General features: G+C 37.8%; 3 protein-coding genes across 3 annotated transcripts in view; 1 reads left to right on the forward strand and 2 right to left on the reverse strand.

Annotated features, from left to right (window-relative positions):
* LOC124642728 (trypsin 3A1-like) overlaps positions 1-7,367 on the reverse strand; it is a 7,576-nt gene extending 209 nt beyond the window's left edge. The window contains exons 1-6 of the mRNA XM_047181334.1: positions 7,295-7,367; positions 3,561-3,727; positions 3,005-3,132; positions 1,832-2,087; positions 1,133-1,282; positions 1-14 (exon numbers count right to left, since the gene is read on the reverse strand). The exon at positions 1-14 is cut by the window's left edge and continues 209 nt beyond it. Coding sequence (XP_047037290.1) covers positions 1-14; positions 1,133-1,282; positions 1,832-2,087; positions 3,005-3,132; positions 3,561-3,727; positions 7,295-7,367 — 788 coding nt within the window. The remainder of the gene's footprint in view (positions 15-1,132; positions 1,283-1,831; positions 2,088-3,004; positions 3,133-3,560; positions 3,728-7,294) is intronic.
* Positions 7,368-28,492: 21,125 nt separating this feature from the next.
* LOC124642639 (dual serine/threonine and tyrosine protein kinase-like) lies at positions 28,493-76,510 on the reverse strand. The gene is made up of 22 exons (XM_047181187.1): positions 76,256-76,510; positions 68,106-68,273; positions 66,865-67,025; positions 66,115-66,237; positions 65,270-65,698; positions 62,658-62,821; positions 62,170-62,291; positions 61,507-61,730; positions 56,697-56,813; positions 56,262-56,376; positions 40,627-40,820; positions 37,729-37,945; positions 37,069-37,156; positions 36,398-36,565; positions 35,578-35,707; positions 35,026-35,144; positions 34,685-34,776; positions 34,130-34,259; positions 33,453-33,628; positions 32,750-32,975; positions 32,299-32,384; positions 28,493-30,075 (listed from the first exon to the last, which is right to left on the reverse strand). Exons 2-22 carry the CDS (start codon positions 68,218-68,220, stop codon positions 29,846-29,848), a joined length of 3,426 nt encoding a protein of 1,141 aa, XP_047037143.1. The 5' UTR covers positions 68,221-68,273; positions 76,256-76,510; the 3' UTR covers positions 28,493-29,845.
* Positions 76,511-77,144: 634 nt separating this feature from the next.
* LOC124642650 (protein boule) lies at positions 77,145-118,652 on the forward strand. Its single transcript, XM_047181206.1, has 4 exons — positions 77,145-77,865; positions 109,967-110,029; positions 110,482-110,638; positions 111,068-118,652. Exons 1-4 carry the CDS (start codon positions 77,494-77,496, stop codon positions 111,214-111,216), a joined length of 741 nt encoding a protein of 246 aa, XP_047037162.1. The 5' UTR covers positions 77,145-77,493; the 3' UTR covers positions 111,217-118,652.
* Positions 118,653-121,896: the final 3,244 nt, after the last annotated feature.

The following is a 121,896-nucleotide window of genomic DNA, read 5'->3' on the forward strand; positions in this document are numbered from 1 at the left end:
CCTCCTGAATCGCCCTGGAGAAAATAAGTGATCTGAATGTCGTGTTGGTACTTAAGATCCCTTTTTTTTCTGTCGTTTCACTTCATCTGTTGAATGGACTCCAAGAGTCCGCCGTCAAAAAACACGCATCTGTGTACAGGACTCGTGGACTCCAACCATTCCATCATCAGTCATCATCATATATGGTTGGTATAGGCCGCCTCCATATATCTATGTCTCCTACTCTCTGATGCCCCATAAATATGCTCCTTCAAGTAATAATTTGAAAAGATAATAATCTCCAACTATGATTATCTACCTAACTATAAGTATCCTTGTTTTTACCTACCTGGCCTTTCACTTGATTTTTGTAACCAATAGTTTTCACAATGCACCTAACTTTACAGAGAGAACATTTCTCTATCATCAGAATAAAATGACAAGTGAATAACTAAAATACCAGCGGAGATACTCGAATAGGTTTTCGAGCTACGTTTCATGCATTTTTTTCATCAAAAACAATACAAGCAATGCCAAAGCATCTGTAGTGTCACGTTCCATATTTTTTACTGAAATCCGTGCCAAAATGGGCAAACCGAAATATAATGCTCGCGTATGTGACAAAATGCCAAGTTACTTTAAAAATACAAACGATAACGTGATATGGTTAAGTTTGCTGCATATTCGCGTTCCAAAATTGCAGGGAACAAGAAAGAAAAACCAGTCTCAAATAAACTATAATAATCTAGCAATAGCTAACTTATGAAAATCAGCTAAACTCGAAGATCCGAGCAGCCCACCAGTGATACAAATATAAAAATAAAAAATCATTTATTTAGCTTTTGAACCCAGTTGACCTAGTTCATAAATTCTTGTATATAGTTGAAGCTATCTATTTAAGGTAACTATTTGAGGTAACTTAGGTTATATATATATATATATTTAAGGTAACTTTCAATTTATAAAATCCCCTTCACCACCTTCCATAAACCAAAATTTATAAATTTATTATCATAACAACTAAAATTTAGGTAAACTTGACTTTCAAAAGTGCTGATTTTCATCCTGCTTTAAATAACTGACTTTTTATCTTTATCTTTTATCTTATGGTGAAGATGTTGGTGATCGAATCCAGTCTTAAACTCCATGTTACCTGGCAAGAATCCTTGGTCCCGTTAAGATACCCTGCGCAGAACATCCGCGGCGTGATGGTCTTGTAGTTGGTAAGCGGGAGCGACTTACACTGCGCAGGCGCCATCACCGGTACCCGCACTCGCCGCACTATGTCTTGCATTACGCGTTGCTGTAATTATGTATAGAGGTGCACTAATTTATAAGCCTACTATAGCCAAAAAACTCGGTCTTGACGCTTAGAAGTCAAAAATTTTTTGGGAGGTGCACTATGTGATTGTCTCTGTGATCTTATGTTCCTACTTTAGTAAAAAAAGTTCGGTCTTGACTAAAGAGATTTAAACGTCAACCATTTTTGGAAAGTGCGCCATTTCATTGTTCTCTGTATTATGTGTGATGATGATGGACTTGAAAATTTTTAAGTCAGGAAACTGATAATTTTTTATGTTTTCAAAATTCAGGTTCCAGTTTTAGTCACAATAAAATTGTTTAAAGGCTTGCAACATTTGCAACTTTACAAGTACAATATCAAGTTAGGATCTTTCTCATGGAATTCAACTTTGATATCGTCTGTCTATAATCAATGTTAAAGGGCTTGAATTTGTGTCTATTTACCAATTATGTACATGTAATTTGTATGTATACAACGAGCATCTACAGTAAGTTTTATGTCACTAGCAATCAAGAAATCATAAAAGCCCCTCATACCATGTCCCCTTACCTTATACTTCGTATGTCCCCACCCACTGACAGAAACCAGCTGTCCTTCCACAATATCCTCAGTAACCCCTATAGCAATAGGTCTCGAGCTAGGAGTGACAGGAATAGCCGTCTCCAACAACACGAGCTGGTAATCATAGTCGTGGGAGTGAAGGCGCGTGGTGTTCCACAAGGGATGCACGAAGTGGGCACAGATGCGGTACTTCTTGGCTAAGCTGCGTTGTGAAGACCCTGCTAGTACGAAGGTTTCTTTCGTCCTGTGAAAAGGGTTATGTTTTCAATTTGAGAGGTCCAAAAGTCGAAAAGTGGACCCGTGAAATTAAGAAATGGTGATTTAATAATGTAAGTATCTCCTGTTAAAATCATTTTTGAAAAACATTACAATTATATATTGATGCTCAATATTTGCAATGTTTTACCAATCAATTTTTCTTTCTTAGCAATCGCTTTAAATTAACAAAATTCGAAGTGATTTATCTCCAAAAGCATAATGATTGAAAGGTCTTTAAAGTGAAGAGCCCTCGGTTGTAATGAAGCCACTCTTTGTTCAATAGTATTAGAGAAAGCCTTACAGAGATTATCAGGATTAATATCATACGCCTCGTTTGTTTGAGACACGCTCTCAGCGCAAACATTTTACAAATGATTGGTTTCGTTTAAAGTTTGACTTAAGTCCCTTTTGAACGACTGCCACTAATGGTTGAAAATAATGCTGTTCTCAATTGAGTAAGGGATTAGTTTAATTGGAATAAAGTGTTGCATGACATTTGAGATCGAATTGAGAAATTCCAAATCCACGATATATAAGGGTGGGTCCTGCGTGAGCGAATCAACCCTAACGCGAAGGCGAAGCGAATGCAATAATGTACTTCGCTGCACCTACGTGCGATTAATCACGCAGGCCACTTCAAAAGAAATGGAGTATTTGTTTCGCGTTCGCATCTAAGTCGCCCACATAGGACCCACTATTATTGGAATTTTAGGGCATCATTGGGGCTTTGGCATCATCATGACCACAGGTCCTTCATCCTCCGAGCCTTTTTCCAAACTATGTTGGGGTCGGCTTCCAGGATGAAATTGGCCATCGGACCATAAAGCCTGTCAAAATATTGTTTTTAACGTTCTAGAATGATCTGTATAGTTACTAAAGTTTTCAAACGTAACGAATACTCACTTACAATGCGCAGCTGTGATGATCCACTCGGGAGCAATGATGGTGCCTCCACAATAGAGGCCGTACAGCACCTGGTATGGAACCTGCTCTATCGTCACCTGGCTCCCTCCTACTATCCTCCAGTCAATCTGCAGATATAGAATAAGGATTTGATTCAACTGATGTACTGGTTTTTGGAGTTTCTTGCCGGTTCTTCTACATAAGACCCACTCTTTAACTTAAAGGTATAACTTAAAGTTTGACGTTTCAAAAGGCTTTCTTAACTTATTTGAAAAAAAAAATACTTGACTTTCACTTTGAGTTTGGTGACAAAGTGAAGGAGGAACGTATAAGAGCACAATTTTCAATGTCAGTGTCCTCAGTTAGGTACTATTGCGTCTTATTTGGAAGACAAGTCCCAAGCATTTGGAAATCTGTCAATTTTGACAATTTCTGAGCAACGATATTTCCCACTGATTCTTCTAACATTAAAACCCAAAGCCTCGTATGTAAGATGCACAATGACATTTGGACCATAACTGCGAAAACTCTCTCTAATTCTATCAGCTTAACTTACAGTGACGGGTTTGTCAGCATCCCTCGAGTCTTCATTCCTTGGCTCTAGCTGCTGAGGGGGGGTGGCTTCGTGGAAGTACAGGTAGGTGCGGGGTGGGACCCGGCGGGTGATGAACATGCGGTAGTATTGCGTGACGCACTCGCTTGATAAGACCCCGCTGTATGTCACTGGAAGAAGAAGTCAATGTTAAAATGCGGAGATTGATTACTGGTAAAATGGTTTGAAAGAATTATGGCTAAGGAACACTGCTAAGTCTCATCATCTCCCGAGCCTTTTCCCAAATATGTTGGGGTCGACTTCCAGTCTAACCGGGATATTGCTAAGTATGTGTGCGTAAAAGAAAAATTCTGATCACTAGGTCAGTGTGCTGGTAGCAGTCAAACGTTTCACTCGTATGTTACAAAAACTACCTAACTTAACCACAGCTACACCATGATGCAAAAAATTATATACAAAAAAAAAGAACACTGTTAGTCACTGTTCACCAGTACATTGATTGTTCTGCTTTCCTACTACTTTTTTTTGAAGTAGGCTATATTATATACTTAATCATATTCGTCGTCACTCTTATTGATTTTATATTTTATTTTTATGTTGTAATATATATATATATACAAAATATATATATATACAACATAAAAATAAAATATATATATATATATATATATATATATATATATATATATATATATATATATATATATATACCACTTTTTATGGTCCCCACAAAGTTAAATAATTAGTTCTTCAATATCACGCTGGTGTGGCCATTGGGAACATAAAAGAAAAAGGCTTTCCAAGTGGTGTAAATATATAACAATACTTTTATTAATTTAGAAGAAATTATATAAACGTGCTCACAGGGAAAAATTTGTACAGAATATATATATATATATATATAAAATTAATATTAATATATATATATATATTATATATATTATATATATTATATATATATATTAATATATATATATATATTAATATATAATAATATATATATATATATATATTATGTATTGAGTATTTATGTATTGTATCATGTTTTTATTCATATCGTTTCATGACTTTCTCTTTCTTTTTTTTTTTTTGTACTACCCATTTATTTTCTCCCTTTAACCCGATGGTTGACTGGTAGAGAATGCCTTGAGGCATTAAGTCCGCCAATGTACCTTTTTTGTACATAAAGTATAAATAAATAAATATTCCAATACATTGAAAACAATATGTACTTAAACTGACTCTAATATCTATATTAAAAACGACCAGGCCGATGCGTTTGGAAAAATAGCGACAAAACTAATTAAACAAGTCTAGCCAAATGTTTAAAAGTTCTAAACATTTTGGCAAAAGCCTGGACTGATGGCGTTAATAGATTGTAACAATATTTCAAGTATACAAAGTGCTCAGATATCCCCGGAGATTGATCACATATCTGTGAAAACACTTTCATTTTCATTCATTTCTAACATGCACATTATCATTCCTTTCGCAAGGCGCGGGAATTGCAAACGATGAGGCTAAGGTGCTACAGTAAGCGGGAGAGATTCTTTAACCGCGTTTTAAAGGGAACTAATTCATGCATATAGAAACATATTAAATGTGGTGTATTCTTCGGAGTCGTCTACTATATTTTAATTTCAATAGATTCAGAAGTTTCACCGTGAAATCGACAAGGAAGCAATAGTCAGACAGTCACGTCCGTCGGTGAAGTGAACCTGTCAATTTAAGTTTTGCGGAAAAAATATTGATAAAGATAAAGTACATATGTAGAAAAATCACAAATCAATTCCAAATGCTCGAAGATTATTAATTATTTAGATTTTTTAAATCCATTGATTTGTGCGAACAGGGCAGGAGGAACAAGAAGAAGATTTACAGCCACACCAAGTTTAAAAAATCTATCTTTTAATTTTAATAAGAAGTGTTTTTTTTTGTTTTTGTTTTTTGTTTTGTATAATTTTCTAGTCTTAAATTCTATCGTTATTTAGCGTATGTTGGGTAACCTGTAATTGGCGTAAGTCCTAGTAATAACAGAAATTGTACTCTAAGCTTAGTCTGCACAGAAGCTGTTGGTAAACCCTTTTAAATAAATAAATAAATAAATTATACTTTGCCGCTCAGCATGTGACGCGACCAAACCCCTATTTCACTACTAAGTGAAAGTTCAACTACTGAACATAGCTTAGCTTACACACATACACGCACATTTTTATACATATAAAGGTATATGTATCAAAGTCACGTGTGCTCGTGAAGCACGTAGCTATCATTTGAAGTTGTGGTGAGCTATAACTTAGCTATTACTTAGGGGAGAAGCTACTAAGTAGTGCAATGTTATTTTGATAGTAACTTGTCGAAGTTAAGTGGAAGTTTTAAGTTTTAGATTGTTCTTAAATTGAGTACATGTCATTTTATTTTTACTATCTTCTGTTCATGAAGTTGTCGACGAAAAATGATTTTTTTAGTTGGTTTTAAATGAATTCGGAATAAGGTTGTTGATTTCTGTATCAGTCGCGTTTTAAGAGCCTACATAATAATAAGCTGTTTCACCGCTGTTCCGCTCATGTGTGAGAGAACTATTTACCGCACCCAAAGTAGCTTAATGTTCTTTATAGGTAAAGCTTTTTACTATGTGTATAGGTAATAAATTTAATTTAAATCGGTTGAACAGTTTTGGTGTGAAAGCTAGACAGACAGAGACTTTCGTAAAATATTAAGTAGTAAGGCTTTATTTCTGGGAAAAAAGTTATGAACATATTTCAAACTCTATTCTATTTTAGAAGCAATTAAAACATTAAAATGTTGTTAGCGCGTGAGTGCAGCATGATATAATTAGACCGAACATAGGTATAGTATTACCTCTCAGAGAAATCTAAGACCTTTGTAAGACAGAGTGGGTTGTAGTTTGTTTTCAAAACCTTGGGCGGGTTAGTGGGCGTTGATACCTACCTACATGTTTTGTGTTATTAAAATTATACAAATTACTATAGTAAAATTAAATAAAATATGCCAATATACATAATAGAATATCTTTTTCATCAGTACATGTTATTTAATTTTAGATATTAACGAGGAAAACTATAGGCTATTTTTTATCCGAGTTTATGAAGTTGTTCCCACGGGATTCGAGAAAACCCGGTTTCGGAAGTCAGTTTCTAAATATAAATCTTAAATATTACAAATAATACTAGTTATAACCCGCGGCTGCACTTTGTAGTTTTCTCCTATTGTATTCGCAAAGAACTCAATCTACACACAGCCTAAGGCTCTCCCGCACTATTTATATTCTAAGCTCTTTGATAAAAACAAATGAATACAAACAATTAGCTGTGTATATGCTTTGTAGTGGGTTAAAACTGTATGAAATAAGAAATTCTTATGATATCGTTTCTAAGCACCTTTTTTTTATTCCTTAGTTTTCTTTGTGTACCCATAATAGGTATACTAATCTATGTTCCTGATGAAATACTCTACCAATTGGTGAAAACCGAATGAAAATCCGTGTAGCAGAATTTGAGTTTATCGCTATTAGACAAACCGAAAGATGCGACGGAGATCTGTATCTTTTCGATCATTGTTCAATTAACTAAGTACTGACCAGCTTATTTCGGGTTTGTCTAGAACGGTGTCCAAAGAACTGGTAAAAATACTCGAAAAGTAATAAATAATGAATTGCTGATTCCTAAATCAATATTTGTACCTTCGACAATACAAAAAAACATCAAACTACCCACCATTAGTGCACCCCAAAAACCGGATCACGAACAGCGCACAGACGAAACTCAACACACGACAATAATCACACATTATTACTAACAAACAAATTGATTACTAGAACCAAATATTAATAATATATTAAACCAACATGGCCGCCTCTACCAGAGGTAACTAAAACAATGAATGTACAATAACTTGTTGTACATAGTACTGTGACTGATGATCCGTTCACGGGTTTTAAATATGCCCTGATTGAAAAAGGTGATAAAAGATTTGTGACGTCATTAGAAAATGTTTTCAGCCTAATGATGTTGGTTGTTTAATTAATAGTGGCCATCGAACTCAGTACTTACAAATTAAAGAAACAAGTCTGTAAAGAGTCCTGCTTGTGATTTCTCTCCGGTCGGGGCGGATTGTCGTCCCATCAGGCTATGAGAGTGGAGGATCGGGAGTCCACGTATGTCTGCTCAAATATTTGTGCTGTATAAAATATGTGCAGCTGTCTCGTAAATGAGTAAATATTTTGTATTTGTCATTTTCTATGTGCGCTTCCAGGTCAAACTGACAACAAAACAAGTAAATGCTCAGTCAAGCCCCTACTGCCATTTTTAAAAGCTAACTTCAATAGAATGCTTTGCGTCTCTGACATCGTCGTATACATTGATAGAATTTGGTTGAGAAAGAACATAGATAGTTTCGAAACTTCAAAAATCTGACATTCCTTCACGCCATCCTTCACGTGAAGGGTCTGATGATTTTCCACTTCAAAACAAAAATAGAATACACATGTCCCCATTCTAGACTTTGAAGATGCAACGGTAAACAATGGTTTAGCGTCTAACTGGTATGATACAAACGTGATATTGACCTTCTCCGACTATCCGTGTGAACCGCAAGGCTTATTGAACTAGTGCTAGTGTCAGACTTATAGTGCAAGTGTATTGAGCTGACAATTGACGACGGCTTAGCTTTCAAGCATATAGACATACATATGTAGGTCTGATTGTAATACTTTCGAGCCTGGTCTGGCTTCTAGAATATTAAAAGCTTATTAGGTGCCAGGTGCATTTTGTAAAAGTAGGAGTGAAGTAGGTAAGTCCCTATGTAGAAAGTTTTCAAGCATATAGTAGTATATATAGTATATATAGTAGTATATATATATATGGCGCAATGGTCATCATGCCGGACCGCCGAACCTGAGGTCCCGGGTTCGATTCCCGGTTCGGTCGACATTTGTGTGATGAGCATGCTTGTTGGCCGTTGTCTGGGTGTTATGATATGTATTTATAAATATGTATATATGTAGCTATATGTAGTTTATCAGTTGTGTTAGCACCCATAACACAAGTTAATAAATAACTTACCATGGGGTTAACCGACCGTGTGTGAAAAAGGTGTCCCGACATTATTATTATTATTATGTCTCTAACCGACCACGGGACTACAGAGTCCCGGATTTTTGGAAGGCGAACGTGGGGCCGAAGCCAACACGCTGAAGCCCTTTTGAGACAACTTTAATGAAATGGTGTGAATAAATTATTATTATATAGACAAAGGTGTGATTGTAATACTGAACTCCCTGACCCTGGCTGGCTTCTAGAGTACCAAAAGCTTATTAGGTGCCAGTTGCATTTTGGGAAAGTATGAGTGGCGTAGGTAAGTCCTTCTATAGTTAGTAACTATATACAAGCTGTTGATTTGCATCCGTGCCATATTCAAGGAGGTAATTATGCTAATGATTCTCGACCCAAATCAATAAAAAAATTGGTACGTAATTTTTTTTCTTTCAATTTTTTTTCGGAATTCCGTAAATGTCATCCAGCCTTATTTAAACTTGGCGCGTATGTTACTGGCGTTAAAACCGTGCTGCACCCTCACACAAACGCAAACACAAAGCATACGCAACGATCACTCATAAATTTCATTCATAAAATTGGATTACTTCGGAAATACCACGACATTACAATGACAAAAAAAAGCAGTGCATATTAGTTATTTCCAATCTACTGTAATTCCAATCGATTATTTACGTATTGTATGTCCTCCTCCTGAACTATGGCACAAATGCAAATCAACACCTTGTATTTTGGTAAAAAATGAATGGTGTAGTTACCTATAATCTGAGTTGTTTGTTTGTTTGTTTGAAAGCGTTTATGTCAGGAACTACTGATACGATTCGAAAAACAATTTCAGTGTTAGATAGCGCATTTATCGAGGAAGGCTATATGCGTCTTTTTATAAGCTTTGACCGAGTTGTTTTCACCGGATGTAGGTGATACTGTTTGCGGAAACTATTAAGATATCCAACGGCCACACATAGTTTTCAGTCAAACTGTAATAACAGTTACAATTTCCCTTCCCGGGAATAGAACCCAAAACCCTGAAAAATGCACACACTGTAAAACTCAATCACATCTCCTTGGTCAATTTAATCTGCGAGTACTTAGAAATTAATTAATTTTCTCAGCTCATTAACGTTATCGTTAATTAAAATGTTGATTAACTTTTTTTGCACGTTCTTTTAGATATCATTTGATTTTTAATAACTATTGTATCATTAAGGGCACGCCACAATAAATGTTAGCTAAGAAGTCCTAAGGGATTTATTGAAGCAGCTTGAGTTAGTTATAAAACAATAACTAAACAAAGATTAAAACAGCTTTAGAACAAGATTTTTTTTTTACATCCCATACGGAAGTTTTGCAGTGTTTCGGATGGCACGTTAAACTGTAGGTCCCGGCTGTCATAGAACATCCTTGGCAGTCGTTAAGGGTAGTCAGAAGCCAGTAAGTCTGACACCAGTCTAACCAAGGGGTATTGGGTTGCCCGGGTAACTGGGTTGAGGAGGTCAGGCAGGGCAGTCGCTCCTTGTAAAGCACTAGTACTCAGCTACATCCGGTTAGACTGGAAGCCGACCCCAACATAGTTTGGGAAAAAGGCTCGGAGGATGACTGAAGTTTTGCAGCTTTGCTGTAATAGTATTTATGAACCAAAAATTAACTCGACATTGCTTATCATTACATTATGAATTCTGAACAAAGAAATATCGAACACTTTTTATTAATAAGGTATTAAATGGAATGTGAAATGATGCCCAGTTCTTTCATACATTTTTATTTCAATAAGCGACTGGCTGTTAAGACTATAACAACACAGTAACTATAATATTTACAAAATGTGCAACATTATGTAGGTAGTTTATTTTTCAACGAATTCACGTCACCTTACTTTGTTTGATGAATTTTAATAAATAAATAAAATAAATTTAACCCTTCTAATTAAGACATTAATTTATTAACACTAAGTATAGGTACTCTGAAAAATCCATTATTGTTAATGAAAGTGAGCAGTTGGCGTGTCATATATACGATTGTTGCTAATGAAAGTGAGCAGTTGGCGTGTCATATATACGATTGTTGTTAATGAAAGTGAGCCGTTGGCGTGTCATATATACGATTGAATCAATCATTTCTTAATATTGTAGTAGCATTAATCGATCATTAATATAATGTCCGTAGCATTAATCGCCCTCAGCTGAACGTCACTATTGCATTGTGCTATAAAGGATGACACTCGTTACTGAGACTGCAAAACGCACACAACGATTACAAGAGTTCATTTTTATAAGATTTACTTGCTTGTTAAAGTCATCATCCTCCGAGCCTTTTCCCAAAGCCTGTGTTGGGGTAGGCTTCCAGCCTTACCGGATGTAGCTGAGTACCAGTGCTTTACAAGAAGCGACTGCCTTATCCGACCTGCTCAACCCAGTTACCCGGGCAACCCAATACCCCTTGGTTTGACTGGTGTCAGACTGCCAAGGGTGTTCAATGACAGCCGGCACCTACAGATTAACATGCCATCTGAAACACAGTCATTGGTGTCTAAGATATACTTAAAAAGTACATACAAACTTAGAAAAGTTGCATTGGTACTTGCGTGACCTGGAATCGAACCCATGCCCTCATACTTGAGAGGTTGGTTCTTTACCCACTAAGCCACCACGACTTGTGGCGTTTTAAAGTGACATCTAAAAAGTATAACACCGTGTTGGTATTCTTAATTACTTACAGCGAGCGAAGTATTACAAAGAATAATTAAAAACAAAACAGCTAATTGCCATCAAACCAGCATGTCATCAGAATAAATTGAAACAAAAACATCTTCTTGATTAAAAAAAAACTATATCGATTTACTGTAACTATAAACAATAATGAAAATAAATAACCATTTATTTTGTAATTTTAAAAATTCTGATGGAATTAAAAAAGATGTATCCATAATGCCTGTCAACAATACCAACAATTGTATAACATACCTCTATAATACATTTCAACAACATTATTTCTTCACACATATCAAGCGAATATGTTATTATTTCATTCTATGTTAGTATTAACTTTCGACACGCCAGTATTTCATCTCGTTAACGCTGTGACTAAAACTTGAACTAATTCAAACATATTTGGACACAATAAGATATATTGTTGCTCTAAATAAAACATTATTATGTAAACAAATATTTAATTTCAAGTAGATCTCTTAATTAAAAGAACTATTAAAATAACTATTATTACTTAAATTAAAAATCCTTAAACAAGTCTAACGCACCACAACAGAACTTAATTTCATTTGTTTCTCAAGCAAACAAAAGATCGAAAATCAAAGTAATAACTCACAAAATAAAAACAAAAGAATACCACAGACAAACAAAAAACTCGACAATCTAATCACTTAAAGGTATCGACTCAACATATCAAAACATTACTTCAGAACCACACACAGTCCATATCTGAAATCTGACCGCAAAATGGCGAAAAACAAAAAACACACTCCCACACACATCTCCCACGATATAGAAATGATATGAATTCAGCAAATAAGTCACGAATCAATTTCCTCCCTGCATGAAGAGCCAGTAAATCGCACCACCCCCCCACCCTGAGGGGGGAGGCAGGAGGGAGGGAGGGTATCTTGTTACGGCAGATAACCACCGTTTGTTCGACAGCACTATAAAGAGGGTTGGGAGGGACAAAATGTCTAAAAACTATGATAATATGTTAATTTTTTGGTGTTTCCATTGTTTTGGGAGATGCGTCATAACTTTATATTAACCAGGTTGGTGATAGAATACTTTACAATAAGACAGCTGCCATCGTGATCTGCCCATCATATTTTTCAACTATGTTGAGGTCGGCTTCCAGTCTAATCAGATGCAGTTGAGTACCAGTCAACTGTCATCAATTAGACCCTAACAAATAAATGACACTTTAGCAAAATATATGTAATATAACCAGCTAAACTTAACATCCAATAAAAGGATCTTGTTTACAAGCATTAAAAATCTCACAAGAAAACCACTACAGCAGCATTTTTCCTACTTAAAATCTAAGACAATACTGCGCTCACATTTCACCTGATACCGCGACCCCGATATTATCTTCTTTTCCCAAAAATAAACCACTAATTAAAAAAACTTCCAAATCCTTATCAGGGTGACCCAACTTTTGGACAGCAAGGAGACACAATCGGGACGGTTAACCGATAAACGGATGAAGAAAAAAACTTGTATTTTTGAAATGGATGGTCCAGATACGTCTGTCACGTGTCAGATTAGCCGCGGTCTAAAATAAAATGGGATAACTGGTGCACGATATATCGATATGCAGATGGTAGTTTGCAGTTAGTTTATGTAATAAGAGATTTTGTCTGCATGGATACTTAAAGTAGGTACGGATATTGGTATCTTTAAATGGCTTCCTATGAAATACATAGATAGACAAAAAGCTTTGTTTGTTTGCATGAACGCGCTAAGCTCTGAAACCACTGCGAAGATTTGACAAATTCTTTTAGTATTTGAGATAGTCTATGCATCAAAAAAGGCTATGCTTTATCCGTGTGCACGAAGTTGTCCCCACGGCGCGTGGTGGAAACCGCTGGTAGTACTTACCAAGTAATATAGCATTATAGCCTCAACTTTAAACTTGTACGTTGCTTCCGTAAAAATACATAGGTAACTTCCATAAGTCGTAAGAGGTTCTGAGAAATGACTACAAGTGACTTACGAATTGGGTTTACATTTGTTAATTGATTGTTAGTGACTTATTGTTTAAGTTACTTACATAAGCATTTATAAGTGTGTACAAGTGTACGGCTACGTAATTTTTAAATTGAATTTTAAAAGTCTTAAAAAATAAGTATTTACCGTATAACAATGGAAACATCCACAGTACACTCAGCCGATAACGTTGGCGACAAAGTTTAGTAATTGCAGCAAGTTGTCGAGATAACTGGCCGAGTTATTTCAAGCATTTTATTCGTTTCGATGAGCCCTTGTTTACCTTGGTAACCTCGCTTCCTGCACGTAGGTAAGTTGGTACTAAGATTGTTGTGTTTATAAGCTTTGTGGGTGAAGGGAAAAGTAAGAATTCTTGTCTGTTTAGAGTTTTATGGGTAAGTTATGAGCTTCTTGAGGTATGGTGAGAAGGATATCTATCAATTTGCATTTGTGCGTTCTTAGGTATAAACTATGGTTTGCTTATCATTTACTTTAATTACGACTTTTTTCCTGCTAATTTATGAAACAGCTTTTTCCTTTTTTTTGTTTGACATAAAATTTCCTAAAAAATACCTAATTAATTTTCGTCGTATTTCAGGACTCAAATTAACCAACACGAACAAAACGAAAATATTTCACATCCCAATAAAAACCAATAAAAGGCGCCATCTTTAAAAAAAACGCCACATATGAAAGGCGGTAGCAACACAGGCAGTTAATCGCTTTGATGTCGCCGCTCGCGTGTGATTGGCTGGCCGGCGGTGTGGTCGCTTGCACCTGTCAATTAGCCGTGACATACTGCCGACATGGAACGACAATAAAGGTTTAGTGGACAGTCATGAAATCCTCTATAAGTCAATTGGTAACTAATAAATTATATACCTGGTTGTATAGCATTTAGAAAATGGGAATATTACAAGGCTCTATAGTGTATATGTGTTTTGTTTTCAGTTCTACTGTTGTGAAAGGAAAGGAAGCCACGCCTTATTTGATCTTTAGGATTGATTTTGATTTGTCCCATCGGAAATACTCGGTGCAGCCAGGTAAAGAGTAGCTTACCTCGGTAAAGAGTAGCTTACCTCGGTAAAGGTCTACCTTACACTGAAATATTTTTTCAAGTCTGTCTAGGAGTGCCGCAGATAGAGCGTTTAATCAAACAAACGCTTCATTCCTTAATGTTATATAGATTTTCTAGATACTCTTAGGAAATAAACTCATCGCATGTGTATATAAATGCTTCTTTTTCGTAGGTATGTCTGAATGCTATTTTATACCACTTGGATCCACATGACCCATTAGGGGACGCTGTAATAGGCCAGAACTCATTTTTAACCCAACTACATAATGCACGATTTAAATAGTGTAATCAAACTATCAATCCTTTAAGATAGTGTAATATGCTGTGTATAACTTATATCCGTGTGTTCACCACACGTAACCCGGGTGTTAATAGGGCCGATCAAGTGGAGATCTCCGACACATACTCCACTGGCCACGCTGGGGGGAGCCATGTTTGTGTTAAGACCTAGCTGTGGACCTACACATACATACAGACAGCTAATATGTACTGGGTTATATGCTGGGTAGGTGCTTGATTAAAGTTTCAAGAAATCTGAAACAAAAGAAGTCGAAGGTGCATTCTTGGTGGCCTAGTGATTAATGCACACCAGCCTCTCAAGCCCGTGTTCGCTTCCAGATCGGGCAGGCAGCAATGTAACTTTAAGATATATAAATATATAATTTTGTACTTCAATTCTAAGTGAATCTTCTTGGGAAGCAAAGTTGAAAAAAAACGGTTGAGGAAACCTGGAGTTTAAAATCTGAAATCACCAATCGGAATTGACCGCACGTGATGATTAACACTTATTCCTTCTCTGTATGATAAGAGGCCTGTGCCCTGCAGTGGGGCTAGGAAAAAAGCTGTTAATTTAGGATGCATTTATTTAAATGAGAGAATGCTCGTTCCTCACCTAAGAACAAAGAACGAATGCTTTGCGTTTGTTAATTTTTACTTGATAAAGAAAGAATACTCTTGCTCTAGCACTAATACTTTGTCGAGAAATCGAGCCCACAGTACCTAGATGTAGTGCGGTACTCAGTAGATGTACAAATAAAGTATCTTGAATCTGGTAGGTAAACGCAATTACTTAATGGCTATACTCTGGTCAGTTAGCACTGGTACACATCTGTAGATCTATCTTTTTTGTCAACCGTACCTCTCCAAACATTAAACAGGACACTTTTATATACCAAACGGATTTGCGAACAAAATTGAAAAAGGTACCGTCAGCAAAAAATAATTAGGGATCTCTAATATACCTCTGCTTTACCTTTCGAGAGCATATTTTACTAATGTCGTTTTTTTTTTAATTTTATCTTTTTGATGTCGGATACTGCTTTATTATAAAGTTAGACCCCTGTTTTTATTTAGTTACCCTGTATATAAAAAATATGAAAGGGAAAATTTTAACAAGAGGTCTTAAAGTTTTGATTGTGATGAAACTTTGTCACTATTATCGGTCTTTGTTAACTTTGTCACTTAAGGGCCAAACTACGCTGACCAGGATCACTCTGCTAAACAATATTATGTTGCTGCTTACAAAAATTACAATAGCTTTATGTAAATACTATGTTATTTTCAGATGGAAATTCCATGTTAAATATCTTTTTCAGTTGTAACTAATTGACAGCGTTATTTGAAATCTAGTATTAATACTGCTTATTTATAATATGTATAGAAATGTGTTCTTTTCGTTTTATAAATAAAAAAGTAATTTATTGATTTCCTAAAAACACCCTGATTTGAAAGTTAAGTAATCTATTTTTAGTTACGCATGTAAAACAGATCAAACAAACTTTTGACTCCTAACACCGAGAAGATACCAATTTCCCATATGTCACCCAAACCGAACCCGAACAAGTTAAACCAACAGTTAACTAGAACCGTATACACTGCACAATTAACGTTTGATCAATTAAGCAAAACGCACATTATACTAATCAAATGTTTGTCTTACAAATTGCCGTGTGTTTTAGTGTGTGTGTATGTGTGTGTGTGAGTGTGTGTGTTGACTGGGCAGGGACGCGGAAGTGCTGATAAGGTATCTTGTAGGTAAATCCTTGATGATTTCATATAGCTGTTAGTATACATATAGACAGTTTATTTACTGAGTACCTACTTAGAAATAAAAAAACGATTAGCAAAATAGACTTTTAGATTACTTACTAAGATTAATTATAATCTAATTTTAAATCTTTGTCTACTGAATGTGAATGATGTCTTGTATTATCTGAAACTTGAAAACTATAAATAGGTATATTAAAAGCAAACTTTAAGTGAAGATGCAGTAAAAACAGTCTTTCATAACTTAGCAGTCTTCTCTTTTAAGAGAACAATTTCAATACACATCACAGTTGAAGAACATTAATAAGTTAGACTTATGTATTACGTAAAATATCTCCTAAATTGATTGATAAACCTAGCTAGTCCGACCTACAAACGCTACAATACATGCTTTGACCAATCATTGATTAATTACCATGCCTGTTCAGTAACCAAACAATAATTGTGTCTAGAATGACAAGCTTTTGAGGAATCAATTAGATATCTGATACCTGATTTAAGTAAGTAGTGAATTAGAAATAGGTAAGTAATTATCAAATAAAAACACTTCTTAAAACAGCCTTTATAATTCCATCAGACTCTACTATCGTTTTAATCCAGCATCCCAGATTAATCTGTACCGCTTGAAGACCTTTTTTTAAATTTATTCGCCGGTGATTTATATAGCCCCATTCAATTACGTCCGTCGTCCATTTTCAACTAAAAAACTAGAATTTTCTTTCCATCAGCTAAATCAACAAGTTATCCGGAGCAATGTTCCAAAAGTTAAACAATAGAGTGCCCCCGACTCCGCCCGTCTCGTCAACACCAAATTTCTAAGCGAGAGGGAGGATCTTGAGGGTATTTGCACAAAAATCGCACTGAAAATAATTTCACTTATTGTTTCAACAGAGCTGGTACTTGGGCATAGAGTAGGTGGAGGTATAGGGGCTTGGTGGCGCTGTGTTTGTGCCTATTTTTCTGTGACCTCTATTATATTGTACCTAAGCTGATTTTTATTCTCTTACTTACCTAATCTAAGACCGATATCCTACTCCATTCCCAGAGATTTCTATGGTAAATAAAATTATTTAAAATCAGATGGGTAAATTAAATTCAGTTCAAGAAATATGTGCTTCAATAGGTACTGTGAATCCTTGGTTTGCCCGGAGTTTGAACTTCACTGTACCTAAATTGAATCATTTGGCTCACTTTCCTTTTACCTTTGCTTTGTAGGTACAATATAACCAACACTAGAGCCAAAGCATACCAATATTTTCTTAAATCACTTTTTGAAATCCGCGTTGCATCTGCACAACATTAGCAACTTACTCTCTGGGGCGGGTTCGTAACGAAGGGTCGGCGCAAGGGTTATTTGAACGAGATTTGCCTGATTCTCCGGCACACTGTTTCGTGTTTACAGTTACACGTTTTTTCCCTCTTTATACTTTTTATAGGGGCTTTAGGACGCTGGAGATTTGTTTTAGATTAATTTGATAGGGGACATTGAGTGCTAATAGGATGGAAGTCGTCAGCGAATTTTTTGGGTTGTGTGAGCAAAACGATCCTGAATGTTGACAAAATTAAAAACGGGAAGACTAACTCAGCATTATCTATGTTTTGACAGACGAAAATCCTCACCCACGCCCAGCTGAGAGTCGAAATAATAACTTCAGAGGAAAATATTTTGTTGCTAAGGTAACTATACTTAACTAATTGTAGTATGAAAACCGAATCCGACCACAGAAAACAGGTAGATACCTATTATATTACACGTGGGCATAAAACTAACATCACACAAAGACAGTCAGTCACTTTCTGTCCGTGATGGTTCTCAATTTTCACCATTTTTGTCTTTTTCAAGCTTTAATTTTTACAAATGCTACTTATTATGCTTAACCCTAACCTCGCCCATAGTTAACAGGTGTGTCCATAACTATAATACTAACCAGTTTACAAGGCCCAGCCTAAACTATAGTACCATACATTTACAACGTGAGTCGCCCAAAACATTGTATTCTCGTAATTAAGTCGGGCTGCATGTCATTCACGATTATGAGGGCAACATTATGCTAATCGAATTAGAACAAAATGTAGGCTGCTGAACACTTCATTAAGTTTGGGACACATGCGGGAATATTAAATGGTTGGTGTGTAATAGAAGCTGTATTATTTACTCGCTTATTATTATTATTTATAGGAGACATAAATGCAATGAGTGATTATAAGCAAATTCGTAAGTAGGTAATGCTATTACGTAGCTCAGAATATATAGGTAGGTTATTATCTCCAGAGTCTTTTCCCAATTATGCAGGGGTCAGCTTCCAGTCTATACGGATGCAGCTGAGTTTTACAAGGAGCGACTCTTAACTGACTTCCTCAATCCAGTTACCCGGGGCTCGATTCTCTTAAGTGAATAACGTCAAAATCGAGTAGAAATCGAATCGCAATATGATCGCAATAGCAGTTTTAACCATATCGGGCATTCTGCTACTAATAAAAGACCAATCGTATTCGATTGACATTTGATTGGTGTGCGATTGGTCTGCTATTTTGGTGATTTTGGTCCATACGGTAGTTTGCTGTACAATCATTTTGCAATCGTAAATCATTTGCAGACAAAATGATTCATTATTGAATGACAGAAAAGGATAAAAACGTTTATTTCAAAGAAAAAATAGCGGAATGCCATATACGCTTCAATCGTAATCGAGTCGGGATCGGATCTCAGTCGAATCGAGTCGAACGTGAATCGTATGACGCTTAAGTAAAATTAGGAGAATCGGAGCCCCGGGTAACCTAATTTTTTTTTTTTTTTTTTTTTAATGTTGCCACCAATTACCTTGTGTCGAGGGCACGGGTATCGCCTAAGCATTCTTCCGCACCCCCGACAGGTATTGGCCCGCCAGATGTTTGAAGGCGGGCCCCGTCACCGTAAGTGGCCATCAGCCAGCGGCCACAGTGAACTCAACTAGGAGAGGCGCGCGCAACACTACGCCACCGTCTCGAGGCCTGTTTCTGTTCGGACGACAGACGCCCCTAGTCTGTCGCCCGCAGGCCGCGCCCTATGGTGGCCGGAGATCGGCCACCCTGCGACGCCCACTACGTCTACTGCGGGCGGGGAGAGTGGTACTAGTTTCCCTCTCCCTTTCCGCCGTCTCCTTTGCGACCATCACATCCTCGCAAAAGGAGGCGACGGCGTTCCACCCTTCTTCGCTGCCGACCATGCAGGACACGACAGCCGGCAGCGAAAGACTACCCGCAGCATCTACTGCTGCTGCCAGGTCACGGCGCTGCGTTGCCCATGCTGGGCACTCCACCAACGTGTGCAGCGAGGAGTCCTCGCTGCAGATGCCACAGTGGTGGCATTCGGGCGTAGGCTCCCGGCCTATGCGACACAGGAACTTTCCGAAACACCCGTGTCCGGTAAGAACCTGCGTCAGCCGGAAGCTGAGGGCGCCGTGGCGTCTCTCCAGCCACTCCTTTAGGATGGGCCTTACCGCTGCGATAGTGGCGTGCCCTGCCGTGGGTTGCGCAAGTGCCGTGGTTGTTCGCCCACACTGGCGCGGCGTACAGCGCCATCGCCCGCACGACCCCCATATAGAGCCTCCGGCAGGAGGAGTTGGGCCCCCTTAGGTTGGGCAGCAAGCGTGAGAGCGCCGAAGCCGCGGCCAACAACCGAGGAGCTAGCCGCTGGAAGTGCGCCCCGAAGTCCCATCGACTGTCGAGAACGAGTCCGAGGTATTTCATCGTCGACTCTACAGTGATGGTGAACCCTCCTACCACGATGTTGGACCCCGGAGGTGGCTTCTTCCTCGGCCCATGGAAGCAGAGGGCCTCAGACTTGTGCAAGGCCACCTCGAGGCCAAGACGCCGGATCCTACCCACGACCTGCGCGACACTGGCTGTGGCCCGAATGGCCGCCTGTCGGTACGTCTTCCCACGTGCTGTAACTAGCGTGTCGTCAGCGTAGCATGTCACGCTGACGCCGTGGAGAAGCGCACCGCGCAGGACCCAATCGTAACCAATGTTCCACAGGAGAGGGCCAAGAACCGACCCCTGAGGAACACCGCACGTCATCTCTCGCCGCCCCCAACCTTCTCGACCTGGGTATATGACAGCTCTATCCGATAAATAGGCCCCGATGATGCGAAGGAGGTACCCTGGCACTCCATGATACCGGAGCGCCTCTATGATGGTATTCCAGGGCAGGGTGTTAAACGCGTTGGCGATGTCGAGCGACACGGCCAAGACCACCTCGCCCCGGGCGACTGCTTCCTCCGCCAGGACCCTCACGCGCATGATAGCGTCAACCGTTGAACGCCCCTTTCGGAAACCATACTGGTTCTCCGCCAGATCCGGCCCCTCTCCGGTCATGTGCTGAATAAGGCGGTCGGCGATGATTCGCTCAAAGATTTTGCCCACCTCATTCAGCAACACAATGGGCCTGTAGGCAGATGGTGAGTCTGCGGGGCGTCCCTCCTTCTTGAGCAGGATCAACTTTCCGATCTTCCACAGGCGGGGAAACTGACCCTGCTCCAGACATGCGCTCAAGAGTCCTGCAAGTCGGGGCCCAAGAGCCTTTATGGCCAGAGCCCATACTCGGCCTGGAATGCCGTCGGGCCCTGGGGCGGTGTTTTTGATGCGAGCGACCGCCACTCTCATCTCTACCCGGGTAACCTCAGGGACGTTGTCGTCGTCGATCTCTGCGTTGCGCATTATCCAAGGCGGAACCATAGCCGGTGGGTTGTGCTCTGGCCTTAGGGGGAAAAGAGCGCCAACCACCTCCTCCAAAAGTTGTGGCTGCAGAGTCTGGGACAGAGGGGGAGCCCACTGGCGCAACTTACCCCTTACCATACGGTAGGGGCGACCCCACGGGTCGCGGTCTAGTGTCGCCAGCAGTTCCCTTTGGGCCTCTGTTTTGGCCTTCCCGATGGCCAGCTGGAGAGCGCTCTTTGCCTCCCTGTAGGCCTCGTAGAGTTCCGCCTCTTCGGCCGTCGCTGTAAAGGGGCGACGGCGTCTTCTTCGGTACCTGGCATACTGGCGTCTCACTTCCACGCACGTGATGCGCAGCTGTGCGATCTCCTGTGACCACCAGTACACCTGGCGTCTGGGTGGTATCGGCTGAACTCGGGGCATGGCACTATCGCAAATTTGCGACATACTCTCCTTAAGCCACTCCGCTTCCTCTTCGATGTTAGCAGGCCTGTCCGGGTGATCCAGCCAGGCCTGTACGATAGCGGCTTCCACGAGAGCGTCTCGGTCCATACGTTTAAGCGCCCAGCGCGGGCCCTCTCCAACGCCTACCGGGTCCGCTTGAACCAGCCCGTTCGAGGGGGTAACCTAATATCCCTTGGTAAGACTGGTGTCAGACTTACCGGCTTCTGACTACCCAGAACCATTAGTTATAACTTTTTCTAACGCCTACATTTTTCTCTATTTTTTGAGCGTTATTTTATAAGCAGTTACTTCTGCCACTCATTCCTAAACATGACAATTTCATAACACAACAATACCACGTCAAACAAACCCAGAAGTCCATACATATGCGTCCTCCCTTACTTCCGTACCCAAACGGGGACGAGGGACGGTCCCGCTGTCCTCGAAACGTCACGTTTTTGTGTGCGACGCCCCTAGGGTCAATGTTTCAAGATGTTACATAGACGTGTTAATTTTCAACTTTGTGAAACTGTTTTCAGTACATTTTGTGTAGAGGGTGAGGTGGGGTGTCGGTGGTAGCGAGTGGTTTTGTTTTACTGGTTTAAAATACCTAATTACAAATACAAAAATAAGGCGAAAAAATTTTCGATCGCTAAGCACTCTGATGCTTCGCATCATGAGTCGTGCAATAGTTTGAAATTAAAAAAAAACAAGCTGTTATAAATAATCCAAACTAAAAAGTAGAAAATAAATAATAGTTTAAAAAAACTAAAAAACACGCTTTTTTATAGAAAACCGAACTAAAAAATAGAAAATAAATTTCAATGAATATAAATTAATAATAGTGTGAATAAAAAAATATTTTATGTAAAAAAAAGCGTGGGGTGCATGGTGTCAATAGTTATATTTTATTGACAGATATGAGTAAAGTGATCTGATCTGAGGGCACGGCAGTGCCCCAGCCAAGACTCGAGCAAAGTGGGCACAGCCGTACCATCTTTTCTCGAAGCGTTTCGCGGCTATTTCAGCCCCCTGTATCTTCCATGTGAACAAAGCTAGGAGTTTAGGTTTTCGATGACCAACAGTAAGTATTAGAACAAGCTCAGTCTCAAAATTACAAGACATTTGAATAAATAGTTTACGAGTTATGAGCGATCAAAGTTACACCATTTTGTCACTGACTCACTGACCGATCATCAAAAGTCTAAGGTACTTCTAGCAAACTTAGAACCTTCGAATTTGGCACCAAGATAGGTTATTAGCTACATATAAATGGAAAATTATAAAAACCTTAAAACTTAATAAAAAAATAGGAAACAAATTATATTTGCGGTTTTTCAAGAACATTGTGTATGAATTTTGACTGCATTGATAACTTTGTTATTTATTTATGTACAATATGTTACTATTTGTTTTATTGTTACGTAGTGTGGTATATTGTTATTATGTATTAAATATACATACATGTGAATAAAAAAGCTAGGTTAAAATTAAATGAATAATGATAAAATCTTTCATATTAATGCAGTGCGATAAATACTGCATGCTCGCTCGATAGATGGCGTTGTCCTGGTCTAAATCGCGGTATGGTTTCGTTACATAGCTTAGTATAAGTAGTACTTAAAAAAAAACAAATAATTTCATGTGATAGCGCCATCTACTTCTGAAATAAATCTCTTTTATTCTAAAAGATATTCGATTCAAAAATTCGACAATTTCGAATTTTTTTAGTTTATTTAAAAAAAATGTTGTTTATGTGCTACTTTAAGTGTACATATTTCGCACGCCCAGAACAACACTGCACTAAGTCAAAATAGCTTATTTTTCAGAATTGACGAAAAAGTGTTATCTCACTTTACGTCGCAGTTTTTGTGAATGTCTTGCACATTATCTGTGAAGAATCCTATGGGTGTCAGGATTATACAGTGCAGTAAATTCTAAATGCGTTAATTAACCAAAATAATGCCTTTTTTTACTTACTTCACTGTTTTGGACTGACAGAATGAAATGAAAAAGTATTATTTCGAGTTATGTCTTTTTTACTGATTAATTATGAAATAATGCACTATTATTCTACAGTTTTTGTGTAAAGATTCAATGAACAATAAAGGCATATTTGTTTTGTTTTCAGGAAAAGATCTATTAACAATGAAATAAAACACGAAATTTTAACAAAATCAGTAGGTATATATTTTAAACATAAACCATTACTTGTTACATGTAATACTTAAATAAAAAACAACAGAACAATCTTCTCATAATCATTAAACAAAAAAAAGGCAAATTTCGCTGAAATAATCATATAAAATATTAAAACAAGACAGTAATTATCAATAAACTCTTTGCCTCTCTAAATTACCCAACTGCCAAAACTGTTTAAAAATGTCTTGTCGTACCAACTTGTCTCTTTTAGTCTTGCATTTCTACTATGCTCGGTGTTTCTCTACGTGATCGAATCCGAAATGAGGAGATCCGTAGACGAACTAAAGTCACCGATATAGCCCACCGGATTAGCAAGTTGAAGTGGCAATGGGCTGGCCATATTGCTCGCAGAGCGGATGGCCGATGGGGTCGTACCAGCAGTCGATTCTGAACACGATTTATTTTCGGTTTCTTTTTCCCCGCTGCCTTGTTGAATAGAAGATGTGGTTTCTTCTGTAGTTACTTCCATTGCCTTCTTCAATAATAAAAGACATCGGCCCTTCATTATCTCATCATCAGCCTATCGCAGTCCACTGCTGGACATAGGCCTCTCCAAGTGCACGCCACTGAGATCGATTTTTGGCTTCTCGCATCCAGCTCCTGCCAGCCGTCTTGCGCAAGTCATCACTCCACCGTGCCTGAGAACGTCCTACACTACGTTTGCCGAGGCGTGGTCTCCACTCTAGGACTCGTTTACCCCAACGGTTATCGGTTCTTCGGCTAATATGGCCAGCCCACTGCCACTTCAGCTTGCTGATTCGGTGGGCTATGTCGATGACCTTGGTTCTCTGACGGATTACCTCATTTCTGATGCGATCCCTAAAAGAAATGCCGAGCATAGCTCTTTCCATAGCCCACTGAGCGACTTTAAACTTGTGGACCAGCCGTACCATCAGTGTCCACGTTTCGGCTCCGTAAGTCATGATGTTAGAACTCGACGTAGCTTCCCAAATGCAGCCCAACCCAACTGAATTCTCCTATTCACCTCGTCAAAGTCGTCGTTCCTTCATTATCTGCGAAATAACAATGACAATTTAGATTTATTCAACAACAGTGCATTATTTCGAAAAAAGTATTTTATCAAGTTGTAAATATGGTACAAAACAAATTAGAATTATATTACTTTTAAATTATTATATAAGTAACAAGTCTGCGTATATAAAATATTTATTATGATTTGTTTAACAAAATTAGGTCATCATTTAAATCTACCATCAATACTGCATTATTTCACTGATTTTCACTTTTTACGAACAATACTGAACCATTTTCGAATAATACAAAAAAATTAACATACCTTCATCACCAACAGGGTATTATTTCGAAATAGTGTCAAACACGTTGTATAAACACAGTCACCAATACTGAATTAAAACGAAATAACTCGGAGTAGTTTTAGCACTACATTCAACAACACCTCACTATCACAAATTAATTTACTGTTGCGTCGAGAACCTGCGTGCTGTTCCCTAGGCGGACAAGTTGCAACAGGAAATAGTTTTGTGTTCGCGGTATGATTCTGGCAACGCGTCGGCACCAATAAAGAGTTAGCACGCCACCTCTTAAGTATTTTTGTAAATATAAATATGCCTGTCTTCGTGGGATATGCAGCAAATTTTTGGCTATTCAAATACATAGATAACGCTGTTTTGCGATTTTTCGACATAATACAGTGTTGTTCTGGGTGTGCGATTTAGTGAGTTGCATGTAAGTTAATTTAATTTGTTATATACTTAGAGAAGAAAGAGACCTACAAAAAATAAATTAGATCCCACCAAAAACATTAAATGTAAAAATAAAGCCAATCCTCTACGCAATTCCTCCACCGTAAAAAGTTTTGATATCGCATAGAAGCCAAGTCCTGTTCAACTTTATTTGTAATAATAAATCAATATTTTGTGACTATATCAATAGTTTTGTTCACATTACAATAATATTGTCTTGGCCATGAGCACAAGTTAAAAGTCGCTCCTTGAAATAATGTGTAAATACCATTGAATTGATAAATTCTATATGGACATGATTTTACGATTGGACTGATTATGGACTGATTGGAATTTGAGATCACCATGGACTAAGCATGCGCCATAGTACATGTGCAGTTCATTGATGTTGGATGATACTGACTGTCGGTCATTTAGTAACAATTGAATAAACTAAAAGTATTTAATTCTGTGGTATTAAACTTCATGTTTGACTTTCACCTCTCCAAGATATGCTGTATTATATTTGTAGTTTATTGTGCTCATGGCCAAGTCAATATTATTGTAATGTGAACAAAACTATTGATATAGTCACAAAATATTGATTTATTATTACAAATAAAGTTGAACAGGACTTGGCTTCTATGCGATATCAAAACTTTTTACGGTGGAGGAATTGCGTAGAGGATTGGCTTTATTTTTACATTTAATGTTTTTGGTGGGATTATCATTTCGATAATATCTTAAAAAGCACCCCACGTTTTTTTTACATAAAATATTTTTTTTATTCACACTATTATTAATTTATATTCATTGAAATTTATTTTCTATTTTTTAGTTCGGTTTTCTATAAAAAGCGTGTTTTTTAGTTTTTTTTAACTATTTTTGAAAAGCACTTGAACCTACCATTATTTAGTTTATTAGAAGCACTGTTACCAGCCAACACTGCAGCCCCAACCCAAAGGGTTAGTATTTACATAATAATCATTTTGGAGCCAATAGCGAGAACATCTCGAATGGCATTAACTAACGAGCCAGGAATTATGATAATCATCACAATTCTACCGTCTCGCCGGCTTGCCTATGCAAATATGCGGTGTAGCTAATGTACTAGCGAAGGATTAGTACGAGTAGTTTAAATAGCGGTGTGTTTGTAGGAGGATAATATTTGGGGTGTAGAAAAAAATACCTATTTAATAAAAATAAAATCGCCCTTTTATAAAATGGTAGGTAGGCATACTTAGATGTTCGATAGCGCTGGCCGGGGCTGCGGGATTGTTCGAAAGTTACCGTGGCCCTGGTACATAAAGGGCTTCCGAAGAAAATATACAACAAGTAATGTGCATGTACATTTACAATAGTATGCCTTACCCTCTTTCGTGAAATAAAATATATCATCTGTTTATATCTGCCTGAAAAAAAAAAAACTGGCCAGTAGTCGTTTCTCTTTGCTGTTCAATAATAAATTAATACCAGATTATGCAGCTTGCCTTTTTGTGTAGGAGTAAATCAATAAAAGCACCAAGTGACAGTTTTATATAAAAGCGTATATTTTCAGAGTACAGTGATGTTCTTACAATAACTTATCATAGCGGCTGCAGTAATACTATATCGTGTATTTATTACATCGAAACTGTCACAAAATGAAACGATAGCTTAAAATAAGTATTTACAAAACAATTTCAGAGGATATTTCTTAACTTAATAATCATGTTTTAAAAGTTTCTTGAAAAAACGGCACATTTTTTATTGACTCATTGGTTTATAAACAGAGAATTTTATCGAATCAACATTTAAGTTCGGCTGGCTAAAAAGGTGTTATACTGTACATAGCCGAGCCACTATACAGCACACCAACCTACCTCAATCTGTATAGATTTTCAATCTTATCACAATGGTGGAAGGTTAATGTTCGATTGGTAAAAATTGACAGATTCGGGAAGATTGACCCACTGCCTTGTGTACACTGAAAATTTTCGGTTTAAATTATAAGATTATACATCCGTCAGAGAACCAAGGTCATCGACATAGCCTACCGAATCAGCAAGCTGAAGTGGCAGTGGGCTGGCCATATTAGCCGAAGAACCGATAACCGTTGGGGTAAACGAGTTCTAGAGTGGAGACCACGCCTCGGCAAACGTAGTGTAGGACGTCCTCAGGCACGTTGGAGTGATGACTTGCGCAAGACGGCTGGCAGGAGCTGGATGCGAGAAGCCGAAAATAGATCTCAGTGGCGTGCACTTGGAGAGGCCTATGTCCAGCAGTGGACTGCGATAGGCTGATGATGATGATGATGATACATTTGTGACAGTTCGATTACTGTAAATTATTATTTACCGATAAAAACAAACTATTGCGATGAGTGATTATTAGTTAAGATGTTAAACAAACCACGACAAGTATTAATATCTTTAGATTACTATGTAAAGGTACATAGTAAATAAAAACATTTAATATCAAGTTGTTTCTTTTACAATTCAGTGATTTAAACTTAGCGGCTTGGACAATATTATATAGATAATAATATTAGGATGGACCAAAAGTTTAGAACAGTTTATACAAACTTGATTTTGATATTTATTTTAATTGCCTTAAGATTCATATTTGCGCGTCACAGCCGCCAAGTTTAAACTGTAGGTGCTATTAATGTATTGTAGTTATTATATAAGTACATACTAACGCCAAAACAATTAATGAAAACAGCTTGAATTTCATTCAATAATTTAACAAAAATAACCAATGATTTCTTACTTATATAACAATTTGTTGATCACAGATGAATATAAACCTTATGACTACAACTTAGGGTCAATTCCCACTGAAAGAGCAGCGGCCGGCAGCGGCAAGCAGCGGCCGTAAATGCAAGTGATTGAGCGCGAGCGCGGCGGGCCGCGCGGCGCCGCGCTGGGCCGCGCCGCGCCGCGCTCTTACATTGTCTGTGCTCTTACGGCCGCTGCCGGCCGCTGCTCTTTCAGTGGGAATTGACCCTTAGAGTTCATTATTATTTGTCCTTCGACGTGTTATACAACTATTCTTACGTTAATCAAAGTTTAAAAAAATTGGTTACTTTTTAAAGTGTAAGCAAAAAGTCTTGGGTAAGTGATGATGCAATGTATGCCAAAATATATAAAAAAACTATTATAAACTGAACCTTAGCCCGTAAGAAATAAGGTTCACAATCTATTGACAGTTTATAACTTATATAGAGGTATACTTAGGTAATTTTCCCCCCTCCCAAACCTTTTTACTCACAATTTAAAATGTACCTAACAAGCTCATATTTAGTCACTTTATATCATACAAATCAGTTTTATAAAATAACTTAATATTTAGTTAGATAACAAGACTATATTCTAGTGATGTGACTGATTCGAACATTGTCCAGGAATCGAATCCCGTACTTCAGTCTTTCTTGCACATTTAAAAAATGTGAAATTTCGAAAATATCAAGTGCCTTATCACAATGTTTATTTTTCTAATTTTTTTTACAGATTTTAAAAGTGAAATAATGGCGTTTTAAGCGCGCAACTCATTTTAATTTAAACTTTTTGATTTGAAATAAGTTGACATGTCTGCATGTCTTCACAAACTTCAAGTTGTATTAAAAATACAGATCTACTTTCCTTATATTGATATCTAACAATTACATTTAGACTTTTCAAGTGGTGTTTTTCAAAGAGTCTCAGCACTTTTATACATATATTTTTTGATATGTGTGAATGAGGGTGTTTTCCCCTAGTTTGGCTTGTAAGTCGCCTTGAAGTAGGTTTTAATCTCATTACTAATCGCAAGACAATAGTTGACAGAAAAACAGTTTACATTGATCAATGATCATTAATCGACAAACCTTACAGACCAAAAATACAAACATACGAATTACGAATCTCCTTTTTGCGAAGTCTGTTAAAAACAAGATTTACTTTGCATAGTTTATTCACCTTTTCACATTACGATTTTCACTTTCCATAGTTTATTCACCTTCCAACACTATTCTTACTGATCTATCCCCGTCATATCCAGACTATCCTCTTCAGAGACATCATCGGCCGGTCCCCCTCCATCGTCCTGCATGTCTGCCTGCGTGAGTGAGTGCTGTTGTATCCTCTCGAGCTTGACTTGTAACTTTGCAGTGATTCTCAAATCTCATTACATTTTCTAAGAAAACAGTTGACAAAAAACAATTTTAAACCACCGTAGAATGATAACCCTTATATAAGAATCACAAGACATACAAATGTCAGTATTGCCAACATCCTCCTTTTTGCGAGGTCGGTTAAAAACAAGTCGCTTTACTCTGTTTATTTTATTCACTTTTTACCACCACTCACATACAAGATTGCACTGTTCACTGATCTATCCCCGTCATATCGAGACTATCCTCTTCAGAGACATCATCGGCCGGCCCCCCTCCATCGTCGTGCAAGTCTGCCTGCGTGAGCGAGTGCTGGTGTATCCGCTCGAGCTTGTCCTGCACGTCGCCGAGGAGGGCCCGCTGCGAGGGCTCGGAGGCCCAGCACGACGTCATGACTTCCCAGCACTCGTCTGTGAAGTGGGGGAGCCGCTCGGGGCGAAGGCCTAGAAGAAAAATAGGGATATATTTGTAAAAAAAAGTGGGTGAATTTTAATTTATATATTATGCTAAGACGATAAAACTTCGTATCGGGTAATACTCGGCAAAGAATTTTCCAAAAAAAAATTGTAGTTCCTCTGAGGCTGCCAAAACTGGGAAATTGATAGGAAAGATACAGACTCCGGAGGGGAAATCTAAACATGAAATTGGAGAAATAAAGAAGAAAAGAAAGAAACACTTATTTGCATAGAATATACAAGCTGTTGATTTGCATCCGTGCCATAGTCAAGGACGTAAATATGCTAATGATTCTCGACCCAAATCAACGAAAAAATGGGTAGGTAATTTTTTCATGTTTTTTTCTTATTTACGTATATCCGTCAGTGTAACCCAGCCGTACTTTAATTCGGCGCGTGTGTTACTAGCCTTACTACCGCGCTGCGCACTCACACAAACGCAAACGATACATGCACAAAGCATACGCAACGATCGTTCAATAAAAATCGTAGATCATCCAGCCTACCCAAATTCACCCAATCACAGTGCGAGTACTCCCACACACTCGCCTCGCCGCTCCCCGCGTGCCCTTGAAGCCGGAACAAACAAGCGCCGACGGCAAGCAGCGTGTTTGATGTCGCCGCCGCTGCTGCGTACGTGCGCTTTGAATTCCGCGACGTGTAGGTACAAAGTGCGAGATAACGGAAAACTACACGAACACGAGTTGGTGGCGATGGTCCGCCTGTATGCCATCAGTGACAACAGTGTACTAACAGCCATCCATCCTCCGAGCCTTTTCCCAATCATGCTGGGGTCGGCTTCCAGTCTAACCGGATTCAGCTGAGTACCAGTGCTTTACAAGAAGCGACTGCCTATCTGACCTCCTCAACCCAGTTACCCGGGCAACCCGATACCCCTTGGTTAGACTGGTGTCAGACTTACTGGCTTCTGACTACCCGTTACGACTGCCAAGGATGTGCAATGACAGCCGTACATACCTATGGGCCGGGAAATGTTTACCGACCGGGAACCCTCATCACGGAGGGTCATGCTGGTCATGTGACAGACTTATGTGCTAGGACCGTTAACTTAGTGCTTTCGACAGATTAAAAACGAATGTGATAGTGTTATGTTAGCTGAAGGACAACCAGCTACTTCGTCGTGCTCGATTGTGCCAAGAGTGTGAAGGTGACAGCTTTGAACAGTACCTCCGGGTAACTAAACTAGGTAATTTATTTATTTGTACATTTTGTAAATACGTAGTCAGCTTAATCAATTTTATTAGTGTAAATAAGTTGATTTCTTAACCACGCCAATAATACCTACGAGCCGAAAGAATCACCTCGTGCCTACACTTAACTAACACATCTTTCACCAATTTAATCGAAAAGTAAAAACAAAATTACTACGAAATCTTTACGCTGAATGTTAAAGCAAACCGAAAATGTTATCAATCAGCTGTTAACAGGTCAGTGAACTTTAGCGCACTAGTATTACGTCATTAATAAGATTTCCGTGTTCCAAGGTCCTAAGACCGTTAAGAAGGAAGCAAAATTTCTAATTATTAACCAATTTAATTCAAAAATAAAAACTAAATCACTGCGAAAACTTTATGCTGAAAGATAAAGCAAAACGAACATTTTATCAATCAGCTGTTAACATGTTAGTGAACTTTCTTTCGCGCACTAGTATTGCTTATTACTGTAGTTAATAAGATATCTGTGTTAAATTTATGCTCAAAAATTAGTACCTAAGTAAAGTAAAACGAAGTTAATGACAATAATGAAGGTGATTTTCGAAACTTTAGGTAAAATGATTGCTATCGCGTATCACTCGGTCTCGCTCGCTCGCGCGCTCGCGCTGTCATGTCGTAGATAAGACACTCACACATCGACACTCACGCACACACGTAGACATTAGTTTTCTCTGTCTACGCACACATAGCTGCCATCACGCACACACTGTGGCCGCGGGGGAATTCTGTTATGATTTGTGTTTAACCGTGGGCTAAATTCTGAAATACCATGAAATTACAACATCAAAAAAAGCAGCGCATATTAGCTTTTTCCCACCTACCGTAATTCAAATCGATTATTTACGTATTTAATTTTAACCTCCTTGACTATGGCACGGATGCAAATCAACAGCTTGTAGTTTATAGTACATACAGCGTATAATATAGCATATTGGATAGTATATACTATATAATAAGTAAATGTTAAAATAGTTACCTCTCTTGACTTTGCTCCACAACTGTTCCTTATTCTGGAATGTTTCGAAAGCTGATGGCAGTTTTATGTTGCCCGCACATACATACCTAAAACATGAAATTATTCCTTTATCTTCATAAAGTGCATTGCGCTAGTAATCTTTATTGTTAGTTATGTACTGATTTAATGTTTTATGATATGAAACGAATTGTTATTAAATTGTTTGCACCTGGAGTTCTAACCATCGTTAGCTCGGACTCAGCGTCTGATATCAAAAGGTCATTTATTTCTTATATTTTTAAATGAGTTTTATTTTTTATTCAGTATCTGAAAACATCATTTTAAATAAATAGTTAAACGCTTATATATGCTTACAAAAATATTTAAACTATCCAAAGATTAAATTAGTCACTTTATTAACCATTTTTTTTTTCAACCAATATAAATAATAATAATCTAGTAAGAATCTCACCAAAACAATATACCAAAGGCATAAACATCGACACTAGCATGATAGTCCCCCGCGAGCAGCTCGGGCGCCATGTGCACCGGCGTGCCCACCAGCGAGCCCGACATCAGCGTCTCCGCCGCGCAGAAGCCCAGGTCCGACAGCGCCGCGCGGTCCGACGCGTCCAGCAGGACGTTCTTCATCTTGATGTCGCGGTGCACGAGGCCGAGGGAGTGGAGGTAGCGGATACCTGTGGATAGCGTGTTAAATGAGCGATTTATTTATTTAATATGAAAGACTTAGAGCTATTGAGAAGTTGAAAATGGTAGTTAGATTTTTTTTAATAATTAATGTTACTAAAAATGCGTACAAGTGGACTGTATTAAAATAAGGCTATAGCTACCTATATAGATACACTTATGTATGACTGCTGTCGTGGTGGTGTGCGTTTAGACAGGTGACCTATTTTGAAATTGATATTTCTAAGAAAAAGGGGTAAAATATATTCATAGTTTAATGTTTAGAGATCGATTAGCGGGAGAGGCAAAATCGCTTTCTGAGTTTTAGAAACTTTCAGAAAGCAGTCCGAAATTTAAAAATAAATGATGATACACCCGTGCATGTGGCACGTTTCCTGTGCAGCTGACTGATCTCCTTATATGAGAACAGCCGCCGTCATCGACTAACATCTAGAAAGACCATTACCACGGACTGGATACATACATACCTTCCACAATATCCCTAGCTATCCTCATCCTAGCAGGGAAGCTCAATCCGGCCATCACAGCCGCATGTAGGTCCCTCAGCTTGCGCTCTGACATGAGCAGTACGCAGGGCCCGGCGCCGCCGCGCTGCACGATGGACCCGTACAGACGGACGATGCGCGGGTGAGCTGGGATACTCCTGGGAAGAGTAGATTTATGGAATACTAGTTATATAAAAAAGATTGGAGCAGCAAACGCAGGGGAGTGCAATAAAGCGTTTGAGCGTGATTTGCAGCGTGCAGAGTCGTGTACGAGTACGCTACGCATGCGCGCCGTTATTGCGAATTTGTGGCTTAAATTTAACAATTCTTGTCAAGTTTTTTGTCGTCACGGAAGATTTCGCGAGTCATAAAATATATTTAGGTATCAGCGTATGACGGGGTGCAAGGAGCGTAATTATGGGATACAAGCTCATACTGTGTGAGTTGAATTTAATCGTGAGTCGCCACTGAATTTCGCATGAACTATGGCGGTTTCATATATTTAACATATATTTTCGAAAAAAAGGAATAATTTTTATGGAATCACAAAAATGTTCGTCTGTTGTATGGTCAAGTAGCTGTCCACCCGTTTATCCATCAAGAATTATTTTCTTACTAACTAGGGCAACAATTTATTTTTCCCAATAATGTAAACGTACCTGGTATAGAAGAACTCCATGGCGAGTTCCCGGTAGTGCCGCTCGTCGGCGGGCAGCACGGACTTCACGGCCACGGCCCGGCCTGCCCAGCCGCCGCGAGCCAGGTACACCACGCCGTACTGACCGCGACCTGAGACCATGTGTTCATAGCTTTTAAACCTCATGGAAAAGAGAGGCTTTATTTATGGATGTAAAACTAGCCCCAAGTTCCTTTGCAAATCAAAACCAATTCAACTATTCTTCTAATATTATACATCTGAAAGTTTGTGAGAATGTATGGATGTGTGTTTGTTCTTCTTTAACGCGAAACCGGCTGGATCGATTTGGTACGTAGATAGGTGATGATACCCTGGATTAACACATAGGCTACTTTGTATCAATACACCAAGCGGGCGGAAGCTAGTCTGTCATATTTTTTTCTTGATTGATTGATGAATTTATTTGAAAAATGATGGGACATGCTACATCCCAAACACCAGAACTTAAACGCGCTATTTTCCAAAAGGATTTAGCATTATGACATCTCCGCAGGTCTTTTTGTTCTCTGTGACTTACCAATTTCTCTACCGAGTTCTGGAGTGCCGTACATAAGTAGATCGCACATGGATGTACTCTCCAGACATAACCGCGCGAATGTGGGTGCGTATCTGAAAGTTACAAATACATTAGGCTCTGCCCACCCATACCAAATAAACGGTAACCGATCGCGCACAAACTACAAAAAAACGATTAAACAATTGGTCAGTCTTAGGATCCAAATTAACAAAACATTTTTTCCTCTTTACAATAGTAATCGTGCTTAATACAGATAAGATTAGAAAAATTAAATTAGTATACTACTAAACTACTATAATAAACTACTATAACTATAATTTTATAGATAAAGGTATACAAACTTTTTCCTGATAGCTAGCTTGATATCCTCGGTATGATGTAGCCTGCCGGCCAGCGCTGTCTCCAGCGACGTCAGCGCTGACTGGTACCGCTCGTGTGCTGTGCTTAACCTTTCTAGAATCTGTTCAAAATACCATTAGGGATAAAAAAGGAATTTTGGAAGGTCGATTTTACAAAATTATTATAGGATATTTAATAAGTTTTCGCGCGGCTGCTATGCTCGAGGTCTCGGGTTCGATTCCCGGGTCGGGCCGAAATCGCTTTGTAGGTTTTCTTTAGCTTTCATAAAGCAGTCCGTAGTCTGGAAGTTGGTGATTGATTCACCCGTGCATCGGAGAGCACGTCGGTCCTGCTTGTGATCTCTCTCCAGTGGTGTCGGATTGCCGTCCCATCGGGCGCAGAGAGTGAAGGAATAATGAGTGCACCTGTGTCCAAGCAAATGCTCGTGCACTATAATATGTCCTGCGCAGCTGGCTGATCTCCTTACACGAGAACAGCCGCCGTAGCTGATAATCGGCTAGGAGGACATCATACCGTCACTATATACTACAGACCTGTGTGGAGATGAGTTTAGCCAGCCTGTGCGGCGACAGCTGGTGCAGCGCGGCGGCCGCCACGCGGCGGCGCCACAGCGGGCTCAGCACGCAGCAAGCCTCCTCCGCCTCGCCGCCCACTAGCCGGAGTCTGAGGGGGTATTATTATTGTAGGTGTTAGTGTCGGTCTAGCCGTCGCAAGCGCGGCTGCTGAGCTCGAGGTCTCGAGTTCGATTCCCGGGTCGGGCCGAAATCGCTTTGTGGGCTTTAGAAACTTTCACAACACGAGCATCCCCTAGCCTGAAAATTGGTCTGTCTCCTTACATGAGAACGGTCGCCGTAGCCGATTAATCGGCTAGGAAGACATCACGTGTTAGTAAAGGATAGACTAAAAAATAAATGACATATTTTCTTGTCGGGATTATGGTGTATGCAACAGAAGAGTAACATACAGCTATACAGAATAATGTAACTGTTTCCGGTTTTCTTTCAACGGTAGATAGTAGGAAAGTGTATAGACGCTTCCAGGTTGGCAAATATATAGTCTTTTTCCACATGGTTGAGATACACTTGAATGCTCAGAACATTAACTGTCTTCCCGGTTAAAAGAACAAATCGAAACAGAATGGTGACTAATAATAATCACTGTATGGGATGTAAAAATGTACGAAAACATTTCCGAGCCACATGACATCCGCACGTGGTCAAAACGCCTACGCCCGACGTAAACCTTTAGATCTCGCATAAACTTTTAATAAAATCGGTATCTTTTTTTTTAAACAACAATACCTGTAGGCTCCTTTAAATAATTAACTTCTACTTTACATCTTTATCCACTTACTTATGCAACAACCGTCGCAGCGACTCCAACAGACTCCTGAGCACCGGGAAGGTGGCGCAGGGAGACAGGTCCACCTGCCGAGCGACGGATAGTAACTGTCGCATCGCCTCGCTGGCGGGACGGCCTCCGAGCTCCTGTCTGCAGGACCATTCCAGGGATTCTAGACATCTGGCGAGTTTTAGAAATAGGTTAGGAATTTGTTGACTTGATGTCCTCCTAGTCGGTTATCGGCTACGGCGGCTGTTCTTCATGTAAGGAGATCAGGCAACTGCGCAGGACATATTGTACTGCACTGCAAGCATTTGCTTGGACACAGGTGCACTCACTGTCCTGGCGCGATGCGACGACAATCCGACACCACCGGAGACAGAGCACAAGCACCACCGACATTAACGTCATTGTTGACTTATGGTCGGTGGGAGAAACTCGACGCTTCTTATCTATCATGTAAAGTGGCTACATTTTGCATTTTTAAATAACTTCGCCACCTTAAACAAGGCAATTCCCTGAAAGTATGCGAAGGAAATGGACCAACAGAGCTAACTTCAAAGGGGGAAAGTTTGATTGTCACATTTTTTATCACATGTATGTCAAGAGCGGATGAGAAAGTACATAAGTACATACAATTATTTTTATGTACATAAGTATCACTTAAAGATTGGTAACTTTACCTCTGCAATGTCCCAAAGTACGTGTCCTTGAGACAATCCACGAACTTGGCTAATTTCAGACTGATCTTCTGACTTAGTTTAGAGAGGACTGAAACAATTTAAATAAATACCTTTTAATTTTGGAACATTCATAAGATATGGCACCATCGGAATAAGAAATGCCTCCGTGGTTTGGAAGATGCCTTAAATTGATAGGGCCCAGCTGTCATTTGGACATCTTTGGCAGTCAGAAGACAGAAAGGCTGACAACCAATCTTAGCAAGGAGTATCGGATTGCCCAAGTAATTTAAGGTCAGATAGGCAATCGTGCCATGTTAACCAATACTCAGCTGCATCCAATCAGACTGGAAGACCCTAACATAGTTCGGAAAAGGCTAGGCGGATGATGAACCTTAAATCTTTGCTGGAGACTTTGTTCCACCACTTCTCCTTCCCAGCAAAAACACAGAGGAAGTGGTGAAGGGTGGGCGTTTTGGGGGCTGTCTTTTGTTGCCAATTTTCAGCCTACTTTAAATAAATGACTAAATGACCGTAATGTTTTTACCTAGATTAATTAAGTAAGACCTAATTAAGATATTATGTACAAACGAATATAATATATAATTGAATCAGATATGAATATAATGACTTTATTATCTAAAGAATATATTATTTCCTTACCTGTCTGCTGAACATCAAGCGACGCCTGCTTAACGGAAATATTAACACTATTAGTACACGTAGCTCGAGTGTCGCTAGTGTCGACAGTGTCGGTGCGGGTGTCACGAGTGTCGGCGGTGTCGCTGTGCCAGCTGGCTCGGGCGGTGGACATGGAGAAGGCTTCCGACTCGTTTTCTACTCGAATGTTGTTGAAGGGGGGTGAATCTTCGTCTGGGGGCTGGAAAAATTCATTTATAGTAAAATTTTGGAAATACGGGTGCAGTCATTAGAGGGGAAAAATATTGACAAGATAGCTTAGGTTTTTTTGCAATAGGCAGTTCTCCAAACATCGAATATTGGGTAAACAAATCGCGGACTTACACAATTCCTTTAACTGAGTTATTATAATTATTTATTTTCTATTTCATCATCATCCTCCGAGCCTTTTTCCCAATCATGTTGGGGTCGGCTTCCAGTCTAACCGGATTCAGCTGAGTACCAGTGCTTTACAAGAAGCGACTGCCTATCTGACCTCCTCAACCCAGTTACCCGGGCAACCCGATACCCCTTGGTTAGACTGGTGTCAGACTTACTGGCTTCTGACTACCCGTAACGACTGCCAAGGATGTTCAATGACAGCCGGGACCTACAGTTTAACGTGCCATCCGAAACACAGCCAATGGTGTCTAAGATATACTTAGAAAGTACATACAGCACGGAGGAGAAAAGACTAGCGGAGATGCCCTAACGAAAAATCTCCTAACAAAGCAGCGCGCCAAAATTCGGGTGAGCGGGGGACGAGGAACGTTACTGTCTCCACCCGTGCTCCACCCTTATACGCCTTTTATGGGAAGCCACCCATTTTTTGTAAATCCATCTAGCGTGGAATAGGATGATTAAAATCTAACCCTAAACTAACATCGACCACTAGTGACATACTCAAAAGTAAAGTAAATACTCAAAATTAATAATTCTTTAAAAATAGTAATTCAATTGGAAAGTTTAAAGAAGCATTCATTTGAAATGAACGAAGAAAAAGAGAGAGATAAAAAAGTTAGAAAATTAATTGTTATATAAGTATTATTTTGTGCAGAGAACTTGCCCCACAACAATTTATTTACTCCTCCAGAAATGAAATAGGTATCTAGGAACCATTAAACGGAGACTCGATGAAAAATCATTTTTATTCACCACGGGTCTAAAATACCCCCATGGTGTAATTTAAGTATCAACTTATGGCATTGTGTTAGTTCGTCTACTAGCCACTATGGCATCACAAGCACGAAAATTCGTTCTATTTGTTCTAGAACATGTCTAAAACCGTGCTGCGATGACTGTTGTTATTTTCGATGTTGCCACATTACGAAATTCACCAAGAAAAATGGGAATTAAAATTATAGGGACAGTGTTTATCAAATTAGAGTTTTCACAACTATATCATAACGGCGCATCCACTAAGTGGCTGACATTATGTGTGTCCGATGTTGCTCTGAGTAAAGGTACATTCAAAAAGTATGTACGGCAAGAGAGATATACCTATGTAAAACATTGCTGATCTATTCTAATATTATAAAGAGGAAAACTTTGTTTGTTTGTTTGGTTGTAATGGATAAACTCAAAAAACTACTGGACCGATTTTAAATATTCTTTCACCATTAGAAAGCTATATTATCTGCGAGTAACATAGGCTATATTTTATCCCGGTGCGGGCAGTAGCTCCCACGGTACGCGGGTGAAACCGCGGGAAAACGGCTAGTGATGAATATAAATAAATCTACAGTTAGAGTTATGATTAATTTTAATTGCAGCTTTTTTAAATAAGACCTTTTTTAAGAATGGGTGATTGCATTTTCGATGTCTGGTAGCACTTAATTTTGTAACGGGTCTCTCTGTCTTGATGAACACAATTTTACTTCAGATATACGTAAGTCGACTACTTACCGAAAGATGGTGTTTTTATAATATTAAATTTTCATGATAATATATCATATGTTTTGGTTTGTAAATAATCTATAAAAAAACTAGTAGGATGCAAGGAAAAATGAAGCTGCTTTTTAAGGCAAAAATTGGTACCAATAATATACATTGATACAAGATTGATACGAAAATAATACAAATTCACTTAGAGGTTCTAGAAATGCAGCTATTCGACGACAGATGTCTCTAGCAAAAAATATGTTTTAAAGCTAAAATATTACTTACACGTGAAATGTTATCCTATGGTATGTTTGAGTTTGGATCCTGAGCAATTTCTACAATTAATGATAGCGCATTTCATCGTTTTAATCGAGTAACAAATAAAATCTGTTGAAATTGTGGTAAAAATACAACCATGACAAGATGTCAGTTTGATGTAAAGGACGATATAAGGGCGGTGTCCAGCCACGCCTGCCGTGACGTAGTCGTGACGTATTTGACCTACCTGAAGGCGCGTGACCTACCTGCGTTAGGGCATCTCCGCTAGTCTTTTCTCCTTCGTGACATACAGACTTAGAAAAGTTGCATTGGTACTTGCCTGACCTGGGATCGAACCCGCGCCCTCATACTTGAGAGATTGGTCCTTTACCCACTAGGCCACCACGACTTTTTTTTTTTTTTTTTTTTTTTTTTTAATTTAATAGTCCTAAATCGCTCTATTTACTGATGCGTCAAATATACGCTAATTGCTTTAACGTAATATCATCATCCTTATGGCCTTATCCCAAATATATTTGGGGGCGACACAGCATTTTTTCTTCTTCCATACCCTTCCATCTGCCTTTTATAGTTGCCCTAAACACCAACCGTCGTACCACTAAAACTTTTTAACATCTCTTGAACACTTGTCAGATTATGGCGTTGAAATCAGGTCCGTTTTGCAGCCACACTTTTATTAGAGAAGTGTTCTGCAGTTAAGTTTTTCTAGTAAGAAAATCTCACCTTAACCCTCCCAAAGTCCCCCGACAGGCTCTCATCATTGGCCCGTATGATCTCGTAGTCGTCGAAGTTGTAGCTGTCGTACGACACGGCCTCCTCGCCGTCCGACGCCTCGTGCCGCGCGGGGCTGCTGCGGGTCGACGAGTAGAAGATCGAGTTGGAGACTATGAAGCGAGGGTCTTGGTGCCACGGGAGATCTGGAAGTAGAAAGGTTCTTTAGAAGATGAAGATTTTTCTTTTTGTAAGTTTGAGTTTTAGATAAAACGTTTAGAAAATCCCTTCCTCAAAAAAAATTTAAGGGCTTTCATTTGTAAAGTTTTTGAAACAATCCCATTAGAACATACAGATTTGTGCCTTCTGTAGGTCTGAGTTTACAATATAACTTTTTGAACGTCTGGTATAAAAAAGTACTTTTATTTGTAACATATACAATTTGAAATGTCGATATATTATTCTTCTTTCTTCTTGGCGAGTCGATGGCAACTTAAATTTTGGAGGCCCAATATTTCGCTACGCATACGGCATTGTCAGTAGCGTTGTAAAGGTCCTCCACTATGCAGCTGTCGGGGCATAGTGGACAGCATAGAAGGTGCCGCATGGTTTGTGGAATGGCACCACACCCGCAGCTGTTGTCGTCAGTGTAGCCCCACTTACATAGGTTTTCCCTGCACCTGCCTACCTGTGCACGTAGCCTGTTAAGAGACTTCCATACAGGCCACGGTTGGTCGTAACCTGGTGGAAGCCGTTCTACGGGTGGAAGGAAGTCAGGCAGAGCAAGTTCTTCCCATTGTTCGATGCGGGTCTTATGAGCATCTTTAACTGGGGCTACACTGGCGAGGAAACTGTTCCTGCTTTTTAGTCGGCTGCGCGGTGGTCTAGCGCCATGTAGCGGATGACGGTGGTCCGTTTCTTGGCGCATTTTTTCCAGGGAGGCAGCCACGTTCCTGCGTACCGCTGGGGGTGCAATTCCGGCGAGTGGATATAACATTTGAACCGGTGTTGGTTTGAGACAACCTGTAATTATTCTACACGTCTCATTAAGAGCTACATCCACCCCCTTTGTGTGCGTGGAGCGACCCCAAACCGGGCAAGCATATTCACCGGCAGAAAAACATAATGCTAATCCAGTGGTACGCAGGACATTCGGGGCAGCACCCCATTTGGAGGTGGTTAGACGTCGCAGGAGGTTATTACGGCTGAACACTTTCTTCTTGACGTTCTCGCAGTTGGTCTTATACGTCAATGACCTATCTAAGGTAACACCCAGGTACTTTGGGCAGTCAGTGTGTGTGATGCGTACGCCTCTCCAAACGACGTCTAATTTGCGGTTAGCCATACGGTTGCGCAGGTGATAGGCGCAGGACTGTGTCTTGGCAGGATTCGGTTTCAGGGCGTTTTCCCTGTAATAGATGTCCAGGTCTTCAAGGGCAGCAGAGAGGTAGGTCTCGACCACTTCAAACGATTTTGCCTGCGCTGCCAGTGCCAGGTCGTCGGCATAGATAAAACTGGTTGTATTAGGTGGTTGCGGCTGATCGTTTGTGTAGATGTTGAATAGGGTGGGGGCTAGGACACTGCCTTGGGGCAGACCGTTTCTGAGCTTCCGCCAGCTACTTTGTCCAGATTGTAAGTGGACTTGGAATCTCCGGTTGTGGAGAAGTTCTCCCAGAATTCCCACAAATTTCCGATCGTGTGTTAGTTCACTAACTTTCCACAGTAGTCTCCTTATATTGACTGTATCATACGCCGCCGAGAGATCCACAAAAACCACGCCCGTCACTGCACCGGCTTCATATCCATCTTCGATATGCTGAGTAAGCCGTAAAACCTGGTTGCAGCATGACTTACCAGGTCTGAAGCCGGCCTGCTCTGGGATGAGTTTAGGATCTATGATCTTCGTTAGACGGTTGAGGAGCATTCGTTCAAAGAGTTTGTAAGTATGACACAGTAGGGAGATAGGTCGGAAATTTTTAGGGTCATCAGGCGACTTGCCAGGTTTTAGCAAAGCTATCACTTTGGCTCTTCTCCAAACCCTCGGAATCCTGGAATGCTCTAAACAGTGGTTAAAAAGGTTAAGAAGCCAGGATACTGCCACAGGACCTAGATGCTTGATTTGTTCGGTCGAGATATTATCAACGCCGGAAGCTTTGCCATTTTTGAGGTTCATTATCGACCCAACAATTTCACCCAGATCAAACTCCCTGCTTATTTCATCTGAATTGTTGGGTTGGCAGGACAGTTTCGGAGTTCGACTAGGGCGGTTGTCAGGTTTTCCGTTCATCATAAGTTGGTGGGCTATCTGATTGGCAGTAATCGGGCTAATTTTGACAGGTGGAGGTGGTTCGCTGGTAAGCTTCCTGATAGTGCTCCAAGCTTTTTTGCTATTGTGTGTTAAGTCCAGGCTAGTTACGGTGTCCACCCACTTCTCGCGTCTGCTCTCTGATACTGTGGACATGAGTTCTTCGCCCACACGAATAGTCTCCTCAGAAAAGGGGTCGGTACCGTAAAGGGAGTTGTACTGAGAGAGCAGCTCTGCAGAGTGTGTCGATAGTCCAGGTACATAGGCGGTGCGGCAGCCTCTCGGTATGAACCTTTTGGAGGCTTTATGGACTATTGCAACAAACTGATCGTATGCATGAGGATATGGATGGACATCACGTAATGCTTCGTCGACAAGACTGGCTTCGATAGATGGCGCTTGTGCCACGCTCCACATCGTCTCTGTATTATTTTTAATCGCAAAAATAGTAAACATCTAGTTATAAGATCGAAAAGTAGTTAAATATAGAAAGTATAGCCTAAATATTAAGTGAAAGTGTTTTAGTACCGAAAGACATCAGGATAATTTGTAAAAAAACATAAAACAGTGAAGACCAAAAAAGTGCTGTGTTTACAAACAAATATTCGAAAAAAAACTAGTTATTGCGTATTATCACATCAAGAAAACAAATGTTCAGTGTACTATAGTTCGGCCATTCAGAGAATGCGTTCCTGACACGTCGCGATTGAACTGACGACGTAACTACATTCATTGATTATTGATATAATAATGTTGTTTTAATGCTCCTCAATTGTTAAAACGATTAAAAACAGCAAAAATATTTTTATCGTAACTGCAACGCCATTGCAAAGTTACGTCGTCAGTTCAATCGCGACGTGTCAGGAACGCATTCTCTGAATGGCCGAACTATAACTGTCTAAATCTTAATATTAAAGAACTCCAAAAGTTGACTGTGAAGTTTAAAGTGAAGTGTAAAAACAACGGCCGTTAAGAAAAATATTTTAAAATCTCACCGTCACTTTTTAAAAATTAAATACGCTCCTAAGAAACAGAACTTAAATTTCGCCAAGTCTAACAGCTGTTATCGTAGCTCTGTGAACGAAGCGTGTCCGTCATAAGTGACATGTCCTGAGTTCGAAACCAGGAACCGACCTACTGCATTTTTTGGAGATACTTCAATTTTGTATAACATTTCTTAAAAATAACAATATGAATTTCTTAGAAAATATAACCTTACGAAGAAAAGCAAAGACTCCAGTTTCTAATACAATGAATGAAAGCAAAACATCTTCGCGCGGTTCGACATTCGATGACGCAAGTAGTTTACCTGATTTATCTGAAGATGTCGCTAGCAGCGAACACGAAAAAATATCAGATTTAAATTTCCAAATTAATAAACTCACGATAGAACTAAACAGTGCGCTCCAAAAAATAGAAACACTCTCTCAAGAAAACCAGAAACTTAAAGATATAAATAGCGAATTTATAAAATCTGGAAAAACCATTGCTGTACAAACACCCGATAAAAAGCTCCAATGTAACTCGGAGCTAGAGGAAGAAGCACGAACGGTTGCAGAAGACAAAAATACTCGTGTGAGTCATAAACCAGAACTAGTTCAAGATCAGGAGAGCTGCAAGAAGTACAAGAGTAAAGTTTGTTTAATCAGCGAGAATAAATATAACAACATATTGAACATTGCCGAAAGGAAGTTCGAAAACTCTGAGTTGTGTCACTACTTAACACCAAATGCTGGTATTAAAACTATAATAAGCAATCTACCACCGAAATTGAAAACATTCACTCCGAATCTGTATCATATTGATCGGTGAAACAGACTTTTTAACTACTCAAGATTACTCTAAACTCGTTTCATGCGTAAGAGAAGGCCTCAAAGATATTCAACATACTAATGTAATCCTGTGCATGCCAACATATAAGATAAGTTTTAATTACTATACACTTTTCAACCGAAGAGTAGAACAGTTCATTAACTTACTTTGCCGAGATGTAGTTAACACGAATATGCTTATATTTTTGACACGAATAAGAATCTCACATGGGACTCCGGAATGTACAGAATACATAAGGGAACTCTTAACAATTACGGCATGCAAGTAATCATCGATGACATCTACACATATATAAATTATATTCAGGAATGGAATAACAGTTATTTGGAAAACGAAGAAACTAATTATATAAGACAAAACGAGGAACCTAATCAGTTATTTCTATTATAAACATCTTACTTTAATGCACCAAAATATTGCTGGCTTATTAAATAAGAGTAACGAACTTGTCGTATGCATTGAAGAAATGTCAAATAAAAATACAGAAATTGACATAATTTGCTTGTCAGAACACTTTATGATTATTAATAATGAAAAACCAGCGAATGAAGCGCTGGACATGGTATCGAAATGGGGCATACATAACAAGCTACGATTCGCCGCGCACAAGACCAACGCGATGGTGCTAACGAAGAAGCTTAAGTATGACCTGCAACTTGCAAAAAAGCTGCAGATATTTACAAGCAACTGGCGTATGCGGCGAAGGTGACCTGGGGCCTAAACGGAGAGATAATAAGGACAATATATGTGTCAGTGATAGAGCCTATCGTGTTGTATGCAGCGAGTGCGTGGGAGCCTGCAGCAGAGAAATTAATGACGAGAAAACAGTTTGACTCACTGCAACGAGGCTTCGCACAGAAGATCTGCAAAGCATACCGCACGGTGTCTCTGACATCGGCACTCATCCTTTCAGGCCAACTCCCCCTAGATCTCCGGGTAATCGAGGCCGCTACCCTTTTCAAGATCAAAAAAGGCCATTCCCAAGAGTTCATACCGCCGGAACGAGAGCTGGAGCGCAACGTGCACCACTCCAAAAACCCTCACCCGGCGCTACTCACAATAACAGAGTACACACGTCTAGAAGACTGGACTCCCGAAACCCAAGAGACCCAACGAGTAACCGGTCCCCAGATCTACACCGACGGCAGCAAGATAGAGGGGAAAGTAGATAAGATAAGAGATAAGATAAGGCCTTTATTTCTCTGACCATTTGTACAAAGTTTAAACTTAAGAATAATAAAAACTGAAATTAATAAAAAGAAATAAAAATGTTTTAGGTTTACTTTGCAGCAACTGGATGGTCAGGCTGTCCTTCGACATAGGCCTCCCCCTAATTGTTTCCAGGTGTCCCTGTCCCGAGCTAACTTTCTCCATCCCTTTGGCAGGTCATCTTCCCATCTTCTTATTTGACGGCCTTGTTGTCTTTTCCCATTTCTAGGATACCATTCTATTACATCTCTTGTCCATTTGTCTTTATTTGTTCTAATAATATGTCCAGTCCAACTCCATTCTAGTTTCTTTATTTTTTGTATGACATCATTTACTTTGGTTTTTTTCCTAATTTTTGTAAGGTTCCGCCTATCTTTTAGTTTGATATTTAACATGCTTCTCTCCATACTATGTTGACAAACGCTTAGTTTTTTGTTGTTTTTAGTTGTAGCTGGCCATGTTTGGCATCCATATGTAAGACAGGGAAGAATAGTTGAGTTAAATAATTTACTTTTTACTGCTATAGGGATTGATTTATTCTTGGTTATTTCTTTGAGAGACCAATAACGTTTCCATGTGTTACTGATTCTTCTGTCAATTTCTTTTGTATATTGGTCTTTAGTTGATATTAGCTGTCCTAGATACACATACTCATCAACATATTCAATTGTAGTTTCTCCCACGTTTATATTATTTTGTAGTGAATTAGTCATAAGTTTAGTTTTTTCGGAGTTCATTGACAAGCCGGCTTTGATGCTTTCTTGATCTAATTGATACATCATGACCTGAAGTGTCTCAGGGTCTTCAGCGAATAGCACTAAGTCATCTGCGAATCTTAGATGACTGAGTTTTATACCATTCACATTTATTCCATAATTATCCCAGTCTAGGTTCCTAAATATGCCTTCTAATACTGCAGTGAAGAGTCTCGGGGACAACGGGTCACCCTGTCTGACACCTCTTTGAATGGTGAATTCATCACCTTGTTTTTCTAGTTGAACTTTTGTTGTCAAATTTTTGTATATGGTTTTTAAGATATTTATATATTTATTTTCAACGCCTTGATTTTCTAGTGTCTTCCAGATGAATTTGTGACTAATCGAATCGAAGGCTTTACTGTAGTCTACGAAAGATAAATAGTAATGTTGGCCATACTCATTACATTTTTCTATAATTTGTTTGACAACAAGAATATGGTCTATAGTAGAATAATCAGGACGGAAGCCCGCCTGCTCTCTAGGTTGATTTTCCTCTAACTTTTTTTTTATCCTTCCCAATAATACATTAGCAAATACTTTGTATATATTAGACATCAGACATATAGGTCTATAGTTGTTGATTTCATTTTTGTCACCCTTTTTGTGTAGAAGAATTATTGTTGATTTTGTCCATTGAGTTGGTATTATTTCGGTTTCCAGTATTTCATTAAATTAAAGGGGAAAGTAGGGGCTGCCATAACATGGTGGGAAAATGGGAAAGAGTCCAAGTCCAGCACCTTCGGCCTGGAGCCACACAACACTGTCTTCCAGTCTGAAATGTACGCTCTCTATAGAGCTGTCAGGATGGTGAAAGAGTCCAGGGCGGCCTCCGTCAGCATCTTAAGCGACTCAAGATCGTCGCTTGACGTGCTGAGGAGTCCGTCTGTCACACACCACCTGGCACTCCAGATAAAGGGATGCGTCCGAGATATCAGAGAAGAGGGCAGAGACGTGAAATTCTTCTGGCTGAGGGCCCACGTGGGAACTCCAGGGAATGAGAGAGCGGACCAGCTGGCCAAGGAGGCTGCTCTGACAGAAAATACAGCGGAGTACAACAAAGTTCCCGTATCGTACGTGAGAAGGAAAATACGGGAGGGGACTATCAGAAAGTGGCAAGCGCGATATGAATCCTCCAGCACAGGAGCGGTCACAAAAGTGTTCTTTCCAAATGTCCATGCGGCAAAAAGAACACTTAAAGAAGCTGTCCTTACACCGACACACATCCAGATCCTAACCGGGCATGGAGGATTCTCAGCGTATCTCCACAGATTCCACCTCAAAAACAGTCCCTCGTGCGTCTGTGACCCCAGCTGCGATGAAACAGTCTGGCACCTGCTTTTCGAGTGTCCAAGGTTCTGCCACGACAGAATGGAACTGGAACACACGATCGGAACCCAGTTAAGTCGGTCCACACTCCACACTATCATGGGGAAACCGGCTACTAGGAAACCATTTCTTGCTTTCGCGAGCAAAGTAGCCATAGTCGCAGCTGCAGCCAACAAAACGGACCGTACTCCGCGAAATCAGAACAGATCGCCATCTGACACCAGCGCGGTCACTACACTCGCCACGACCACCACACCTACAACCATACACACCACCACCATATAACCACATTTAACGTCAACAACAACACAGACAAGAACCACTCAACCGACAACCACAACACAAACGACAACAACACTAACAACAACCACACAACCGATAACCACACAAACTACAACCATACACGAAACAACTACAGAACAGACACCTACAGAACTGACAACCAGGCAAACGACAATCATACACTCAACTAACACAGAACTGACAACCACACAAAGGACCCCTACTAACACCAACTCACAACCAGCGCAGCCACAGAAATCACCCACCAGTCAACAGTCAGCTCCAAGTACCATGCCCATCGTACAGCTTCTGGCATTCGGAGGAGACGGAGTGCCAGGCATAAGACTGCGAGGAGTCGCCTTGTTTATGAACAGGGAAGTGGAAAAACTAGGCATAAGCTTCTGCATAGGCTCGAGTCAAGCTGGAGCTCGAATAACCATTGCACCAGGCCTCGCCGCCCTGATCAACGGTTGCACCACCAAGACAACCATAAAAGGCAGCAAGTACCATGCACTGCCTCAATTGGAAGTAGCCTCTCACCGATGCCGACTATTGCGATTCAAAGGCAAGACGATCGTAATACTCGAGTGGAGAGAGGAGACTCCATTCACTCAGGCGTCCTCACTGCTGCAAAAGATCGCAGAGGATGAAGAAGAAACGCCAGCCACGGCTCGCACCATAAGCGTCGACGCGATGGCAGTTGGATGGAAAAGGGGTGACGTCGCAGACCGCTTCGGCTGCTTGAAAGCCTCGGAACACCATGAGGTGGTAGTATACGAGGACAGAGGGGAAACCTTGAGTTTCCTTAAAGTCCCCGGAAACCCTACAGCCGGCGCGACGAGCCCCACAAAAAGTCCAACTGCGCAAAGCGGGTCTGAAAGAACCCAGCAAAAGATAGCTGCTGAAAAAGCCGCAAAGGAGCAAAGGAATACCACCAGCAAAGAGGAGCACGCTCGTGCGCGGAATCGCCTTAAAGCTATCGGTTCTTTCCTGAGCGCCATGCTCCCATCGGTCAGTCGCAAATCACCAACAGCGAAACAGGAATCAGCAGTGGAGCGGTTTTTCCGAAAAAAGCCCAAAGAGCCCGAGTCACCAAAGCCTAAGCCTACAAGAGCAGACAAGGGGCAGGTCAGCCCACCGACCCTCGCGATGAGTCTGGGCACCACGGACCATGTCAAAAGCGCTTTCCTGGAGTACGTTGCAGTCGTAAGGGCCACAAAGGAGGTAAACCTTAGAACTTGCAACAAGATCATGCTGACCTTCCGTCGAGAAAATGAGGGTCTGCTCCGGGTATTGCTCAAGGAAGCAGAGGCGGCGGTGTACGACAACGCCAACTCCCAAGTCATTGCGGGGGAAATGACGGGGTCGTACATGGCTGCCTACAGCGCAAAGAACGGTTTCGTGGCCCTGGACGAAGAAGCAACGGAGCGAACTGGCAAAATAAAATTCCAGACGCCACACGATGACCCGATAGTGGTTACCGCCAAATGTACCAAAATCATGCTGGAGGATAGTATCCTTGAAATGGTACAGACCGTTTCTGGGACCTCAGACACCTCAGCATCGACGGAACCTTGGGCGGTACCCAATATCAGATGGGTAAATGGGGTGCCGGGGTGCGGCAAAACTACCTGGGTGGTGAAACACTTCGACGAGAGGAGGGACGTCGTAGCCACCACGACAACTGAAGCGGCCAAAGATCTAAGAGGAAAGCTTGCGCACCAATTGGGCGAAGACAAAGGTGCGCACTATGGCCTCAATTTTAGCCAACGGGTTCAAGCCAAATGAGAAATGTCACCGCTTGACGGTAGACGAAGCTCTCATGAACCACTTCGGGACCATAGTCATGGCAGCAAAGTTGTCTGGTGCAAGCGAGGTGGTCCTCATCGGAGACGTGAATCAGCTACCATATTTGGACAGGGATAACCTTTTTCCATTAAAGTATACCCGTCCATATCTGGTGGCTGGCATCACACAGGAGCTGCTCTGCACCCACCGTAACCCGATGGATGTGGCCTTCGCACTCAGCGAGATATACTCAGGTATATACTCCTCTAAAACGTCGCTGTCTCATGTTCATTCCCTGAGCTTGAAGGGTTTTACGGGAGCGCAAATACCGACCACCGCCCAGAACACCCTATTCTTGGTTCATACGCAAGAAGAGAAATCTTCTCTTATTAGCCAGGGATACGGGTCCGGTGAAGGGTCGCGTACCTTAACCATTCACGAGGCTCAGGGACTGACATACGACAGCGTCGTCATCATAAACACTAAGTCCAGGAAGCTCCAAATTCATGACAGCGTCTCCCACGCGGTAGTGGCAGTGTCGAGACATACGGCTAGCTGCGTCTACTACACAGATGACGCCGACGATGCCACTGGCCGTTTCATAAAGCGAGCGATGGACGCGCCAATAAAAACGGTCGTCGAATACAACCTCAAGACGGCCATGCAACATCGAGACTCCACTGTCATGTTAGCCCTACTAGCACTCGCAAAGTCCCTAGTCGCTAGCGGGAAATGAGACCAATCCCCAATCCGTTCCTGTCCCAAAATCGTGTTTAACTAAGTTGCCAAAGTCCATGAATATAGTGTTAAGTATTGTGTAAGTAAAAAAAAATTTCTGTATACATATATATATAAATATTAAAATAAAAACGTAAATACGCGGTGGACTCACATAGTCTTAAGACTAGACATAAGTTTGTGAGGCCAAGACGGCAAAAAATTATAATTAAATAAAAAAAATGTAAATAAAAGCGCGGACCCTCAAGTCTGCGGTAAGGCTTTATTAATAAAAAAAATAAATAAAAAAAATAACGAAAATTCACTTTTAATACCTAATTATACTTTAGCAGCATGTTATTCTAGAGAAAATAGTAAAAGAGGTGGCACATGTATTCTAGTCAATAATAGTCATCAATTCAACGAACTAAATAGCATTAAAAAACTGTCTATAGCTGGAATATTTGAATGTTGTGCAATTGATTTAATGACATATAAAACGATTATTGTGTGTATATATAGGGTACCTAAAAGTAATGAGTTGAATATATTTTTTGAACAGTTAGAAAAAATGCTAGACATCCTAAAAAGAGAGGCTCCAAACAGAAATGTTGTGATTGCAGGTGATTACAATATAGATTCTCTAAAGCGAAATTATACTTTACTAGAATTAGAATGTCTGTTATTAAATTATAATTTGAGGTTGGAATTGTTTCAGCCAACTCGACATGCAAGTGGAACTTGCATCGATAGCTTTGCTCATAATTTTGGCAAGAAGTGTCTCAGGTTATTGACTTTGGTCTGTCAGATCACACAGCGCAATTTTTAAAATTACCAGTAACTAAAGTCTTTTTAATAGATCAATGGCGAATAAAAAAACGTGATTATAGTAAATGTAACTTACAAAAATTTAAAAACTACTTGCAAGATTTATCATTCTCAGGTATTTATGATACGGATAATCCCAATACCGCCTATAATTTGTTCATGCATACTTTTAAATTAATATATAATTTATGCTTTCCTATAAAAAAAGTTACTGTCAGTATTAAAGAGAAACAACAATGGGTATCTAATCACGTGGAATAAAAATTTGTAGTAAAAAAAAGAGAGCGCTAATGTGGAACTATCGACATAATAAAAATATAATTAATAAAAATAAATTTAAAAAATATTCAAAATTGTATAAAACCATAATTCATTTAACTCAAAAAGCACAAAACACTTATAAAATAAAAACAGCATCTAACAAATCAAAAGCTACATAGGCAATCATTAATAAGTCCAAAAATAATGTACCAAAAAGTGTTATCAGTTCCATAAAAGTAAGCGACAAAACTATAACTAATCCACAGGAAATGGCAAATTGTTTCAACAACTACTTTATCGAAAAAGTTAAACCCATCGTCTCGGGGCCAGGTGAAAAAGTAACGTCATTAATAAGTCATTCAAATAACTCGATGTTTATGGCACCAAGTACAGCGCACGATATCCTTAAAATCATCAGGTCACTAAAAAACACCACAAGCGTTGGACACGATGACGTATCCACTCTCGTAGTTAAGCATGTTGCATCTGAAATCTGTGAACATTTAAGTTACATCATGAACTTGTGTATTAACACAGGACTATACAAAGACAGTCTTAAAACGTCAATTGTAAAACCGTTATTTAAGAAAGACGATAAACAAAACATGAATTGCTATAGACCCATAGCACTAATTCCCATTATCTCTAAAATATTCGAAAAATACATTTATGAACAAATTTACAATTATCTAGAGAAATTTAACATCATACAAATAATCAAAAAGGATTCCGAAAGAATAAAACAATTAATCTGGCAATTTTCGATTTCTTGAGTGCAGTCATGAATAATGTAGACAATAGGACACCCGTATGCGCTGTATTTTGTGATATGACTCAAGCATTCGATTACGTTAGTCATGACATTTTATTAAGAAAATTAGAAGCATATGGTATCCGTGGAAATGTACTAAACTTAATAGAATCATATCTTAAAAACCGTAAAATATACACTGAGGTATCCAAAATTAATCCGAAAAGTAAAAAAGAAGAAAGGTTTAAGTCAACTAAACGTGCAGTTGAATATGGAGTTCCCCAAGGGAGTGTGTTGGGTCCGCTCTTGTTCATAATTTATATAAACGACCTTCCAAAGGTGACTCATAATCCCATTTCTCTTTTTGCAGATGACAGTACAATAACTATAAAGTCTATTAACAAAACCACATATGAAAATGAAATAAATAATACAGTAAAATCAGTAATAGAATGGCTAAATAACAATAATTTAAAAATAAATCTAGAAAAGACTAAAATAATGCACTTCAGCCAAAAATCAGCTGCGCCAGATATTAACATCACATACCAAGGGACAGCTATCAATAAAGCTGATACTACAAAATTTTTAGGTATTATTATTGATAGAAGTCTTAACTGGAAAGCTCATACAGATATATCAATAAGAGAATCAGCTCCTCATCCTATGCTCTCTATAGACTCTCTCGAGTTATAACTAAAGAAGCGCTCTGCACGGCCTATCACGGTATTGTTGGTTCAGTCCTCAGGTTCGGAATTATATATTGGGGAAATTCAACAAATAGAGAAATCATTTTCAAGTCACAGAAACGATGCATCAGAGCTATGTTTGGGTTAAAAACCACAGATAGCTGCAAACCATTTTTCATTGAACACAAAATATTGCCTCTGCCATCACTTTTCATATACGAAGTAGCAAATTTTGTTCGGACCAATCCACATATTTTTAAATGAAGTCGGTTAAAAAACAATCGGACATTGTAATTCGTAACCGTAGGAAAAATGATTGCCTCAGTATAGTGAGTTCAAAAACTACCTTGAAGAATAAAAGTGTTTTCTGTTTGGCGCCCAAAATCTATAACAAAGTACCCAAAGCAATAAAACAAATGCCAGATACAATGTTTAAAAAAAATCTTAAAGGGTATTTAATAAATAAGTGCTACTATAGCATACAAGAATTTTTAAGTGAGTGATACACACATATTTTATATTTTAAATTCTCTTTAGTGATTGTTTTTATTTTGAGTCTTTTCTTTAATTACTTACATATTTTAATATTGTTTTTTTTTTTATATATAGAGTCAATTTTAATATCTTAAGATAGCTTAAGAACCATTTGAAATTTTGTACGCCATCATAAGGCAAAACATGAGTTGATACTACTTATAACACCTATGCTTTGTACCATGTTTTACAAAATAAAGTATTTTTATCTTTATTTTTATCTTTAAAGCTGGAGAAGTCTACCCAATTGGCTTTAGCATAGTTGAAACGCCGTTTGAAAGGCACTTCCAATGGTTTGACAGCTGCCTGAACTTGACACATTATTGGTTTATGCTGAGTTCTTGGGATAGGATGACAGACATATTTTACACACTGAGATATTATAGGTGTACTCGCAAAAATCAGATCTGGGTTATAGCCTCGTTTCCAGCGACTGCTGTTCAACGACGCTGGCAGCTTGGCACTGTGTAACAAATGTAGGTCGTTAGCGTCTGCCCATTCTTCGACAGCCACTCCATCTAAGTCAGTATCACGATATCCCCATGTTTCGCTGTGACTGTTGAAATCACCTACCACAATTTTGACTGAGTGGTTTGTAAAATTGGGAGGTTCGCAGAAAATGAAGGGTTGCCCTGGGGGCTTATAGATTGCAGTTACAGAACAACTACCGAAACTTATCGATAGTAGTTCGATGTTATGGTTGTTTGAAACTGACACAGAAGACACTAATGTGTTAGGCTTCGTGAAAATAGCGCTCCCATATTTGGGGTGTGGTGTCTCTGCAGCAAGGGTCATTCCTTGTATGTGAGGCCGAGTTTGATCCGGGCCTCGGTGGGTTTCCTGACACCCAAGATGTCGCAGCGTGTTTTCTGGCAAAGCTCTGCCAGTATTACAGCCTTATCGGCAGAAAACCCTTCTATGTTTATAGAGATTACAGTCAGAGCGGGCTCTGACAATTGCCTGGTTTTTGGCCCTGAAAAGGGCCTTTGTGGTCCTGAAAAGGACCGGTTGGATGTCGTTGTTGCCATCGTGGTGAAAGGATCAGCCAACCTGCGTTACCGGCTCGCTGTCCTCGCAGGTTGCCCAGGGTGCGCCGGGCGTATAGAGATGAATATGATACACCGCTCGGGGAGGCTCCTTTCATGCACCCCGATATATTATTATGTCTCGAGGTTAGATTCATTTTGTTTTAGGCATGATGACAAATTTTTAAATTCCTTTGTATGATGTAGGTATACGTCTATTTTATATGAAAAATTATTAATTTTAAGAAAATGCGAAGTTTTTTTATCAAATAATTGCATTTTTCTCTGTCCACTTTGAATCCGGCGCGAAAACGCTTGTCAGTGTCATGGCGTCACTTGTGACGTCACGACTGAAATTACAAGACGCAAGTAAACAACGCTCGTGCAATAATTAAGTTTTTTGTGTTATTAAATATGAATTCGAAAGGGCATAGGTGTTGTGGGGACCCCCAGTGTAAGAACACATCCAAAACAACTCCTGATAAGTTATTTGTGTACGTTCCTCACAATAAAAAAATACGAAACAAGTGGCTTAAACTTGCCAGGCGAGATTCAAAAGCAATATTGCCCAGGGTACAACTTTATTTTTGTGAAGATCACTTTGATGTAAGTTATTACATAGTTCTCTAGATTCTAGCATAGTTTATAATGTAAATAACTATTTCGAGGTTAGGTTTCATCTCTCATTGTTTTTTAATTAAACTAGTATACTTACATGGAAGTTTTAACATTTCTAAATTCAGCTGAACAAAAATCTTTATTTGATGCCAAAAACTTTCCCAGCATTATGATATCAATTCTAGGCAAATTAGCGTTGTTTGCTGTTGTTTGATAAATCCTGGCTCCATAACTCGTGTTATATACAATTAATTAATTAAAAACAAAGATCGCAGTGGAAGTTCACAATAACGAAATGTGACGTTCGCGCGCTTTCGCGCGAGTTGTTTTGAGAAATGACGTCACGAGCTCTGATTGGTGTTCAAGATATCATGGCGGATTGCCTTATTTCGTAATTTTATTTTATAAAAATACATATTAATCACATTATTAATAAAGAAAACAATGCGCGTTTTATATTCCAAGCTTCAAGTTTAATTTAATAAATATATTATTTTAATGATTTTTGATTACTGTCATCATGCCTATTGTCCTATAAGCGTTCTAGGTTCGGTCCCAAATTCGGGTTTTATACACATAATAGTGCTAATTTTAATTAAAATTAATCAATAATATGATTATTTTACTGCGATTTAAAGCTTTTGGGTGCAGTCAAATTATTGATATAATATTTGTATGATTAGTTTAATTAAACTCCAAATAAAAATATATTAAATACATTACCATCCACACTCCAGTCCATATAGTTGACTTCGGCTCTCATCTCTTCTAACACTTCTTGCATCATTTTCAGTAATTCTCTCTTCTTATCCCCTTCGGAGAACTTTTCGTTGATAGTCTGCAAAAACACACAATTACAATAAAATTCTGACTTGTTCTAATAATAGTCATCAGACTCTAAAGAAGAAATAATAGATAAAAAAACTTCCCAGTTTTATTTATTTTTAAACCAGACAGTATTTTTACAATCACAAATCTAAAAGACTCTATTTCATTAGCTTCATACACCTTTAGACTGCCAGCCCACGTCAAACTCTTTGGTAGGACGTGTGCATCGCACTATTGCTTTCAATGTGTTATTTTTATCTCCTACAAGAAATTGGTCACCAATCGGACGTGGACGGGCGGCATGACAAAGAATTAGCAATACGCCCTAACCTCGTATAGCTGTTGTTCTTGCCTGGCGACGTACTGTATCTTCTTGGGCACCACCTGCAGCTCCCGCGCCATGTCGAACGAAGCCAGGATGAATTGTTGTAGTAGTTTCACGTGTACCTATAATATTATATTAACAGTTAATAATAATAATAATAAGCCCCGCAGGGCATCTGAGGCGGATGACGGGGAGTAGCGACCCCGCGGGGCTATATATCCGAGTGCTCCAGGGAGAGTATACTGTCCCATCTCCGGCTTGCCGGAGTGAAGCATGACGTGGGATAGGTCTCCCGCCTCTTGGCTTGCCTTCATCGGCCGGTCAGAGTGGAGTCGCTAGAGCAGGGTTAGCAGCCCGCTCGGAGGGTAGGTGCCTCGTGGTAAGTGGCGAGTGGGCCGGTGATGCTGGACCCACAGGGAGCGCGTGATCTGCGTTTAAAGTCCGCCGAGGTATCCTCACCCTTCAGCCGCTCATGTACCTGTTGCCCCCTTGTTGCGATTTAGCGACTGATTCCCGGGGGCCCAGTAAGTGAGTTGGCAAGTCTCCACCTGCCATTTTTACGTGTATTTATTACATTGTTATCGGCAGGTGCCATAGTTCCCGTAGTTTCCCCATTCCTTGTCCACTAGCATCCCATCACAATAGCCCAAGTAGTTTACATACATAGTTAGCAATAGTTTAGCACAGAACCGGGGATTGTCCTTGGGTACATTTCTATAGTGTATACAGGGATAATCGTCGGTTTTGTGTCACCATTTCATTAAAGTTGTCTCAAAAGGGCTTCAGCGTGTTGGCTTCGGCCCCACGTTCGCCTCCCAAAAATCCGGGACTCTGTAGTCCCGAGATCTAGAAGAGACATACATTTACAATAATAATAATCTTCCACGCCGATTTCGGCAACGGCGACCACTTCGACCCTAATGGCGTGCGTGTGCTCTCATGTGGCTGGAGTATCCAATTTTGTGCGTGAAAGTCCGCGCACACTGCGGACATGTCAGGGTACCAGCCACAAAGTTGTAGTTGATAGCTACAGGTGGTCGAGCTTTCAACTCATCTCGTTTGGCATCCAACTCAGAAAGCCGGCGTGCTTCAAAGTCAAAGACTTTGGCTTTAACGCGGCTTCTCCAGTCTCTGCGGTTGGATGCCAGGTTCTCCCACTGAGACGGTTCAATGGAACAACTTTTCATGTGGCGCTTCAGCACATCCTTGTATCGCAGCAGCTGTCCGCCACGTTTCCGCTTGCCCTCCTGCAATTCGGAGTAGAGGATGCGCTTGGCCACTCTAGTATCCGGCATGCGCAGTACATGCCCGCACCAACGAAGCTGTCTCCTCATGAGGTATGCTTCAATGCCACCTACATTGGCTTACCTCAACACTTCTGTGTTACGCACACGATCAAACCAACGGATATTTAATATTTTGCGCAGACATTTGAGGTGGAAGCGGTCTAGTTGCTTGATGTGGCGTCGGTACGGTGTCCATGTTTCCGCTGAGTAGAGTATACAAGGCAACACAACTGCCATATACACAGAGACCTTTGTGGATATCTTTAGGTCATGGGAGCTGAAGACCTTCTTGTCGAATTTGCCGAAAGCAGCGGCTGCAGCACCAATTCTGCTATTGATTTCGGCGTCAAGGTCGCACTTTGCTGTTATAGTGCTCCCCAAATATCGAAATTTATCGACCTGCTTCAGCACATCTTCACCAAGCATAATGGTCAGTTCTTGACGTCCGTGATTGTCTAAAGACATCACTTCTGTCTTTTTGATGCTGATTTTTAGACCAAATGTACAGCACTGCTTGTGAAGGTTCGTGACTAGCTGTTGCAGGACTTCAGGGGATTCAGCCACGAAACAGAGGTCATCTGCATACATAATGTCCTGTATATGTGCATAGGACACCTTTGTGGTCGCCTTGAGTCTATTCAGATTGAAAAGTTTGCCGTCAGTCCGATAACGAATACGAACTCCTTCAGGAGAAGAAGTCAATACTTCCCGGACTACAACTGCGAAATATAATGCAAACAATGTGGGAGCCAGGACACAACCTTGCTTCACTCCACAGGTGACGGAGAAGAAGCTCGATTGGTCATCTTCAACCGCTACACAGATTAACAGTTAGAATATACGTGAATATTCAAGGGCTATATCGAGGTATTTTTTTGAATGACTGCGCAAAAGTTGTTGCGCAATTGCGCATAACCTTCAATAGTTGCGCAAAGTTATTGACGGAACTTTTCAACATACGGAATGAATTTGAATATTATTTTTTGGACAAGCTATTTATATGGTATATTAAAAGGTATTAAAAGCTTTTATTACAAAATTGGCTATATGTATTCAATGCTATCTGATAACGTTTATACGTCTGCGAGTACATATTTCAGTCAGAAAAACTGTGTTCATCAGACTCCTTTGTTTTTACCAAAGAATCGACTTCAATAAAATATGTATAACTAGCTTCTGCCCGCGACTTCGTACGCGGATCCTGTCCCTTATGCCAGCGACTATGGGGTCAGCAAAATCAAAGATCTGAATAGTCGCAATAGACGTGACCATAGGGATAAAAGTAGTGATTCTAATTAGACCGCATTTAAGTTGTGTGTGGCAAAAATATTACACGTAGGTATTATTTCGTAAAAAAACATTAAATAGATGACAAAGTCGTGGTGACTTAGTGGAATTCGTGGTGGTTTAGTGGGTAGAGAACCAATCTCTCAAGTATGAGCGTGCGTCTTTGATTCCAGGTCTGGCAAGTGCCTGCCAATGCAACTTTTCTAAGTTCGTATGTACTTTCTACGTATATTTTGGATACCAATGACCGTTATTTGGAGGGGATGTTAAACTGTAGGTTCCGACTGTCATTGAACATTCTTGGCAGTCGTTATGGGTAGTCAGAAGCCAGTAAGTCTTACCAAGGGGTAACCGGGTTGTGGAGGTCAGATAGGCAGTCGCTCCTTGTAAAACACTGGTACTCAGTTGCATCGTGACTGGAAGTCGACCCTAACATAATTGGGACAAAGGCTCTTGAGATAATAACGACAATAATAATGAGATATAGGCACCGCAGGACATCTGAGGCTGATGACGGGGAGTAGCGACCCCGCGGGGCTATATATACTGAGTTCTCCAGGGAGAGTATACTGTCCCCCATCTCCGGCCGGTCGGAGTGAACCATGACGGGGGTAGGTCTCACGCCTCTGGCTTGGCTTGGCCGTCCAGAGTGGAGTCGCTAGAGCAGGATTAGTGGCCCTGCTCGGAGGGTAGGTGCCTCATGGTAAGCACAGGGAGCGCGTAATCCGCGTTTAAAGTCCGCCGAGGTATCCTCACCCTTCAGCCGCTCATGTCCCTATTGCCCTCTTGTTGCTATTCAGTGACTGGTTACAGTAAGTGAGGTGGCGAGTCTCCACCTGCCGTTTTTACATGTACCTAATACATTGTCATCCACTAACATCCCATCAAAATAGCCCAAGTAGTTTTCCTCCATAGTTAGCAATAGTTTAGCACAGAACCGGGGATTGTCTTTTTTTTAACGACGTCCACCGGGGATTGTCCTTGGGTTCATTTCTATAGTGTATAAAGGGATAATCGTCGGTTTTGTGTCACCATTTCATTAAAGTTGTCTCAAAAGGGCTTCAGCGTGTTGGCTTCGACCCCACGTTTGCCTTCCAAAAATTTGGAACTCTGTAGTCCCGAGGTCTGGAAGAGATATACAAAATAATAATGAAGATAAAACGCAACAAAGTTAGAGAGTGGAGGCTCGTGACGCCACGTCTAGGTATGTAAAATTTGTACTAAGCAGTGACTTAACACGAAATTCAAGCGTTGTTGTATCTTCGTTATTATTTGTTTGTGAGAGAGAGAAAAGAAAAATGCGTGTCCATTATTTTAGGGTTATCTAAAAGACGGACTAATTACTTATTTTGATTCACTATACCTATTTCATAACATTCATTTCTATACATTTCAAGTGTAGTATTGCTCTTGAAGTTCCACATCAGGTGTTCCAGATCTTCGATGTTTACACGTCAATAGAGAGTGCTTATCAGATTGAACCACTTTTGCTAAAACGTCATATCTTTATAAGCTATAGTCTAGCTGGGCTCCTGGGTTTCCACATTAGGTGTTTTACATCTTCAATTTTTATAAGTCAACAGAGAGTGCTTATCAGATTGAACAACTTTTGCTAAAACGTCATACCTCTATATGCTATAGTCTAGCTGGGCCCCTGGAGTTCCACATCAGGTGTTTTAGATCTTCAATTTGTATAAGTCAATAGAAAGTGCTTATCAAATTGAACAACTTTTGCTAAAACGGCATACCTGTATATGGTACAGAGAAGCTGGGCTCTTGGGGTTCCACATCAGGTGTTCCAGATCTTAAAATTTATAATCTCAGCTGAAAATGCTCATCAAATGAAACAATTTTTGCCACGGCACCATATTTGTATCTCTTATAGTTTTATTGGTCTGTTGGAGTTCTGCATCAGGTCTTCAAGTTTCGAAGATAAATTATAGCCTATATGTTGACCAGGCCTAATACTGATACAACAAAGAAAAAATCATTGAAATCCGTTCAGTAGTTCGGAAGATTAGCGTGTACAAACAAACAGACATACAGACATACAGACATACAGACAAACAGACAGAATTTTTTTTTTGGATTTGTGCTCCATTACTGTTTCTAAACCCCACCCAATTATTATTTTTTTAATATATTCAATGTACAGACACAGTTTTTTTACAGATTTATTATATGTATAGATTACACCCGAATTTAAGAAGCATAAAAAGCCTTATCTATAAAAATCACTGACCTCACTCAACCTCGTACAATACTCCAGCAGATAACTTTGACAGCTATCGGCAGCAAACTTCACGACCGTGGTCAACAACCCAGTTCTACTCTTGACAGTGCGCTCCGTCTTCCCAGTATCGTGGGGACTCTGTACCGGGGACACGCGGATTTCTGGACGAATGATGTCAGAATCGTCCAGGATTATGCATTGACTTTTCACGTGGTGTTTTGGTGGTGGGGTTGCTGGAAAAATGGGATTTAAATAGGTTATCCTTATTTCTAAAATAATATTTTTAGAGGATACATTTTTATTTTTTGCTTGTTGGCAGGCTTGAAACCCAACACTAGTGAACTGATTTGAAAAAAAAAAATATTTAAAGTAAGTAGGTAGTAGTACACAATCACATAGGTAACATAGTTTATATATTATCCGGATATCGGCAGTAGCTCCCCGGGACGTACGAGAAATCGCGAAAAACTTCTTGCATGTTATAAACTATAGCTATCACCAATGGTTCCACCAGCATATTAATAGTATCCTTTACTCTCTCTCAATAAATGGGCTACCTAACACTAAAAGAATAATTAAAATCTGACCAATAGTTACTAAGATTTGCGTGTTCAATCATACATAAACAAAAAACAAATTCGAAAGCTTTCTAATATTAGTATAGCTACTTACACATCATCTCCCACTGGTCCATGAGTTCGTTCATGAAGGCGTTCTGCTCTTCAAACAGTCTTTTGTCCTCTCCTTTATTTTTCTGCTCTGCGGACTTCTGCGCTTCTTGACTTTGTCTGGAACTGAATAAATGCTTATTTATTAAAAACAAGTCTTATGAGCTTTAAAAAGACTTTAAACCGAATTATGAATAGTTTACTTGTTGCGCTTAAATTACTGTGCTTTTTATTGTCAGCCTATTAGAATATCTACCCTACCAAAGAAATATACTCCAAGAACGGAATTTCTCCTTTCAGTAGTTTATGAGTTTATTATGCGTCTGATAGACGCGGCCGAGCACTTCTGAGCTCCAAATGAACGAAACTACTGAACCAACTTAAAAAACTCTTTCACTGTTGGAAAGCTACAACATAACCGGATGATACAGGTTATATTACCGCGAGAAACATGTATTATTTTATAAACAATCCAAAGTAAGAAAATGTTACCTAAATATCCATTTCAAAGCGTCCACATTGATCCTCTTCTCATGCTTCTTGTTATCTTCTGCGTGGCCTTCTGTTCTGTTCATGTCTTCGCTGTTAGAGAACAGAACGAACAGGACTTGGGAGTTTGGATTGATCTCCTTTATCTGATGCAGATCTAGGCAGTTCTGTGAAAAATAGGCGTGGCGTATGAAAAAATAATTAGTCCATCTTTAAGTTAACCTTAAAATAGAGGGCGAAGTTTTTATTTTCTTCTATATATAAATTCATATCAATAAAGGGGTCGTTCGTCGTTTCGCCCCACAAGCGATTGGCACCGCGGTGCCAATCGACGAAGCACAATTTTTGAATGGGTCGATTCGCCCCGCGGTGCCAATCGACGAACTACCCATTTGGAATGGGTCGATTCGCCCCACAATATGGAACAGTTCTTTTTTTGAAAGGGTGATTGCAGCAAAGAAGATAAGCAGTTTTTATTATAAATTTTTCAGTGTAGTATCATCACCTACTGAAGTTTTATCCAAGTGGTGTACTTCAAAACCGAAAAAATGCATTATTGTATCTGAACTTTTGAACTTTTCTAGTACCCAGTGTTATCTTACAATGTACTAGGGCAGCATAAAATACCTGAAGTAAATCCCTCGGGGCGTCTGTGAAACTGCGTGGAATAGCTAAATATAATATACCTAATATAACAAAATTCAGAATATTTTCGAAGTTAAAAAGCATAAGCACTTACAATTACTTAATTTCATGAAATCTGGTAGTTGTGAAATTTTTCACAGCTCAAAATTGTCAGGAGGCAAAAAGACTTAGATCTTTTTCATAATTTTCATTAAAAAAAAACTCAGTTAATAAGTCGGTAATATAAAACGACTTGTTGAATGCAACAATCACATTACAACTCAGTTAACTGGAAACTTACTGTGCTTACCATTACTCGGAGACCATAATTTTACCGACGTAGAATTAACCCCTCTGCTCGACAAGGTTTTGACATATGTCTTTACCGTTGATCGGCGGGATATTTTGAATCGCGACATGGAAGTTAATTTGTACTAACTTTCAACACATGAATTCTAAGTCCGTAATGCCTGATCAGAAGTATTTTAACTATAAGTAACTTTAGAGCTCACTTATTTGACAACAACGTAAAAATGGCAGGTGGAGACTCGCCAACTCACTTACTGGGCCCCCGGGAATCAGTCACTGAGTAGCAACAAGAGGGCAACAGGTACATGAGCGGCTGAAGGGTGAGAATACCTCGGCGGACTTTAAACGCAGATCACGCGCTCCCTGTGGGTCCAGCATCACCGGCCCACTCGCCATTTACCACGAGGCACCTACCCTCCGAGCGGGCTGCTAACCCTGCTCTAGCGACTCCACTCTGACCGGCCGATGAAGGCAAGCCAAGAGGCGGGAGACCTATCCCCCGTCATGCTTCACTCCGGCAGGCCGGAGATGGGGATAGTATACTCTCCCTGGAGCACTCGGATATATAGCCCCGCGGGGTCGCTACTCCCCGTCATCCGCCTCAGATGCCCTGTATTATTATTATAAAATTATTAATCAATTCTTTATTTTAACGAATCGGATCATTCGATGCAAAACTTCTATCACCGTCGCCATCTTGTCTATGCGCCTTCAAATCAAATCAGTCTAACCAAAGGGTATTTATTGGGTTGCCCGGGTAACTGAGTTGAGGAGGTCAGATAGGGCAGTCGCTCCTTATAAAGAACTGGTACTCAGCTACATCCGGTTAGACTGGAAGCCGACTCCAACATAGTTGGGAAAAGGCTCGGAGGATGAGGATGACTTTGTCTAAAATGCTGAACTCCTAGTACCCATGATACGTTAAAATAATCTCAATTTTGAAGCAAAACGTAAATAATGGATAAGAATATTTTTACTTATAATATTTCTGATGAAAATTATGAAAAAGATCTAAGTCTTTTGGCCACCAATTTACCAACGTTACTTTCTTCTCATGGTAATCTGGCCCGTGCATTTTAGGCTGAGTTTACTAGCCAACTGTTAATGAACCTTCCCTTGGTTTCCCCCCCTAATCCTTTTCAACACAATTCACTCACATTTACACTTCTGCTCTCCTGGTATATGATGTCAATTTTCGTAGCGACAGTACAAATAAATAATTGTAATTGACAATATATGAAATGAGTTAACCAAATGTTTTGCTAAGTGGTGCCAATCGACCTATGCTTAAGATATCTTGGGCCATTCGCCCCGAATAAAACAAAACAAAATCTGTGGTGCGAATCCACCCATTCAAAAATTGTGCTTCGTCGATTGGCACCGCGGTGCCAATCGCTTGTGGGGCGAAACGACGAACGACCCCAATAAAGACGTCAAATGTTGTGTTAAAGACGGACTATTTAAAACCATTTTTTTTAGCGCTTTGTCTGTCCTATTTTGGAGGTAAATCCTATCTTCTAATGAAGACAGATCCTAATGAAATTGAAGAATAGTATAAAATCGAATGTACACTAAAACTTTCTTACGAGAAAAGTCGCTTGATTATTAACATAAGGATTGAATTGATGGACTCCCATAGCAAAGCCATTAAGACTGAGAATAAAGTAAGCAAAAATCCTCACCTCCCCCGAAAACACAGCAGGCTCCCTACTCCCACTCCACTCTCTCTTCACTTCACTTTTATCACCATCCCCACTCTCACCAACATCACCACTATTTTGCACTCTGGCCATAGAGTACAAATTGAAAGTATTCCAAAAATCCTCCTCACTTCTCGAAGTAGTTATAGTCCCACTAATATTCTCACTAAATATATTCTTTCCAATCTTATCAATACCATACAAATATACGGGATTAAAATTCTTTAAAATGCTGTCCCGTTTTGAGTACAATTCTGCGTGGATTTTCTTCAATGTCTGGTGACTGGAAGCTCCTGGGTCTACCTCCAGGTCTGGAGGCAGAATGATCCGGAGACCATCCTTCAGGAATTGGTTATTTATTTCAATTTCTAAAATAGTTGTGAGATCAGTCTTATCTTGTCTTATTAGGTCCTGGAAAATAAAAATAAAATCGTTAGTGTGATTTCATGCTTCAATAACCTATCTATATTTTGGCCTGCTTACTAAGATAGAATTTTTGACTAGCCCCCTACTGTCAAATTCCTTTCTGTACTAAACAAATCTAGCAGATAGATATGCTATCCACCTATAAAAACCATTTTCCGAATACCTGGAAACCTGTGCTATCTCTAATCTTTACAGCTGAACTCAAGTATTTTACATTGACTCATGTACCGGTTCTACAGAAAATAACTAAAGAAAATAATTATACAGAAAATAACTACTTCACCCAAATGTTCAAACAAAAACTTAACGAAAACTCGGCTGTTCTCATATAAAGGGATCAGCCAACTGCGCAGGACAGGCATTATAGTGCACAAGTACACTTCAATCTGACATATCCTCACCTCAACGGGCAGTGTATCCCAGGGCCGCTTGTTGCACTCCAGCTCCTCAACCAGCTCGAACTCCGAGTTGCCGAGGGTTAAGTGCACCTGCCGCTGGTTGCCGCTGCCGTATTGGATGCGCACCTGAAGAAGAAATCAAAAATCGTTTATTCAAAATTTACTGGAAAACAGCATTTTCTGAACGAATTTACAAAAGACCTCAAAACGTCCTCCCACCCTTCACACCACTTCCTATGTGTTTTTGCTGGGAAGAAGTGGCGCAATAAACTCGCCAGCAACACATAGAAGAGGAATATAATATTTTACTGTTGAAAATGATATCAAGATGAAAATAAAACCATGACGAGGAAAGTTACTGCTTTCGCCCTTGTACAACTTCTTTGGAGAGGACTTAACGATAACGACTAATACGAAAAATTGCTGAGAGATGTCCCAAAGAACCAGAACGCCTCAAGTCGTTATTTCACTCGTAACTGATCGTTTTGGTCATGCCCAGCTTACGAATTTGACCTAGAAGAAGACGCCTGACCTATCTGCATTATAGCATCTTTTTACTTACCAGTCTAACCAAGGGGTATTGGGTTGCCCGGGTAACTGGGTTGAGGAGGTCAGATAGGCAGTCACTTCTTGAAAAGCACTAGTACTCAGCTGATTCCGGTTAGACTGGAAGCCGACCCCAACATAGTTGGGAAAAGGCTCGGAGGATGGATGAGTATCTTTTTACTTACTCGTGATTTTCATTTTCCTTACCCATCGACACCCCCGCGGCGGCGGCTCCGGCAGCAGCTTGTGTCCCAGCAGTGCGTGCAGCAGCCTCGCGCGCGCTGATGGCGACGTGCCCAGCAGCACTAATGCTGTGCAGCGCTGGGACTGGTTGCCCACTTCCTGGACTGTGGTGAATACTTGCGGATCTGGGGGGAAAAGTAAATTGAAGGATAAGTTCAAAGTACCTACATAACATTGATGCATAGTGTAAACGTCGTAGTTATGACAAGTCACCGATCCGGCGACTTTGACTTAGCCACGAGTTCTTCAAAAATAACTAAGTATGTATGTCTACCTACATGAATAACTAATGGACTAGGAAATGCATGGATAGCTGCAGTCACTAATTATTTTCCGGCAGTGAAGGGAAGCAATACTTTAACTTCGCAATTAAAACAATTTTTCAATACTTTTTCATACGTAAGTCATCATCCATCCTCCCTTATCCCTATTTTATTTTGGATACGCGCAGCATGTTTTCTTCTTCCACACTCATTTACCTGCCGTCATCTTACGAGTAACATTCATTCACAGTCATATTGACTTTCACATAATCCATCCATATCGTTTCTTTGGTCACTTTTCCACATGCATGAATAAGGACTAATCTATTACGCAATATGCAAAGTAACCAGTAGAATGCTTCTTTAATCTAATAATAAACTAATGGCGAATGGGTGATCTCACTGTGACGTCATAATAGTCATAAAGTCATAAGCACAGTGAGTTTAATGTTCGCGGAGTTACGAACAGGAAAAGGGGATTTTTTTGTAAGTGGTCATTAAATGTACTCATCATTTTGTGAACAATAGTTTGTAGAACACTAAGGGCATAAGGAAAATCAGACTAATACCCACCATGTTCCTTTTTAAGCCCTTTACGTACCAAGGCCGCGGTAACTTTTTCGAACAATCCCGCACCCATAGTAGGCTTTGGCCCTGGTCGGTCCCACAGCAGTTTTGTAACTATCTATGAGGAGCAGTGAAATAACGCGCGCCGCCGCCGCGGACACGGGCCTGACAACTATTAGGCCTGAGTCACACCGGAATTTGCGGCGGACGCGCGCCTCGCGCATCTTGTTGATGTTTTCGCACTCGCGGCTCTCGATAGCTGCCATTCCGGTGTAACTCGGGCCTTAGGAGACTGTATAATACGACTGTCCGCCATCACTGGCGCCCAGCCCTAGTGTAGCAGACTAGCGGGTTACAGAACACTGCTCTACCTACCTGTGTGCAGTATATCAGCGACATCGTGCAGTGCGCGCTGCGTGTCGCGCACCAGGCCGCGCAGAGTGCGCGTGCGCGCCGCCACTCGCCGCGACCACACGCTGCCGCCCGCCATCACTGGCGCCCAGCCCTACCGTGGGGATTTGGGGGGATTTCATGCGGTGGTACCTATAAGGACAATGATTTCTTTAGATAATTAGTAGATATACAAGCAGTTCCTATAAAAATATTTCAGGATATCATTTTTTTAAGGCAGCATCTCCAACGGGTAAAATTAGGTCCTTTCGTCGCCCATCAGTTACCATGCTAAGTGTCCGACTCTAATATCTTGTAAATAAACTGTAGGATAGTCAAGTGTTATCCAGTTAATAGTCTTAATCATTTATTATATGAACATTCCAACGCATTAAATGCATGCATGGAGGAAATTGCGCAACAAACTCTCAAGCAACAACTCATTTTTTTACGCCAATTTATTTACTACCAGAACACTAATCTGGTCAAGTCACTGCGCAGTTACTCCGTTACGGATTTTAAGCATTATTTTCCTTAAAACAACAAAAAATATACAGGTATCCTAAGGTTTCAGATTACTTTAATTGGAACACATCTCGGGCGAGAAGGACGATAGACGGTTGTACCGAACGCACCGAAACATATGACTCACGCCCTATCGGAGCGTTGCGCAAGAGTGTCTGCGTTCGCCGTCAACTTATGTGATAAACAACAATGCTATATTTCAAGTATTACCTAGTAAAAAATACTCAGGTTCTCGTCAACTACCCTTGTCAGCCATTGGCGACGAGCGCCTATGCAATGCGGTTTTGGTCTTATATTTTGACTATTGCGCAGTTACAAGAAGCCAACTTCAGAAAGGCAAAGTTATTTGACAAGAGCTGCTCTTCTATGAACTTCTCCGTGTACCTACCTCAATAAAATCTCTCTCTCCCATATCCCGGTAAAACGAATGTATCATTCTTCCAAGTACATAATATCAATGTGTCTGTCAGTCCGACTTTCAGGCCAATACTATTGAATCGACATGAACTTTATGTACACAGGTGACACACCCTGAAGAAGTACATAGGCTACTTTTTATCCTGATGAGGGAAGTTTCCCTCAGGGCGCAAGTAGGAACCGAGGAGAGCTAGACAGTAATAAGATATTTGATTAAGGAGGACATACAAGATCATCATATGTTATCTACGTTCACGAAACAGATGCGAGTGAAACCGTAACAAGCACTAGTCTAGGAGGTACATGAAAACAGGTGACAAAAACGCGTTCAAGTACATTTAATTTAGTGCGTTTAGAATGCTGCGCGTGAGTTGCTCGCAACACTTTCGTTATAGTTGAGCACAAACGCAGAAGTACCATATGATGCGGTTGTGTGATAAGAGCCAGCCATAACAATTGTTGTTAAACGTAAAATTATTAATAAATTAATAGCCTCAGGAACATTCATCAGGAACTTTTCTGACACAAACTTCAACTTTCGGTTTCGTAGGCCTCGGATAGCAATAATATCTTGGAGAAATTATAAGTAGCCTTTATTTAGCATATAGTGTTAACTGTCAGATAAATGATACTCGTGATTTTAAAGTTTTTAAATGTCAGTACATTGTAACAATTCCATGACATGTAAAGTATGTAAATTGATCCTGATATCTAAAGCTATTTTCACAGCTTCTAATTCAACAACTAATCCTTCGGTAATCTAACTATGATGTGTCTTTATCGTCACGCCGATGATTGATATAATGAATCACTATTTCAGCCCAGATTTTGTAATCACACGTGTTAAACTAACTGCGTCGTTCCATCCGAATGAAAACACCAAACGTGCTATATTTCCTCGTTTACCTATGTGTCTTTTTACTGTATCATCATCATCTGCCTAGTCTTTTCCCAACTATGTTGGGGTCGGCTTCGTCTAGCCGGGTGCAGCTGAGTACCAGTGTTGTACAAGGAGCGACTGCCCTATTTGATCTCCTCAACCCAATTACTCGGGAAACCCAATACCCCTTGGTAAGACTGGTTGTCGGACTTTGGTAAGACAGTCTTTTTACTGCATCTACAAAACACAATAGTCTTGAGCACTTTGAAATTGCAAAGTGTACTCACCTATGTTCAATCAATTATAAGAATTTGTCAGTCGGAACACACACATGAATGTCTTTTTGAAGTTAAGCATGGATTCTTCAAATTGCAATTACGGTATTGCCCCATTCACTGCATATGTAGGTCTTAAGTTACTGCCTATAATATCTTTATCCTTAGATTATAATGAAAGCGTAAACGATAAGAAAAATTAAGGCAATAAGGATAATATGGGGAGTAGATAAGGATTTATCAATTCTTAGTGCTTACTTAGGCACGTGTGAGATATATATATGATATAACAATGAACAAAAAATACAAAAAAAAACTACAAGTCATATTCAGGAATACTGGCTATCATAAAAACATCTTTGGCAGTCGTTACGGGTATTCAGGAGCCAAAAAGTCTGACTACCAGTTTTACCAAAGGGTATCGGGTAGCCCATACAATTGGGTTGAGGCCTGATAGGCAGTCGTTCGAACACTGGTTCTCATCTTTGCTGGTTATACTGGATGCCAGCCCCAGCATAGTTGAGAAAAGGCTAGACAGATGATATTATTTGTACCTTCTCCCTTTTATCTTTAGCTACGAATACTTTCTCTTCTCACCTTTCAGAACGTGACTTGCATTATCTATGTGCAATACATTAACCTCTTGAAACTATGTTGATTAGCAATAATTACATTAATTGCACTATTATCTTTTTAAAAAGTAGCTAGTCTGGTTACTGAGTACTTTTTTATCAACATATTCCTGACCCCAAACACGTTTACTGTGTGCATTGGGCCCTAGACTTAATTCGATTAGAATACCTTTGCTTAAGTGCTAAAAGAAAACTGGTAATTAGGGATTATATTAAAGTTCTTTTCACTCGAAATATTCTTTTCACTCGGAATTAACTTATACAGACTACTTAACTATCACAAGTGATCGTCTAGTTAGATCGATTTTTTCTGCGCAAAATTATTTTGGTTTTGCAATTTTGTGCTGCCCCATTTTATTTCACCTATTCTTTGTAGGTTTATGCGAAAAATCTGAAACCCGTATTCCACTTCAGCTAAACCATATCAAAACAACAAACAAACATTTAACTACACTCGTCATAAACTGGTCCTTATGTCCCTAAGTAACTGGTCCTTCGAGACCTCAATAAAGTACAGCGGACATTAACTACGTGGTCACAAGGTCAGCTCAGACTCGATAACCCACAGGACAAGTACCTTGAGAGGAGAACAAACAAACGTCACTCGGACTAAAGTAAACAATATACATAGTAACGTTACTTGTCATCTTTGTTTGTTGAGCAGTGATAGCTTTTTAATTGTTGAGATGTATGTTATGTTACAGCCTTTTTATCGTCCCACTGCTGGGCACAGGCCTCCTCTCACACGGAGAGGGATTGAGCATTAATCACCACGCTTGCTCAGTGCGGGTTGGCGATTTCAGACTTTATAGTCCAGGTTTCCTCAAGATGTTTTCCTTCACCTTTTTATCAGCCATTGGCGTCTAAGATATACGTAGAAAGTACATACAAACTTAGAAAAGTTGCATTGGTACTTGCCTGACCTGGAATCGAACCCGCGCCCTCATATTTGAGAAGTTGGTTCTTTGCCCACTAGGCCACCACGACTTTTAATTGTTGAGATAGGGTGAGAAAAAATGTGATGTCATTTTATATGCGTATTGGTGAAAGGGCATTTGGATTTCTTCGAAATAATCTATATTAATTTTATAAAGATGAAGTAATCCCAGGAACTACTGGTCGGATTTGGAATTTTTTTTCAGTGTTAAATAATAAATAGCCCATTTATCGAAGGCGTTGAGTGCAGAAGTCTTCACGGGCCGCGGGTGTAGCCGCTGGCAAAAGCTAGTACTTTAGAAATAACATGGTGTATGGCAATTTCGAAAAAATCCTGCTTATATCCTACTTTCCTACTTATATTATAAATGTGAAAGTTTGTGAGAATGTATGGATGTATGTTTGTTATTCAATCACGCAAAAACGGCTGGACCGATTTGATTGAAATTTGGTATGTAGATAGGTGATACCCTGGATTAACACAGGCTACTTTTTATCAACACACCACGCGGGCGAAGCCGCTGGCGGAAGCTAGTATTACATATATCCGGTCACCTGCTTCAAATATTAAATGTTGATATGAATAAAAGTGTCAAGTCTCCCTGTCAAAACTGAGGCAAACCTTTATCAAAAACCGGTCCATAATTAAGATTACTAATAATTTATTTTGAGCTAAAATAACAAACTAAAATAAATTCTTGATCACTTCAGTCTGAGTTTGTTTTTAGTTTTGGAATGGAAAAGGCCACTTATAAATAGACTTTATGATCACATTTTCGATAATAGTATAATTTTACACACTACACTTGCCTCTTCCCGAAAATCAATAGTGGGTGTTCATCAGCAGTAGAGCCTACTAGTAGTCACTCATCATCTGCCTAGCCTTTTCCCAACTATGTCTGGGTCGACTTCCAGTGTAACGGGAATTAGCTGAGTACCAGTTTATTACAAGGAGCGACTGCCTACCTAACCTCCTCAACCACATTACCTGGACAACCCAATACCCCTTGGTAAAACTGGTTGTCAGACTTACTGGCCTCTGACTACCCGACGAAACGAGGAACTTAACGACTGCCAAAGATGTTCAAATGACAGCTTGTATTTTCTAACTATTATTATTGCAAGTCGAAGTTTATTCAGAACTTAACGCGAAATAGCTGCGTATAAGGACCACTTGAAAGATTCCAAGTGTCTGCTGCGAAATCTAAACATAGGCCGTCTTACCACAAAAACTTTTAAACGTCAGTTTATGCGTTGTCTAAAAAAATGTCAAATTATGACGTTGACATATGGTTCATTTTGCAGCCAAAATTTTATTAGACAAGGGTAAAACAGGGTTTAAAGTTTTTGTAGTAAGGCCCAGGTAGTCTGCATCGATGAGAACAAGATATTGTATTATTAATACACCATGTAGGCGAAATAAAACACTTATGATTGGTTTGATGCTGGGTTCCAGGATTATATTTCGCAATGTAGTGAAACTCAAAGACCAGTCATTGGTGGCTTTTAATAGAAGGAAGGCTTTTGTTAATCGCAGCAGGAATAAAGTGTAACGTTAAAAGCGCAAAACCTCAAACACCTCAGAAGATTTTTTATTCAATTGACCAAATTCTGAGAAAAAAAGTCATTCTTTGGACCTTGAGCAAGGATATTAGCCACTACTTATGCAAAAACTGTGTAAGTACAATATGAGCAAAACTTTTACCATAGTCAGGATGTACCTCTATAATATTTCATTGTCAAGGTAATACAAACACCTCGTCAGCCGTCAAGCCATCATTGTTACACACTGACCGGCTTCGCGAGGACAACACCTGAAAACCTTGAGTTTGATGAATGCATTCAGCACTAAACTCCAGAAATAACTCAATGACTCAGTACCTGCGGTAATAAAATTTTAATGTATTGATCTATTGTTAAAAAGGATTTAAATAAACTAAAAAAAATGGTCCTTTTGTCCGTTTTGCTTGGCAAGTAATAAACCTGGACATCACATATTAAGTTGTAAAGTGATTTTCGGCATTATTGTATATCAGCTTCCTCCAGTGGTTTACGCCGTGGAAATACTCCACGTATCCGGATAAAAAGTAGCCTATAGTCTAATTCAATCAGTAGTTCCTGCTATAAAAACTTTTTTGCTTTATAATATAAGTATGAATGAGGCTTAACCAACAATAACAACTATTTCCCGCGTTTCCACCCAAGGGAAATCATCATGGATCTGAATAGAAAAATATGTTTAGCTTAGATGTAACCGACAACAAGTTTCTATGTGCCTTCTTTTCAAAAACCTTTATTGGTTCAGACATTCTACATTGCAAGGGTAACTTACATATAAAGTCACTGTATAGGTATGTTTCGAATAATATTTTTAACCTAGTAGACTACTAACTAACTTCAAATAAAAAGATTAACAGATAAAAATAATACTACAATTCAAATAGTCTCTAAACTACCTTTAAAAAAAGATACTTACGTTATTTTAACACTAAGCGTGAAGCTGTGTTTCTAAAATTATATATAACTCTAGCTAGTTATTGGCGATAGTTCCTATCAATATCCTGCATGTACTTAGTTTATATTCCCAGTGTACTTGTATAGGACAAATGGGAATACCCAGCAAACTAGCACTAGATTGCACAACATCCACCGAGTTGAGTCATTCCGAAGTAGCCGGTATGAACTGACTTGAACTCCTAGTGCACCAGTCATTTTGTAAATCTCTTAAGTTAATTAAATGTACTCAATTAGTTTGGTTAGGTTAGCCTCATATTGTTTTTTTAGTTATTTGGTGGGAAATCATAATCATGACCCATTAATGACCCCTCCCGCTGGAGGGGTCATTAATGATGCAGAGCGAGGGAGTGTCAGAAGCTCACTGACTAAATCCCACCATGTTCCAGGTCTGCTGTTACCCTTTCAAACAATCTAGTACCCCTGGTAGGTAGCCTAATATCTAAAATAAACTTTTAACCTGATATCACTATGATATAATAACCATGACCTCCACAATAGCAAATATTTACTCAACAATGGTTTTCTGCTTACCTAGATAATAGTAAAACGTCCATTATGAACACAATAAAATGACAATAATAATTAATTAAATGGCAGCTGAACATAAATTAAGAAGGAAGGTCTCATTAAAATGCAAAATATTAAAAGTATATTTACACAAGTGGTTTCTGTAACAATATGGGAAATATCGTAAATGATATTTAAATATTTAAAAAATATAATTGAAAATTAAGAATCATGTCATGGAATCAAGTGTTCGTAATAGTGTAGTGTAGTATATTATAAAACCTCATAAGGAATTTTACACACTAAACTTCTTTTAACTCATTATATGCTGAAAACGTGGATCCACGCAAATGCAATTGATTTTCTATTGTTCTATAATTAGCAAAATACAAGAGGATAAACAGTTTTCTTTAAATTACTAATTGAAAAAATAAATATATCCTGTACAAGACATGATTAGTAAGGAATCATCTAGTGTTTGGCTTTCCAAGAAGACATTTGTTTACATTTTCTTTCATTGCATTAAGATATGAGCAAGGATTTCTTAAAAATGAAATCAAAACATTTGCCACAAGTTTTATAATAAGCCGCATCTTTTGAATAAATAGAGGGGTCTACGTTCAGCCATGGGCATGAAGGGTTCGGTATAGAACTTTTTTGTCTATAAAAAAAGCACACAAATTGCATGTTTTGAATAGGGACCCCCTAACATATTCTAGTTTTATATAACAGCAACAGAAATATATCTGTGAAAATTTCAACTATCTAATCGGTGACGGTTCATGAGATACAACCTGGTAACATACAGAAAAGTCTAATTCATAGTACACCACACTTCTACACTAGACTTTAGTTGTTATAGAGATATATATCTAGCATGCAGAATCTCTTATAATAATAGCAAAAAGGTTAATAGCACTATTAAACTATTTTGTTTACAACAAAAAGGCACCTTGAGAACTGCACTTAAAAAAATAATAAACATACTTCTTTATGATTACTTAATGTGTATGTATTGCATTAGAAATTAATATTATAACATTGAAATATCAAACAATGTAATGTTAAAAAAATGTCATTGTATGGAAAAACTTTTACTTTTTGCTAAAATAGTGCCAAAATAACATGCAAATGTCAGTCTTATGTCAAACGCGACTGAGTATATTATTGTTTACACATTACAAGGCAGTCTTGTGCCCCCGAAATCCGGTTTACCCGCTTTATTTATACACAAAACTGACAACAAGTACATTCGTCAACCGGCTTGGAAAACAGGCCTTAGATTATTTGCGAAAAAATGGAGGTAGCAACGAAATATAGACGGAAATTCGCGCCATTGCAGTTCCCAATGAATTTTCAAGAAATACAATGTGAACAAGTAAATTTTACGGTTATTGATATAATTGAGGATGTTACGGACCGCAGTTACAACATAAATACACTTACCACTGCAGTAAGTGCACTCTTGAAACTTTATTATCCAATTACAAGTAATTCTTAGCACATAACTTGATTATCTCGTGTACACAACGCCACAAATTAGTAGCTGTTTCCACTAACATCAGTTATTTCACCTCAGTTTTAATTTTATAGCACTCATCAACTTTTGAAACGAAATTAGCACAAGGAAAAGAAAACCAAACAACAAAAAAAATTGCAAACAGCTTCCCCGACTCGACGTACTGACATTGACGTTTTCCTAGCTATGTTGCCATACTAAGAATTTGAATTACCCCTAAATTGACGATCGCTGTTCTTTTTACTGGCATACATTGTTTGTTACTTTGAACTATTTGTATTTTTATATCATGTAAAATATTCACATAGTTATTTAGTTAAGTCTCGCTATGTTGACAATTATCTCAGTTTTTTGCAATTTTGATTTTGGTATCCAGCGATTCAATGTATGTACAACATCTTTGTTTATCTACACAACTCCCACATCGAGTGGAGATTTTCTTATGTGTCACACTTTCATCAGCTGTCATATTGCGTTTAATTATTGCATTTTAGTGCCACAGTGCAACTAGACGAATAAATAAAATCAGTGCCTTATTATCTTCATATTTTTTGGGATCCACAGAGTTTTCTCATTAATCTTAAAAATATCAAAAAGAACACGGGTAAAGTTACCATTACATCTTAAGCAAAACATTAATTTGCGTGTGCGAAGCGTTATTATCCAAACCTAGCCTATTAAAATCCCAATCATTTGTTTCTTGATAAATAGCAGAGCAGCTGATATCTTGATAACGTCCGCGCCACCTACACTTAACACACCAAAACTAAACTTAACTTAGTTAAGAACCATTAAGAATATTCATCCGCTAGGTGTCAACTGTTGACCTAGTTCCCTCGCCTAGTAAAAATAGCGGTCGACAATAGCTCAAACACTATTTATAGTGCGTATCTAAAAAAATCTCAAATCACACACTGTTATCTCGGTTGTTTTTTTTCGAAACATCACTCGAATACCGTCCGTGTGTCAGTCACGTCGTGGTCCGTACGGCGCAAGTCTGGAGCCCACCTATACAACACAAGTGCTACCGTAATCGATAAAACCTCGCGTGAAAGACAGTCAGTTGTTTTTTCGTGAATACCAGTGCCCTTTTAGTTGCCGCTAGAGATTTTAGTTTAGTAAACAAGGGAACATGTTATATTAGTGTTTTAAAGTGTTAGAAACAATGGAAAGTGTTAAGAGGTACATAAGGAGTGAGTCTGCGAGTTGCGCTCATATGGTTGAAGAAAGCACGGCGAATAACAGGAAGACGGCAGACCCCCACGAGAAGCTGAAGGCTTTGTTGAACTCCCCTGATGACGATACGGACGACACCTTGCCTCCATCAGATGCTCCTAAATTCGGGACAGTTATACACAATAGAATTTTCGTGGGAGGCTTCTCTTTGACCACGACTGATGAGGACCTGTGGAAGTTCTTCTCAGGGTTCGCGACGGTCACAGCAGCCAGGGTGATCTACGACAGAGCTGGCGTCTCCAAGTGTTACGGCTTCGTCACATTCGCCAGCCCCAGGGTCGCGAGGCTGATCGTTAAACAGGTTAGTCTTTTCTCTTTATTGAAAAACTTTTCAGCAACAATTTTGAGTGCAGAAAAATGTTTAATTAAAAAGTGGCCAGTTTTAATTCATGATGTTTATGAAATTTTACACTTTTCGGGATGAAAACTAGGGCGAAAATTGTTTGGACCCATTGTTTCGAGTCGGTGGGCTGGGGACAATGAAGTCCCGAATTTGTGGGGCATCTCGATATTTTATTATCTGCTCATCGTATCTCAACAACTCCACGATATTATTCGAAGTTTAATTTGCAAAATCGAAAATATTTATTGCTGGGCGATGTCCTTTGTTTGGGTAGGTGGTTCAATACTGAAATTGGTAGTTTACCAAATAATATTCTTTTTATTCTATGGAACGAAACAAAAATAATTGTCTTCCGTCTTTCAAGGACCTTTCAAGGCATCAATTAATTCATCATCGGTACGTAAAACAATTTCGTTGCGTTCAAAAATGAATACCTTATAAAAAAATCTGCCAATGCATCTCACATCGGCATTGAACTTCACTTCACTAACGATAACAACATGCGATATATTATATTATCTTTGCGTTATCTATGGTGCCACAAGACGTGCAAACAGCCGAGAATTGGAGCACAATGGCTCAAGGAGGCACGCCGTATCAGATACGGTGAAATTACAATGATAGATAATAATATATTTGTACGCTTGGAAACATGTTCAGTGCACGCATTTTAGCGATAACGTGTTATCGTAGCTTTACAATGTATGTAGCTACCATGTGGCTTGTAAGTCTGTAGGTGTTTTTGTAAGAGGCCTAATTACTGTTTGTTTGCTGGGGGTTATCAAAGTAATTACCTACTGAAGATATTATGAAATTTGAATTTTGATTACTACCTCTAAATACATTTCGTGGCTTGTCAGTGGCGCTGGCAGTAAACTATTAGGTAAAACAAATCGTCTTACACACAGCCTATAAATACAGGCCATGAGCAGGACTCATTTCACCGCTAGGCATTGTAGGCACATGCCCACTGGTTTATCCACAGGCAGTAAGTGGGTTTCTCTTTTCGAAGAGCTCGTAAAGTCAGGATTGACAGTCCGATTTTTTTTAAACTCTATCAACTTTTAATAAAAAACTCTGATCTAGAAAAAAATACAACCAACGTTTAGTTTTTTCGCTTCTTCCATTTCAGTGAACACAGTCCTAGATTCACATTTCAGATTTGATGGCTACGTCTCGCCATGTGGATGTGGGTAGCTGAAAACATTTTGTTACAAGGAAATTGGGTCACGGGATTCGGTCGGTAGGCGGCTTTTGTTTCGCGATTAATACGATACTTGTTGAAACAACGGTAGCGGGTACCTGTGCTAATAAGTACCTATAGCTATACCTACATTAAGCACCTAGATAGGTACTTACCTATTACAAAACGAGGAAGGTGAATCGAAATATAAAAATACCCTGTTTTACGGAAAATAAAAAAAAAATTGAGTAGGTAAAGTTGCACTCGTGTTTTTGTAAAAATAATGTGAAAGGTAATTAATGATTTGCCTGATGGAATACACAAACATAATGGAAAATTACACATTACAAGAAAATGCAGAGGCTTTTAGTAAGTAGTTCCTTACAACACCTTTTTATTCGTGCCTAACTAAACCCACATCAATACATATCTAACTGAAATATTTCTAGGTTAGTCACAGCCAATATTTGCATAAAACGTAGGTCTGAATAACTGGCGTATCTTGATTTAGATCAATCATAACAGTTTTGGATCTGACGTGAAGATAAGACCAAAGCGTATTGTGTGCGCTCAACAAAAACAGATGTTTTCGATAGCAGTGTTTTTTCAAATAACCGCATTATATATAAAAGGTGCTTTTTAATATTTTATCGGCCTTTTAATGGCATTTTTATTGTTATTTACCTAGCTTTTCCCAAGTATGTTGGTGTTGGCTTACAGACTATATGGATGCAACTGGGTGCAGAGTTTTACGACTGCCTATCTAAGCTTCTCTACCCGGTTTTGTGGGCAACCTGATAGCTTTTGGTTAGAATGTCTAACAAGAGACTTAATTTTTGTCCTCCGAAACAGAGAAAATCTTGTACTTAAACAAAACTAATTTCGAAACTCTATCAGTAAGCAGAAAAAAAATCCTTTAACCGTATGACATCTTCAAACTTCCTCAAAAAACGACTGACTGACAAGGAATTTATTTAACGGTGTTGTCAAAAGCTCTTCTCTGACCCAAACCCTTAACAGTATGCGTTAAGGAAAATTCCCAAGTATATTTCCTCTCTAAATTGATGATTATGTCAAGTGTCTTCCTGGAGAAAAATTGTATTTTCGGCTCACCTGAAGTAGCTGCATAATTTATTCTAACCACGTGATCTGAAAATATGTATAAAATATACACAAAATAAATAGCTAACAGCTCTCGTCAAATATTTTAAGTTTGCTCTTTCTTTGCGACTTATGAAATAGTCATAAGTGCGAGGCATTTTGGGGCTGACTTCAGAGCAGAAAAGTTATTTGAACAAACACAAAAAGAGTATTGATAACGCTGAGCAAGATCACCAGCCTATTTAATAGTAGATGGGTGACCGTCTTGTTATTTGTATTTCGGAAAGCACAATAAACTATAGGTTTCGGTTGTCATTTGAACATCGTTGGCAGTCGTTACGGGTATTCCAGAAATTCTGACAACCAGTCTTACCAAGTGGTACCTATTGGGTTGCCCGGGTAACTGGGTTGAAGAGGTCAGATAAGCAGTCGCTCCTTGTAAAACACTGGTATTCAACTGCATCCCATTATACTTGAGAAAAGGCTACGCAGATAATGATACTTATTTTTTTGAGATGAAGAGGAACTGTAATAGGTACAGAAAAAATACATACAAAAATCGATTCACAAATTAAACAACACGCCAGAATTCTCCCCTGCATACTGTGGCAGTTTAATCATACTCCAGTAATGACATGTTGGCGCACACTCGTTATCAGAATGAGAATCGTCGCCGAATGCAGGCTTTGATTGACGAAGTGTAGCAGCCAGGCGATCAGGGATAGCTTGGTAACTGGATGTAGCGGGGAAGCTGGTTTATTTGAGGGTAGCTTGGTATAAGGTTCGATACTTTGTTTTTACACGCTTTTTATTAGCTTCACCTGTATGTTTGTATGTTTGTATGTTTGTAGGTTTGTAACCGACTTCTTTGGGCGCGATTTTGACCCACTTTAAACGGCCAGATTTCGTTCAAACTTTGTAGATTTATTGAGGACCGATGACAATACACTAATTTGATAAAATTATTCAATTTTTAACCGACTTCCCAAAAAGGAGGAGGTTACACATACACATCGATTACTCCGAGGTTTATAGACCGATCTACGTGATTCTTTTTTTGTTCGACTTGGAATAGCTGCCAGTTGGTCCCATAGTCATCAGGTCAGGATCTGATGATGGAAACCCTGAGAAATCGAGGGCAACCTTCGAAAGTTGTAGGCATACATAGGGTAAAAACTTGACACTCAGGTGTACGCCTAAAAGCACTATTCAACTGTGAAGATTTGGAGCTGACCTGATGATGGAGACCAGAGAGGGTCCAGGGAACTCGACAACTGAATATGTAAACTACCTCGTGTTTGGGCTTAAATTATTTGTATTGACAAGACCTTTGCAACAGTGAAGGTTTGGAGCTGACCTGATGATGGAGACCAGAGAAAGTCGAGGGAACTCGACAACTGAATATGTAAACCTCGTGTTTGGGCTTAAATTATTTGTATTGACAAAACCTATGCAACAGTGAAGGTTGGGAGCTGACCTGATGATGGAGACCAGAGAAAGTCGAGGGAACTCGACAACTGAGTAAATAAACAAATAAACTGAATATGTAAAATACCTCGTTTGGACTTATATTCTTTGTATTGATGAGAACTTCCCACTTGTATGGATAGTGACAACTATTCGTAATATCACCCGTGTCGTCACGTTACGCACCAAATCCTCAACCATCAAGAGACCAACATCCAAAATATGTATTTTACCCGTAGTTGAATAAGTTTTATGTTTTACGCATGTTATTTTAGAAGTTACATATGTTTAAAATCAAGTAAGTATACAACAAATATTTACTACTTTACTTTTAGATCAAATGTACAAAATCACAATATTGTTAAATTGTCTTTCCATATCTATGTTAATTATTTTAAGATAATATTGTTATTCATATTTAAACTTTGTTAGTATAAGGTCAAATTGTTATATTTATTATGTATATATTCATTGTATATGAGTCATAATGTGTAAATTTTGTTCGAATTTAATGTATACAGTACAAGTGCAAATTATGTAGTTCAAATGTTTTTAAGTATAGTTCATCCTTAGTTCATTTTCGCCCACCAAGGACGTTCCTTCAGTAACGTCCTTGGTGGGCGGTATGTTTGCGACTAACATTTGAATGCTTCCTACTCGCTCGATAGATGGCGTTGTCGCGTTTAAATGCGCGCTATGGTTTCGTTACAAGCGATACTCTAAGACAAAATGTTTTTTTTTGTAAGACTTTAATATACCAGCTTAGAACAGTGCACAGAGGAGGTTTTATTTATCATCACCCCATCTTGTGTACTAGTAGGTCAGCAGATCACCTCTAGTGTATAATCTATGGATCACCTAGTAGCTTAGCTAGGAAACAACAGTCGATAAGGCAGGACTCGTTGTTAATTTTTATTTCCAATAATTATCTTTAGCCGTTTTCTCTAATATTGTCAAATTTTTGTATACTAAAGAGAATTTTAATTCTACAAAACAAATAATAGTTAAAAAAAAAACTAAATCTACTTTAAAAAAAAAAAACAAACTAAAAAACAGAAAATGCAAAATATCTTGATTCCTTTAACTAACAAGGCTATAATACTAAAAATAGTTGCCAAAATAAGGCGAACAATTTTTTTCGATCGTAAAGCACTCTCTGATGCTTCGCATCACGAGTCGTGCAATAGTTTAAAATTAAAAAGCTATTATAAATAATCCAAACTAAAAAGTAGAAAATAAATAATAGTTTAAAAAAAAACTAAAAAACACGCTTTTTATAGAAAACCGAACTAAAAAATAGCAAATAAATTTTAATGAATTTAAATTAAGAAAATAGTGTTCAAAATTTCAATGAATATAAATTAATAATAGTGTGAATACAAAAAAAATATTTAAAAAAGCGTGGGGTGCATGGTGTCAATAGTTATAAATATTTTATTGACAGATATGAGTAGAGTGATTTTCATTTCGATATGACCTTAAAAAGCACCCCACGCTTTTTTAAATATTTTTTTTGTATTCACACTATTATTAATTTATATTCATTGAAATTTTGAACACTATTTTCTTAATTTAAATTCATTAAAATTTATTTGCTATTTTTTAGTTCGGTTTTCTATAAAAAGCGTGTTTTTTAGTTTTTTTTGATTACTATACACTCACTGACTGATTCACTTATTCACTTATTCACTGACTCACTCATCAAAAACCTAGACCACTTCCAATGGTCGTATTGACTTGAAATTTGGCATGGAGGTAGGTCTTTATGTCAAGGTAAAGGAAAAAATCTGAAAATGGCCAAGTGTGAGTCGGTTTCAAAATAATGAAGGTGTTTTATACCCGGTGTAAATTTATACCCCTAAGGAACTAAAACGAACTAAATTTATCTATATTTATATAATATATCTTCGAATGGTACAAAGGTTTGTATTTAGTCAAAGTAAAGTAAAAATCTGAAAACGGCCAAGTGTGAATCACTTTCGAAAATAACGAATGTGTAACTTTGATCCACGAACATAATATATGATAACATGTCATGTCAGTCAGTTGGTAAATCTAGTCATAGTTAATCTAGTTCATTTCTTTGTAAGAAACATAGTACATATTAAAAAATCTAAAAGATAGTATAAATGAGACATTTCTTTAACTAACTTCATCATAAGAAAAAAATAAAATAAACAACCTTACAAAAATAAATGAAATCCCACCCAAAACAAAAATGTGAAAGACTGCCAAGTTCGATAATATGGGAATGCTTCGCCTATAAAAGAAGTGAGATCTGAATAAGTACCAAGTTCCATACACATACCTCAGTTAAAAATAGTTACTTTTTAATGATGATTACTTGGCAAGTTTTAATAGAAAATTAAATACTTGATTCATTGCGTTTAGTAGGTTTATAACAAGGTGTATGAAAACTTGCCAAGTAACATCATTAAAAAGTAACTATTTTTAACTGAGGTATGTGTATGGAACTTGGTACTTATTCAGATCTCACTTCTTTTATAGGCGAAGCATTCCCATATTATCGAACTTGGCAGTCTTTCACATTTTTGTTTTGGGTGGGTACCAACTTACTCCTGCAGTATCACAATGGAGACACCTTCAAGCATCTGGATGTAACATTACTGTCAAGTTTTATCAAAATCCATCCGAGTCGTAGTTTTTGCGTGAAAGAGAAACTAAGTAACATTTTGACACCCATGCATACAAACTGAATCTAGCGTTTATAATATCAATACAGGATTGCTGATATGTGAGACTATTTGCAATAAAATGTGCTAAGGTATAATAAAGTACAATAAAATTGTTGATGTTAATGGAGTATATCTATATGTGTATGAGCCCCATATGATAATGGAGCGAATAATTGTCATTAAATTCAGTCGGTGTCAAATGAGTTTCTTGGTGGAAAGCTCATTAACAGTTTACACGAGCCCAAAAACAGGATCAAAAATGCTCGTCAATTATATTTTGAATAGCTTCCTTCAGCGGTTTCACCCGTATGCCGTTGGTAAAAGGTAACTATTATAGTAATCTGTGGTAACACTCTACATAATCGGATAAAAAAGTACATAATAGTTTTCCTCGATAAATGTAGTATACATATACCTAACACTATAAGAATTTCTTAAATCAGTCCAGCAGCTCCTGAGATTAGCATGTCCAAATTAACAAACTGTTCACCTTTATACTACAGATTGCATACAATCAAAATGAGTACTTTTAATTAGAAATAAAAACGTGTAACCAGAACATCATGCTATCAAATTAGGACTAATTCGTTTTCCCTATAACTAAAAATTTCATCAGACCCAGATACTCTTTAACCAAGTAGGATACCCAATACTTCAAACCCTATCTCATGTAGAAAGAATGTACAGCTCAGAACTTTTCAATTAGTTGTTAATCTTGAAAGTTTGTAACGGATAAAAACTTCGGTCGGCCATTAATGCAACTTGCTGTCCGGCACGATGCTAAGTTTCTGATAACCAGTGCACACAATGCTGTACATTGTGTATTGCTCTTATGTACGTGTTACGGATGAAGTGTAGATTCGCGGACTTTGAAATTGTCTGGATTTGTATTTTTTGTGATTTTTGTATTTGTATTTTTTTACTGTTTTTTTTGCGTTTCTACGGAAACCAAATACGAAAGGAAAAAAACCGAACTAAAAAATAGCAAATAAATTTTAATGAATTTAAATTAAGAAAATAGTGTTCAAAATTTCAATGAATATAAATTAATAATAGTGTGAATACAAAAAAAAATTTAAAAAAGCGTGGGGTGCTTTTTAAGGTCATATCGAAATGAAAATCACTCTACTTATATCTGTCAATAAAATATTTATAACTATTGACACCATGCACCCCACGCTTTTTTAAATATTTTTTTTGTATTCACACTATTATTAATTTATATTCATTGAAATTTTGAACACTATTTTCTTAATTTAAATTCATTAAAATTTATTTGCTATGTTTTAGTTCGGTTTTCTATAAAAAGCGTGTTTTTTAGTTTTTTTAAAACTATTATTTATGTTACATCAAAAATGCTTAATACTTGAAAGATGGTGAAGCTATTTTGATCGATGCTTGATATTTTTTTTGGTCCCAAGTACCTATAAGGCTAATTAAACAAACAGAAAATTCCACATAGCTAGAGATTAGATTAGGTATTATTAGGTAATACAATAATTGTTTGTTGACGAACTTTTGGCTCCAGGTTCTCAAAATTAAATTCATAATGTTGTTAGGTATTGAAGATATTATATTTTCGTTCTGAAGGCTTTAAAACAAAACCAAACACATGAAAAAAAAAACGAGATTGATTTCTCAGCAGCTACTTTTCTAGAGTAAATCGATGTAGAATCACTAGCAAAATCTAGCTTGAACATCAGTCAATATCTTTTCGCAGACACAGTAATCTTTTATGTCCTGCCTACTCAATGTCCACTCCCATGAACAAAGCCTGACCTATTCTCTCCCGGAAAATAATAAAACCTACTCCTAGCTATAACCTTTCAGCTGAACCTTGGCAGTATTCCGAAAAGCTCAAGGGTGAAGAGACATAATAATAATACTGTAGTAGAAAATGACACAAACAAAGTATCTTATTTTTCGTTGAAACTGGCGTCGGGTTGCGGAGAGCTTGACAAAATAGATGCTCGATTTTTGTGATTGTTATAGGATGTGTAAAAACTGATTTATACTGATTTCTTCTTTCTTCTGAACTGAAGTATACGTATGAATGAATTGTTGAAAGTTAAATAATTAAGGGATCGGGATCTAACGGGTAGGTAATTCCGATTAGTCTTAATGATCTGATTCTTTTATATATTTTTTTTTATTTTACCTTTTTTATTCCTTGTTCAGTGTTGATGAACCAAATTAATGAATAAAAACGACATAACAAACTAAGTACATAAAAAAACTACATAAAAAATAATGTACAAGCTAAATAAACTGTGTTGCACCTATCACTTCTATTTCACCACCACCCTAAGATAAGAGGTAGAGAACACCTAAGGCGTTAAGTCCGCCGTTGTACAATGTGCAAAAAGTATTTTAAATAATAAATAATTTTAAATCACAGAATATTTTGTGATCTATTTTAAGTTCTATTTTGTGTTGGTGCTTATCAAAATATGCATGCTAATTACAATTCACTGTCTTACTATTTCGCTATTTATACGATAGCAAAAGAATTCCTGAAAGCTGAATAGAAAATGGCGCAACATTTTCATGTAATTATTTCGAAAGAGTCCATTTTTCAAGCACTCTTCACGTTCCTACACTTTGCTGGGAAACAACTGGACAGGGTTTTTTTTCCTTTTTGGTACAAGCGCCCCTTGCCTTGTGGTAAAATGATTCAGGTCAAAACTAGAAATAAAAGTACCTAATAACTATTCTTCAGTAGACTTATCATTAGAGATTTTCATAAAAGTAGTTGATCTAATTCTGTTACCGCTGCGTTTTTTACAACAAATACTGAAAAAATCATTAGGCAAATACCTAAATATTTAAGAGGAGCTCTCAAACGTGATTTTTACACCGTTTTTTCTCTATGTAAATTAATTTATTAATTAATTATTAGGATAGGACAAAATCGGAGAGCACGAGTTCGATTCGCACTTGGCGAAAATATGTTTTGTTGTAAAACATTTTCTTACGTGTTGGCAGTAGAGCAGTAGAGGTATGTAACAAGAATATAATAATATAAGAATATTTTATTTATTTGATTTATATAAGCTAATAAATAAAATAATAGTCAGATATCGGTAGTGGAGGTGGCAGTATTGCCAGCCTTCTGATCACGTTTCCGGTTGCTAGTTAAGATGGTCCTAAAAACATTTTATTTTCATGAAGATAGGCGTCATTATTTATTTCTTATTGTTTCAGTAATGTCTAGATATTTTCTAGATAATTATTTTTACTTATTTGAAAGAGAATGTATTTAAATCGGTATATTTTTTGTCAATTTAGTTCCGTAGTTCTACATATAAATCTATGTATATACCAAATGAAATGTAGGTACATAGTTGACTCCAGAAATTGTCATTTTGAAACAACCTTTCAGCTACATACATTAGTGATCCTACTTAGTGCTTTTTACAGTAAACTAAAGCTTAATATTCTGTCTAGCAGTATAGTTAACTCTACAATTTATCAGCCAATAACATTAAACTGCGCCCAGCTGACCAAAATGGAGATTGCTAGTATTATCTTTCGGTTACTAGCTGGCCATACTATGAAAACCAGTAATATTAATGAATGGATTAAACCAGTTACAGTAATCGATATTTAAATTCTTCGGGCCTTACTACAAAAACTTTAAACCCTGTTTTACACTTGTGTAATAAAATTTTGGCTGCAAAATGAACCATATGTCAACGTCATAATTTGACATTTTTTTAGACAAGGCATAAACTGAGTTTTTGTGGTAAGACGGTTCATGTTTTATGGTTATGTCACAGCCAAGTCTGAATTAAAATCTGAATTAACGTCTAAATAACGTTTACGTTTTGATTTGATTTCGCAAAGCAACGCTTAACTCCATAATTTATGTTATTTGATAAGATACTCGTAAATATATATCCACTGTTTACGCTGAAACGCGATTTGTAAGTGTATATTTAAACGGTAGACCTAGAGATTAACCTATTATCTCAGGTAAAATTCAAGTAAAATCGGTTTTTCTTTTTTAACCCCGTGTGAAAAAAATGCCTTTGGTATAATCCTATTCAGGTCTTTTAAACTCATCATTGGGAAAAAGATAAATCAATGCATTTTTTACCAAAAGCTTTTTTTTTATTTTTTAAAGCAGTGGCCTCATCTCCCCTAATGATGGACTTTTTACTGAAAAACAAGTTGGTCTTATAGAAAATGATGATTCATTACCGAGATACAGTTGAGTTTTGGCACGGAGCTAATGTATCTATTATTGAGGCACCTCAATTAACTAATAGCTAACCTAGACATATTGTTTCTTCATAGTTTGACGTCACAAATACAACAGACAGACGTTAGAAGGTTTTCTGACACGTTCAGACAAGTTCAGACGAGTTTGTTAAGTCGATCTGATGTTTGAAGCAAAGTTTTGTAAGTTGTGAAGTTTTCAGCAGTTGGTGAACTATTTCAGGTGAAATTAATTATGACAGACTTTCAACAAAATGAAGAGGTTATCAATTCGGATTATATTTTTTTTTGTTTAACTAAAGATATTAATTTGCATACAAAAATAGGGAATAGAAGCCAGTCTGACAACCAGTCTTACCTTGAGGCATTAGGTTGCCTGGGTAACTGAGTTGAGGAGGTCAGATAAGCAGTCGGTCCTGACGCTGGTACTCAACTGCATCCGATTAGCTGAAAGCCAACCCAAACATAGTTGAAAAAAGGCTAGCCAGATGATGATGACAAATATTTTTGGAAATAAATGATTATTACCGCTGACAAAGCGGAATGGAAGCGGAAAATATATTGCGCCGACCCCAAATAAATTGGGAACAGGCAGGAAGAAGATGAAAATAATGCAATTTGGGAAAATCGCTGAGAGCAATTTGATGTCTTTGAAAAGTTGTAGCCAAGAGACAAGGGGGTTTCTGGCTAAGGCAAAAAAATAAGTATAACTCTAAAAGAGTTTCACAATTTTTTTATTACAAAATGATCTTTTTTCAGTACCAAAAATAATTTTGAAAACGCCTTTTTCAGAAAACACCTACACATAAAGTTAAATGGTTCAATTTTCATCAATTTTATACTTACATGAAAACACCTACATAATCCGAATAATATACGAACAAGCATATTAACTTTTCTGATAATTGGGGATGAGTTTTACCCCTACGTAAAGCGAGAAGATTCAATTATAATGGCATTACCGTGGGTGCTTAACATACATGCATACAAGTCCACCTGCATGAAAGTGTATGCTTTATGAAATTGATCACTTTGTACTTATTAAAATGTTATTGAGATATTATTATGTGCTTGTAATGCAGTAGACATCGAATTAGTTTCCCGGGTAAGTTTGATACTATAACTAGTTATAGCTTTGTTTTACTTTCTTAGGTTTTACTACTTTGATAGGTACTTACTTTGTCCCCCCGTTAAGCTGTCCCCTCCATCTTAGTAGCAGTTGTGTTAGTAATCATTGTTACAATTTCTAAATCATAGGGCTTTATTGCAAAATTAGCTGGCTTGTTAGATTAACCCTAGGAAATCAGTGTATTCGGTATCATCAGGGTAGTACCTACCTAGATAATAACTAAATCTCGGGACGCCCTCCATAGACGGTTAGCAAAGAGTTAGAGGTTAGAATGAATTGCAAATGTAGGAAACACATAATCGCTTAACTATCCTTCCTCAATTTGCGTGAAATAGTTAAAGTAAAAAGCGAGCAACGGCGATTAAAAGTACATGTACTCAATATCCAGCAATTTTTTATTAAAACTACGTAGTAAATACCGCTTGTTTTTACCCGGTGTGGCCATTAGTCGCAGCTCCCGACACTCATGGGCAGAAGTGGCCATTTCTTGTTGCGCTCCATTACACGAAACGTTCTATTCGTGTTCTGTTATGTCCGAGTTCACTATTAACTCTTTACTGGTTTGGAACTGGATTTGATCTTTCAATATTTGATAATATTTCAACAATGCTGATAATTTTTTTAATTTAAAACTTTGTCTAATTCTACCTACACATTCGTCATCTGCCTCGCCTATTCCCAACTATGTTGGGGTCAGCTTCCAATCTAACTGGATGCAGCTGAGTACCAGTGTGCCACAAGGAGCGACTACCTACATATCTGACCAATATTACAAGTTATGGAATTAAAAAAAAAACATCCAAGAACATCGTCTTTTTGGGAGATCGGTAAAAAAAGAGAAAGTGGAAAAATTGAAACATTGCGTATTTTATAGAAATTTTTCATGACCTCATGGTCATAAGTCACGATTTGGACAGGCTAGCGGTCGAAATAATAAATAATGCATAACACCATCCCTAGTTTTTCCGGAGGGATTGGCAAAGGTATACTTTTGCCACGTTTGAATCTTGCCTTACTTTACATTGCTTATTAAAGCAATCTACGGGGCACACCCTCTCTTAAACAACATACCTATCCTATATGCCTACCTGAATAAATAATAAAATGTTAGGAAAGATAATAATTCCGCGGGACATAAATCGAGGCTCGTATGCAGGACATTTGTATTACTTTCATGTATATGCACATGCAGGAAGGAAGGGTCCCACCTTTCATACTAATTTTTCCTAACATTTTATGTCATGGATGGATGGAGGATGGATGAAGAGTCGTGGTGGCCTAGTGGGTAAAGGACCAACCTCAAGTACGAGGGCGCGGGTTCGATCCCAGGTCAGGCAAGTACCAATGCAACTTTTCTAAGTTTGTATGTACTTTCTAAGTATATCTTAGACACCATTGGCTGTGTTTCGGATGGCACGTTAAACTGTAGGTCCCGGCTGTCATTGAACATCCTTGGCAGTCGTTACGGGTAGTCAGAAGCCAGTAAGTCTGACACCAGTCTAACCAAGGGGTATCGGGTTGCCCGGGATACTGGGTTGAGGAGGTCAGATAGGCAGTCGCTTCTTGTAAAGCACTGGTACTCAGCTGAATCCGGTTAGACTGGAAGCCGACCCCAACATGATTGGGAAAAGGCTCGGAGGATGATGATTTTATGTCATGGATTTCCGATAAATAACGTCTGATTCTATAATTTATATGTGTAAAAGTTTAAGATTTTCAGCTATGCCTAATATCTAGGAAGCAAATATATTGCTATACATTATAACAAACACATATAGAGACAAAGCCATGATTCCAAAGATATTTTTACCCCGAAAAAGGGGAGAGATTAGAATGTCAGACAGGTGGCAAGTCGCAACCCACGTCATTGTCAGCCATGACGTCATATTAAAAAAGTACAGAACTTTTTACGAAACGAGGTTGCTCATGATTTTTTTGGGCCCGTTCCGAGGAAAGTTTACGAAGGGTCGTGGTGAATAGATTTTTATATCTATGTATAGGTATTTTGTAATTAGGATTCGGCGGAATTTTCCATTGTTATATTTAAAAGAGGCCTTTGTTGTGATTTTTTATTTACATGCTAGCTGTCTGCGGTTTTGTCTGTAGGTAAAACGTAGCCTATTTATAGCATTTTTGGATAAATAAACTACTGGACCGAATTTAAGTTTTTTCAGTGTTACACAGGATTATTTTTTATTCGGGCATGTGAAACATTTTCTACGGGGTGCGTGTGAAACCGTGGGATTAGAAGGTAGTCTATATAAAATCATTTTTGTTTGTTTGTTTGTTTGTACCCTAAAGGCTCCAAAATTACTGAGCAGATTTGAAAAATTCTTTCACTGTTAAGAACCTACATTCTTCCAACTGAGGTTAAATTTTATCCTAGTACGGGCAGTTGTTTCTACAGGACGCACCGACTTAGAAGCTTGTTAAATAACTAGATTCCCGTTTAGCAGTAATTCTAGTAGCACAAGCTTAAAGCCTGAATAATTTGTCGTCTGTAACGCAAGACTGTTGGCCAAGCCTGCCAAGACATCGGTCGAGCTCAGCCAAGAAGCTTCGGAGAACGCCCATACATTGGTAGCGGTCCAACGATATGTGTTTACATTACTTAATCGGTTAAATTGCTGGTTTGCTATGTAAAAACAGTCGTAAAAATTACGTGCGAGGAACTTTATTTCCTGACTGTGTGAGAAGTTATGTTGTTCAAGTTTAAAACTGGATCAATTTAGTTATTATAGTTCCATCTTATGTTTGTATAATAATCGTCAATTGAGAGCAATCTAACTTTAGGTGCCAACAAATATTAAAAAGCAAAATGAAGGGTTTGTTTGTTTGCTTGACCTTGCTCGTCTTAGGAACTGTTAAACCCATTTGAAAAATGTTATCAGTGTTAGATAGCCTGTTTATCGTAGCAGGCTACTTTTGCGCTGGTGAAATATATGTACGTAAATAAAGGCATTTTGATTTGAAACCACTCCCGTAAGTTAGTCAATAAGATATATTTTCTTCAAACCCCCAGAACATTTAAATAGTAACATCCAAACTCAAACAAACAACATCTGATACTCCCCAAATCGCCCATCCTCAATAGCAAAGCCTTTCAAACGGAGATCAAACACCTCCCTCAAAGAGGAGTAGAGGGGGGATGAAGAAATGCCTTCAGAAGCCGTGAGTGACTCTCAACGACCCTCAACTCTTGAGGGTCTGATCCTCAATGTGGAGTGGTATGTCTACAGCTCAGACAAAGCCGCTCTATAGCCATGTATTTATTAGGGGATAGATTTTATGAGGGTTTTCGGGAAAATGTATTTTTGGGTGATGGTTTTATTGATTTTCATTTGTTTTTTTAGCCGACTTCCCATATTTTTTTATGTTCGTTTATAGCTAGGTAGACAAGTATTGCAAGGAATAATTGTTTTGAAAAGTATATTGTAAAAGGTGTTGTATATCTAAGTTTTTATAAACTGAAACTACAAAATTAAAGTTCTGAAAACGCGTAAAAAATTAGGTTTATTGACCCAAAACACCTCACCAAAGAAATAAAATACCGCTTCAGAGAAATCAAAACAAAATGTTAAAAAAAGCTTATTTTTAAATCGCAGACCGTTTAGGTAGCTTAAGTAATAAAATACTGCAACCTCCAAGCAATTCAAATAAATCATGATAAAAAAACCATAACAGACCCCACCCCGGTACAGTCAGCTTCAAAAGTATATGAACAAATCAACATTTTCTAAAATGCTTCACAACCACTTAATAATGGCGCCCAACGCCGATTTTGGCCATGGCAACTGTTCTCATTAAGGAGATCAGCCAACTACGCAGGACATATTACGATACGGTGTTTACCAGTGCTGGCATTCGAACATCTTTGGTAGTCATTACAGGTAGCCAGAAACCACTAAGTCTGTCAACTAGTCTAACCTAGGGGCATTAGGTTGCCCGGGTAACTGGGTTGACATGGTCAGATATGCAGTCGCTCCTTGTAAAACACTGGTACTCGGCTGCATTCAGTTAGACTGGAAGCCGACCCCAGCATGTTTGGAAAGGCAGATCAGTGTTAAGCAGCAGTTTTGTAAATTAAGATTTGTTCAGCTACTTTCGACGCTGACTGTACTTATTTTATTAATAAAAAAAAAAACAAATCCCAAATAATTTCGTGGTCGAACACTTATAAACGTAGATTCGGGTCCCGATATCGTCCGAAATGAAATCCATTTGTTATCGTCGCGTGCGACGAGTAAATAATATAGGTGTGCTAGGGACCGGTGCTACTGTGAGCGGGTAGCGATTTTATGTTAAGCGATTGAACTGGTAGATACTCTCTGAATACTTATACTTTTTGTTTACACAACTTAATTGTCTCTCTAAGCTTTCAAGGTCAAACTGCTGACTGGTGAACCAAGTAAAATGTTTTATTTTTTTTTCTCTTATAGCTTAAATACGAGAAAAACACAAAGAGGAAGCATTAGAATCCTTTTAAAATAGGGAAGATAACGGAAACCATTACTCTTATTAAGTAAGCAATACATAGAGGTACATGGAATCTCAGCTCATGGCTCATGGCTCAGCTGAATCCGGTCAGACTGGAAGCCGACCCCAACATGATTGGGAAAAGGCTCGGAGGATGATGACATAGAGGTACATGGAAAAGTAACTCTGTCAGTCTTTCCGGCTTTCACACCAAAACAACTGAACCGATTTTTATGGAATTTGGTGTACAGTTAGCGGAAAGCCTGAGCAAGAACATTGGCTACTTTTTATTCGGGTGCGAGAAGTAGTTCTTTCAAGAAGCGCGTAAAACCGCAGCGAACAGCCAGTAACATAAAAACCTGTTAAAAACCACACGTATCCTTTATAGCTAGCCCACAACATAGGCAACTTAAATATTTATCGACTAACCAATCACAGCGCGGCACCGACAGAACTTTTACGGCTAAACTTCGTCACAAAGACTAATGTTTACACGAGTGAAGCCGCGGGGATACACTAGTGTGCTCGTAAAACAGTTTTTAATTGGATTTGTTATCGTGTGAGTTGATTGTGTTGACTAGCCAGTGTGGGGGTGATACGTTCATGTTTGAGGATTAGGTTTTATTGTTAGAATGGCGTTTTTTTTTTGTTTTTTGATAACTCCTCTGTTGGACGTTTAAATGCAATCAGAAATTACTGATTTAGCGATTGTAAAGAAGTAGCTGTTACCTGCCCCATATTCCAGAAGAATCGCTTTCTGCAATTTATGCCCTTGGTAAAAGTTTATGCCCTTTTCAAGGCTCTAGAGTAGACTATGTATCACAACCATGGGTCAGTAGTTTTAAAAGCGCGACACTTAGTAGCTAAAGATATAATAACATGTATTTAGAAGTAAAGTATATGTAGTTAATCAGTTGCGTTAGCATCCATAGCACAAGCTAATAAATAGCTTACCGTGGGGCTAATGGACCGTTCGTGAAGGTGTCTCAATATTACACAATAATGTAAAAAAACATATATACCTAATTTTGACACTTTAGCCCAGTATTTTTTTCGTCATTTGCACTTTTTCCTTTGTCAAGCTTTTATACCTCTAAGTTAAAAGCTGTAGCATAATTGTTACCATATGAAATACAAGATGCAGTTTATTAACACAACTTACAATAAAAGCTATCGCTCGCTAACAGTGACACCTCGCCCTAATACCCGGATAGAAAGGTCGGTAAAACCAGCTTAGTTAAATGAAATCTCAGATTTGCTATATTGCCATGTACGAGCAGAACATGTTCCGGGGATACGTTTGAGCATGTCACATATTTCATCAGGTTTTTTTTGCTACCTAAGGATATTATGTTTGTGTATAAAAATAGAGGAATTATAAGGAAATGTATTTGTTAATGTAAAATTGAGAAGATTTGACTAGAAAGTCCCAATAAATGTGACTAAAAATGACTTTTGGTCTAACATTCTATTGAATGTTGTTTCAATACAAATTATACCTACCTTTATGGTTTTGTAACGCATGGTTTTGCTACTGACATGAAATCAAAAAGATGATGATGTAACATCAAGATCATGGTGTCATTTTAATATCATCAGGTACCTACATATGACTAATTTTATAGGAAATCTCCCGTTGTGGGTGCAGCGTAAAAGAGAGTCACACTCTTATTAACACCCACTATATTCTTTCTGAAACCCTTTATGTACCGGGGTCGGGGTAACTCTTTCGAACAATTCCGCAGCTCCTACAAGCCTTGGCCCTAGGAACATAATGACTAGCATACCTAAGGCTTTTCCACTCCCTACATCTAGGTATATAAATTATAAGTTCGATGTCCTTCGCAGTACTACGAGAAAGCTACGAATATTGTCATGCTACGAAAAAACAGGCTTCAATAAAGCGAAATAATGGTATTATTGCTACGCCGTAGTCATAGTAGATGATGTCACCGCTACGCACTATCGTAGATTATGTACCTACTATTGCTAAGCGGAGGGAGATTATGGTATGCCTTAAACTTGTAGAAATGTGTTTATTAGCAAAAAATATTCTGAAATACATGAGAAGTCATTATCAAAAAGGCTTTTTTTTGTTAAAAACAGTATTCCAGTTTTTGGAGCGTCTATCGTTTTAAGTGAAATTATACTACTCGGGTGACATCATTCGTTTGTGTAGATTTTTTTCGTTCGTTTCGAAACATTCAAATGTGTACAATAACTTTATGTAGCTAGTAACATAACTTTTATGAACAAACAATGCCCTGGAAATCATTGTATTGTCAAGTTAAGACCATATTATTTTCAATTTCTGACCCACTTACACAGCACCCAACAGTACCTACTTACTTTTTAATAGGTCACATTTCGTACCCCAACGCTCCCCCCAAAACCGACTAAAACGTACCCTTTTCCAATATCTGACGGGCTATATTGTTGCATGTCGCAAACATAAGGTTCCGTATGGCGTCCTAATTATTTTTCCAATACCATGGTGACTGGCAAAAGGCTTTGTAACCAGGTTTGGCAATTCTACCAATAATGACCACGGAGTAAGGAAAGATACAGAGATACCATAATGCAGGCATAATGCAGGCAAAGGTCAGGCGCCTTCTTGTAGGTCGAATACTTACTGTAGGCATTTCCAAAAGGATCAGTTACGAGTGAACTAACTAGGCGGTTCTTTGAGACATCTGTCAAGGATTTTTGAAAGTACAACAAATGATCTGGTACAAAGAAGGCGTATAAAATGGAAGATAGTAACGTTCCTTGTCCCCCGCACACCCACATTTTGGCGCGCTACTTTCTTAGGAGATTTTCCGTTATGGCACCTCCGCTAGTCATTTTGTTCTCCATGATAATAATAAAATAACCTTTTACTTGTGATGAATCATGCGCTTGCGTGGGTGTTTATTAGTTGTTCCCATTTTTTTGACAGATTTAGACCCCTAGGATTTTGGGCAGATATTGTTGTTTTGAGGTTTTGAGAGGGTAATGACCTCTCCTCGTACAGAGAAGACATTGATTGGAAGGCCAGTGCGTGGTCGGCGATTTTAGGCTTAGTTTGTTCAAATATTTACTCTGTAATTATTGGCTAGTGGTTCCAAAAATAATGTGTACATTATAGTATATCCTGTTTATTTCATATTCCGTACGACATAATCAGCAACAAAGCATTTTACTATTATCTGAAAGTTTGGTCTTACTTTATGATTACACCATGTCAAGATTTTAAAAGACGACCCCAGCGTTTTCCATAAGAATGCCTTCGGAAGAAAAACCAAAACTCAGCGTTCACAGTCTCTTTCGAAAAGGTTTTTAATCTATCTTACTTGTTTAGCTTATTTATCCTCTCAATTCACGAGTAAGTTATTATACCTTCTACTAAAAGACAATAAATATCTCCTCACTAACTCTAAACAACAAGCAAATGACCACATAACACTAAACTGCCATGTTGGATACATCCGCCATCTTGGATCGTCAAACAACTGACAAGTCTGTCCGTCCTTGAGACTGAGAGGGCACAGACCTTTGCAGATAATAACATAAATCTAGCCAGAGGCGCCAGTGTTACTGCCTAACTTTACTCCACTTACTTATAACTTGATATGGGGGTAAGTGTTGCTAGGTCGATTTTTTTCGAAGTCTTTGGTTTTTACTACCCTTTTTCTTAGCGATTTTATTGTTGTACTATAACGGTAACCAAACCGTAATTTGCCGTGAATTGCCGCTTTTACGCCAAATCAATGATTTGACATCTGAAAATAAAAATTGAAAATCAGCTGCCTAAATCCTTTTCCAGGGTTCCGTTAGTATCCTTGTAAATTTCGTCAAAATTAGATCAGCCGTTTTTCCATGAAATTTGTATAAAAATATAAAAAATCCTAGTGAAAATTATAATACGCAGTGGAGAGCTTAAATTAAAATTCACAATCACAACATTTTGTACCTAAAACCATTAAAATCACAAGTTACACCTTTAAAAAATAATTACACATTGCACCGTAACATTTTTCCTACAACACATTAAAATATAAGGGTGCGTGCTCATGTACTAATGCACGCGACGCCATCATTAAACGAATATACATATGTATATTATGTATATCGCGATAATCATGTTGTACGACGTTTGTAGAAAATGTGGTGCATGTCTGAAAGGTTCTATCATTATAAAAGCATCAGAAATGTGGTGTTGCGTATTTTTTTTTTAATATGTTAGATATCGTGTGCTTACTGCCTAGGGCCTAGATATCTCGTACCTGATTGATTCATAATATGTAGTTTCTGTCATCAGTTTCACCTGCGTTCTGAAGACAATACTCCGCGAATTCGTATAAAAAGTAGCCTTTTTCGATAAATGACTTATCTAACTTTGAAAGAAATAGGTTCAGTAGTTTCTGTATTAGTAAAAAATATATATAGAGGTACGTATGTATGACGACCTCTATGGTGCAATGGTCACCAAGCCGGACTGCCGAATCTGAGGTCTCGGGTTCGATTCCCGGTGCGGTCGACATTTGTGTGATGAGCATGCTTGTTAGCCGTGGTCTGGGTGTTACAATATGTATTTATAAATATGTATATATGTAGCTATATGTAGTTTATCAGTTGTGTTAGCACCCATAACACAAATTAATTAATAACTTACCATGGGGCTAACCAACCGTGTGTGAAAAGATGTCCCGACATTATTACGTACGCGGTCGAACTGAGAACTTCCTACGTTTTGGGCAGCAGATGGAAAAGCCTTTTAAATGTAATAAGTTTTGGTTTAACATACTAGGTACATACTTCATATTAAACTTTGTGTTATGAAGCCATTACCCAGATCAACAAAAAATGACTATTCCTCAACATATTATAATGAAGGGTAATGACGACAAAAACACGCGGTAATTTAACTCACTAGGAGACGTTTAAGCTGTTTTTGTTAAACTCGTTTTAATTGCAGCTTAAAATCGGTCATAAAAAGGTTTATTACTAACTAACTCTTTCCGGTAGTTTCAACCACGTCAAAAGGGAAATATTCCACGCAACCAGATAAAAAGAAGTCTATATTCTTTTTCATTATTTAGACGTATATATATACCATGTACCTACAAAGGGGGCCGAAATCGCTTTAAGAGTTTTAAAATAATACTTTAAATGCCCGGTGCACTTGACTGATCACCTTATCACAACAGCCGCCGCGGCCGATAATCTGCTAGGATAGGGCTGCCATCCGTCCGGGTTTCCCCGGATTTGTCCTCGTTTGGAGGCCGTCCGGGGGCCGTCCGGGCGGGGTTTCAAGAAGTGTCCGGGGAAAACCCGGACACTTTTCATGTAAGGAAGCGCCGGAGATGAATTTAAGTATATGTTAATAGTAAAGGGATTACAAATTAGGTTCGGGGGAAAAATGCGATTTACGCCAAATGTCCGGGTTTTTTAAATGTTTGTCCGGGTTTGGCGAAATTCGAGATGGCAGCCCTATGCTAGGAGGACATGATCATCAGATGCAAAATTAAAATGTTTATCAGTAGCTTTAATGTGAAATCATAACTATAGAGTCACTTTCATATTTTTATAAAATTAGTATAACTGTGAAAAAGTGTTCACATCCTAAGAAACTTCAGCTTTTATTCAACAGAAGTGCCCTAACGAGTTGCTATTATGGCAGTATTTAGCAAAGCCAATGGTATTTAAATTCACCTTCTAAATGCCAAACGGCCTTTAAAGGTTAGCCTTTGCAACAGACTGCAAACTTTCAGTCGGCTGATTGTTTGTTTGGGCTCATAAATCAGTGTGAAGATAGATATACACACATTATAAAGTTCAGGTTCACTCACTATCAGACCGACTAAAAACTTCGAAGTTCGAATTTACGATTTTCGATATTACCGAGCCTTTTCTCAACTATGTTGGGGTCAGCTTCCAGTCTAACCGGATTCAGCTGAGTACCAGTGTTTTACAAGAAGCGACTGTCTATCTGAACTCCTCAATCCAGTTACCCGGGCAACCCAATACCTTTTGGTAAGATTGGTTGTCCGACGTACTGGCTTCTAACCGGTAACGACTGCCAAAGATGTTCAATGACGAATTGGGGAATGCCGAATTCACGATTTTCATACAAAAATATTTTTTCTAACCATCTGGTCAACTGTCGGCCAACTATTTATGTTGCAGTATGTGAGTAAAAGGTTAGGCTTTAAGTGTAAGGTGAAACAGTCTTTATTTTTATATGCTATTTCAAACGTTGGCCTAATGATGGCCATTTTCAGTCTACATTTTGGGATTATTACTGTTTTTAGGGCTGATGCAGGCGTCATCAAAGGCTGAGCTTCAGTTGTTTTATTTTGAGATTACATATTTTCTTTTAGGGATTTTCAGGTTTTATTTCAGGCTAGTGTTTTGTGTGCTGTTCGCTCAAAGGAGGTTTTTTTTGTTTTTGGAACATGTTGATCTCTGTGCTGGAGGTGCACTTTGAAATAAGATATCACAGTCATATTTTAGACGAAAGTCGGTGCAAAAGTTTTTTATGTGTATGACTGTGTATGTATACCTACGTTTCTTGCTTCTTAACGCGCAAAGGGCTGACAGATTTTGATGAAACGTGAAGAAACTTTAAATGTCTTCCAAAAATAAATGGTATGCAAGACTTTATGTAGCTATCATTATGGATTATTGCAGGTATTGAAAATATCATTAAGTTCCATTTCTTTTCACAAAAAATCTTTACAGCCTAAAAAATTCCGTATGTTTAGCAAGTCGATCACTCGGGTAAAGTAATCAGAAAGTTAAACTTATACTTCTTACCCCTTGCCCTTTACGTATAGACTTCGATAAATCTCCGAGTATTAGAACCCTTGGTTTATTTCTGACGGATTTTCACCAACTTCCCCCAAAGTTAAATATTTGCTAAACCTTTTGTGGGTAACTAATTTTCCGGGCATTAACAAAAGAATAAATACCTTTTTCTTTTAGCGGAATCAACCTTTTTGGTGAGGCTAATTTGCTTAAATATTTTATTATTTAAAATGTTGCAATTTATTGCATACTAGCTTTCCCCCGCGGTTTCACCCGCGTCCCGTAGCCGGATGGTGACAAAAACTATCCTAAAACCTTTTCCCAGGTCTAAGTTAGCTCCCCTCTAATTTTCAACCAAATCGGTCGAGCCGTTTTCATGTCATGTCGTGACAACGGAAAGCGGGTTTCATTTTTATATATATAGACTATGGCAGAAATACTTCTAGTTTACCCTCTTGCGAAAGAAGGGTTAAGTTATTCGCCCATATCTAGTCTACATAATATCTATGTAAGTACGCATGTAATGCTTTTATTATTTATTACTGTCTGTACTATAATATCTACAATACAAATACCTACTGATCGTAGTCAGTGAGTTCAGATTTCATAGATTTTAGACAGTTTAACTCCAAACGGCAGAATTATAACTATTTTAACCAGTCAGCTGCGACCACATTGTGACATAGGTATAGATAACAGACCCCTAGTACTCGTAAAAATACAATAAAAGTAAAAACTACATAGTACGGGAGCCATTAAACGCGAACGCAAAGCTTTTGAATCAGAGTAAATACACCAGGGCTGATAGTTGTAAATAAAAAATGGTTGATAGAGTGAGAGATTTAGGTAGAATATTGAACTAGGATGAGGATTAGCATTTTGATTTTGATTTTGTGATATTATAGTTCGGCCATTCAGAGAATGCGTTCCTGACACGTCGCGATTGAACTGACGACGTAACTTTGCAATGGCGTTGCAGTTACGATAAAAATATTTTTGCTGGTTGTTTACCGTTTTAACAATTGAGGAGCATTAAAACAACATTATTATATCAATAATCAATGAATGTTATAATTTTGTGCCAAACTGAGTGTCAAATAACTTGGTAAACAATATTTTTCTAAATCTATACTGCGCTATTACAAGGTTATGTCAGCGGTTTATATTTTGTAGTGCTGTGCTAAAAATAACAGGCAAGTATCGTAATCTGTTCTTATACAGTTATAATATAAAATAATACGTTTTGATTTTCTTTTTAAGAATTGGAAAATAATGGACTATAAGACTTAATTATAACGTTTATGAAATATAAAAATAAAACTATGACCAAACCGCATTTTTATACTTAGATTAAAAATGGTAACCCCAAATGGCGTTATGGGCCGCCATTTTGTGACGCTAAAACAGTCGTCCGTTGTCGTTTCGTGCGCATAGACCACGTTTTTCAAGTGTTTTCGATCTGTTTTTATTTGATTACCCGGCTTTTGTTAGACCGAGATATCAGGATTGATTCTGTTATTGATAATAATATAATTATACATGTAGGCGAAGATGATGATGAAGACACCACCTCCTCAAGCAAATCGGAGTCTGATTAATATTCTGTTCGCACATTCAATTCAATGTACTTGTAACAAAGAATAAATAAAACAATTTTATTATATGAATATTACCTTTTTTTGGTTTCCACTTAAATAACTAAAATATAAAACAAATGATTCCGCCAATTTAAAACGAAAATAATCTTAAAATAATGCGGCGGTTCATTTTGAAGGAACGGTAACGAACTCAGTGTTATGTTGTGCCCATCACTAGTCGTGACTAACTGATAGGTGTCAGGAACGCATTCTCTGAACGGCCGAAGTATAGACTATTTTGAGTAACATTTTGTCGCATAACATTGTTAGTAGAATTGACGTTTGTATCTAGTTTATCTCGTTCCGTAACTCGCGGAAATAAATACACACTATGTCCCCTCTAGCCATTGGCTAGCTATTTAGTTAGTTTATTTTAATTATATTTTATAACATAAAATTAATAATATACTATTAATGATACAAAATGCAATAGTATTTAGGTTTGTTTGTAAATATGAAATTCATCACGGTTTTGAACTGATTGAGAAGATACGCAGATGTAGAGATACATTATCTCTTTTTATCCAATCTCAGTATCAAGAATAATTACTCAAGGTATTTTTACTAACAAATATAAATAAACTTTAAGTAAATAAGATCGGTACCTCTCTATGCCGTAGGGTAAAAATCCCAATTTCATACAAAGTTCTCACTTAATATTATTCTTCAATTTTCGGATATGACTTGACAAATATTATTGTTCGACGTATCAAGAGTTTGTTTACCCAAAAAACTCGAGTTATCCGTGTCAGAATATTTATGCGGGATCACATAACCGATATATTTATATGGAAACTAAGGGTGCTTACATAAAGAAACAGGCTACCGGTACAGACAAACCTGTACGGGTAGGTACCGATCAGTGCAAGTATAATATTTCAATACAATCCTATTCACTCACTTATAAAGAAACAGGTAAACCTGTTTCTGTTTCAATAGGATTATATTGAAATATTATACCTGCACTGATCGGTACCTACCCGTACAGGTTTGTCTGTACCGGTAACCTGTTTCTTTATGTAAGCACCCTTAGGCTACCTCGGGCTGTGTTCGATAACTTAATTTAGGTTTTGTAGATGCTAGAACTACAGTTTTTCTTAAGTCAAAGTATTTATATGTGTGCTGATACAGTAGGTCTCAGTAGTAATTTTAATGGTAACTCAAAAAGCTACCCATTAGGCATACACTAATTAACAAAATAAAATATTAAAATCCTACTTATATCCTACTTCCTACTTATATTATAAATGTGAAAGTTTGTGAGAATGTATGGATGTATGTTTGTTATTCAATCACGCAAAAACGGCTAGACCGATTTGATTGAAATTTGGTATGTAGATAGGTGACACCCTGGATTAACACATGGGCTACTTTTTATCAACACACCACGCGGGCGAAGCCGCTGGCGGAAGTTAGTTGATAATATGATACAAAATAAATGTCTTAATTTAGTAAAAATACAATAAAATATTAGAATATAAACTTGCAATTTATTATTATTATAAACAATAGATGCAAAAAAGCTATTATAAATTTAACCTTATTTGTTCCAAGTGGAGTTTCAATTCAGTTGAATTTTTTGTCATGATAAATAGAATCTATACTAATATTATAAAGCTGAAGAGTTTGTTTGTTTCTTTGTTTGTTTGTTTGAACGCGCTAATCTCCGAAACTACTGGTCCGATTTGAAAAATTATTTCAGTGTAAGATAGCCCATTTATCTAGGATGGCTATAGAACTTTTATCCGGGTTCGTGCCGAGGTTCCCACGGAATGTGGGCGAAACCGCTGACAGAAGCTAGTAATACATTAAAGCTTAAATATTTTTTGTAAGCTACAAAAAACATAGCCATTAGCATAATTTTCAAAAAATGCATCGTCAAGTTGCACTAACTACCAGCCCTGTTTGAAGTCCGTTATTAAAATAAAAACGACAATACCTGCAGCTTTCATTTAAGTATTGCCTTAGTTTTTCTCTTTCAGCAGCGAGAGTATTTTCAACAATAAAATTCGCATTGTTTTCCACTGACGACCAAAAACTTAAAGAGAGTCTCATTTATTTCTCGTATTTTACAATGAATATAGGTATGTAAAAATGAAAAACAATGTTGCTAATAAAATACATCCAAATTGGTACATAACACATACATAAGCAGAAACATTTTCATGTTTATTTGTTTGTACTCTAAAGGCTCCGAAACTACTGAACCCTTCCCGAGTAACTAATAGTTTATATTTTGTTCTGGTTCGAGAAGCAGTTCCCACAGGACGCGGGTGGAACCGTATTTCATAAAATACACATACTATACTAATAATAGAATTCAAAATCAATTTTGAAGATAATAATTTACAATAATGTGGTAAAGGTACATAAACCGGCATAAAGACCCTATTTCGCTGTCTCTTTTACACTCATACAAACTCGCTATATTCTATCACTGTTTCTCTTACTCCTCATAATAAGCTTACGCGCATAGTGCAGACTAAATAGTCAGCCGAACTGTTGACTGTTGTTGGTAGGATTTTTCTTTTTCGAACATCATGAATCTTTACTTTTCCAAGTCAAAAAATCAGCCGTAAAGTTCCATAACCTCCTTTACATAGATATTTACACACTTACAAGAAACCACAATAATGATTAAAAACTATCGTAGTAAAAAAAATCGGTGTGATAGGTAGGCACTAGACAAATACCTGGTCGTTGTTACGTGTGCACTTTCCATCTTCATACTAATTAATGAGCCTAGGCCAACTATCGGCCGACTAAAAGTTTGTAGTTTGCGCTTACTCTAATAGTAGTGAATAGAAATGTTTTTGCTGTTCCCCAGTGGCGTCGGATAATACCGCAAAACCGCACTGTCGCGTCGTACATAATTTACTGATATTATTATATTATTACAATCTCCTTTACAAGGCCGTTGGTTAAATATACCACAATTTAAACCAAACGGTATTGTAATTTTACGAGATAGGAACCATTTAAAGGTATTGGTTTAAGTTTTTATAGTGAGAATGAAAAAATATACCCTTTTTGCGCAGTAGGGTAAGAAATTCGAAATAACTTGAGAGTATAATAAAAAATACTATCGCTACAGGTAAACCTATATATTCTGATTACCAGGTTTCGTCAAAATCGCAGAGCTTTTGAGCCTACTATTTGAATTAAAGATAATATTACTTCAAAAATAAGATTAAAGTGTCTCATCAAATACATAATTTCTTACCACCTACAATAAGCCCTTTGTCCTTTAAAAGCAAAATCTTAATAAAAATATTCCTTACTTTAACGATACACCAATCTCAAAGTACCACAGACCTTATAAGTATGGAAATCCTTTCCGTAAAATTATGAGAAAAACATTTTCAAAAGCTTTCTCCAAATATTCTTGTAACAATAAGAAACGATGACCTTTTCCAAGGGACGCTTTTAGGGTTCCGCTCTCAGGATTAAAATAGATCTCAAGTGCCTGAAACTTTGTACCAATTTTTTAAATAAAAATACCTGTTATGTATAAAACTCAAAATACCTGTTTCGGAGGTACGACAAACCTTAGATCCCGGCTGTCATTGGAACTTCTTTGGCAGTCGTTACGGATAGTCAGAACTTAAGAAGCCAGTAAGTTTGACAACCAGTCTTACCCAGGGATATTGGGTTGCCCGGGTAACTGGGTTGAGGAGGTCAGACAGGCAGTCGCTCCTTGTAAAACACTGGTACTCAGCTGCATGGCTAAGTAGATGATGAATATATTAAACTTGCAAAACCATATGCGGTAATGTATAAGAAACTCCTAAAATAACGTCAATCGGGAAACCATTTAACAAGTCACCTCACGAGTCAGAAATGACCTAAATTGCCCTGATTAAGTGATGATGATCAATCCACCTTCCCACGTACGAGATGAGATCTTAGCCTCACAATAGAAAGACAAATAGAGCGTTAATGACGGTAGATTAAAAACCGATAGTCGAAGCAAATCGCTGGGGAGATACCTGACATACATACCTAATAATACCTTCTAGTCTGACCTTTTGTTAGAGCAAATGAGTAAATGGGTTACTGAGAAAGCAGAAGGTAAAAACTATGGAGAACAAAATGACTATGGAGATGTCATAACGCAAAATCTCTTAAGAAAGTAGCACGTCAAAATGCAGGTGTTCAAAAGAGCAACGTTACTAGCTACGCTCTTATTCGTCTTCTATGGAACCCTCTCATTATTTTTATATTTTTATCACCAATCAATCAAGACCAATCCTTGTCTCATTGGGTTTGATTTGACAAGGAGCCCGAACGCCTCGTTTTACTTTACGTTGCTTGACCTACAAGAAGGCACCACCTACCTTCCTTTTAGCATATCCGCTGTTTTCTTTCCTCTGTGGTAGAGACACATAGCCCTGAATCCTAATTCAATTGTAATATATTCAGTGGAAAGATTGTGCCAACATTTCTCACGTATTGAAGTTAATCCATTAGGTACTCCTTCATGTAGCTAATGGATAAACGAGTGTATTGGTGGAGTTCGAACGTTGACTTACGGCATTTTGTTGTTGTATGAATTGAATTGAAGTGAAGAATTATCGGAGATTTGAAATATTGACTAGGTATGTATATGCTTATTTGTATAAATAAGAGGTTTTATTAAAGGCTGTTTTGCAGCGTGTTTGGAAAAAATCTTAGTTGAAAAAACAATTCAGCAGTGGTAAGAAAATTAGGACCCATGCAAACTTTATGTCCAAATTTTTATGAGCCTGCCACAAAACTTTACTCTTAATGCTATTTAGAACTAGCTACAAAATTTTAATGTTAATTACCAACAGGTGATTGACCACACACTGCAATTAAATACCAACATAAAACCTACTGAACCAACCACCAAAAAAGATTTTACTTGACCGATTTTTTAATAACAAAATCACTGAATCAGCGCCGTACAAAGTCCGAAAGAATATTGCTCAGAAGACATTGTTGGCAAAGTTTTTTGTGACCGTTCCAGGGTATATTAGACGCCACACAATGCTGGGTTTGAAGCACTCTTGACATCCGACGCCTTACTCGTTACATCGGTACCTACATATCAATGTGATATTGACAAAAGTTTTTCAAACATCGAAGATGAATGGTTTCTGAATAAATCATGGGGTTCCTTTGTGGTCCTAAAAGTCAAGACGGCTTAATGGGGCAGAAAATGATTGACGATTTAAATTCATTTTGTAAGATGAAGACGTTGAAGTTATGAAAGAAATAAAGACAGAGAAAGAAAGTTATTCTGTTTTGTATAAACTTTAAAGATAGTAAGATGTTGAAACAAAAGCGTAAAACTAAGAAGAAAAAAATGGAAATGAAAGAGAAGAAAATGTTAATATTGCAGTACTTAATAAATCTGAAGGTTTGTTACAATCTTTGCGGAACAAATCATTGAAATGAGGTCAGATATCGAGAAGTATCGTAATGAAATCGATACGATTCTCTCGGCATTATTTGCGTCCTTGTTGTTACTCTCAACAAGTTACTCAAGTACGCTGAGACTTCAAAATGATGAAGTAATCTTTCTAGAATAGTCATTACTAGAATTTTCTGCCAAGATACTTTCATTTTCGATACTTGAGTTATGTAGTTGTAATGGCTCTCTTATGATGATAAAAATAGTTTAGATGTTATCGATGGCAAAATCTTTCACTCGATCAATGACTTAATCGTAAAGAAAGCATGATTTGGCAAACGGATTAATTTATTTATTAACTTTTATTTATTAGACTCGTGTACAGTTAGCATTACAACGAATTGTACGATAAAATTCAAATCTTGATTTAGTCCATCATAAATTTTGACATGGAGAACTTCCTACCAAAAACTGCCAATAAATTATCATTCCTCCCCATCCACGTAAATACCAGTCAATAATAACAATTCTCCGCCAAATATCGTCCCATCACAGTCGTTACATCACTCTTCCAAATTTCGCGAACCCAAAACGGCAACCTTTCCCCATTTTCCCAAAAAAATGGAACAAAAAAATATCGACACAGCCCTCGAAGCCCATTTATTGTCTCGCTTTCATATTTTACCTGTGTGACCTTCGTTTGTATGACAAAAGGGGTGAAACTGTTCAAAGTGCTTTTCACTGTCCATAATTTGCCATTTCGCGATATGAATGCCATTGACCGGAATCGTATGGAGGACTAAGTAGTGCCATTTAATGGTAATAATGTAGAACTTGATGTTTCATTTGAAGGCTATAAAAAGACGAAAATATTTTTCGTATGGTATCAATTTTGATTTGAATTTTTGTATTCTTTTTTCGCTGAAATGTCAACAGAAAATATGCTGTAAAGAATGTTCTATCGAAAATTGTGCCATCGAGTTACGCTGAACGGAATCCGAGACAGTATTTATTTCAGTCGCTGTTTTATTTTTACTGTTTTATAAACGCTGGTTTTTGGCTGCAGTAAATTATTGACTTACAAAATGGTGAACACGAATGAACTTATGACCTTTTGGTTACTGAGTCACCTTTAAGCCATTACTTTTATAGATCAAGATAGTTCACATTTCTCGGTATTCAGCACATACGTTTTCCATGTTAAAGTCGATTACGGGTTATAAGCATCGAAGGTGTTGTGGAAAATGTTCCAACAACAAATTATACTTGCAAATCGCTTAGTCCTAAAATTTCAAACATTTGGGATTTTGGGTAGGTTGGTCTTATTTTAGCCGAACCCTATTTATTTATGGATGGCGTTTAGCAGGAAATGCACGGTCGTCTATCCTGAAAGGGTAGCGTTGTGTCATTGGCTGAGGGTAGTATGTCACGAACTTCCATCTAATCAACGTTTCGCAGACCTTGTTATTTCGAAAATGGGTGTGGACCGTGTTTCTGCGCCATTTTGCACTGATGGATGAAAGTAATGCGTTTGGCTAGCAGTTTTGTACTGTCTGGTGAATTCTGATTTGCTTTATGTGTTTTTAGTTTGCATATCTACTCGTTATCAAAGGAAATAGTAAATTGACAGTTGCTTTCCTATTGAAATTAATATTAAGTAGGATTTTGAGACGTGACGCGTGCGGTGTGAAGTATTTAGATAAATCGATTGTTACACGTATTCAAAAACTATAATTATTTATTTACCTATTTGATCCGTACCGGGTAATAAAGATAAACAATCGTATAACTGTTATTCTTCACTAATAAAGGCGAGTGTAATATCAGATATTATAACAGATAACATTCCAACAAATTATGACATAAAACCTTAAAAACAAACTGAAACACACAGCAGAATACGTACTACACGACGAGATATAGATAAAGCCATTAATTACGTTCTCAGAAGATTATGTTTATAATGAATGTTCGTCATTACAGAGCGGGGGAGTGATGTTCTCGCCACTGGGGCGACTGCGGGTGGCACAGGCTGTCAGGAAACAGGTGATTATTAATTAGTTACGATTGTTCTTGGATTTAATGAGGAAGATTTGTGACAAGCTACGAGGGAATAGAATGAAGGTGTATGCAAATTTTGAGAGAAACAGTGGAGGGAAATGTTGAGGGAATTAATGCAAAATCTTAATAACGTTATTAATGTTGCTGATGGTGAAATTAATGACTCAAATTTTTCTAATACAAAAATATTTTAATATTAGAAAATCTAGCATCAGTGATTTGAAAATAAATAAATATCCTGTCAACTCTATCATTACCATGAAGATCATTATATATTGCTTCACAATCGTGTCAGACTAGAGCTACTGTCTATTAAGGAATTCTACCATTCGTGAATGATATTCGTTTTAAAATTACACAGCTAATTTTAGCAATACCTGAAACAATTTTCATTTTTCGAAAGAATTAGCTCTAAATCCTTCACAATTTACTTCCAGATGAGCCAACTCCCAGTGCTAGGCTCAGAGGCAGCCCCGCTCCAGGCTCCACTTTGCTACCAGCTGCTGTGTGCTCCACCCCTCGCGCCTCTGCAGCCCTGCGCGCCATGCGAGTTGCCTCCACCACCGTATGCTGTGTACCCGCTGCCGTTTGACAGTAAGTTGGATTAACATTACTTATGAGCATAGGAAATAGATACTCAGCTATTGGTATGGAATTCGTTGCGTCTTACCTGAGAAAGAAATTTAAAACATCTCTGATTGAGCAATAGCTTTCATGATCTTTAGGGTCTTATGAGTATCATTGTGTTAGCATGGTAACACAACAACATAAAGGAATACTAATAATAAAGATAAAAAGTTTTTTCTTCAAAGTAGGCTGAAAATCAGCAGTTTTTGAAGGTAAAATTAAAAAAAGATGGAACCCATAACGCCCGCCCTTCGCCTAGCCAATCCAAACAGTTGGGAAAAGATTTGGGAGATAAATCTAACTTTAGCTAGTGTTCGTTTCTTAAATCAGCCTTTATGAAAATTTAAAAGTACTTCAAACTTTCCGATTTTAATGCCTAATTCGTTTTTTCCTCAGCAACCCCAGCGATCTACGGTCCCCCAGCTCAGTACGCGCTGGTGCCAGCTCCATACAGCACTCCATGCTGTGAGCCCTCATGCTGTGCACCCCTCGACAAGCAGCCCCGGGTGCCGCCGCCACCGTTACACCCCGCGTTCATTTACTAGACTCACCCCCCAAGAAATATATTAAAGGCATTCTCGTTTAGATTTGGAAGTACTTAAAAATTACTACTGATGGTGGATTTAAGGTATATTTGTGAGAGAATGAACTATTTATTGGAAGTAAAACACGTTCTAATAACAGTATGGAACATAATAACAACTGTATGGTATAAAGCGCATTGTACATGGAATCGTGAGTACAGATGCTGTGAATTTTTTAATGGAATGTACAGCTGTAACAAAGTATACAAAAAGCCAGCAAAAGATACCGCAAGATACGAAACTTTAACAAGATAAGGCCACAACAGCAATGCATCTTGTAGATAACGTAGTATTTGTCAAAATATTAACATTCTCTATATGAAATAAGATTTTTTCCACTGTCACGATAATATCTCCTAAAAATACTATCAATAATTCTTATAGCCAATGTCTTTGATATATTTCTGCTCATAACATCATTCGCGAAGAAGGTTTATTTACAAATTGTTCAGCTTCTTCGATGTATTCCATCTTGATTGCTCAAGTCTTCCAATCCAGTTCATGCTCATCTTCAAACATAACTCCTCTATGAATAAACTGTCTGTGAGTTTGTTTGTGACTAATCTACGGACATCCAGCTGCGATGGTGTAAGTGTTCAAGTTGTCACGTTTGTTTACATTTCTCTGATTGTCTGGTCGCTTTTATTTATAGACGTAAGTACCTATATTTAGCTTCAACCTGGTATATTTAAGAAACCGTGGATTCACGTGCTATCATTATTATTATAGTGAATTTTATTGGTGTATCAAATTGCTATTTAAATCAGATAACCTTGATCATTCCGTGTCGTGACTTTCAAGTTTAGATAACAATAATTATGTCATCCACATACCTACAACGATCTAAATGTGACATGCTTGTATCTGTGTTAAATTTTAAAAATATTTATGGAATTTATTCTGAATTTAAAGTAATAGTTACCAAAATATAACATTAAACTTAAATAAAAATCAAACCTTTTAATATTCATATTCTATGGCTACCTGGTGGAAACCCCAGGCGAGGTCAATTTGATACATCTTTAGCTATTCTCATAATTAGTGTTAAAATACAAATCTTTAACTTAGGTGCGGATACTTTTTTCCTTTTTAACTAGTCAGTGATATAAGAAAGAACGTAAATCGATATCAAATATAATATCAGTATTCACTTCAAAATCTTTATCATCTATTATTATTTATTATTATTTTAGCCCATACTGTCCCACTGCTGGGCAAAGGCCTTATCATCTACTGAAACGAATATAATATATACGTTCTGGTTTTTCATATCCGCACTCAAGTATTTCAACACGTTGTTTTATAATAATAAATGTGCGTTATAAGCGAAACGAATTAAGCACAAAATCGATTAGTTGCTAGTATTAGATGACGTTACCTCTGATAAAAGACAGATTTGTTATTGCTTGTTATCCTTGAAAAGGATTTTTGTTTATCCTTAGTGTAAGATTGTTTTTTGAAACCCCAATGTCGGTGTCTAGGCGTCTTGGAATTGAAAATTGGAAAAAAGATTTTGATAGATAACAATTTGTAGAATAATCAGTACTTGTATTTAAATAAGTGGATATTGGTATAAGAGAGATGTATCGTATATTTGAATCGCTTGTATGAGCTACGGTGGAAGTAGTTAGTAAAGTATTTAGAGATCTTTGGCGATTGGCTGCTTGCCTACTTAACGAGGGACCTAGCTTGAAGATAATAATAGTAATTTTAGAGTCAGATTTTAGTTTCAGTCCTAAGACGCCTAAATCCTACGTGAACTAGAACAGAGAAAACAAAAAAATATTTTTTAATATTATTTAGTTTTTACATGTTGCTGTTGAAATAAACTGGGGTCCAAGATGTGATAAGGAAATGTGAAATTCAAAGTTGGTTTAAAAATTTTGAAAATCACATTTCTATACCCGTTATTGTTGTGTTGGGAATAAGAGTAAACTCAGTTTTTATGCACACATTAAACTTGCTACCTTATGACAAGTTTAAGCAAGAAAAACTAGCTGAAGATGAGAGAGAAAACAAGTATCACGATACGAATAAATCAAAATCATCCAAATGTTACTGGATATAATAAAAATGTTACGGCAGTTGTCTTACTTAAACATGTCAATAAAGCAATCACTAAAGAAAATTGTTTTTTAAATGTTAACAATGATTGAACAGCACTCTGTTCTCCAAGTGATTAACAATAGACTTATCTAACGAATCCTTAGAGCAATGAAATCATCAACTATGTGATATGGGATTATTTGAGTAATGATAGCAATAGTTTTATTTAGTGTCATTAGAAGTAGATTCTTTTAAACCTTCATAGTTTTGTGAACCGTTGCATCGTCGTAATGTATTAACATAAATATTGAAGAATTTAAATGTTTTAAAGATAAGGTCTCTTGCACACGTGATAATGTAAAAATCACAGTTATCAATCCTGTCGTATCTTCCAAACAATTAAATGGCTTAAAAGGTGTTACAATTCTTCCTGATGCAGCTAGATTCTCAAATGTTACCAGATTAATAATAGGACCAAAATATGATTCCCTTCAATCCGAAATGTGCAATAATCTTCGCGTCTGTCTAGATTAGTATATCACAAATCTCTATACGTAAAATTGTTGTATTAATATAAATCATTTTGATATTGTATTCTATCACTTCTATGGCTGCTAGTTGTGTGATGCTGCGGTGAATGAATTTGTATCTATTTTTAACTAGCTTCTCAATATCTTCTTTATCAAAATTATCTCTTATGATTTATTCTTTATCGTGTCTTGTATCGTGTTCTTTTAATTTTGGTGCTTTTTGTTCTTTATAATATATATTTCCCAGGTTTTTTTGATTGCTAAAGCAAACTGCCATTGCCTAGTCTGTACCTAAAATATCTGCTCTAAATGTTGTATCAACAAATTCATTCACCCAAGCACAGTCGATGTGGTCTTCTGCCTTTAGATGTAAGGCTTTCGTCTCAATTACTATTGTACATCATAATTATACGATTAGTGTTACTGGAAATGCTGTCAATTTATCGTCTTGGATTTTTACAATATATGTATGTATTTATTGTTAATGCTAAGTGTAGTACTTAATGTGATGCTTCGATCGAGTATCATTTGTATCTTCGTGTGCTTGTAACTTCAGTTCCTTGTATTTGTGTTACCTCAGAACTAATATCTTATATACTATCGTTATATCATAGACTTTCTATTTAATTGATTCACGCTTCAAATTATTGCTTACTGTCCTTGAAGAAGAAAGGTGTATTTCCGATATTCTGAATACTATAGGATCGTAAGACATTTGCAACACTAATACTATTGAATCCACGTCAAGATGGGAAAAGACAGTACTTAAAGATACCAATATATCTGATTCATCAAAAATACCTGACTCTTCAAGGATAGTTCGAAGCAAATTATGGCGTGAGTCAAAATAGCACTCATCGTATACATTTCGATGTTGCACTATCGATGTTTTGAGTACAAGGAATATTATATCCAAGCTAAACTTAAGGTCTATCTTTATCACTTTCATTGCTTCTGCAAATTTTGGTGTAAATGCATTTAAACTGGATTCAGATACCTACAGGTTTTTATCGCTTATTTTATCAGGAAGCTTTATTTGTTTTAATATCTTTGGTAATTTTACAAATTCTCCTTACCATTTCAATTTGATCCAAATCTCACTTATGTACTTTATAAATATGAAATGTTTCAACAACATTTGAGTTACCTGACAAATGAATAACAATAATACCAGTTTCATATGCATTTGCACCAGAATTTGCAACAACAATCATAATACGTGGCCTAGATACATACTGCCTAACATATCGGATAACGAATCAGTACGCTAAAGTTAGTTATTTTTTTTACAACTGTATATAATCTCTCGCTAGTGAACGTAGTTGTGTGGACGAATGTAATTTAGACAATATTAATGTAATTATAGGTTAGGAAGATAATGTATTTATTGAGATTGTCACTTAAATTAGGTCACGGTCGGCTTCGTTTTGTGAAACGCTTTTGGTGGAACTGGCTTTAGTTAAAAAAATATGTGCACATGCAAATCAAACAATAAGTACTACATAATATCGTTACCAATAATTTTGAAGCAAGAATCCCAAAAACTAAAGTTTAAAGTGACTCAAGTCATCATCATATCCCGAGCCTTTTCCCAACCATGTTGGGGTTGGCTTCCACTCGCAGTAATTCAAGTTGTTGAAATTAAATATCTAATTGAGATTATTCTAAATCTCTCACCAAGTTATGTTCACCTTGACTATGTTCACTAACTTCAGATTTGAATAGTATTTTTCCTGCTGTCAGTTACCCTAAAGTCAGTTTTAACAAAACCTCGTCTTTGTCGCCATTTGTGAACCGTAGTTATAATTAACTTTTAGTCGGAAAGCTGTCAATAGTAGTAGTGGGACTCACTGTATCACTGTCGGTATTTCTTTCATCATTGTTTTTATTAACTGGCTTCATTTGAGCATTTTCAGGTTTGATGACTTTTGGATCCATTATCAATTTAATCTCAGCTAGTGGAAATTTTATCAAAATTTTAAATTCACAAAAGTAAACTTATCTTGTCAGGAATTTAAAGTTTCAAAATTATCAGTAATTAAATGAGATTTGCTTTACACATAGTTGAACATAGGACATCTCCGACTTAAAATTAATTCCTATTTACTCTCTTATGTACTATTACGTATTTTCTCATGCATGAGAGATGTTAGAGGCTCTAGAACCTTCTCCTGTCCACATCATAGTATCATGACATACAGGGACAAAGACAATACCGTTGTTTTGGTTGTAGTTATTTTGTAGGAGTTATCATCATGTGATGGATCGGTACGTCCATTTATCATTTGCTTTAGCGGGTAGACAGGATTAGTGGTTATGCTAAAATAAGTCTTATGTTTTGAGTGATTGAGTACATTTTGGGAAATTCCATTGTCATTGTTGGGAAGGTGTTCTTGCCGGGTCGGTATTACCATCTTAAGGGAAGTGCTTGAAGATAAAAATGGGTGGAGTTGTTAAAAGTTAACATTTTTTTATTTGCATTATTATTCTCAGTATTGTATGAACAATTATTTTTTCTTTTATTATTCATCTCTTTCATGCCTTTTTCTAATCCTTAAATGTACTCAATCAAAAAAACGAAACTCTACTTCTAATAGAAAACTCTCGATGTTAACAAAAACTGAAATATCCAAAAAAAAATATAAAATAATAATTATTATCTAAAATAAAAGAAATATTCGTAATTCTTCTCCACTCCAGTGTCCGCAACAAAATGCTTGATAACTTAAGTATTAACTTAATAAGTTAAATAGTAATTGTTTAAGGATTGTCCAAAAACAAGGCATCTGTCAACGTTTTGTTGTTTTTGTCCAATTTTCGAATTGTATATGCTGTTTGTTTTGTATAGTGGCGTTATGATAGGCGGAGATTTTAATAAATATAATTTTAAAAATAATAATCGTTTAAATATTAACTGCATTTTGGACGGAGCTTAACAATTGTGTGGTGGAAAATAAGTCTTGTAAAAGTTATTAACTAAATGAAAAAGTCGCAGATTAAATTGGAGAGTAAGAAAAGGAAAAAGTTAAAAAATAAATTAATCAATGAAAAAATCACAACATCGTAATTATTAAAGTAAATTATCGTTTGAATTTAATAATAATAAATAATTGGACTGAAAATAATAAGAAATCGTGGCGTCACTGTCCAAACGAACACATTTTTGATAAAAACCTTTACAAATTTGTAGTCCAACTTTTTTGTTACGATAGTTTTACCCTTTTTAGAGATACGTATAACGCGAAATAAATGAATATTATTTGTTGATTATAGAAAATATTTCATAGCAATATTTTTATTGTTAACTACTTTTAAGGTACCCTCTTAAAAGCTATGCGAAATAGTAAACGGCTTTTTATATATCGACCAGTGTTTAGTACGTATGGCACATAATAATTATTAAATAGTGAATTTAGAGAACTATTAAAGTCACCTATCAAGCTGTCTGTGTACTGTATATGTAGCAGAAGTATATATATCTATATCTATCCTATTCTATACTATACATGTTAGATTGTGACTCTGTATATTTCCTAATAACTATTAAGCGTGGACAAATTTTAATGTCGTTATTAATTTCTATGTTTAATAATAATAATAGAGTATCTTCAATAATAATTATTAAATAAGATACGCGCTATCGTGATCATTATTCAATCATTACGCACATAAGTAAAAATAATAATATACGAATTAATTGTAAGTTAATAATAATAATCACACCATTGTATCATCGAATGTAATTGTTGATTGTTATATTATAATTATAATACAATTATTGTCTAGTTATTATGTATGTGATATTGTTATTGGAATAATAGATATTTTAAATGCTAATAAAATAATTAATTCTATTACCTTTCTTGTTGACTTGTGTGTGTAATAGGTATTCAAATAAGACACTAGTTGTAAATGAAGAATTTTAATGTAATTTCAGAACCTGGTCAAGTATATTCGTGGTAATATATTAAATAATATCAAACCTAATAACTGCTTGATGTGTTCTTGTAGGGATAAAACTATACTTTTTAAACAGCCTTCTGTCATTGAAAATCATATTTTACTTCATACTTCACTAAATAGTGTTGTTTTAAAATATGAATTTATTAAAATTAAATCTTCACTCCGAACATGGCGATGCGGGTTGTTAAAATAATTCACTGTTACTTTATTTTTCGAACCCGTTATTCAGCCATCTTGTTTAATAGTATCCTATTTGCTATGTAATTCATATTTTAAAATAACATTTTCCCCCATCCCTATAGAGTAACCAAAATACGAAATATCTCTGACAATAATAATTCCTATTATTAATAGCAGAATATTATTATTGCCAGAATATTGTTAACAAACTATGCTTGTTTGTAAACTTAGTATGATCTCACACGAAATAATAAATTATAGACGATCTATTTTACAAAAATATATCTTTCCTGAAAACTGTAATAGAATTTTCTTTTTAAAAAGTAATTTAGAAGCTCTCATATCACTTGCAATCTGCGAATCACTGTGAGAGGGGAACTCTTGCGCACTCATTAAGATCACAATAAGAATAGGAAAGAAAACCCCCCAAAATATTTTTTTTTTTTTGTTCAGGAAATATTTTCTTTATTTAATAAAATTCATAATAGTATACAACAGGTTTTTGGATAAATGCAAAAATATAATATTTATTGATATGTATTTGAAATAAAAAGTTTTGTGTTATAAAAGAGTGTGCAAGCCCCCTCTATAGAGCTAAGTACAATAATTAATATAATATTGAAGCAATAACGAATAAATTAATTTAAGTCACGTGTAATAAATCTAATTAATGTACAATTTGTTGTTTTCTTTAAAATCCTTTACCCTGCTTTACCCTTAGAAAATATGAAATACTGAAGAATAAAATGAGTCATACTAACTATGATATAGAAATAACAACTGAAAAGTGGGCGAACCGCATGGAAGAGCTAATATCTAATCAATGTTTTCTAGATATTTATATGTTCGATAAAAGAAGAGCTACTCGCTAATAGGTTCAAGGTTTGGTCACCCAATAATGATATCGGAGCTATCTCAATTCCGCCAGAGTCGTGGTGGCCTAGTGGGTAAGGAATCAACCTCTCAAGTATGAAGGGCGTGGGTTCGATTCCAGGTCAGGCAAGTACTAATGCAACTTTGCTTAGTTTGTACGTACTTTCTAAGTATATCATGGACACCAATGACCGTGTTTCGGATGGCACATAAACTGTGGATCTCGGCTGTCATTGAACATCCTTGGCAGTCGTTACGGGTAGTCAGAAGCAATTAAGTCTGATGCCAGTAGAACCAAGGGGTATTGGGTTGCCCGGGTTACTGGGTTGAGGAGGTCAGATAGGCAGTCGCTCCTTGTAAAGCACTGGTACTCAGCTGAAACCGGTTAGACTGGAAGCAGACCCCAGCATAGTTGGTACAAAGCTCGGAGATGATGATGGAATGATTGGAGCCGCCCGATGGGACGGCAATACAACATGAGCCGAAATTCGAAAATACAGGTTTATTGACCGACTTACAGACTCCATGCCGCTTTGTGAAACTTTATTAAGCGCGACCCAGGATTTGAACCCACATGATAACGTTAGCATGAGATTTAAAACCAAATTGTATGAAAAAAGTGTATTCAATATACTATTAATATACTAATAAAATTTCAAAAAAATATAAAAGACCTGCCCGGACAATCATTTTAAATTCGTTCTATGAAAAAGAATAGATTAGGATTTTATACTGAAGCATGTCACTTCACCGCTCGAGCCCGTACAATAAACGTCGTGATATTGAATCAGTTTTTCATTTGAACAAGCGAGTAGTCTCCCGGTCCTACAGTACATAAGGGAGTACATAAGAGTAGTATATAAGAGAGTACATAAGAGAGTACATAAGAGAGTACATAAGAGAGTACATAAGAGAGTACATAAGAGGAGTACATAAGAGGACTACCTAAGCGATTACATAAGAGAGTATATAAGAGGAGTACATAAGAGAGTATATAAGAGGAGTACATAAGAGAGTACATAAGAGGAGTACATAAGAGAGTACATAAGAGGAGTACATAAGAGAGTACATAAGAGGAGTATATAAGGGAGTACGTAAGTGAGTACATAAGAGAGTAAATAAGAGAAGTACATAAGAGGAGTAAATAAGAGAGTTCATAGGAGGATCCGGATCTCGTAATAGAAATAGATTGTATAATTACAGTAGTTGATGCGGCTTTTAGATCAACTTGACAGTTGTTAGAAGTAGCAAACCTACGTGTATTCAACACTATGTTGTCCAGGATAGGTTCATCAAACGTACAAAATATTTACGAAAATAACATTAAAATTATTTACTTGACCATAGTAATTTCATAAATCTTCAATAAAAAATAAAGACCAAATAATAACTCATATTTATTGCCTAGCCCGTATCCAGCACGCGTCTTCCAAATATATTAGCCAGACCACGTGGCTATCCTTAACCAGACAGGTCAATGACCCCGTAGGCACAGACAGACAGCCCAGTCTAGGCCTAAATACGTCACTACATTATCATCCGACTCACCCACAAAACTAAATCATGATTCTATATCGACCTTTTGCTGTCTGTCTTCTTTCATAGGCCTATTTCTTAGATAGGGTTACTTATTTTTAAATATCGGTCTGGCCTAGATTATTCTAGGCTAGTTTTTTAAGTTGTAAATCAAATGCGCGACACAACAAGCGATTTGGTTAGTTATTATGAAGCTATTTTCCTGTCTATTTCCTAGGTAGGTCAATTTTATTTTTATTTTGTCTAGATTTTTGGAATGAGGTAATCTTTTATAGCACTCCTCTGCCTAATCATTATTAGGCCTTTTCCCAACCATGTTGGCGTCGGCTTCCAGTCTAACCGGATGCAGCTGAGTACCAGTGCTTTACAAGGAGCGACTGCCTATCTGACTTCTTCTACCCAGTTACCTGGGTAACCCAATAGGCACTCTTTACAAGTTACACCTCTGCCTTATCCTTTCGGAAAAATAAGCGCAGTGCTCTAATTTAATTGATCGTCGTTTCATGTTACGCATTCCATAAAATATGTATTATTGTCTTTTTGTCAGACCTTATCAGACTTGGAAGAGTATCAGTCAGAATACTTAGAATGTGAGTAAGTCTGATTCATATTATTATATTCACAACTAGCCGTTTTCCCGCGGTTTCACCCGCGTCCCGTAGGAGTTACTGCCCGCACCTGGATAAAATATAGCCTATGTTACTCGCAGAAAATATAGCTTTCTAATGGTGAAAGAATATTTAAAATCGGTCCAGTAGTTTTTGAGTTTATCCATTACAACCAAACAAACAAACAAACAAAGTTTTCCTCTTTATAATATTAGCATAGATATAAGAATGTTATAATAAGTTATTCTCTATGATACACGTGCTGTTGAAGACTCATTTATTCGTCATAGATATAATCTAATAATTTCCCACTGACTCAAGTTAAGTATTTCGGTTAAACTATCCAATACTAAAAGCACTATTCGTAAGTAGACTTCTTCTTTTTTAACCACTTCTTGGAAGCCAAATGGAAAAGCCATCTATACAGATTCTTCTATTTTTTCTGTCATCATAGAAAATCTTACAAAATACTCATAGGTACTATAAAGTCAAAGTATAATGCATATACTCAAAATTATCACAAACTCAAAATTAATTTGCAAAAAAATACACCTAAAATATTACCCCTTTAAATAATACGCACGTAAGTATACCCCATTTAATTCAAATCTTTATTTAAACTAAACTAAACCAATGTCAAGCACTAACTTCAGTAGATGTTAAACCAGTTTAATGGTACGTAGTAACGTAGTACTCGTACGTCGGCCCGAATTACCACGGTACCCCCATTTGACTATTCATTGGCCACAATCCAGTTATAAGGGAGGGAAGAAAAATTTGATACGGTAGTTTTGAGCTCCAGAAATTGGGTCGAAGGATAGGTTATGCAATGGTGATGTTATTATTAAATTGTATAAACTTAAATAAAAATACTTTTACGGATGGCAAATATGCGAGTGAGTGTC

The sequence above is a fragment of the Helicoverpa zea genome, chromosome 25 (assembly GCF_022581195.2).
Source record: "Helicoverpa zea isolate HzStark_Cry1AcR chromosome 25, ilHelZeax1.1, whole genome shotgun sequence".
NCBI classification, from domain to species: domain Eukaryota; kingdom Metazoa; phylum Arthropoda; class Insecta; order Lepidoptera; family Noctuidae; genus Helicoverpa; species Helicoverpa zea.

What these genes read in the sequence shown, in the direction of transcription:
- LOC124642639 (XM_047181187.1), bottom strand. Translation starts at nt 68,220, where the DNA reads ATGGCGGGCGGCAGCGTGTGGTCGCGGCGAGTGGCGGCGCGCACGCGC. An exon ending in CTGCTGTGTTTTCGGGGGAG is followed by an intron (nt 62,822 to 65,269) that starts GTGAGGATTTTT and finishes TATTTTTCACAG; the next exon opens with AACTGCCTAGATCTGCATCA. An exon ending in GCCTTTGGTATATTGTTTTG is followed by an intron (nt 32,385 to 32,749) that starts GTGAGATTCTTA and finishes TTCATGTTTTAG; the next exon opens with GTATGTATGTGCGGGCAACA.
- LOC124642650 (XM_047181206.1), top strand. Translation starts at nt 77,494, where the DNA reads ATGGAAAGTGTTAAGAGGTACATAAGGAGTGAGTCTGCGAGTTGCGCT. An exon ending in CGAGGCTGATCGTTAAACAG is followed by an intron (nt 77,866 to 109,966) that starts GTTAGTCTTTTC and finishes TCGTCATTACAG; the next exon opens with AGCGGGGGAGTGATGTTCTC. An exon ending in GTACCCGCTGCCGTTTGACA is followed by an intron (nt 110,639 to 111,067) that starts GTAAGTTGGATT and finishes TTTTTTCCTCAG; the next exon opens with CAACCCCAGCGATCTACGGT.